Genomic DNA, 144179 nt, shown 5'->3' with positions numbered 1-144179 from the left:
GACTCTCTGTAACTAAAGTGGATTCATTTACTTGTGAAATGGAATTACACCGTTTCTTTAGGAATATTCGCCTTAAACACTTCTTTGAAGTATATCTACCAAGTCAACAAACTGAGCGGTGTGGCGTAAGTGAGAACCTAGAAGTAGTGAAGAATGTCACTTCTCTTAGAGTTAAATCCAATTTCAACCCCCTTCCGCATACATGTACCCCCGAACTATTGGCATTTGAGAATGTTGTCACCAAACAAATATTGAATGCCATTAAAAAGAGTAACTACCCTAGGGATAATCTGAGTCAAGCTGAAAGATGCAGTTTGAAAGAACTATGTGCTAAACGTGACATGACGATAAAACCCACAAATAAATGGGGAGGGGGGTTGTTGTGATGGAGACACAAAAATACGAGAAAGAATGCATGCGCTTTCTCTCTGATGAACAATCATACAGGAAACTTGATCAAGATCCAACATCACGGTTACAAGATGAGATCAGAAGCCTGGTTGCCCATGCGCAGAATGAAGAATGGCTGAGCAAAGAGGAGGGACGGCTCCTCTGCAAAATCCATCCCAAAAAGCAGCCTTCTGCTGAGCAATTACAGCAAAGTATTGGAAATGGAAAGTGCTACAGATTTGCACTACAGTGAGTAGCTTTGTTGCAACGACAAACAAGGGAGGGCACCCAGATGAATTTATTAAATGGGAAACAAAAGGGTTTGGGATAATGTTTCCTCATCCTCCTGTTTCTTCCCATAGGCTCGGATGTGAGGCTATCTAATTGCCTGAGCATTTAGGATTCAGGCCACCATTTTTGGACTGCCTCCAAGACCAGAGGTGAGTCCAATTTATGTGACAATTAAAAAAGTTACATGCACAAATTGCTTATACCAATAATGTGGAATAAATGCGGATGGCAAGAACCCAGCATGGTGGTAAAAGGTTGCTATTGTTTTTACCTATTTTATAGATGATGTCTCCTACTGCATGTACCCCGAAGTGAGAAATAACGTGTACTCGGCTTCTGTCCTGAAGAAGGTTGGGATAAGAAAGGGCTATAGTTCGCAGCCCGAACAACCAACTGAAACACGTGTCGATTAAATCCCACCTGTTGTTTAACAGATAGACACACCATTTCAAGGAAGGGGTATACAAATATGTTGTAAATAATATTTGTTACTAGGCTACATAAATGTTGAAACCTATTGCAAATTTGGAGAAATATGAATGGAGTATGAATGATTGAGAGTGTGTGTGCGATGGAGAGAATTGAATAGGAGTTGTTTTTTCTCTTGCCATTCTCAACTTAACGGTCCATGCTTTTGTTTTTGTGCTCACTAAATGCAAGCATGCCTCTGTAAAATGGTGACTCTGCCGAGTATAGGTCATTATTAGCACTGTAAAAATATACATTTATGCTGGCTATGACCAATGAATGGCACTATTGTCATAGTAAAACACATATTATACTTTCTGTGCCCAATACATGTCAGCATGCAACTGGCAGAACACTTTGGGCCTCATTCCGAGGTTGGAGGTAGCCATGGTACTATTAGCACCATGGAAACCCCCTTACCGCATACCTGGTCCGGGTTCCCTGAATGGGGATTTACCGGGTCATTCCAACCTTGGAGGACCCGGTATTTCCCCATTCAGGGAACCCATCCCCATTCCCATTCGAGCCCCCATAGGGCTCAATGGGAATGGGGAGGGAGCTAACAACGGGCCCGTTAATAACAGGCCCGTTGTTAGCTCCCTGGACCTTTAGCGGTTTTACCAGCCGCCCTTAGCGGGACCCGCTAAGGGACCTCGTACTGCGGCAGTAAGGGGTAAATGGCAATGGCATCCTTACCGGCGCCGTTAACCCCTTACTGACGACCTCGTAATGAGGCCCATTGTCATGCTGGCTTTGCCAAATATATGGCAGTATTGCCACTGTAAAAAAAAAATGTTGCCACTGTAAAAAAAAAATGTCATGCTAGCTGTGTCCAATACATTCGAGTATCCCCCTGTAAAACACATTTTTCATCCTAACTGTGCTCAATAAATTTGAGTGCTGCCACTGCAAAATAGTTAATGCTGACTGTGTCTAATGCAAGCAAGCAGGCCACTGCCAAAACGCATTTTCATGCTAGCTGTGATTGGTATATGAAAATATTATCACTGTAAAAGCACAGGTTCACATTTGCCCTACCCAATATATCCCAGCATACCACTGTAAAAACACACTTTCATGCTGGCTCTGCCTATTACATGACATTATTGCCATTGTAAAACATATTTTCATGCTGGCTGTGGCCAATACATGCCAGCATGTCACTGAAAAGTTAAATTCTAATGTTGGATGTTACCAGTCTATGCCAGCAATCCATAACACATTTTTATGGTGCTTGTGCTCAATAATTACCTATTTTGCTACTGTCAAAACACATGTTCATGCTATCCAATACATGTCAACACGCTGCTGTAAAAATACATGTTTGAATTCCAAGATGGCCTCCCTGCTGGGAGGACGCCCTGCTCCGCGCTCCTCCTAACAGGCCGACATAAGTAGGCCCTCAGGTTTTTATACGCAGACCAACTGGTCGTGATCAACATCCAGACAGCAGGAAACGGGGGCACAGCTGGTATGTGTTGTGGAGTAGTAGCTCGCCCGCAGGAGCAAAACGCACTAGACTGGGCTAGCAAGGTGAGGGAAGCTCCAGAGCCGGCACGGAAAAGTCTGCTGGGTGTAGCTCCCCTTCTTGTGCTTGCAGAAGCTGATGGTGGAGGTCTTTTAGCGACAAGCAGGAGGCGAAGTGTGAAAGCGCTTGTCGGCTGAAGGATGGTAGAAGCCCAGCGGGTTGTAGCGGGTTGTGTGATGAGAAGTGAATCGGAAACGGAGAGTGGGGCCAGTGGAGGAGGCCCCACCTGACTAGTAGCAGAGATCGGTGAGGTGAGCCTCACACCCCCTTTTTTTTCTTCGATGCCTTAGCGCCCGCATATATGCCTGGTGGCCCAGGGGCAGCATTTCTGGGGGCCGGGATCTTACTTGGACAGGGGAGTGCATGGCCCAACTAGACGCTGTCTAAGGGTTCCTCACCCCCTCACCCCCCACCCCTGTGGAAGCAGTGCAGAAGGAAGGTCACGGGCCTGAATTGGACTTTGACAAGGGGCACCTCTGCCCCCTCCAGGGAAGCAGGCCTTGGAAGGGGGAAGCAGTGGACATAGCTGGTGGATGAGAGTGGGGCTTGGTCCCCCTCCTCTCCCTTAAGTCAGCCCCAGTGACCAGCTCATCGATAGGAATAGCTTTCTTGCAGAAACGGGAGGACTGCTCCATAGGAGGAATCACAAGTAGTAATGGGGTGCCGGCATAGTCAAGGTGCTGGTCTTTTAACCTGAACACTTAGCGTGGAGGGCTGTATACCCCGGTTACCCCAGATGTTTCAACTATCTTCAACGGGGAAGGGCAGGAGCCCCTCCCCATCGACCAGAAGTTGCCCTGTGACGACGCCGACACGATGTCTCCATAACTAGAGGCATCTATTATTTTGTCCTGCAACCGGCGCTCAAGTAAGCAGAGCCCCACCCGTGAGCGCATGCAAGCCTAGATTAAAATGCATTTCCACTTGTTTTGATAGCAAAGTAAATCGGCCCGCATCCATCCGAAAATGGCCGCTGTGTTTGCCTGAAGTGTCCAAGAGCCCTGCCTGACTTCAACCCCAAGCTGATTGGGTCGCTCCTCCACTTCCCTAACCGCCCACGACCGGAGGCGGAAGCCGGCCACCTGATCCTAAGGGCCACCGTCACAAAGGCCTGTCTGCGGCTGTCCACGGAAGGACACATGCAGCCGTGCGCCCGTAAAGCGCCACCTCTTTCTCCCACCAACAACAATGAACTGTGACCTTAACCTAACATTTGAGAAGTAAGTTGTCGGTCCAATGCAGGCACCCGTATCCTCATACCGCTCAAGCCAATCAGCATACTGCGTGCCACAACATTGCCTGCTGCCTCTCCTTACAGTGTAATGGTAACCCACTCCCCCTCGTACCAACCCCCAGTTTGTTTTCTCAACCTGCAACCAACAACTAGCCTGCGCACCCAAGATCTACCTGCCATTTTACTTCTGTTGCAATATACCTACTGGTGATCATTTGCATCCAACCTATATGCCCAACTGCCAATAGATCCCTGCTTCAGCCTGTTACCTACCTGTGCTGGTTAGTTGTATTTAGCCCATGTGCCAAACTGCCAACTGTGATCTGCACTAGTGCACTACCTACCTGTGCTGATTAGTTGTATTTAGCCCAGGGCCCAACTGCTAACTGTGATCTGCATTAGTGCACTACCTACCTGTGCGGGATAATTGTATTTAGCCCATGTGCCCAACTGCTAAATGTGATCTGCATTAGTGCACTACCTACCTGTGCTGGATAATCGTATTTAGCCTATGTGCCCAAATGTTTTATTGAACCCTGCTTCTGCCCATTCAGCCCCTACCTATATAATGCAGGCTCTCCTGACTACCATCATGTTCCCTTTCTGCATAATTCCCCACTCCACACCGTGCACAAGAGGACATTTCATCAAGATTGATGAAGGTTTAGCCAGACTAGGATGCCAACGACACTTCCCGATCCCCGTCCCACCCCACCCCATTCCTTCCCTCACTCCCTCCTTTCCCCACACAAATTGTACCCTCCTAAACTGCTTTTCGTTTAATGAGGAACTAATGGCCCTAAGACGCATATAAAGATCATTTGAAAAACCTCCACAAGAAAAACAACACCCCAGAATCAGCATCAGCCTTTGCAGAAGCCAATAAAAAATACAAAACAGCAATACTCACCCAAAAAGCCAGTGCCTTCAACCTTCGTATTACTAATGCGCCCTCAGACAGTAAAGAACTGTTCACCATCGTTAGAGAGCTCGAAAACCCCTGTCAAACTACAGCACCTACCAATACTAGTAAGACTGGTGCACTACCATACAAAATGCCCTTTCATCCAAAATCTTTCTACTGCAAAACAAAATCGATCGTAAAAAAAACACTCCTAGCAGACAAAACTCCACCCACCATAGCAGTGACCCCCAACAAACACCACTCTTGGCCCCCCATTTCAATTCACACCAGTTTCTCACAAAGAAGTACTAGACACCATAACGAAACTTAAAGCCTGCAACTGTAAGGAAGACCAATTCCCCTCCCACCTAGTGAAACTTTGTACCCCCACCCTTACATAGATCATCACCGAATCCGTCAATGCCTCTTTCCTCACTAACACAGTCCCCACTAGCATCAAAAAAGCTTGGGTGACACCCCTTCTAAAAAAAACAACCTTGGACCCATTGATACCCACTAACTACCAACCTATTACAACTGTCCCATTTCTCCTAAAAATAATCGATAAAATAGCATACTCCCAAATACAAAACCATCTTGAACACTACCAACTGTTAGGCGACCGACAGTCAGGTTTCCACCCTAACCATAACACAGAGACAGCCCTCCTTGATCTGAAGATCCAAATGGATGCCACCAGAGAAGCAGGTAAACTCTGCCTACTAATGCTTCTGGACCTCTCAGCGGCTTTTGATCTGGTCGACCATGATATACTCTGTAACACTTTAGCTAACAACTTCAACCTAGCTAAGAACGCCACTGACTGGATCAAATCATTCTTGGCAGATAGGACCTCCAGAATATCCATCGGCAAAGAAACAGCAGACCCTGTGCCAGTCCCCACAGGCGTGCCACAAGGCTCCTGCCTATGCCCCGCTCTGTATAATGCCTATAGTAAGCTGCTATTCGCAGCCTTGGATGCCATGGGTGTCATCTATACCAACTTTGCTGATGACACCCAAATCCTCATCCCACTCTCAGGTAATTGCGAACAAGACTCACTACTGGTCAACCAAATCTACTCTCTCATACAAAACTGGAAGGCCAACAACAGCCTCTATCTAAACGACGACAAAACAGAGCTCCTCATATTAGGTTCCTCCACCAAAATTTATACCCTCGAGCCTGTCTTTAAATCATTCACCATTGACGGCACCCTGATCCCCAAACTCAAACAAGTCAAGACCCTTGGCGTTTATTTAGATGCCACCTTAACTATGTCAAAACAAGTAAACACATTAGCCTCATCCACATCTTACATTTCCAAACTCATCTCCCTTAGTCGCAAATTCCTCTCAGCCAACAACTGTGTTACACTAGCCAGAGCTCTCATACTCTCCAAGCTAGGCTATTGTAATATCTTTTTCCTTGGCACCTCCAAATCCAATCTAGCCAAACTTCAACTTATGCAGAACAAAGCCCTCAGCGCAGCTCTAGGCATCAAAAAAATCTGAACATATCTCCAACACCAGAAGAGACCACCACTGGCTCCCCATCCAAGCCAGAATCCTATTTAAAACCTTGAGCATCACACATAAATGCATGGCCAACAAAGCCCCCAAATACCTCAACAACACAATCATGAAGAAACCCCAGACCAGACACCTCAGATTCAATAAGAACGCATACCTCGAAATCCTAAGATACAAAAGAGAGAAAGCGGGGGGTGGCAGCTTTAAAATTCTGGCTCCCAGACACTGGAACTCTCTACCCGCCAATATTATGAATGAAACATCTTTCCCAAAATTCAAAAGTTCTTTGACAACCTGGCTATTCAACAGGTACTAACTGAACCTAGAGCACGGTCTCGCTCTAATTAATTGTACATATTTGACTGTAATGTATATAATTGACTGTTTGTTCCTGTGTATCTCTGCGTTCACTTTTAAGATTGCATTCTGCCAATGTCTGTAACTACGCCGTGATATCCCCCGGTCTGGGCATATAACGAATGTAATAAAATAAAAAATAAACGGCCCAGTGTGGATCAATCTAGTGGTGACAAATTTTTAATACTGTTTCGCTGTACTTGAAGGAGTGGTGCTAGGAACCTTGGGGGGTGGTGGCCCCTTTAACTGTAGCAGGGCCGGAAGCAAGAAACCTTACCACATTCGTTTGGGGGCACGGAGAGCAGAGAGGAGAGAGCTCCCAGATGCCAGGGGCCAAGGGGAAGAACGCCCAAGCCAAGTCTAAGCTGCCCGTGGAACAGCAGGTGGGGGGCAATTAGAATGCTGTTGGCGCCAACGTCAAGAAGAGAATTTACCTGTGGGCAATTGGGTTCACACTAAGACTGCTGACTGAGAGGTGAGACTCCATAACATGGCTTTGAATGAAGAAGAATTGCTGGAATGCGTCAAGGGATTAGAGGAACAGATGGTGACCTCCTTCTAGGACCAGCTGGAGAAAATGAAAGAATACCTACGTAGCTCCATTCAAGAAGTGTGACAAGAAATAATGGAATTGGGTGCCAGAGTTGATATGACTGAGCATGGACTGACGAAGGTGTCTGAGTAAGTCAGGCAGAACAGTGAGCTTCTGGTACAGGTAGCCAGGGCAACCAGGTATCCAGGCCCACCCACAATCTTGAGCTACAGGCAGAGGACCTGGAAAACCGTTCACGTAGGTCAAACATTAGGGTGAAGGGTTAGTGAGACGATCCGAGATGAGGACCTGAAAAGTATCGTCCAGCAATTATTTAGCAGTTTTTTGACGGATACACAGCCGGAAGAGGAGCGGATAAATAGGGTCCACAGAGTAGGACCCAGGAGACTGGGTCCCGGGCTAAGACCACAAAATGTTCTGGTGGCTCTCTTCTCTTACACTGTGAAGGAGGACATACTATGAGCAGCTCATATCCAGGCAGATATCGAGGTGGACAGAACCCAAATTTAATTATTCCAAGACCTGGCAGTATCTACACTACAGAAGCGGAGAGCAATGTATCCAATAACAAAATTCCTTATTGCAAAACAAATCCCTTACAGATGCACATTCCTGTTTGGGCTTCTCTTCTCATGGGAGAGCAGGCAACATTGTACGACTATGTGTGAAGAGGGGCAGGCGATCATGCATTTGGAAGAAGAAGGTGAAGATATGGTGCAATCTTCTAATGTAGCAACCATGAAAGGTCCCAGACCCTGGGAATGGTTGAAGACTTGGGGTCGTCGTGGCAGCAGAAATTTGAAATTAAAAGGGCCACTGAGCAAAACTGGTGAATCAGGTCATCTGGGCAAGAACAATACATAAGCATGGTTCCGGTGGGTGCATTGTTAACATTTGATTTATGGGAGTAGGTTGTTATCATGAAGATACTGCAAAAAAGAACTCTTGCCTGGAGGTTGGGGGCCGGAATGGGCCTTATGGGAGGATGGGAAGTTGGAGGGTCATATGGAATCCACTAGGGGGAGTGGGGTGCCCCCCGCAGGAGGGGACCCTGGGGTTATATTTGGTCCTATGCCCCACGATAGTATATGGGGTGGTTTGTGGGAACATTGGCCCAGACTGGGAGGGTAGGGGGCGGGGAATGTTTTGGGGGGGAATGTATGGGGAACACAGTTGGGAGGGGGGAAGAGCAGGGTTTTGGGATGGGGAAGGGGACTAGGGATGGGAAGGGGGGGCGCTCACCCCTGGTTGTGGATGGCTATAATGTGAGAGGCCTTACTTAGGATACTGACCATGGAAAGAAACCTCATAGCAGAGCATGCCAATTACTATACTGTCCCATAACATCAGGGGCTAAACTCCCTTGTGAAATGCAAGAAAGTGTAAGGACAGGTGAGACGCAGTCAGGCGGACATAATCCTTCTCCAAGAGACTCACATAAAAAAGTCTGATAAGCTAATCCCCAGGTTGCAATACTTTACACATCCATACCAGGCGCATGCTCGTGGGAAAACAGCTGGGGTGTTGATAGGTTTTAAAGATTTGCTTCAAGCAAAGGTTATGCAGATCCTGGCTGATCATCAGGGGAGGTTCATATATGTCCAGGCCGCAGATTGGTCATAAAATGCTGATCGTGGGAACAATATATGTCCTAATGCTGGCCAAGAGAGGTTCTTACACGGCACCTTGTTGAAATTGGAAGGGATTGCGATTGGGGAGATTATTCACTCAGGAGATTTTAATTTGGCATGGGACCCACGCCTCAAAAGGAGTGGGAGAGGTAGTCAAGTGGGACAACCCCCATCAATCCTCCTTAAAGAGACATTCAGAAATTAAGGATTTAGGAACGTATGGCATGCTATAAGGGGGCAGGAGAGAAGGTACACAAGTTGTTCTAATATATATCAAACCTTTTGGAGAATTTAGCATATTTGAATGTCGTCATCTATTCTGGGGGAAGTAGAGGAGGTAAACGTGGGAGCGATCACAATTTACGATCATGTCCCAATGACTGTCTCACTTAAGAGATGGGGACCGCTTAGGAGTTTGTGGGCCTGGTTGTTTCCTACAGAACTAATGTCATGTTAGACGCAGCAATCGTAAAACTTTTGGGGGATAAAAAAAGAGGAATATTTTGTATATAATGACAATCAAGAAGCTTCACAGGAAAGCAAATGGGAAGCATTCATAGTGGTCCTAAGAGGAGACATTATAATGCTTCAGGCCCAAAAACGGAAACAGGGACTGGCCATAGAATTAGAACTAGAGGGCCATCTGAGCAAGGCAATGCAGGAACGGACTACGAAAAAATGGAAGACCACATACAAAAGGCTAAAGGAAGTCAGAAGCCAGTTAGAGCTGTTGCGTACTCTTAGGGCTGAAAAATCCTTATTATACACTAGACAACATTAATATGTAAGTGCCAATGAAGCCAGCAGGCTCCTGGCCAGGCAAGTACGGAAGGCAGAAGCTAAACGCACTGTAGCGGGAACAAAACAGTCAGATGGTTCTATAGCCACGGACTCAGGAAGGATAATGAATTCCTTTGAGGAATTGTATACGACGTTATATACATCGGACAAGTCAGATAATTCTGCAGTGACAGATTCTTTAATCATCTTGCGCTGAAATGGATTGCACCATCTAATAGGGATTTCCTGGAAGAAGATATCCCCCGTGAGGAGATGGAGGCAATAATAAAAAACCTACCACGTAATAAATCTCTAGGACCAGATAGGTTCTCGATGCCGAGAATGCCTTGGAGCGGGTCAAGTGGCCTTTCCTGTTCAAGGCAATGGAGGGTATGGGGCCGGCCAGAGCTACTTGGATACAGTGAAAGCCAACTATAGAGACCCATCGATGCAACTCGGAATTAACTCTCAATGATCAAACACTGTGCGAATCACCCACGGAATGGGACAGGGATGTCCATTATTGCCCCTTTTATATGCAATTTATCTAGAGCCTATTTTAATATACATCCAGAGTAATCCGTTAATACAGGAGGATAGGCCCCGGAATGTGGATCTTAGTCGGGTATTGTCGCTGACATGTGATATAGGGGATCGCCTCCTTAGGCAGGGGTACCTGACCACTCGTCCCTCCCCATTCTTCCCTATGTTAGGGAACCCGCAATTTTCCCCAGGGATGGTTCGGGGATACTTTAAGAGATGGCGGTTGGCAGGTTGTAAGAAAGTGTGTGATATGATGCTAGAAGCGGATGTTATGGCCTTTGAGGAATGCAAAAAGCAACTTACCCTGATGGAACGAGACAGGATGGAATAAAATCAGCTCAGGCACTGGTTAAAACAGCAGGAATGGGGATCTCACACGGTTTGAGAAATTCATTACAACACATACAGGGGAGAAGCAATTAGTATCTCAATTATACTCTATCGTACAAGGGGAGCGTGCGGACCATATTTGGCCCTGCATGTAACGATGGGGCAAGTTTCTGGGAGAAGAGATTCCGAGAGCTTTTTGGGAAAATGTATGGGTTAATATATCTAAGCTCACTAGATCTATACAACTTAGAGAGGCTTGGTTTAAGATCATGGTGCAATGGCTCTACAATCCCGAAAGAATCCATGCAATGTTCCATGCGCAGGGAAAAGTGATTGGAGACATGTGTGGTGGGACTGCCCTGTGCTGAAATCGGTCTGGGGGGAGGTGATTGGCCAGATACAACAAATGATTAGCGGACCTCCATCATATGCCCCGAGGGAATGATTACGTGACCTATCAGATTCGGAGTCTCAACTCCCAATGAAAGCACAGCGTAAAGCTTTCATGGTCCTGTTGAGAGCGGCCTGTTTGGTACTTGCAAGGAAATGGAAGAAGAAGGCACCCCCAACGGATATTGAATGGTTACATAACATTTGGGGGATAATTGCAATGGAATGGGTTACAGGGATAAGGCATACGTTTGGCCAAGCCTGGGGAATGATTATCGCCTTCCCTTCCCTCAAAGTGATAACATGCAACAATGGTGCCCTCCTCAAAGTCTGAAGCTACTGGACATAATGTAGAGGACTGGGCGTTCCTCAGGGGTGAATACCCATGCAGATTAAGTTAAGCACAATCGGGCATGGGAATGGGGGTGGGTGGGCAAAGCGGGAGTACGGGGGCCAGGGGGTTTGTTTTAAAAGTGACCTTTTTTCTTTTTTTCTTAATATAAAATCTTGTAAAACGTTAATGAAAACACGTTTTTAAAAAAATGCATGTTTGTGCTGAATGTGATCAAAATGGACCAACGCTGCCTTAGAAAACATATGTTATGCTGGCAGTGTGCATTATATGCCAGTATTGCCCTGTAATACGGACAAAGGATATCTCAAAAGGAACTCCTCTAAACCGGTTTCGCAGATTTTACAAAGCATATAAATGCTACAGTTCCATAAACGAGGGAAGCCTCACATATCACAGTTATGAGGAGATAAGCATTATCAACACGTACCACACCACAGCAAACCTAGGATGATTTTAAAAACATTTCTTCTGAAAACTGATATCAATTTTTTTAAATTAATTATTCCATCCTAAAACCGTGTTTCATCGAGCATATTTATTTATTTATTTACTGGATTTGTTGATAGCGCCCATACCCGGAAGTATCACGAGCATAGAGACAGAACTGTTATGTCGATGGCCATTTCAGTCTGTTAAATAGTTCTCAATTCCTTTTTAGCACACGAACACGCGCATTTTATTGCCGATGTGTACGATACTCGTACAGTTGTCCCACATGTAATTACGAGGGTTGCCCTCTAAACAGATTGTGTTATAAATGATGATGCTCTCATTACTGGAAAGTTCAGCAATTCATGTAGAGACGTTTCTAAACCAAGCTCAGAAAAGCACATCATTACATGTTGTTCAGTGGGCGGACTGACATTATAGGCCTGATTTATGGAAGGGTTTTATAATGGCGCAATCCAATATGAAAACGTTCTATTCGGCGTGGCCAGTTCGGCGACGGGACGTTTTGGCGCTCGAATGTTTTGGCGCGGCAGTACATGCCTGCCCATGAGAACTTGCCCACAGTACCGCCCCTTCCACCCCCTCGGTCACAGAGATCCTGCTTGAATAGCAAACACGAGCTCTGGGACTTGGTTGCACTTTCATTTATCAGCAATGCTACGGATCCATCTTTACAACAATGTACATGAATGAATAACAGGGTTCTTTAGTGACATGTGCAGTCAGAAAAAAGGGCTGCTTATGGCTGAAGATCATCAGTGACCAGAAGATCCAGACTGCCTGAAACGGGGCGCGAAAGCCTCTTGCCAAAGTTAAAATTCACCCTTCACTCACGGGAAGAGGTCTGATCAGTGGGTGAAGCAGCTTTCTCTACTGTGCACGTAGGGCTAGTTTTGAATTCGGGAAGCTCGGCTGATAAAGCAGTTACAGCTCAGGCGTGTATCCTGTTTTGGAGTGACGCCTTAAAATGGTGCCACTCCTCAGCATAAACATGGCCAGGGTGGCCGTGGCAAGAAGGAAGGAAAGACATGCAGAGGGGCGGAAGGGCAGGATTACCCAGCTTCGAATCCTTTAATTTCGATGCGGCCAGTTCGGCGTGGGCTGCCGCGCCGAACCGGCTCCTGCGCCGAACTGGCTGCGGCAAATCGGCCCGCGCCGAAATGTCCTGCTCTGGACGGGAGATGGTCCCCCATGCCTTCCCCACAGAAGGCGCACCTACAGACCTGCACCCCCAGTGGTCTGTGAGAAAATTGCATGTCCTATAGAAATGCCACCATGCACCACAACCATGCTTCTCGGAGTGAAGGTTTGTGGGTAAAACTGTAGGTCTCCCTTACTGGTGCAGCAAGGGCATCTGTCTGGTACCTCAGACACAAGTATAGATTGGGAACCCAGAAAGTAAGGGCAAGGCTAAAGACTGGTAGTGGTGATTGCAAATCAATGGCACCGCCCAGCGTTCTCACGCCAAGGTCAGAATCAGAAAGATGCTATGCTTACACACCTCTCTCGTGTATGGGGGTGGCACTGGCGCATGTGTCCATCTCAGGGGATGTGATGGGGCACACAGAGGACTCAAGGCACTTTCGCCCACCCGAACCCACGGAACAGGCTCTCACCTACCCGCGCCCCTTTGTCAAGGAATCCATTGGCCACACACCGAAGCCAGGCGGTGCCAGAAAGAAGATCCATCCCGCTTGGGCATATTGACCGATCCCTCTCTAAACAGCACCAAAGTTCAATAACATTGGTAGGAATTATTTTGGGTGATTTTGCCCAATTTCAACAGAAACGGCTCATTGCTTTTACACATGAAAGCATGGATGGCGGATGCCCACAACATGGAGACACCGTTTCGGACACATGCCACAGGCCCTTCCTAACTTGAGCTTGAAGTGATTGTGATGCCCAAGCAATAATCTGCGCTCGCTAAATAAAGACAGAACACAATGAAAGTCCATTCATTTTGTGGGTTAACCTAACCACCTGTCACCAACTCCAACAGACCAACATCCCATTCCCGGTGTTTAGATACAATCATTTCTGACCACCATGTGCCCAAACACAACACCTCAGCCAAGGAATTTGGAGAGATTTAATATGATTGATGATTGATTGGCTATTTATAACGCGCTTAAGACCCAGAGGTTTCTAAGCGCAGACCCGGGGATCGAACCTGTGTTGCTCTGTGTCGTCTTGTTTCCAAGGCGAGCACATTGCAGCTGAGCTATCCTCCCGAGACTTTTGGTCTCTTTTGTGTGGGTATCCCTGCAACCATTACAATGAAGCACAATGAAAACAGCTATTCACTGAGAGACAAGTATTCAATTTTTTTGTAACACACTACCATGTCTCCCCGCCTCTAACCACGCAGCCTCCCACAGACCCTCAGGATTTGGGTACTTCCGGTCTGCGCCTTCAACACCTCAGGATTCATAACTGCCTTTCCTTCTACCCCACTAAGCACCAACCCATTGCCCCCTTTCTTACGGGGCCACGCTGAACGAGGGCGTCATTGCAGTAGAATTGGCACAGACTTCAGATTCTAAATGCAGGGCAAGGGATCATGAGCCATCACTCTGTTAAAAGGGATCAGGGTTCCAAGGCCATGAACAAAAGGCTGACATTGAGGATTCCAGGCCGATGAAGGCCGCACCCGCAAGGTTGGCCTTTTGTTTAGAGCCCTTTCCTGGTCCCTTTTGGGGGGAGGGGAGGCTCCACCTCTGTACCCTCTCTCAGCTGCACCACACCCTTCCGCCGCCCTCCTCACACTTACCTTCTTTGGGCTCTGGCCTCCAACTGCCTTCTTCCGACGGTCTGGACACTGCGACCCCCGGAAGCCTGACGCACAGCATGTCACGCTTTTGTTCACTATGATATGATAGGTTACTTATAACGCATTTCATACCCAGAGGTTTCAATGCGCGGACCCGGTGTTGCTCCGTGTCTTCTTGCTTCCCAGGCGAGCACGTTGCCCCTGAGCTATCCTCCCAAGAGGGTGTTTTGTACTTTGGGCTTCCGTAGTATCTAGACCACAAATGGTTAGAACGGCACTCTTGGAAATGGGTACCCCATAGGTTCACAGCATGTACTTTTACATCCAGCATACAGTAGGGTGTGTGAATGTGATGTCCAGCATGTTGTACTGCAACCCCTTAAAGGATCGCAAGACTTTCGTTAAACAATCAACGGGGGAACAGTGACCCAACACTTTTCCAGTGGCAGCGGATGTGTTCGTTTTGAGAACAGAACAGTGACACGCCAGGAGGCGGGCTCTTTCAACACGCTGCGTCATCGTTTAGAGCCAAAAGCGTAGAGTAACAGCCAAGTTTGATGAACATGGAAGAAAAAGGAAAGTCTTGTTGCTATGACATCATTGGTAACCTGATCCAATCTAAGGTCACGTTTTGTAGAGTTCATCCTAAGTTTTAGGTCCAGTTGTATAGGCCACATCTGGCGGCTGTGTCCGCTCCTGGAGGTCTCAGTATTGTGATCCATTCTGGAGGCTAAACCTTAAGTACTTTGTCTTCTTCTGGAGGCGACCCATGGATGATTGTATCCAGGTCTTGAATGCCAGGATGAGTTCTGGGAATCACCTCTGGAATGTTAGGATGAGTTCTGGGAATCACCTCTGGAATGCTAGGATGAGCTCTGGGAATCATCGCAGGTATTATGTCCTCGGACCCACTTCTGCAGTGAGGTCTTTTTCTTAATGCCACATCTGAGTGTGAGTGGCCCTTCTGTCCAAGTCGTGAGACCGCGCCTAGAATACACCATCTTGAGTATCACGTCCACTTGTGCATGCCTCACCTGGAAAATGGTGTACAGATCTGAAAGTCACTGGTGCCGCACTGTTTCCTGCTCTCTAGGCTACACCTGCAGACATGTGTACAGTTTGGCATGCAAGCTCTGAGTGTTGTGTCTGAGTTTTGAGGCCACATCTGCATTACTGTTCCCAGTTCTGGGGGCTGCATTGTGGGTATTGTGTCCATCCATGGACCCTACCATCGAGACTACTTGTGCCTGCAATCAGTGGGGTCTCATCTAGAAGATTGGCCCAATACCAGAGCTGCCGCATCTTCAGCGGGATAAGGACTGGTTGGAGGCGCCCATGGACTGACCACTTAAACCGGTCATAAATCATCCCACAAGGAAAGTCTCATGGATGTGAACATGTGCGCAATGGTAGGTAAGGCCATAGGGCATTTGACAGGGTGCAAATTCCATATGCACCTTTCATTGCCCAGCTTCTACTAGATACGAAGGTCAGCCTGGGGGAAGATTATCATGGTAACACTAGCAAATACGGTTCCATGTGTTATATCGCCATATTTTTGCAGTGATATTAAGGCATGTAACCTGCTGGGGACACCCCTTGAACCCCTGCATTATTTTTAAAGGAGCGGGGTACACCCCCGCTCCCAAGAACCCCAAAAATTATCCACCCCCAAAAATATCGCCTATGGCCGTTCCAGACGACGATATATACGGCGATATTGTTGGTGGGAATAATATGTAGTGATACCGGAAATACTCTTTTCCACACTGTAACGACTGCATGGAACAGCCTCCCAGCAGAGATGCCCTGTTGGGGGAGGGTAGGGGGTGGAGGCAGAAGCGATTATTTTAAATAAAAATAGTAGGCCTTGGTTAGGCCATTAATAGTGGATGCGGAAAACTGCAAAGCTGGAGGCAGGGGCGGTTTTCCTGCCACATTCGGTAAAGGGCTCCTTGTGGCGGACTATTCAATACCCTTTTAATACTTTGGGGGTAACATCAAGATCTGAAAAGAAGCATGGGGGAGCAACAACCCCGCCCAGCCCCTCTCCTAGTTGTGCCACAGGCTGGGGCACGTCTTTACCCTCGTTTTCAAGTAGTCAAATAAACATAACTTACATACATATAAAGGGACGTGGGCAGACTAGGGCCTGTTAGCTGCTATAAAACTGGACATCTTCGGGAATTCTGTAGTCAATTTGCGACTATCGCCGGCTCTCCTAGGGAATGTATTAAAACTCACACTTCCCCCGGAAGATGTGGAACTACTTCCTGACAAACAAGGTTCCGCCACGGCCCATTAGACGTCCCAGGAAAGGAGTCAAAAAGCTGTCCGTCTACTGCTCCAAGGAAGGATTGTGCTCCGTGTTACCTTTTATTAGACCAACACAAACACGCGCACAAAGATGGTAGTGTGGGCTAGCCTTCGAGGCCACACATGTTCCTGGAAACGAACACAAAGGGCCGTCTCTGTTGGGCCAGTGAAAGGAACCACAGCCTGCGACATCCAGGAGAAGGGCAGGGCTCAAAGACAGGGCGATGGAATGGCGGGTGCACGGGGAGAGATGCGCACACTGAGATGCGCAGGAGATCAGGAAGATGACTGCATCTATTAGCATGGCTTTTTGCAATTAAGACTTGCTAACAGAACACATGTGGAGACCATGGGCGTTTCTGTCTTGTGGGCGATAGGTGTGATAGGATGACATCAAAAATACCTGGGACCTACAGGCAAGGATCACGTGTCGCACTCGCTCGCCTGTAGACCCAGAGTCAGGCTCCACCCCTGTGGGGAGGCGCTCCTTCATTTCCAACCTGGTTCCGGCATTAGTCATGCAGCTGGTAAGATAGCCCAGCAAGTGCACTGCTCGCCTCTGACATCTGTGTCACTGTTCAGCCTGCAGGAATGGCTCATGCCTTCGCGTCAATAAATCCAGTACCAATACATAGTGTGATAATATGATATGTAATATTGCAGTGATTAGAGGGTGGGAGCCAGGGACGCCATTTCACCAAAATTCCAGGGGTAGCGGAAGAGACATCACACAACACCTGACCTCTGATGACATCACATGAAGTAATGCCATTCAACCCCACCCCGAAGTGATATCAAGGGAAGCAATGGAACACGACCTTTCACCCGTTGACAAAACAGGAAGTGGCATCACATAGTATTGTGCCTAAGTACACTGTGAAAAATATGCTTACGATATCACTGTAATGTGATAAACATTTCCTACAAGAATGGATCGCCACATGTAGGCCCATATTACCAAATTACTGTGAATGCAAGCAGACGTCCAAGGCCAAATGATAATGATGTGCTATTATAAAGCACTTGCGCTTAAGCGCTTTATAGAGAACAAATATACACGCAATATCACCCAACCTGTGTTGGTACTTATTTAACAACCTCAAAAGTGTGAAAGGCTGAGCTGAGGTGTTTAAGAACAGACTAAATCAGTGACTCACCCCCGAAGTGTGCCTAAAATAAACCTTTAAGGAGTCTAGCAATTATTGTATAGAATTCCAGAAAGACAAATTATTTGGTATTCCTATTCTTTCTTATTTAGGGTCACTGCTGAAAGTGTTAGACTTGTGGAACCCCTATTCTTTTAAAAAACAAAAGTAAGCAGCCTGAACACGAAAGCCAGCCACTCCAGAAACAAAGAGCCACGGGGCGCTGGACACAGCACAGGAGCTTGCATTAAAAAAAAACGAAAAAACAAGTTTAAATAAACATATATATATATATTTTTTTTGGGGTATCAACGGAGACCACAGGGGTAGCAAGGGAGCCCTCAAGAGTCCAAGTAAATATATATATAATTCATCAGGAGTGTTAAACTGTGCGGTGGTTCAAGTACATAGATTGAACATTGTTTAACCATTTCACTGCCGGGACTGGAATGCCTGCCTGTGGAAAATAGGACATATATACATGTTAAGCCCAGTGAAAGGTTTACATGTAGCATCTTCAACACAGTTTGGGATACTTAGGAATGAGAGTTTAGTGTCATTTTTGAGAGTGGTCAATATTTCCTGATGAATAAACAAAGAACGGTAAATCTGCCAACATTGGCCTTTTTAATTAAGAACGGAAATCTGCAAGGACATTGAATTGGTGGTGATTTTTTAGCAAAGTCTTGGTGGTTTTGGAGTCTAATGTGGTTCGTGCCTCTTATTTGGGTTGAATAAGAGGGGTGAGGAGGCAATGACGCTGGCTGTTGAAATGCCTATTTTAAAGAAAATGAACGTAAAAGTCAAGGATATATAATATATTAGGTTTTTGTAACGCGCTAATACCTAAAGGTTTCTAAGCCGGACCCGGGGAACGAACCTGTGTTGCTCGGTGTAGTCTTGCTTCCAAAGTGAGCGCGTTGCCCCTGAGCTAATAGCCAGTGAGTTAGACCTGGAGAACATAAGAGCATGTTAACATAAAATGTATCAGGAGGAGGAAGAGTGACCTCATTAGATAAGGCTATTCAGCAGTACGGCTGCTGGGGGCCTTGCAGCCACGTCTACTGCAATGGCCCAAGACACAGGGCCTCATTACGAGCATGGAGGTAAAAACAGAGTCATTACCGGCATGGTGGTAATAGTGCGTCCGTGCACCCTTGACGCCGCTAATAGCAGCTGATTACGAGTGCGCAAGCACGCGCGAACCCCCAAGCACCGCCATGCCGCTAAAGGCCCTCCAACCCCCCGATAGCACCATCACGCCTCTGCCAAGGAGCAACCCCTTAATAACGACCCAGTAATACCATCATGCCAATACCGGGCTCGTAATACCGGACCGGGAAGTAACGTCATCGCGCGTGAACGGGAAATGCGCCGGCAGCCATCTTAAAAAACACAATCCATTGCAATCCTCTCAATCCAGCAGTGCTACAGAGTTGAGAGCAGGGCCATACTATCCATCATGTCTAAGGCAACTCGCATGACCAGAAAAATCGTAGTTCGGGAAGATATCTCGTGCTCACACCTTACAATTAATCTATAGTTTGGCTGGTACAAGTCCAATATCACTATTCTTCAAGATAAATCAATAACGTCACTCCAAGAGATCCATTCTCGTGATGCTTCACAAATTTGTATGTGTTTAATTCATCAAGGAAAAAACAGCCGACACGTGTTTCGACCACTGGTCGTTTTCAAGGCTGCACAAAATTATAAAATCATACAATACATAGGTTATTCAAAAACCATACCATATAGTGCCACATGTCAGGTCAGGATGAGAGAATGAGTTCACGCCATGGTCAAAAGTTTAAGTCGATGGCAAAGGAGAAAACATAAAATGAAGCCACAAATTAGTTTTTCACTCCGTACTATCTGATCATTGCACTCTTATTTAAAACAAAGTTAAAGGGCTAGCAGTCAAACTTCATGGTATTGTCCTCATACATATTCCGGATTAGTCAATATGGTGCAAATACTCCTCATATGTTCATTACCCCGAAACCGAAAGTCAAAAACCTACACACCTTGTGAAACCATTCAATCACACCCCTGCTTGTGCAAGAAGCGCTTCTCCGACGAGGAGCTCAACATGCTTGCTGATACGCTTGCAGCCCATGCGAATGAGGTGTTCACCAACAACCTGAAAAGGGAAGTGCAACTCAGAAAAAAACAAATATGGGAGGAGGTGGCACGGAAGGTGACAGCGGTTGGCACCACCCAGCACGGTTAAAGACTGTAAGAAGAGATGGGATGATCTGCGTCTCCGGGTGCATAACATCCTAGCATCAAATCGCAGGGAGGCCATGGCTACAGGCGGGGGTGCCCACTCACCCGTAAAATTGATGCAATGGGAAGAGACCTGCAGCACCACCATAAATATGGAGTCGAATGAGGGCTTTGGTGAAATGGAGATGGGTGCGGCGACATCGGAAGATGGAGGTGAGTGACCCTGCAAACCCCAGTAGACCAAAACATGATCTAATACAACAGATGTTAAAGTGAACCAAACTAATGCATGGCCCATCATACACACATATACAGATCCATGTCCAGATGGAGGCCCAAACCCTGGCACAATGAAATGCATGCTGTGTGCCAATCCCATTACCAACAGACAACCAACACACAGGGATCATTCACATGTCACACATCATGCAAACCACAATACAATGGTATGCCACCTGGTACACATCAGTACAGAATGGAGAAGCCACGTTTTATGCCAATATAATGAATGAAAAATGAAATACTGCACAGCACCAACTCATGCATCTTGCATGTAACACCATCACTGATGCCCTGCATCTCTTGTTCCCCCACAGGCACTGATGCAGAAAGTGAAGGGCAAGACCCTCTCCCAAGGGCATCAACACACTATAAGTCATCCAGGGCCAGACCAGAGGGCACTGGGCATTCCACCTCCGGGGAAGCACCGAGGGCCAGAGTGCAACCCACGGCACCAGTACAGGCCAGGCCGGCTCAGGAGGAGAATACAGCAGCCGACGAGACTGCCAATACAGAGTCGGCAACAATTGCAGAGGGAGAGGCTGATGGTACGCAGTCCGCTGCCACCAGTTCTGTAGGTGAGGCAGCAGCCACAGCCCCCCTCAGCGACATGGATGTGCACGCGGAGGAATACCAGGACATTGTCGACACCATCCATGTTGAATGTCCCCATACTCCAAGCTCTCAGTCCACCCCCCACCACTCCACACAGGGCACACCAGCCCTGTGCGGATGATAAGGCGCAGCACAAGGCACACCGACATGCTGCCCCCAGATTCGGAAATAGCCGGTCCACCCACATCGTGTGTGGATAACAATGGGTGAGGGGGGGAGGTGGTGTTGGTGGCGTTTGGGGGGGTTGGGGGTGTTTATTGGGGGGTATGGGGTGTCTGGGGGTATGGGTTGTTTGGGGGGTATGGGGTGTTTGGGGGTTTTGGGGGAGGGCATGTGAGAGGTGGAAGGATGAAGCACTATATTGTTATTTTTCCTAATATACCCGCTGTGTTCAAAATGATTTCATGACTGGACATTGTTCATTTCGTGTGTGTTTATTCAATTCATGACAGCCCACAGTGCCCAACTCCCCACACACCCTGTGTCCATGTCCACACGATCCCAGTGCCCAGTGTAGTACTAACACATAACCATCAACGTCCCTGTGGTTCAGAAGTAATCGTCAATCAGTGATTGGCGCACAGCACGGCCATCTTGTGCATCACAAACTGCCAGGGGTGCTGCTTCTCCTCCTCCATCATCATCCTCACCCGGTGCATGCAGGTCAATGTCAGGTGGCAGGGGTACGTTTCTCCAGATGCACATGTTGTGCAGCATGACACAGACCATGGTGATCTTTGCCATCTTCTCAGGCCCATAAAGGAGTGCTCCACCAGACCTGCTGATGCAGCGGAACCGTGCCTTCAACAGGCCAAAGGTCTGTCGATCACAACATGGATATGGGTATGAACCTGATTGTACTCCTCTTCGTGCCTGTTCTGTGGGTTCCGTACAGGGGTAAGTAGCCACGGCTTCAAGGGATAGCCACCATCACCTGCATGGGAGCACAATGAGGTATGTGTGAGTCAATATGTAACCTGACACCTTTAGGAATCACTGCCATGGCTGCAGCTATTTGGTATTGACATGCACATGTGCCTGGATGTATGCACACAGGTTCATTTGATACATTGTGTACTGTAGTATGGTCTGCTGGTGTGGATTGCGTTGTACAAATGATGCAGGGTGTTCACTTGCATGCTGATGCAGATGTACTGTGGATGCGGAACAAATGTCTTGCCACCCATGTTTGCGGTGTATGGTACTCTGTGCGTATTCCCACTAGCGACATTGCCACAGGTGTAATCATTTTTAGTCATTCGTCCAGCATGTCGCTCCATGAAGCGGGGTAGCGTGGAGTTATGCAGCACCATGGAATCATGTGTAGATCCGGAAAATCGGGTGCAACAATGTGTGATAATCTTGCTGGAGTCACATACCATCTGCACATTGATGGAGTGGTATTGCTTGCGATTGCGGTACACCACCTCATTGGCATGAGGGACCACCAATTCTACATTGGTGCAGTCGAGGGCACTGACGCAACTGGGCATGCCTGCCAGTGCATGGAAGCCTACTTTAGTGTCAGCAAGCTCCTGGCCAGTCCGTGGTAGGGATATGTGGATGCTTGCATGCTTCAGGAGGGCATCAAGTACTTGGGTCAGCATGCAAGAAAAGAGTGGTTGTGATATGCCATGCAGCTGGCCCACTGTGTGCTGGTAGGTGCCTGTGGACAGGAAGTGGAGCACAGACACTGATGGCAGTGCAGATATCTATCAGGCTGACAATGTCATTGTGTATCATGTAGACTATGGTAGGGATGGTGTCCCGGGCCAAACGGTACAGGGTGTAGATCGGCATGGGGGTTAGGTTGAATGGACCGGCTCTGAGGCGAGGTATTGGTGGCTGCCTACGTAGTACCACTGGCTGCACTGGCGGGACCTGCTGGGCCTGTCTCACCCTCCTTCTCTCCTCCTGGGTCTCCTCTGTGGTGCCTGTTGTTGTTGTTGTTGCTGGTGTAGCAGTGCAGGCATGTCCTCCAGCGCCAGAATTGCTACAGTAAGTGGGATCATTTTGGTGTTGGAAGGGGTGTGGTGTGTGTGTGTGCTCATTTTGTGTTGGGAGAGGCTCCATTGGCTCCACCTGTGGTGATTGTGTGCACCTGTGGCAGTTGGCTACACTGCAGGTTGCTATTTACAGATGGTCCGCGATGCCTGTAATACCGCCATCGTGCAGGCCCTATTTATCACCTTCGGGATGCTGGTAAGTGCATGCCCGCGTGACTTGTGATGTCCTCGTGTTAGCGGCATCCCGGTATTGCTGCCGCGAAGGGGCACGTGTACGCGCGCATGCCGGTAAGAAGGGGCACGGTACGGGCTGGGGCGGCATTAACGGGTTGTCGGCCCGTAATGGGCCGTACCGGTAAGTGATACCAGTAATACCATTCCGCCTTCCTTTTTTCATTACCTCCATGCTCGTAATGAGGCCCACGGACAACTTCTCTCCCAAGCCGGGCTCCATGACCTTCATTAAAATTCGAGCAGATTTATTTAATCAATCTTTCCGGGCATATAGGAGGTTTAAGGCAGCATGTAAGGCATGAGATTTCTTCCAGCGGTGCAGGGCTGGTTTTTGGATAAGGTGATTGTAGATGACTTTAATTTTGTGGTGGATGGAAAAAGCATTTAAGAGAGAAGGATGGTGTACTAATAGGCCCAAAACATGGGGCAAAAATCTTCAAGCAAGCTGGAATAGAGCCACCTTTCTCTTAATAGTTTCAGTTCCTCACTGTAGTTAAGTAGTAAAGCCAGTAGTGTAATGCCTGCAAGCGCACATTCTCCCAGGTGCAGGAAGAGATGGCAACCATTTGCACAACTCCTGAAAATTGATGTTAAGCAGTATTTGTACAGCCCAGCGTTCAGCATTCCAGTGGCTTCTTAGCCTGGGGGAGTTGTCCTCAGGAAGAAATCTCAGTGGTTGACCTGTTGTGTCACCTCTCTGGCACCTCAGAGGATGATGAGATGGCTTCTTGGACTCAGTGAGTTGTCCTCAGGAACAAATCTCAGTGGTTGAGCTGTTGTGCCACCTCTCTGGCACCTCAGAGGATGATGAGATGGCTTCTTGGACTCAGTGAGTTGTCCTCAGGAACAAATCTCAGTGGTTGAGCTGTTGTGCCACCTCTCTGGCACCTCAGAGGATGATGAGATGGCTTCTTGACCATGGGTGAATTGTCCTCAGGAAGACATCTCAGTGGTTGAGCTGTTGTGCCACCTCTCTGGCACCTCAGAGGATGATGAGATGAATTCTTGGCCTGGGTGAGTTGTCCCAGGAACACATCTCAGTGTTGAGCTGTTGTGCCACCTCTCTGGCATTTCAGACGATAATGAGATGGCTTCTTGGCCTGGGTGAGTTTTCCACAGGAACACATCTCAGTGGTTGAGCTGTTGTGCCACCTCTCTGGCACCTCAGAGGATGTTGAGATGGCTTCTTGGGCTGGGGTGAGTTGTCCTCAGGAACACATCTCAGTGGTTGAGCTGTTCTGCCACCTCTCTGGCACCTCAGAGGATGATGAGATGGCTTCTTGGCCTGGCGTGAGTTGTCCTCAGGAACAATTCTCAGTGGTTGAGCTGTTATGCCACCTCTCTGGCACCTCAGAGGATGATGAGAGGGCTTCTTGGCCTGGCGTGAGTTGTCCTCAGGAACAATTCTCAGTGGTTGAGCTGTTGTGCCACCTCTCTGGCACCTCAGAGGATGATGAGATGGCTTCTTGGCCTGGGGTGAGTTGTCCTCAGGAACACATCTCAGTGGTTGAGCTGTTGTGCCACCTCTCTGGCACCTCAGAGGATGATGAGTAGTATGTTGTTGTCTCTGTTGTGGTCTGATATTGGCCTTCCTGGGTGTCAGCGTGGGTGTGTTGAAGCAATGCAAAGGGAAAGGGGGTGTAAATACCCGGCTTCTCCCTCTTTTTCAGTTACCTTTTAAGGGAAGGTAACTGAAGCCCTGTGCAGAGGCATTGCGAGGGGGGAATGAGGCGGCTATAGCCCCGGGTCTTTTGGTTGTTGCCCTGGATAGAAGCTCAGGGGATACAAGCAGAAGGCTAGCTATCCCCGAGTCCTGACAGTCCCAACATTAGCATAGCCCCGGATCCTATCCAGACCTAGCAACACCCCTGACCCTGTTAGAGACTGATAAAAGATTCAGATTCTGCAGAAAACTCTCCCAAGAGCTTAGTCAGCGCCAGAAGCATCCAGCCTCCTAGGCCACTATAACGATGCCCATACATACCTAGCAAGCCTCACCAAGCTCCCGGCGGCCTGGTCTAGGGAAGCCTCAGTTCGAAGTGCCCATAGTTTCAACTAACTTTCCTGCCTGTACACCCAGGCTGTTCTGGGCTTCCTTTGCACCCCATGTATTCCTTTCACCTCCCACCCTGGCTGGGTCTGGGCTCCCTTTGAACCTAATGCACCCCATCTGTTACCTTCACCTCTCACCCAGGCTGAGTCTGGGCTTCCTTTGCACCCCATCTATTCCTTTCACCTCCCACCCTGGCCGGTTCTGGGATGTATTTGCTCTCCATTGCCCCTTGTCCCTCTCCTCCCACCTGTGCTGGCTCTGTGCTCCCTTGTCCCTCTACTCTCCCTTTATGTCTACAACAAAATGCAATAAAATGCACAATGTTCCTTTCAGCGAGCAGGAAAGTACATTTTGGGTTTTGCCAGTAGCCTGGGCTCTACTATGTTGCATCATTTAATTAAGGTTATCTGAAGGGCAAGCCTGTATTTGTAGGGCGTGTGTGGAGGCTGATGGAAAATAAGAGGAGACAAGACTATGCAAGAGGAACTGGCATCACACCTGTGCAGTGAAGGGAAAATATTCAAACAATAACACATGGTGATGACACATTCTATAAAGTACGAAAGTCTGCAGGTCTTCCCACGGAAATTCTCAGCAGGAAAATCATAATATTTTTCCAGGGAGGCAGGAATTCCAAGAGGTGGGAAAAAGCTGGTTTCAGGCTGGTGTCACTTTCTCTAGAAGATTCTCTATTTCAACCAACCTATTTTCGTTACCGTGCTATTCGTGTACAATATCGTTCAACAAACACGGTTAGGCAGGTTCAAGCAGAAGTCGCATAGTACGACACAACGCAATGCGTTTGATAATAGCTGTGACTATTTAAGAGTACAGGTATTATTATAGCGTGTGGACACATAATCAGAAAAACTGTAATCGTGATTAAAAACAAATGTAGTCGTTATCGTTGTATATGGCCTGAGAGCTTACATTGAAGTGGAGGGAGGGGAATTTATGGTCGAGAGGTTTAGGGGGAATATGCCAAAATGCTGGAGACCAACAACTGAAAGCCATTCTGAAGTCACTCTCAGCCCTCTGTGTCCACTAAGGCAAACCAGATCTCTTTGAAGGATTTCAGATTATCTTTGAATGTAGAAATATCACTTTAATAGCAGATATCATGAGCAATCATTGATACTCCCAGTTTGGACTCCCAGGTCCAACTTGGGTCCTTCCTCTCCTCTATCTTCCCTTCCCCCCTGAAGCACTACCTTGTCCACCCTCTTCTTAAGAAACCCTCTGCCGACCCGTCCTGCCAAGCCTTCTATCGCCCAATCTCCATCACTCCTTTCCTGGGCAAACTCCTGGAAAAGCTGTCCATCTCCCAGCTTAATCTTCACACTGAATCTGTTGGTTGTCTCTATGACCATCAGTCTGGCTTCAGAGCTGCCAGAATCACGGAAACTGCTCTCCTGTACATCTGTGAAGACCTGCTCTCCAACCTCGATTCCAATACCCCCCGCGTCCTTATCTTACTTGATCTCTCTTCTGCCTTTGACACGGTCAACCATGCCATCCTGCTCAACCGTCTGTGTGATAACCTGGGTATCAACGATCAGGCCCCGGCTTGGCTGACTTCTTTCCTCTCAGATCGACCCTCCCAGGTCCAACTTGGGTCCTTCCTCTCCTCTATCTCTATCTCTACCTGTGGTGTGCCCCAGGGGTCTAAACTCTCTCCCTGGCTGTTCAACCAAAGCCTGGCACTTCTTGTCCACCTCATTGCTGCTCTGTGCCCCGACTTTCAGTGCTATGCAGATGACACTCAACTCATTTACAGGCTCCCTTCTGCCACCTCCTCTCCTTCTCTCATCTCTGACTGTCTGCTATCCAGGAGTGGTGTGCCGCCAATGATCTCTGCCTTAATGCCAGTAAGACCGAGATCCTCCTCATACGCACACCTGTTCCCTCCTTTCCTGTCACTCTCTAGCCAGCCTCTTTGGCCCTCTTCCTGTTCCCACCTCTGAGGCTAAAAACATCGGGGTCATCTTTGACTCCACACTCTCCTTCTCTCCTCCTATCTCTGATGTCTCTAAGTTACACTACCAGCAGCACCTCCTCATAGTTATTCTTCCTTACCTCTCCTTCCCCCAGAAGCTCACTGTCTCCAGAGCTCTGGTTCTGTCTAGACTGGATTACTGCAACAGTCTCTTTCTAAATCTGCCTTCCTCTACTCTCCACCCTCTGCAACTGATCCAAAACAGGACTGCAAGACTTGTCCTTGGCCCCAAGCCCAGGGATCGTATCTCTCCAGGACTGAAATCTCTGCACTGGCTCCCAGTGGCGGCGAGGATTAAGTTCCAAACCCTCTGCATTGTCCACAGGGTCTGCTGAGGCATGGGGCCTCAATACCTTCAACTTTCTCTTCCTAAACATCTTCCTTCTCGAGCTCTTCGCTCATCGGCCTCCAATTCCCTCAGGGTCAGTCACTTCTCCAAGTAAAGATCTGGTGGTAGATCTCTTTCTTTGGCTGGGGCCTCCCTCTGGAACAGCCTCCCTGCCTCTCTGAAACATGAGGAGAACCATTACCAGTTCTGGAAGCACCTCAAGACCTTCCTCTTTGCTTCTGCTTTCTCTCCTCCTCTCCCCTGATGATCTCCTGGCTGAAACTGCACTGGTTACCTGGCTACCCTTTGATCTCAGGGCCATGCCCCCTCCTCGGCAGTTGCACACCTGCACTGCCCCCCTGGCAACCTCTGCACTCAGGGCCTGTTTATGTATCCCTAAAGCCCCCTACCAGCACTTGACACCCGATGTCTGCACTTACCCTTGCACTTGCCACCTGCTGGCCACACTTTTTATTTATTTATTGTTTTATTTATTTATTTATTTATTTATCTATTTATTTTACTGTCTATCCTATGTACTGCACTATCCCCTCGCCCTGCACTTTTCCCCCTCCCCCTGCACTTGCACGATCTCAATGTTACCTGGCCTAGTAAGATCGGTATCTCTGTCTTCCCTCTGTTCCCCCTCCCATGCCTCGTCACACCTTGAAACACTTGTGCATAGGCGTGTTATAAATGCCATATCATATCATATTAGGTGATGTTGGTGACTTCTAAAGTCGCCAGTGATCAAAGTGAGCAGGAACGGTCGGGAGCAGTGTTTCACTATTTTTATTTTTTTCTGTTTACCATTCCTCTACTTTTTACGACCATATTCACATTCTACATAGAGGACTTGTCATTTGTCTCCTTGTACAAGTGTAAAGTTGTAATAGGAACCTCATTTACTAGTCACTTAGACTATTGGAATGCCCCGCCGGCAAAACTTGTCACATGTTGCACTATGCTTCCACCTAACCTCTCCACTGTCGGGACCACAGTTCCACTACATTTTTTGGTTCACTTCTACCACTGCTCAAAGCCAGCATTGTGTAGGCAAAAGGCAAGCATTTTTAGGCACTGCCATAATATTACTAGCTGGCCATAAGAAGGCAGTAGCTGGCAAAGGTTGTTTTTGTGTAGGTATATCATGGCACGTCCTGGCAAATGCATAGCTAATGCCTATGCAAGAGTCAAAACTGTTGGGTTTGCCAATGCTTTTTTAAAACAAGAAATCAGTGTAAGCACCAGAGGCAAGGGCACGCGTACTGCTTTTAAATCCAGTGGCTGAAGGCACACTCCATTAAGACATTTTTATTACATTAGGAGCTGGTATATTGCTTTAAAACCTTTCAGTTGACTGTTTATAAATAACATTGACATCCTATTCTGTTAAAATGCAGGGCTAGCTCAGAGAGATCCCAGGGATATGTGTTTTGGGCAGGGAGGGGCAGGCAGTGGATGAGAATGATGGCAGGAACTAGCATTGCCATGGGCGGCCAATGGGTGCGTATAAGGAACACCCACTGGCTATGGTGTCCCGCCACACCGCCTATGTCTCACCTTTCTTCACTTCCCTTGCTTATTGTTTTGGCTTAAAGGCAACGCTCACAGTGCCACCTTATAGCCAAAACTAAAACTAAGTCAGAACAGTGGTGTTAAAACTAATGTTAATGTTAAAGGATATTTGAACCGCGCACTATCCCCACCGGAGTGGTCCCCTGGCGCTCTGGCGGCTCTCAAAAGGGGGGGGGGGTGATTTAGTGGGAAAGAGTTGGAAAAGTGCAAGAGAGCAGTGATGTGCTGTTGGCAGCCTCAGCCCGGAGGGTCCGTTGGCTGGGCTTGGGGTGTTTTACGGTTGGTAGTCATCGGGCCTCATTACGACCCTGGCGCTAAGTGAAAAACGATGGCGGTAAATGGTTACCGCCATCGTTTTCCGCCAGGTCCGATCATGACTCGTGACCGTAAACTACGATGCCAATAGCGGCATCGTAGTTAACGCTGCCGCTAACTGCGCTAAGGGTGCGCGCACGCGACCGCCCACACCGTACTCAGCGCCATGGCGGAAAGGTACGCAAATGCCGACCCAAGCGGACATGCACCTAACGCCATCACCGAGGCCGCTAAGTACCTTACCGCCATGGTGCAAATAACGCCATCGCGAACCAACCGTAAAGGGCCATGTCAAGTGAATGCAGCTGCCACAGGTGCACAGAAACAGCACAGGTGAAGGCAATACAGACTCAGGGGAGTACAAAAAGAGCACACCCCACCCCTACCCACACCCAGTCACACTCCACAATGATGCCAATACGACTAGCAATGTTGGGGCTGGAGGACCTGATAGCAATGCATGTGCTACTACAACAGCAACAACAACAACAGGCAGCACAGAGGAGACGCAGGAGGAGAAGGAGGGCAAGGCAGGCCCAGCAAGCCCCACCAGCACAGCCAGTGCCACCACGCAGGCAGCCCCCAATCCCACGCATCAGAGCCAATCCAAACAACCTCACTGCTGAGCAGATCCACACCCTGTACCGTTTGGACCGGGACACCATCACCGCCATCGTAGACATGACACACAACGACATCGTCAGCATGATAGAAAGTCCAACCGCCATCCCCCCCCTACTGAAGGTAGTGGCTGTACTCCACTTCCTGGCCACAGGCACCTACCAGCACACAGTGGGGCACCTGCATGGCATTTCACAACCATTATTCTCACGAACACTCATCCAAGTGCTCGATGCCCTCCTCAAGCACACAGACGACCACATCTCATTACCACGGACTGCCCAGGAGATTGCAAACACCAAAGTGGGTTTCCATGCACTAGCCAGCATACCCGGTTGCATTGGTGCCATCGACTGCACCCATGTGGAATTGGTGGTTCCACGTGCCATGGAGGTACCGTACCGCAACCGGAAACAGTTCCACTCTATCAACGTGCAAATGGTCTGTGACTCCAACAAGATCATCACACATTGTTGTGCCCGATTCCCCGGATCAACCCATGATTCACTGGTCCTGAGGAACTCCACAATACCACGCTACATGGAGCGACATGCAGGCCCAAGATCCTGGCTACTCGGTGAGTGCAATGTCATGGAAGTGGGCATGGGAATGACGTACCAGTGCATACTCCACCTGGCAGAAAGGGGGGGGATGATGCATACTCCACCTTGCAGAAAGGGGGGGGGGATGATGCATACTCCACCTGGCTGTGAGTAACACAGAGAACGGAGACAGAGGAAGGGCACTCACAATGCACACAACCCCTCTGCATACATAGGGTGATGGCATGCAAAACAGGCCATGGCAGCAATGAGCATATACTGGTTGCATTGTGTGAATCAATTAGTGCATGTAGAAGTGAGCCAAGGTAACAGTTCCATGCCAGCCATGGTGGAACATCATGTTCCTGATCAGACAACATGACTGACACATACATTCTCGCCTACATACAGGTGATGCAGCCTATCCCCTGAAGAGGTGGCTCCTCACACCAGTCCGGAACCCGCAGAACCAGCACGAGGAGGACTTCAACCGTGCACATACACGTACTCGTGTGGTCATAGAGCAGACATTCGGCCTCCTGAAGGCACGGTTCCGAAGCCTCAGCAGGTCTGGTGGGGCACTCCTGTATGGCCATGAGAAGGTGGCAAAGATCGTCATGGCATGTGTCATGCTGCACAATATGTGCGTCAGACGGAATGTGCCCCTGCCCCCTGACGCAGAACTGCAACCACCTGACGATGAGGATGAGGAGGGTGCAGATGGGGCGCCACCACATGGAGGAGGCGATGCACAGGAGGGGCGTGCCATGCGCCAAAGTATCATCGACCACTGCTTCTAGCACACACGGCTGGTGTTTATCGCATGGAGACTGCACTTGGGGCACTGTGTGTCTCTGGGACATGCACACTGTGGACTGTACACCAATAAAGCACACATACGCAATGAAAATGTCCACACATTTCTTTTTTTGAAAGAAAAAAGTGTATTGGAACTATGAACTGTCGTGTCACACCCCCTCCCACCTCCCGCCTGCACACCCCAACACACCCCCTCCCACCTCCCACCTCCCCCCTGCACACCCCAACACACCCCCTCCCACCTCCCACCTCCCCCTGCACACCCCAACACACCCCCTCCCACCTCCCACCTCCCCCCTGCACACCCCAACACACCCCATGTAGGTGTCAACAGATGCCTGTGACAGTGTCCACAGGCCGTCACAAGCCCCCTCTCCCGGCCCCCGGGGCACCCCTGGCTGTGGAGCGCAGGTTGCGTCCGGAACGTCGCACGGGGCTGCTCTGCGCAGAACTGGCAGTGGAGGATGTCCCTGGCTGCCCCTGTGCATGCAGCTCCTGTACTGTGTGGGTGAGGTCAGTGACCGCACGACGCAAGCCCGCAAGTTCGGCACAGATGTCCCTGGACATGGCCTGCATGGCATCCCTCAGGGTGGCAGTGCTCTGCGCCACTTCGGCCCTTAGTGTCTCCGTGGCCTGTTCAATGCTAAACCTAGCCCCCACACATTCCGCGGCATGCTCATCCAGCATTGCGGACAGTTGATGCTGCCGTTGAGTGATGTCCTCGAGGGACTGCTGGCCGTGCTGGCCCATGGCCAGTGCAGGTGGAGTGATGGAGGGGCTGCTCCCCTCCTGTGGAGTGTGGACAGGGCATGGGGTGGAAGGCCACTCCTCTGCCTCAGTGTGCCCCTGTGTGTCACCCTCATGGGGGCTGGCGTCTGAGAAACAGGGGGAATGTAGTTGGTCAGTGGGGCTTCTGACCTCCTGCTCCATGTCCGAGTCAGAACATGCAGCTGTTGCAGCTGTCTCCCCGATGTTGCTGCTGGCCGCTGACCCCCTGCCTTCTGTGGCAGGCAATGTCGGTGGAGGTGGAGCAGCTGCTGCTGGCCTGCTGCCAACAGGGGTGCTTGCCGGTGGGACCTCCAGTATGCCTGCAGTGGGACCTGCTTGTCGTGGGGTCTGCCTCACTGCAGCTGAGGTTGAGGGTGCAGGGACGTTGTTGTTGGACTTCGCTCTCTTCGGCGCAGGGGTGTCCTGGTCCTCTGGGTGTGATTCTGTGCCTGTGGTGGAGCAAAGGTGGGAGGGCGTTATTGATGGGTCTACGGACTTTGGAATGACAATGGTTGACATTATTTTGGCCAGTGGATGAGGCAGATTTCAGGCAGTGCCATGCAGGTTGTCTCCTTTTAGTGTGGTATGTGGATGCAGGTATGCGGGTGCCAGCAGTGTATGCAGGGTGGTGCTCGCATGTGGCTATGGGCAGTATTGATTTGTGTTGCATTTACACTCTAGGGCAACCTTATGCTACACATGATTGGACCGCTGTGACTATGGCATGTCTTGTATGAGGCACCTACCTTCATCGCCTGATGTCGGGGCTCCCCTTTCCATCCCTCCAACGCCTTCGATGGATTCCATGCCGATGGTGGTTGCACAGATCTCCTCCCACGGTTGGAGTTTCAGGGGGGATTCCGACCCTCCACCGGTTCCCTGGGCAAGGTTGCGGTTTGCTGCGATGACGGCTCTGACCCGTATGCGCAGGTCATCCCAGCGCTTCCGGCACTGCTGTGGGGTGCGGGGTACGGTCCCCACCGCGCTGACGCGCTCAGCCACCAGGGCCCAGATGGCCTTCTTCTTCCCGATTGCTGTCCTGGTCATTTCAGGGGAGAAAACAACACCTGCGTTGTCCTGCAGAGTCTCCGCTAGCATGCAGAGTTCCTCCCGGCTGAATCGCTCCTGGCGCTGGCGGTCACATGCCTTTTTCACGGATTTTGGCATTTTCGGGAACTTGGATGGGTGGGTGTTTGGTTGGGACAGGTGTCAGGGTTGGGTCTGGTGTTGTTTGGTAGGATGGCGATGGATTGTGTTTTTAAAGATGGCCGACGGGCTGCTTCCCGTTCCGGCGCGATGACGCTATTTCCGGTTTGGCCTTTTACGGCCGCCGCTAATTACGGTGGCCGTAAATTACGGTGGCCGCTACTTACGCTGGCGGAAGGGCACCTTGCTCGCTTAGCGATGCCGGTAGGGGCCTTTTCCGCCATGGCGTTAATTGCATTACCGCCATGGCGTAATGCTCGTGCGCGATGGGTCGTGATGTGGCGCTCTTTACGCCATCGTCCCACGGCGTAAACGCTCATTACGCCATGGCGGTAATGACGGGCGATTACCGCCAGGGTCGTAATGAGGCCCATCGTGTGGTGTTGTGCAAGTCTATGTGTGGTTTGTTTTGTTGTTGCAATGTAGTGAAGTGTGTGCGGTTTGCTGCGCTAAGGCTTGTGGTTGTGTTTGGTTCGAGTTTGAGAGGTGTATGCAGAGGAGTGAAATTGTTAGTAGGTTGGTTATGGATTCATGCTTGCACGCTTGGTCCAGGCTTGGCAGGAGAGTCGTATATCCAACACTGAATTACTTTTCTATTTAAATTCGACGCAGGCTAGGTTTAGGATTACATCTAAGTGCTGCATATGCTAATATGCACAATTCCATCTAGATGCGGCGCCTGCCAGGCTAAAGAATTCCCTCTATGTGTGCACATGCTAACATTCTCAGCTCTATCTAGGTGAGACGCACGCCAGGTTGAGGATTAAGTCACTAAGTCACAGCAGTGGTGTTATATCTCCCCAGAACCATCTTTCTCCTGCGTGAAACTCCTTTCCTGATCGCCATGACCAAATCAGGTGACCCAGCGTTCCCTGCATGTTCTAGCACCTCCAGCAGGCACCTGTCAGTCATCAATGCTGGCGACCAAAAGGCTCTGTTACATAATTGTATCAGCCATACTCCCGCCCCCGAGACGAGTGATGTCAGTATTCCGTTCTTACAGCAATGTGCTCATCATTTTGGCTCTGTCTCTTCATACAGGTAGAACAGCCAATGGTGGCATGTTGTCGATGGCGCTGTCTCGACTGCGCTCAGCAGCACGTAAAGAGAATTGCAGCCTCGGTCTGAGGCAAGGGGAGGGTCACCTGCGTAAAAGACCCCAGCAAGGGCTTCTCTTAGGTTTTGGATTCAGTATGTGAGCAGTCATGCTACTCATGGGTCCGCCACAGCTGTCTGGGGAGGAAGCATAACCTCCCTCCCCCGGGTCTCACCAGGGATATCTGATATCAGTAATAACTTTGGCGGTTACAATTATTTCTTAACCTGTCATTTATTGAACACAAAACACAAATACAGTGAAATAATTACTTCAGCCAACCAATCCGTCAATTTTTTGTGGTTGATTGAGGTCATTATTTACAGTATTTCTGTTATGTCATATCATCATACCATCATTTTTAAAATGTCATAAACGGTTTCCTGATGGCTTAGAATTTTCATCTTAGTAACAGGTGTGCGTTCTGGGTTGTGAAGTACTTGTTACCACACATTTCTCTCCATGCCAGGGACGAGAGTCTCCTCATCAATTTAAGTGTGTGCCATTTTCTTGATGGTTTAGAGACATGCCTGATCTGCCACCAGGGATCCCATGAGGCCAGAAGTTCAACTTCCGGTTTACTTTGAACAAAGGGAAGGACCCACAGAAGCAAGAAGCACAACTAAGGCCTCTTGACAGTGATACCCAGCACTCCTCACAGGAATTCAGTCGCTATCTACTCTTCATGTTGGTTCTTCGAGCTCTTGGTCACAAGCACCTCGGGTTCCAGTCACGAGTTCTGCTTCAGCCTGTAACCATTCCTCACCCATTCCATGGATCAAGTCGCAGATGTGATGAGATGAGAAGGCACTCAGTATCAAAAGCATGTGACCTTAGTGTTCATAGAGCTCACCACCTTTGACTTCCCTTTCTTTTGGTGGTGTCATAGGACACAACAAGTATACCTTCAGACACATAAATGTTATTGCAATACCATGATGTTGTACTGACTTAAAACATTATTTTAATAAATACAAGACAACACAAATGCATCAAATGGCAAAATATTTAATTGCTATAAACATATATGATCAGTACCAAATAATAATTCACAATCCTTTAATAGTCGGAAACAAATCACCACTCTATGTGGAGCATAGAATATACAAAAAACGAATGCATTTCTAACTATAACATTATTTAAAAAATGTTAAAATTAGGAACTGTTCTATTAATATTAGGAACTGTTGTGTAATTCTCCAACACTGATAGGTGTTAGTGGAATTCCTATGACGCTGTCCGACATGTTTCATTCCCTAATGTAGTTGTTGGGATTTTCTTCAGGGGCTAGAATTGATTGAAAGTGCAAAGTACCTGACAAGGCTGTCGTTCCAAAAGTTACTACAATGCTGATCTGATAAGGTATGAATCTATGAATCAATCACAAACAGCCATTACCTGCTCAAAATGCCTGGGACCTTTAAAAGTCTGTAGCAGGAAATGAGCAACGCTTTGGTGCCAAAAGATTAAAGACCCGGGGTCCCCTCAGGATGAACTCTCTATGATGGTCTACAAGCCGACCACATTAATAATTGAGTTGTTGCTACTCTCGTTGGCCTGCGGCATGCTGTCAGATGTGAAGGCAATCTGGTATTTTCTAAAGTTTGGTGCATTCATGGAACCCCAACGTCGTACATTTGTGAATTCCCCCACTCCCTTCTTGGAAGTTCCATATGCCACAGGAAGTAAGTACTTGTCAATGTTTTTCAGCACAATGTTCATTTTGATAATATTCACTTGGCCCCAGAATGACAGCTGGAGGGGCGACCTTCTGTCATAGGCAGACCAAATGTGGGGCTTTAGTAAGATAATGATGAGTTGTATCATTCCAGATACCTCTGCTGGTGACCGAATACATGGATATTTAATTTTCCTGGGCACAAAGTGAAGTTTCAGGCATCCACTTGATGTTTCCCACATGAGTCGCTTAGCGGTAATATCTCTGATTTCATCGATCCAACTGTATACGATGACATTGCAGAGAATGTCTCAAATGTATCCATCAGAGCAGCCAAACTAGATGGAGCATTTTATAAAACCAATGGAAGATCATCCACATAAAGTAAGCATTTGGGGATGGCAGTGCCAGTGGTTATTCTTTTGATATTGTCCCCATTGTTCTTCAGGATGTCCCAGGGTTCCCTCCCAGTGCCAACGATCTCAAAATCATGTAATTGGATAGAAAATCCACAGTAGTAGAATAATCCTTTTACCTCAAGAAAGTTGGACCAAAGCCTATAAACTTCATCGTTTCAAAAACTTGACAACCCCTTTCCCAGTGTCTAGTGATACCACTGCGCCAGCATTGTAAGCCTTCTCACTTTTGCGAGTTAGGATGACCTTCCGCATATTGCCTGCAACATACCTCATCTTTACAAAATTCGATTAATCTTCACGTATCAGACCAAAGATCACATTCTCTAAACATTTCACAAGAACCATAGCGATCTTTTTATCCCTCCCCAATTATTTCTCCAATTAAATCCTTCATTGTAATCTCTGTTTTTTATCTTAAAGTATTTTCTTTACTTTTTAAATAAAATCATATTCTTGATTACTTCAAAGCGATCAGTGCTTATTTACTCTTTGCATCCAAATGATTGTATGTAGTTGTTTCCCTTTGAACTATACCCTAGTGTTGCCGCATAGCCTCAAACCCTCTGACACAGTCACAGCACCACAATGAAACCCCCCAGACTGCTCCCCTCTCCTGGTGCTCAGAATGATGCGGAAACCCCTCCTTGGGATCTTCATAGGAAGGTTGATGAGATGAGGAGCAGGAAAGATAAAAGTAGGGGTGTGGAATCCTCAAAGTGCCCCATGAAGCTTGGCCTGAAGGGGATAGTACAGCTTTTTTCCTTTAAGGGCCTTCCAGCAAGACTCGAAGGAGATGGGCAGGGTGCTTGGGGGGAGGACGCCGAGTTCCGTTATTTGGTGTAGCTTCACAGGATATATGGTGACTGTGTGATTTTAGGCTACACTTATCATATGATGGTTGACACTGGATGTTTGAGGCTGCCCCTTGCATTTCATGACTATACGTGCCATGCAGGCTAATACAAGCATAAGCTCGAAGCCTCTGCGGATGGGAGGCTACCAGGGGTGGACTGGCCTATAGGGAACTCTGGAGATTTCCCGGTGGCCCTCTGCACCCTGGGCCTCTTTTGTGTGGTATTTCCACATTTTCTCATAGGAAAAGCATTGGGCTTGTTGAAAATGTGTCATATGGGGCCACTTTGAACATAATTTCCAGGGCCTCTTTTGGTCCCCAGTAATTATTTCCAGGGCCTCTTTTAGTTCCCAGTCCACCCCTGGAGGCTACTCATGGAATACTATGGAGGTGCACCTGGAAATGCGGGGCTGTGTTCAGCATGTAATGACTTTCCGGCCCGTTAGCCAATAAATGGCATAAGATGCCAGTAAGCGGCCTATGAAGGCACTACACTGTCCTACATGTATTCTGCTGGAGTTACCGTCTGTCATATCACCAACCCACTCATAGCATATCAAGGTAGCACACTAGGTAAAATGTGGCTATTAGTTAAAATGGTATTTTGTCTGTTTTAGCAACTACTTGTATTTTATTCATTTTGAGCAGGAAATATTTAAGTACAGCTTTTTACGTTTAGAAGGTGTGCACCTTTTATAATTTGCTGCAACATTATAGGAAAAGTCCCTGCCTTGGTTTATTTTCCAGGTGTGCATGATTAATCTTCTCCGAGGCAAATGTTTATGGAGGGGTGTGAAAACAACTCACTCCGCCCCTTCCCTCGTCGCTGGTGGGATCCCACTGTAAAAACATCCCATGTTCCGCACTGCAGAGAGATGTCTGCAGGGACAGCAGAGATGTGTTCTTGGGACCATGAAGTCTTAGAAAACCCAGAAAACCTGTGTGTCCTCTGCATATTTATAACACCCCAGGTCATGCTGCGGCTCAGAGGTGGCAAATGGATTATATGAACCAGACAGAGGGGACAATGACATCCTAGCTCTTATAGAAGAGCACTGGGCAATGTTAAAATGAAAGGGTTGCAGAGGGAAGATCAGGATATGCCTTCCGTCCCGAAAGACCCTCCAACCGGACGAAGCACCAACGGCAATATGGCTGCCGGTCATATGAGCTCACATCGATCCCCACTGCTCCTAAAATGGACAACTACCACGAAAGATACCCTCTCAGCGGGCCCTACAATCCTGCAGCAGTACGAACTCTACCCAGAGTGGATGAAGACACACAAGAAGGAGCTGGGAACTGCTACATGGACAGAATCGACTAAAGCACTGAGAAGCCATGTCTCACATTGTAAGAGACATCATGATGACATAGTTACGTCAGACATGAAACACACGTGCCATCCGCACAGTCGGGACACTCACACACCCAACTGCACGAAGAACACCTGCGTACAGTTGTATGAGTTAGAGAACAGTGACACATACATGTTGTCTGCACGTTTATTAGTTTGCTATTAGGCTTGCCACGGCAAATCAGGAACGCAAAAAGCAAAGAAGAGCTTGTGTAAATGCTTGCAAGTGCTTATTTGCAAATAACCCCATGGTATGGCAGGAGCACTCGAGGGACCTGACAGCCATGACGCACTAAACTATGGACACTATGGAAGGAGCGTACAGTAGAAGCCAGACCATGGCGTAGCAAAATCTAGTAGGCTGCAATCGTCTTAGAGAAACCTCAAGCCTCACAGACTGCTGTGCAAGCAGGAACACTGAAGCGGGAACAAAGCCACTGACATGGTCGCAATGTTACAAAATGACATTCCTCGCCCTGAACCAAAGTGACACCGACTGCAGGAGAGGTGCGCTTGCTGACGAATACAGAATCATTCAGAGCTCCTGTTCTCACAACCGTGGTCTGGAAGCACGTGATCCGGCCGAGCTGAAGAGGATCCAAGAATTGGTGGCTGGGAAGAACCAACCGTCTCACGGATCAGACAATGACAATGGGTCCCTGACCAATCACAGGGTCTGCATACTGTAACAAATAGTTAGTATCAGTTTTCAGGGATGGTCCAAGCCTAACACCTGATGCAGCCTTGTCCAATAACACAACTTCTAAATAGGCTCCTATATGGGAACTACTACTCAGCAACCAATCCGGAGTGGAGAAGGGCCTAGAATGTGACGCAAATGATGACATCACACGTCATCAAGACTGGCCTGCGAGCCTGAGTACGATGAGACGTGCATGGACTTCCCTCTGCACACGTGATCCCTGTGATTTTGTTGTGTGGACCTTGCGTTCTTTTGGGTAGAGGAAGGAGTTAGGCCTTCCGTGAGTTTGGCACCCACAGACTCCTAGCACGGCTCAGCCTGCCTGGGGTCCACCATAACAGAGTCCTAACAACACACAAAATGGAGCACATAGATTTTCAATAAGGAAGTATTAATTTGTGGCTTCATAATGTCCTTCCCATTTTCTGATCTACACAACAAATCATTGACCCACTCTTCTACTGAGAACAGAAAAGGTATTTTTCCTCCTTCTCAAAATAGTTTTATTAGCCACGCACATGCTCCCGCAAAGCCCTTCTCTTTTTTGGCGGCGTGGGTCGGACCGGTGTATCACAAGCTTGGAAGCGTCATGGGGATGTCAGACTCAAATCTGCCGCCTTTCACCGGAAGCTTCCGGCCTCAGCATGGAAGGACTATCTCCTGTGGAAAAGGAATGCCCTGCCCCAACTACCACTATGCAGGGTTGTGATGCTATTGGGTTAATACCTCACTCTGATGCATTTTGCCTGGTCTCCATGCACTCTGGTGGATCTGAAAGAGAGGGGGTGGATTAGGTTGAGTAATGGGGTACTGAGATGAGGAAGAGTGAAGTGGGGTAATGGAGTAAGTACTTCTGGGGTACCTGGTTGTGAAAGAGTGAGGCCGGGCTAGCACAGCACTGACACTGAGATGAGGAACATTGAAGAGTGGTGATGGAGTAGACGGACGAAGAAGACTGATGCCGGGGCAATAGGGGACTGGGACGAAGAAGAGGGAGGCGGGAGTAATGTGAGACCTGCCAATCACACTTCTTGCGGAACACGGATACCGAACTGTGTTCCACTGAAAGGAGCTTCATGTTACAGCTGTCATGGATACAATTATTTCTATTGTATAACAGATAAGCTGTTATAAATCAAATACATGTAAAGGGGGTTAAAGGTCAGCATCATCTCAACCTTTCAAGGTGAAAGGGCGTGTTTAAGAAGGAACGCCCTCAAGGTCACGTGCACTGAACACGTTATTACAACTGCAGTTGTATCTGCTCTCTGAAATACACGGACGCTTGCCACTTCTTCCTCACCCCAACACTTATCAGCGCATCACATCACATGCACTAAAGAAAAGGAGCACCCCCCCTTCTCAAAGGGCATCTGAGTGAGAGCATCAAAGGTATACTCATTTGAAGGGAGCATCTCAGGACATGTCATAGCGCACCCTGAATTCACAAACGGGATGCACTTTTAAATACCCGGAAATGAGGGTCGTCCGCCTGAACCTGATTCAAAAGGCGCAAGGGGGAGGCGCAAATCATGATGGGGTCATTTCTCACCCTGCCATGATTTCTTTTGAACAGGTTAAGGCCTACAAACAGTAGAAATAACTATGTTTGGGTTACAACATAATGTACTCTTTTTGTTTTACAAACAAAAGAATGTTCTATGGAAATTAAATACCATGGTAATCTTAACTCACCCTGCACTTGTTTTGTTATTATTTGATTTAGCTATAAAAGGTTTTAGAGTGAAAGCAATGTCCTGTTTTTGCCGAGTAAATGTCTTTATTGAAATATTATTTTGAATACATGTTACAGTGTAGGGTTGTAATGTGCATTGTATTACTGATGTTTTGTTGATGTTTAGGACATGTTTTATTTTAATAATGTTATGGCTACCATATATATTAAATGTTTACAGTTATTATTATAGGTATAGTCTACTGATTATTGTACTTGTGACATGTATTAATTTGTTATTAGGATTTTCTCTGTTATTTGTAATTATAAGTTCATATTATATATTAAATTAATCTATTAAAATACATGTTAGAATGTACGGTTTTCATGTTTATTATGTTACTATAGCTTTTGTTGGTGTATTAAGTATGTTTTATTTTAATCATGTAAATGTTCATGATATTAAATGCAGTTATTATTATATTTATTAAATACGTATTCTTTTTTTATAAGCATTTTCATTTATTTTTAACTACGTTCCCCCAGCCTTTCCCCTCACGCATCTCCTGCCCCCCGCCCCTCCAACTCTGTGTTCTTTTGCTGCAACATCCTCAGCCAAAGTCTAGCCACCCTTAGAGCTATTCAATTCCCAAACCACGTAGCCTCTGCGGGCAGTGCTGTTCTTTGAAGTCATTTTGTAAAAGGTCAGACTACCTCCCATTCCGTCAGGAATTTCAGATGCTCCCCCTGAAGCGCATAGCTGATCCACTCAAGCGCTACAAAGTTCCAGACCTTTGCTAACCATTCCTGTTCATGTAGGGGTTATTTCCGTCTCTACCTCGGTGCTATTACCAACAATGCTGCCAAGTTCAGATTGGTATACGCGTTTTATTTTATTTTAATCGTTTTTGTTATTGTTTAAAGTGCAGACCTAGCTCAAGAGCAGCGGAGCGCGGTACAGAGTGTGGGTAGCCCACATTTTGGGTTGCCATCTTTTAACACTAGCGCAGTACTGTGAGGTCTGTGCGTGGGTGTGTGCGTCCATTGGAATGAGTCCTTCGTCAGGTGTTGTTGAAAGAGCCATGTTTTGAGAAATTTGCGAAACTGGAGAATTGTGGGGGCATTCCGAGCCCACACTGGGATCGAGCTTTGCGCTCTGGTTTTGCTCAAGTGCCGAATTCAGAGCCGTAAAGGCTTAATAAGCAGTCCTTCATATCTCTGTTAGTCTGAGTGCCAAAATGATTCCTCATATTATCGTTGATTGTGCCCCAAAGCCCCTCAAAGGCCAGACAGCTCCAACAGATATGGGCCCAATCTCCTATACTCCTGCATTCTCTCCAACAATTTTGGGGTACCTTAGTGCTAAATACATGAAGCCGCTCTGGAGTATAATGCCACCAAGTCATGACTTTATGCCATATTTCTCTAATTTGTATGGCCCCTGTGAGTTTGGGAATCTCTTTTCAGAGCCTCTCCTGCCATTCCTGCGTAATATCCCCCCCAAAACATTATTTCCCCTATTTGTATGTGTGCCCCTTTTGTTAGCAGTGCACTGTCTGAAATATACTACTGTGTAACAGACCCTTCCCCAGCCCAGTTAACATTTCAGGGGCACCAGACTTTCCAGTGTTAGCCTTCTATCACTGTAGCTGGGCAGAACTTCATTGCGAACTTTCTACTCGAGCTTGTAAAGAGGCCCAAGGCCTCTTTGTTGTCCTGAATGGTCCAACAGAATAGCCTCCAAAGTCTAGGTCTAGAGCAGGGGCCTGCAACCTTTGGCTATGCAGAGATTATGGACTGCAACGTCATCAGCCCCCGCCATCAACACTCAATGGGGAGGGACCATGAGATTCATAGTCCAAAACATCTGAAGAGGCACTGGTTCCAGACCCCTGGGCTAGGGGATTGGGGAGCGGGGGATCATGACATCCAGTACTGCTTCCTGTTGACCATACAACTAATCCCAGCTAGACAATTCAACTACTGTGGGAGAAGGGTGCAAATGATGTTTACAATAATACAAACTAACTTGAGCACAGAACATTTACTCTGGGTATGTAAAACAAAAATGATATAGGGGGTCATTACGACCCTGGAGGTAGCCCTGCCACTATTTGTGGCAGGGCTACCCCCATTCCGGGTACCGGGTCCGGGTTCCTGGAATGGGGAAATACCGGGCCATTCCGACCTTGGAGGGCCCAGTATTTCCCCTTTCCAGGAACCCAGACCCTGGTCATCCCCATTCCCGTTGGAGCCCCCATAGGGCTCAATGGGAATGGGGAGCATGCGAACAACAGGCCTGTCAATGACGGGCCTGTTGTTAGCATGCTGGGCTGCTTGCGGGACCCGCTAAGGAGACCTCGTAATGAGGCAGTAGGGGGTTAACCGGGCCGGCAGCTCAACCGGCCCGGTTAACCCCCTACCGCCAGGGTCATAATGACCCCCATAGACTCAAATATATACGGCAACTTGCCCCATTCCAAATTGGAGATTGTATTCTGGGACTTGTATTCCTAGACTTCTCAAATATGAATCATGGACTACAATCCAAAATGCAAAGAAAAAAGCATTGGCAAATCCAACCGTTTTTTAGCTTTTGTGTAGGCGTGGATAGGCATTGTCCAGGCAATGCTATAATGATACTACTTGTCCATAAAATGACAACGGCTAGCGAATGGTCTTAGCAGTTGGGTATATTATGGCAGTGTCTGGCAAATGCCTGATGGGCATAGGAGAGTCACATTTGTTGGTTTTTGCCAATGATTGTTTTTTAAAAGGAATTCACTGCATGAAACTGAGGCAAACACGTGCATATTGCTCATACATCATGTTAATGAAGGCACATTTGATTAAGACATTTTTATTACACAAAGAGCTGGTTCACATCAGCAGTTAAGAACTTCCCTTTCATAAGACTGCTTAGAAAAAACATTGGAATCTCCTTAAAAACAAAGTACCTGTACAAATAGATCCCAGGTGTGTCTGTTTTGGGTGGAAAGTGGCAGGTGTAGTGGTTGTGGATGGCAATAAAGAATATCATGTGGGGACGATCACCGGGTAGGAGGGAAGACAAATAACACCCCCGGGCTCTTAATCCCTCACACATCCCATATCGCCCCTACCTTCACTTCTCGTGCCAATAGTTTTGGCTTATAGGCAGTGCTTAAAGCACCACTTAATAGCCAAAACTAAAAACAGGACTAGACTACCATTTCTCCAATGGAAATGGGCATGTTGGAAAAAAATAATACAATTGTCTTTTGGCGAGTAAGAAATGGTGAGCTGTGTGGATGTGGAGAACTGAGGAAGCGAGTTACATTTTATGCCTGGCTAGTAAATTGCAAATTGACATTTCGACCCCTCAGTAAACAGTAGTGAAAATGGGGATGTTGGCTAATGTGGGCAACCTTTCATTGCATAATTGTATTATTTATTATAAATATGCAAAGTCATTATAACCGAGGTTTGTTTATTGATAAACTAAAAACATTAAAGGAAAGGAAAAAACAACATTTTGCACATGTTTTACAGGTGGATCCATGGGAAATTTTGGCGATTTGTTTCTACAGCGTCTATTCCACACGCATGGCATCCTGGCTACCTCCCTTTGTCATGTCCCTTTGTCATAGCCCCAAGGATGTTCACCCCACGGAAACCAAAAAAACAGTCAGGACAGAAGGAAACTAATGACTAAACACACAGGCTCACCAAGACAGATGCACCAGGACACCACATCAACACGGCTCCGACCCTGACCCATTCAAAGCCTCAACCGACCAGGGTCACACTACTAGATAACCTGAGAATAGATACTACCCACCCGGGCCCACACCTGAAGATCGGGTTCAGACGCACCTACCAATCCAAACATTACTCAATATGACACAGTTGGATCTGCACATAACCACCAAAGCGAGTCGACCCACGAGGAACAAGCAACAACCCAACCCACAGGCATACAACTCTAATGGAACCATAACTACCTTAATAAGGATACAGACCCCACTAACCCAACCCTCAATCTTCTGCATACTTAAACTCACACAAAGCCACACAACCATCTCTCTCACAGCAATCCGCATGCACTTTACCACATCGCATCAACAAAACATAAACTTCACCCACAGCACTCGAGGCCTCGCCGGATCGGATACTAGCACCAATGCTCAGCAGTCGGTGTATACCGACCTGAAGCTGCCAACAGCACATCACTTCTCCCACTCTCCTGCTCCCCCTCCAGCAGACTAACCCTACCCGTCCTCCTTCCTGTTTACAGATCCGCCAGAGCGCCTGGGGACCAATTCCGTTGGTGACCGTGCGCTGTACAAGTACCTTAAACATAACATAACATAACATGTGTAGAATATTGGCCACCTGGTTTGTTATTAGAACTCTGTGGTAGGAACTAATCTGTTCACTTCCTGTTTGAATGTAATGTAAAGTGGTCGTATATAGCACCCTTCTCCCAATAACGTTGGCCTCGCTGCTCATGGCTCTGTGAGAAAGGAGGGCACGGTGTGTTAGTCGGATATCGGGGAAACGGCAGATGCAGAAACCTTTGGTGTTGATGGGTGCAGGTCGGAAGTCCCCATTACCTGTTTGCTGATAAGAAAATCTCTACCTTATTTGCGGATCGTACAGCCCTGGCAAGCTAGCCACATGGGCAAAAATTGACAGCAATGTTGTTGATAGAAGATGGATAGGGTCTGAGACTATTAAGTGCACTAGAGGTTTGGTAGGTATAATGATGCAAGATTTAGTAGTGAGAGGTTAGTTGAGGGGGTAGGATGTTGTCGCTTCCTGGCTCTCAGCTGTGGATATCACTGAGATTGATGTGTGGAGCACTGTCACGCAGCAGAGGAGCCATACATAAATTTAGTTTCACGCAGATGATAGTGCCAAGAGTTTTGCAGTTGCTTGTCATAAAAAAAAAGCTCATGTTTCTGGTGCATAGTTTTGAGCCAGTTTCTGTTATCTTTCATTTCTTTCAATGTGGTTGATTGAGAAGCCAAATCTTAAGCTGTTTCCTGAAAGTCTGGTGGTTCACTTCCAGGCAGAGAGGTTTCGGAAGGGTGTAGTTTTGTGCCCAGAGCTGAACAGTTTATAGTGGGATGTCATATATATGTGGGGACTACTCTGTTCACTTCATGTTTCAAAGTTTGATTGTGTGATGGCATTTGCATTGTGGGACACCTCTGTTTGCTCCCTTTTAGAATGTTTAATTGCGTGATGTCATATGCATGTGGGCACTCCTCTGTTCATTTCATGTTAGAATGTTTGTGTGACAGCATATGTATATGGGGACTCCTCTCTTCACTTCATGTTAGAATGTTTTAGTGTGTGATGGCATTTGCCTGGCGGAACTCCTATGTTTGCTCCCTTTTAGAATGTTTCATTGTGTGGTGTCATATGTGTGTGGGGAGACTGTTTACTTCCTGTGATAATATTTGATAGTGTGATGTTATGTTTGCGTAGGTGCGCCTCTTTTCGCTTTCTGTCCGAATGTTTGTTTGTTTGATGATATATGTATGCAGTGATTATGTTCACTTCATGTTAGATTGGGTGGTGGCTGTGAAGAATCTAGCAACATCGTCACTTATTCCCCGGAGGGAAGCTTCTTTTACGTGGTCAGCGAAATGCAGAATCTAGCTGACTCTGACCCTGGGAGAGGGAAGGACCAGTTAGGGGAGGGCAAACTCCAGGGAGACAGAATAAAAACGCTGGATCTTAGTAGTCCTTCACCTGTATTTCTTGGTGAGACCCATTGGCCTTGTGTGGCTAATTGTAGACAGAGAATTCCCAGGTTTTCTTAACCAGCAACTTTACAGCCCCCCCCCCACTTTAATAGTACTGAGCCGAGGAAGAGGGATAGAGGAATCAGGATAACTAGAAGCGGTAAGCCAATGCTGCGTTCTAGTCGTTGGAAAATGCTAACCAATACCGGCACATTCAAAACCAAAACAGCTGACCAGTACGAGAGACTGACCTCTTTGGACGCTGGTTGGAACACGGGAGGAGAGCAGACTGCAGGGTGGTGTGAGGGGGCTGATGGGAACGGCGTGCAGAGAGGTTGAGCCGAGAAGATTACGCTGCATAATTGCCACAGGCAGCTAGAGCTGCCGAATGAAGTAGAAGGCAAAATGGGAACCAGGGAGCTGACAAAACACACTCCTAGTCAGCGGACTGAGAGCAAAGGAGACAGTGAGACACGAGGGACGCCGAAGCCGCCCGTGAACATCTGTAAGCAAGTGGGTTACTGCGGCACTTCAGGGCAAATGCAGCGTACCGTTGACAGCGCAAGAGAGCCCAATTAAAGGAACTGAAACAGTTGGTACGAATATGAACATTGTTGGGAAAGGGCTGGTTACCCAAAAAATGCCAAGAATGTTTGTATGACAGCATGTGTATATGGGGACTCCACTGTTCACTTCATGTTAGAATTTGTATTGTATGTGGGCACTCCTCTGTTCACTTCATGTTACAATGTTTGATTGTGTGATGTCATATGTATGTGGGCACTCCTCTGTTCACTTCATGTTAGAATGTTTGTGTGACAGCATATGTATGTGGGGACTCCTTTGTTCACTGACTTTTGGAATGTTTCATTGTGTGATGTCATATGTATGTGGGCACTCCTCTGTTCACTTCATGTTTCAAAGTTTGATTGTGTGATGTCATTTGCATGGTGGGGACTCCTTTGTTCACTGACTTTTAGAATAGTTAATTGTGTGATGGCATATATATGTAGGTACTCCTCTGTTCACTTCATGTTAGAATGTCACCGCATAATTTCCACAGGCAGCTGGAGCTGCCGAATGAAGGCGAAGGCAAAATGGGAACCAAGGGGCTGACAAAACACACTGCCAGTCAGCGGACCGAGAGCAAAGGAGATAGTGAAACACGAGGGTTGCCGCCTGTGAAGATCTGTAAGCAAAGGGAAAGCAAGTGGGTTACCGTGGCACTTCAGGGCAAATGCAGCGTACCGTTGACAGAGCAGGAGAGCCCAATTAAAGGAACTGAAACAATTGATACGAATATGAATATTGTTGGGAAAGGGATGGTGACCCAACACGTGCAAATAATTATTTCCTGGATACAAAAGGGAGTGAATGGTGATAGGAAAATCCCTGGCAGGAGAGTGAACCAGGCAAACAGCGAGTCTGGGCTTTTCACCCCCCTAATAGGAGAGGATATAAAAAGCTCTGGCAGGAGAGTAAACTAGGCAGCCTGCGAGTCTGGGACCCACACCCAAGTAAGAAAATTGTGATACCCTGGCAGGAGAGTAAACCAGTGGTAAGAAAAGATTGAGAAAGCTCAGGGGTAATACTCCACTCCTTAAAATTGTGGAAAAGTGAAAATCAATGCAAAAGTGATGTCCAAAGAACGAGAGATTTAATATAAGAAAGAATTGTGTGGTTGAAGGGAAACCAGGGGAAGGGTTACCCCCTCTCTTTTAAGTTGTGGAAGTATTGAATGGTGAAACCTGAATGAACAAAGGGAAAGAGTTGTTTTTCTTTAAAACTGTGGAAGTATATAAGTGAAGAAAACTCAAGGGAGGATTCGTCCCTCTTGAAACTGTGAAGTAAAATATTGTATGAAAGGAGAAACACAAGGGAGGAGGCGTCCCTTTTCAAGCTGTGAAGTAAAAATTTTGGATGCAAGGAGAAACTCTGGGGAGTAGCTGTTCCCCTTGAAACTGTGGAACATTATTGACTTTTATCAGACATACCGAGTAGACCGTGGAAGAGCAGAGGAAATATTGGGGAAGGGAAGACCGCTTTTCTGGTGGTACAACTTTGTTTTTTCTTTTCTGCACCTTGGAACTTTATGTTTGGAACTTTGAAAGTAAGCTACAGGTGTACAGTTTACAGAAACTCCCCATGTATACATCATATTGAGTTTAGCGTGTAAAGGTCAGCTTAGTATTTTTGATACAGGACGCGTTTTGCTTTAAACACCCTGACACAAAAGTTCCTTCGTTTTGTTGAGGCAGGGATATATAGGATTTCTCCAACCCCCTTTTCTTTTGGGACAATACCATTCTTTAATGATCGTAAAACTTGCCACTGTGTCAAAGTCTTACTCTTTACCATAGCTCTCAACTCACACGCTTTTGGCAGGTGTCACCCGCCTTGGAAACAGCTGCCTCACCCGCCAAGCCTCCTGCACGCCCATTCGTTTCAATGGGCCTCTCACCCGCCAAAAATAAAATCTGGTGTTCACCCGCCATTGCCACATAAATGGTTGAGAGCTATGTCTTTACCCCTTACTTTTTAAATTAATTAATTCGCATGTATAGGTGTGTGGTGTTCATTTATCGACCTTGGAAGGATAAAAGGCTGAGTTTGACCCTGCCAGGATTCGAACCTGGGTCAGCAGGCTCTGCCCAGATGTCAAAGCAAGCGCTCTACCCGCTGTGCTATCGGACCGGCATACATAGGATAAATGCGCGGGGACTCCTCTGGTCACTTCCCGTCAGAATGTTTGTGTGACAGCATGTGTATGTGGGGCGTCATGTGAACCCTTCCTGGTAAATTGCTTATGTGGTGTCTTATATACGTGGCCTCTCCATTGTTGACTTCATGTTCGCATGTTTGACTGTGTTATGTCATATGTATACGGGGATTGATCTATTCACTTCCCGTTCGAATCTTTGTGTGATAGCCTAGTGTGAGGACTCCAGTGTTCAGTTTCTGTTAGAATGTTTGAGTGTGTGATGCCCGGGTGTGAGGACTCCTTCCTGTTCAATGTTTGTTCGACGGTTTGATTGTATGGTAGCCTAGCTTTGTGAGGACGCCTGTGTTCACTTTATGTTATACTTTTTGACTGTGTGATAGCCTAGGTACGTGAGAACTCCTGTGCTCACTTTCTCTTAGAAAGTTAGATTGTTGTGCTAGCCTAGGTGTGTGAGGACTCCTGTGTTCACTTTCTCTTAGAAAGCTTGATTTTTGTGATAGCCTAGGTGTGTGAGGACTCCTGTGTTCACTTTCTCTTAGAAAGCTTGATTTTTGTGATAGCCTAGGTGTGTGAGGACTCCTGTGTTCACTTTCTCTTAGAAAGCTTGATTTTTGTGATAGCCTAGGTGTGTGAGGACTCGTGTTCACTTCCTGTTAGGATGTTTGAATGTGTTGTCATAACGTCATCCGTTGCCTTCTGTGGGCTGTCAGTGTTTCATTTTGTTATGCCTATAAACACGAGGCACCCCAGCACCCTTCCTATTGGATGGTACGTCATAGTACAGGTTGCGTCATAGGGCGAGCAATGTCTGTTAACACGTTTGACTGTCCCTGAGGGACGCTGACATGTCATAACATTGGGAGGCTCCTGAGCCCCACCTTTGAAGGGTGTTCCAAAAAATGCAGTGAGTGGTTTTTTTGGACAACACACGCCACTAATGATAAAACATACGACAGCGTGGTTGTTTTGGCGCGTACTGCGCGAGCCTCTTCTATAAGGCGAACGCCCATTTCCTCTCATCCTGTTTTTTTGTTTTGTTGTATTACCAGAGAGCCGCTGGACAGGCATTCATGTGGCGCAGGGCGTGTGCAGGTGCTTCCCTGAGAAACGACGTGCGAAGTGTCCTTGCGGGGCTCCCGCCGCCTCAAACGACGCCGCGGCGTAAAAAGCCACCATGGTACCTCCTGCCCTTTCAATAAAAAGGCCCATGACAATAGGCGGGAGATACCCCGCGGCACCGGCGCAGCCTTTAAAATGCAAATGTGTTTACAAGGATGTTACTTGTAAAAGGCCGTGGGGCTGCAGGAAGAGCACGACCCCTCCCCCTGAGGGCCAGTGTAAAGAGCTGTCAGTACCTGCCCCCTACTAAAAATGCGTCCACAAGCTCTGCCCAATCACAGCTCCCAAGCCTGCACCCCCCCCCCCAACCCCCACTCTCCCACCTCCTGGCCTATCCAGCGCGCCGGGCGTGTCCCCGCCTACATCTGGTCTGTTTGAAAAAAAAGGGCCCAGGGATGTGATTTATTCTTTGTTTGTGAAGATCCCCCGGGCCCCTCCCGCGCTGCTTTGTCTTTCCCTCTTTCATGTCTGGAGGGTGGCGGGGGGTGAGGGAGGGGTGCGGTTCTTAAGGCTGCGCAGGACAGCGACACCTCGCACAGACCTGGAAGGGAAGGAGGGAAGGAGGAGTGGGGACGAAGGAGGGACTCCAGACCGCAGCTGCTTCTGCCACATCCCGGCTGCTGCGTGAGGGAGGGAGAGCCAGGGGAGGACGCACTCCAGAGAGGGACACTTCTTCGCCGTAATAGGATAATCCGAGGATTACTTCATATGCAACGGACCATCGGGCGAATCCTCGCGCCGGGATTGCTGATGTCCGCGAACTCTCTGACTGTTCGCGGGATTTCATCCAGGCTACGACATTCTGCCAACGTTTTCCTGCAAAGTGGTCACCCAGAGACTGCAAGTGGTCTCCGGCTTTACAATTTTTCCTCAGTACTTCTCAATAGTGTACATTTCTAGCCATTAATCAAAGGAAATGCCGAGATAGGCACGAATTTCCTTCCCAGCTGACCGAGGAGGCGCGGTGGCTTCCCTTGGGCGGCCAAAGAGATTATTTTTTATGGAGAGTACTGTGCCTAGAAGACCCTAGCGCCTACATTCCTTTTCATCTGTGGGCAACGCACAGGGTTTTTTGGAGGGGGTGGGGAGCGCTGCTCCTTGGTTACCAAAAGAGACTGTCATCAGCAGGACACTGATATCTTCGCACCAGAGAGCGAGAGGAAAAAAGAGGCCCGCAGACTCCGAGGAAGATCCGCGAACTATCGCAACGGTCCGGGCGAGCCGGAGTGGGTGGTTGAATTCATGGAGCCGAGGAGGGCTATCCTACTACCCATCTGGGCTCTGATCCTGTTCAAGGTCGGTGTAATTGAATATTATGTGTATTGTGTGGTGTGTTTGTGTGTATTATGCGGGGCATGTGACCGAACGCTCCCCGGGAGCTCTGTAAGCACCGCATCTCTCCGCTTGTTTGCAGTGTCTGACACAACGAGGGCTTGACGTGCGTTGTGTATTCTCGTTAGCGAAATATTCTGCAACAATGTGTGCGCCCAGGCCCAGCCAAGAAGCGGGCGCACGTTCGCGAACCTAATGAAATATGTCCTGGCTGCTGCCGCGCCTCGCGCACTCCAGTAGACCGGTGGGTTCGAGTGCTCGCTACAGGGCACCGTGTGGCAGGGACCTGCAGCAGGGAGTTGCGCTGCAGGAGAGGCGGCTTAGGTTTCCGTTTGCGGTTTGCATGGGGTATACAAAGAGCACTTCTGTGTGTGTGTTGTCGCTCCGCAGTGTTGCGCTGCACTGTACACACGGATGCGATTGTCCCCTGTGTCCAGAGTCGCACTGCAAGGTCGGCGTTCAGCCCCGGGCTGCAATGAACTGTAACGTTTTCTATCGAGTCCTGCGAGTCTCTGTTTTATGAAAGAAGCCAACATTATTGCATGCGTCACTCGGCTTGTGATGTCCGGAAAGGGGGTTTGGCGTGTGGTACACCTCCGTTATCCGGGTGTGAGGAGGCTGCGCCAGTCCTGCACTGTTGCCCCGTGGTGAGGGCTCTGCTGTTACATTGCGGACCAGGGCCGCCCCATCCATGTGTCCCCCGGGCCCATCAGCCGCCGCCGCCACCACGGTAGCCGGGCCATGTGTCTCTCGGAGATGTTGCGCTGTGCCTGGCGAGAGATTGCTTTGAAGCACTAGGCCCGGGCAAAAGGGGGACGGACCAGCGGCCCTGCGGCAGCCAGGTCCTACTCCAACAAAGCTTTAGTATGGTTCCACTCACCCATAACATCTCCCCCATCAATCCCCCCCAAACAGCTCGGTACGATGTGATCAGTTCAGAGAATAATCGTGCTGTCCATGTACAGTTGAAAAGACGAGAGTAGGGGGCGCTGCATTGTCCCCCCTTACATAGGGGAGGTTTAACAAACATGTGATGGAAATTGTGCAATTTAAAGAGTACGTATTGAGCAACTATGGTCAAAACTGCTAGCGGCATAGTGAAATAACTAATCAAACTGGCCCGACAAGTGGCTCGCTTTTACCAAAAAAAACTGGCCCACACTAGCTCTTTGCATGGGGCATTGCCCTATAGGCTCGCCCCAGCCTGTATGTGCGGATAACGTGTTCATGGAGAAGGGTATACTCTCTTATTTTAACTCTAAGGTGTGTTTGTGGGTTAAACATTTCACAAAGAAACACAAGAATTGAGCTGGATTAGTCAGGCATCGCGGGGGAAACTCTGGGCCGTTGTCCAAGTCTCCAGCTCTGCCTTTGCGCCACATGCCTGCCACGGTCCAGGCCGTCCCGAGCCGCGTGCGTGCTTTCCCTGTCAGGGCCGTGGCTGCTGCAGGGGGAGCGCTTTCTGGCATTTGATATAATGTAGCGCCTGCTACCGCAAGTCTGCCGTTTTGCAGCGCTAGGCACCATTTTATGACTGGTCCGTACCCCCACAGAACTGGGTGGCAGTGAACACTTCTGCTGGCACTACACTGACTAGACTAGTCACAGTACTAGACTTGCAGTCCTGAAAACTAGACGTTCGGCTGGAATTGGGGTCTACAGAGCGCCGATACACTACTCCCTGTGCGGCCTCTGGAACTGTCCAGAATGCTCCACGTGTGGCTCGGTGGAAGACACAACAACACAGATGTGGTCTTCAACACTGGGAGCATTACTCTAGATGAGGCCCCCGGAACTGGCTGCACCATTGCAGGCATGGCCTCCGACACTGGAGACCAACCTCTGGATGAGGCCTTCACTCATGGACACAATAGTCAAGATGAGGCCTTCACTCATGGACACAATATTCAAGATGAGGCCTTCACTCATGGACACAATAGTCATGATGAGGCCTTCACTCATGGACACAATATTCAAAATGAGGCCTTCACTCATGGACACAATAGTCAAGATGAGGCCTCCGGAACTGGTCCCAATACTGTGGGTATGTGATAATAAGTCATTTATGACGGCCTGTACACAAGTGTTTTTAGGCGTGACAAGATGGACTGTAAGGTTACAGTGACAGCCCCTAAGTGCGTGGTAGGCCCGGGGCAGTGCACGGGTGACTGGTCAAGAAAGATTGTGGTACCCAGTGAGACAGAGGGCAGCCAAGCAGCCAGTCGGTACAGCAGACGGGTAGGTCAGCAGGGGAGGGAGAGCAGAGAAGAGGAAAGTTTTGAGCTGCTTCCGGAACTTCAGGTGGTCCGGCTCAAGTTTGAGAGCGGGAGGCCATTCCAGAGGGAGGTACCTGCCAAGGAGAGAGATCTACCCCCTACTCTTTGCCGGGAGAAGCGTCTAACCCACCCGTAGAAAGTTGGAGGTAGATGCGCAAAGGGCTCGAGGAGGAAGGTATTTTGGAAGAGAGCGTTGGATGTAATGGGAGTCCAGCCCCAGAAAGTCTTGTGGACAATGCAAAGGTTCTTGAACTTGATCCTTGCAGCCACCGGTAGCCAATGGAGACATTTCAAGGCTGGAGAGGTGCAGTCCCTGGGCTTGAGGCCAAGGACAAGTCTTGCAGTTCTGTTCTGGATAAATTGTAGAGGACGAAGAGTAGAGGCAGGCAGGTTGAGGAAGAGGCTGTTGCAGTAGTTCAGCCTACAGAGAATCAGGGCTCTGGAGACAGTGAGCTTCTGGAGGGGTTGGGAGTGGTGAGAAAAGGAAGAGTTCCTTTGAGGGAGCAGTGGTCGCCCTTTTATCCCTGCCATTGACCTCAAGGCACCTAACCATTAAGTAGCCCCTCCCACATTTGGCCCTGCTCTTCTCTGAGTTTGCCCAATGACGATTTTGAAAAGCACATAGATGGTTTTCTGTTGTGGAGTTATTGCAACCATTGTTCACCTAACATGGACGCACTTACAAATATATGGAATGCAGGTATGGCCTCCAAAAACCGAGAGGATGTTTAAGAAGAGGCCCGCCACAATTGGGCGCAGCGCTCCATACGGGATGCACAGGAGGAACTGGCATGTGCCCAACAAACCTGGAGACCATAAACTAGATGGGGGCTCCACAACTGCCACAATTCCCCAGAACTGGCCCCAATACTGCAGATGGGAGGAGGCCTCCAGAACTGGCCAGAGTGCTGCAGACATGTCAATTATTGTTGTGATGAACGCGCTTAATATCTAAGTGCACCTGGGGATTTTTTTAATTTTTTGCATTTTTATATAGCGCTACAAACCCTTGGGCATTTATCCACAGTGTATGATGCTAATTTATCGATCTCAGAAGGATGAAAGGGAGTTTGAAAGGCTGAGTTTGGCCCCACCGGAATTCGAACCTGTGTTGGCAGGCTCTGCAAGGATGTCAAAGGGAGCGCTCTACTCGCTGTGCTATCTGACCAGCGGATTGAGCCACTGTTGCTCCGCCTTGCCTTGCTTCCAAGACGAGCGCGTTGCCCCTGAGCTATCCTCCCGAGACTGGACACAGAAGAATCCTGCAGATGTGCTGGTCCCAGAACTAGACACCATGCCCGCCCACCCCTCCCCTACAGCCATACCTGGGCCCCAAGAACTGGCTAGAACACACACTGATGTTCCCCTCCAGAACACACACTGATGTTCCCCTCCCTTAACTGGCCACAACCTCTGCCCTCCTTCCCGCACCCCCCACCCGACACACTGCTCCCTTCTGAATAACTTCACCAAATACTGCAGGTCTGTCGCTACTGGAGATGCCCCCCCCCCTCCTCCACCCCCCGCCAGATGAGGTCTCGCCAATGCTTTCTACAATGATTTCACAGGTCCCATTATTCTGTTGGACAGACTCCGCCTCCCACTCTCTATAGTGGATTATTGTAATTTTTCGGCACTTGTGGTCAGTGGCTTGAGAAAACCCCAGGGCACCATTAGCCCCTTGAAGGCCCTTGCTAGGCGCAAGCGGGGTTGCACGCAGAGCGGCTCGCCCCACATAGCTAAAAAAATATCTCCTTAGCGCCGATGCCGGCCAGGCCAGGCCAGCGGGAGGTGGGGGCCTAGCGGGCGACGCGGGCACGCGAGCTTTGCTTTCTGGAACAGCTGCTTTCCCTGTTGCTGGGAGAGAAGAGCAGTTTATGGGCCTCCTCCTCAACCCCCTTCCAGCCCCCGGCAGATTTGTTTCCACCCGCGGCAACTGCTGATTTCAAAGCCCCACTTTCTAAACTTTGTGGAAACCCGTAAGTCCAGTCTCTGCAGAATCAGCCTGTTCTCTCATCACAGCTGAACAGGTTTGGGAAGCCTTGGGCGGATGCTGTTGATTGGTGCAAATATCAGATATGACCCTTTCGCATTCCATTTCTCACACAGGTGTATCATAACGTGGATTAAAGGGGAGTACCTTTTATTCTAACAGTGAGATGGGGGACCAACACTCACTGTGCGGTGTGGGGGGCTATTGAGCAGTGCTATTAATGTGCAGTGCGAGAAGCTGGCACTGGTCTGCATTATGGCCAGCTGACACTGTTTGGATGGGTGAAAAGATCCACGCCAGTCGGCAGTGTGAGAACTTTCTCTGAGCAGCTGATCTCAGCGGGCAGTGTAAGACGGTCCCACTGGTGGGACATTTGAAAGTGATGGCATCTTTTTCAAGTTAAAGATAGCCATCTTCCTTTAGCCTATAGAAGTCCTCTTTCTTTATCCTGTCTCTGTCCCCTTTCTTTATCTTGCTGGGAGACACCGAGGCTGAACCTCATTGCTTCAATGTCTTTTGTTAAACATGCAGTCCCGGTTTGGCCTGTCCTGCTTCTTCGTCGGTGTTATCTTGCCACAGTGAAGCAGTTTTCCCAGGTTTAGAGTTATTCGGCATTTTCGATATGCACGTCATCCCACACGCTGCAGGCGCATCAAATTGCCAGCACTGGGGTTTTGCCCAGCTAAGGGGTTGCCTTCCACTCGTGACTAACTCATATGGTAGTGCACAGGCCCTTTTGGGGAGTTGGCAGTGGTAGAAATGTACCGGAAAAAGTAGTCGAACTGCGCGCTCGGCAGGGGACAGAGTAGGTTGAAGCATAGTACAACATGTGACCGGTTTTACCGGAGGGGCATTCCAATAGTCATTAGTAACTAAGGCTCCTATTACAACTTTACACTTGCACTGGGACATGAATGATCAAAGACTCTATAAAAAGGTAGAGGAATGGTAAACAGCAAAAAATAAAAGTAGTGGAACACAGCTGCACTGGCTGCCCGCCCTGAATGCACAGTGGCCTTGCCTCTGGCCCTGATTCAGAGAGCGTTTTCCAATTGGGACCTGACTTTATAAAAACTCTTCTGTGAATTAGGCCCAAGAGTCTCCAGTACACACACCTCTCTTTTCACACCAGTGGGTGGGGGTGGTTGGGAGCAGTACATCTCTGTTTTTTTTTTTAATAAGTTCTACTGTTCCCATGCTTTTATTTCCAAAAAAAAAAAAACACTCCGGGAATGGTTTTGTTTTAAAATAAAAGTGTAGGAAGAAGTTGAAATGTGCACTGAGCATTTAAAATGCATGCGAGTTTGTTTGGGGGTTTGGATTGTGAGTGGGATGGGCGTGGCGATGGGGTTCGAGAGGAATGGGGGCAGGCCAGCAGAGAACACAGTACCCTTCTTTTCGTACGCTTCGACCACTGTTACACACACCAGAGAACTGTGTGGATTCGGGTGGCCTGCCCACCCCCACCAGACGGCCCGTTCCTTCCCAGAAATAATCCTCATCAAACCGATGTCCTTGTCCTCCTCATCACAGTCCTCTTCTAAGAGGGGGCACTGGGACTGTGAAGAGGAAGAAGGACACACGAGCGACAGCCACATGTAATCACAGATACATGCACTTCTTTCTACACGTTGGGTGTAGTTGTAGCCGGCAACGACTCCATGTTTCTGGAAAAAATGACACCTACCGAGCCCGGCCCTTATTCCATTCACAAAGCTGGATATCGCGAGAGGGCACGTGCAGGAGGCGGATCCATGGCCCTTGGCCAGCAGGCGCCGGCACGCCGCGTGCGTGCCTTGCGTCTGGGGCTGACGGCGACATCCACCGCGACGCCAGCCAGTCAGAGGCGACGAACCATGCACATAATACTAACAAGCCACAACACCTGGGCCGCTGCACGGCTAGAGAGACAGGCCCGGCCGTAACATGTCTCTGCCTGCGCTCGCACCAGTTACAGGGGTCGCCAACAACAAGCAGGCGCCAAAGGTTCCGCGGCAGGCGAACACGGACCCGGAAGTGTGTAGTGTTCCTGCAACACATCGAACTTCCACAGGAAACTATAGAAAGTAAGTTATTGGCAGACGATTCTCCCGGCTACCCTCTAGAGGGGCCTCAAGTAGTAATGCAAACAGGGCACGCCTTCTAACTCGGCTCCTAAAATGAGGCATAGAAAAAGGAAAGTCAATGAATAGAGCTCAGTATTACACACGCACTTTCTTCCCGGCCTTCTCTGTTCTCTATAGCACCTTGAAATAGCCTGAACGCTGTATTGGGCACCATGCAAGTGAAACCGTAAAAAAAACCACAAAACATAGTTTGGTTGAGTGCAACGCCTTTGAGCGAGACCCTGACCTTGAAGTGTTGTGAATTAAAAGAAGCACACACCGGCCCCGATTAACAAAGCGTTTTTCAATGGGTAAATCCCATGGAACTGGAGCTAGCTAGCGGCCCCTTATTTCGATCCCTGCATTTTAATCTTTCGCCCATTGACTCGATGTGTAGAAATGCATCTTTCAACCTGATGGGAAGTAGACCCTGGCATATTCTCTTTCCTATTGACAAAGTTGATACACACGCATTTTCAACATAATGAATATTTCTTATCCCAGTGCAGGCGTGGAAGTAGCAGGGGTCTTTGGCCCCTGCCTGCAGCATCTATGAGCCTGGTGGGCTGCCATGCACCTCCCCATGGAGCTCTCATTGCAGGTTTGAGACCACTAGTGCCACACAATTTCGCACCTGCGATGCAACTCCACTGTTGGCCATGTAGGCTGCCCAAGAATAAACACCTAGTCAAAGCTTCTAACTGTCATTTATGTATTTTTTTTTCACATTGTCACATTTTCACAATATGATTACGTTTCCTCTTGGGCTTGTTGAAATGTGCCGAGCCCGACCACAGGTCTAATGCTAAGGGGCGAATAGCCCTTCATTCACATTGTTTTTACTTGCCATCATTTCTGGGAACTACTGGTACCTTTTTGATTTCTCTAGAATTTATTCTAAAACAAAATCGTGCCAGTACCTTTGCTCTCATAGTTGTTGGAAACAGTGCATTGCTGAATTTGAATTTGCTGTACGCGAATCTCCATAAGTAGCTCCTGCTACCTGGCTGATGCTCATGTGCCGAACCAGGAGCTACTTTAAGCTCCCACCACTTTCTCTTCACTTTAATCCATAAATACATCTGGACACAGTTGAAGAGAACATGATATTATGTATCTTAATGGGAGCAACCGCAAGGCCAGTGGTATCAAACCTTTTTATACTGCCCCCCAACCCCCGCCCGTTGAGGATGAATATTGTTTCCTCCCCCCAACAAGCCAGAACTGCTTATTTCTATTAAATGCTTCTCTTTCTATTTAAAGCAGTCCCCATAATCCTTTTTTAAAGTACCTTGTGCTCCCAGGGCATCCTTCAGGCCCTGCGAGGCGGGCGTGCCCCACAGTTTGAAGACCACTGTGCTAGACAAATACATCTTGGAGCTCAGACACAATCTTCCTTACCATATTATGTGCTTGTATAAAACGTGTAGAAAGACCCCCCTGAACCGTGTATTTGGAATGAACCTTCTCGGTTCATTCTTGCTGCTGCTGTAACAACTCTAAAAACACATGGAACTCTTCGTCAATATTGTGTCCGTACGTTTTATGGGTGTCCAATTTAACAATGTATCGTTATTCCAATTGCCTTAGGTATTTTGTGTCTCCACTTCTTGGGGCTAATGAACCATGGGACATCCCCAAAAATCTGATCTATCGAATATGTGCATCATTCATCTTAGAAATGGCTCTTAGGTGCTGCAGAATTTGTTTTTATCAAGGTACATATAGTAGAACAAATGGATGTATACTAATTGACCTCGGGAGAATGACCTAATTTAAAAGGTCAATTAGGACATATATGCGGGGGGAGGTGGTGGGGGACGCACTGCAATCCCCCACCAATCCAAAAAACCCTGCAACCCCCCACCCAATCCTCTTATATTATTTACAAACCAAACCAAGACATAAAAATAACTAAAATAATATAAAAGCCAATTGTGCAGAAGATCAGTTAGGACCACTATAATTAGGTCAATTAGTACAAAAGGTCAATTGTAAAAGGTCAATTTGAGTTATACCTAACAAATAGATATCAAAAGCTGTGGGCATACTATGGTCCTCATACTACATGGTTAGTCTCAGAGCTGATTTGGCTCTTAATCAGTCCACTTTTTGAACACATTTCAAAATAAAACACCCCCACATTCCTTATTTTATGAGTTGGTTCACAAAGACCTGCCATTACTCGCACTAAAAGCAAATTCACATATAACAAAACATAAATATTTGATTGCCCCTCTCACACAACAATATTAATAAACATTACAAAAAATAAGGCTAAGCTAAACCGGAGGAGTGTCTATTATAAAAAGTTGGAAATCCAATTCAGGAATCTTTGTCTACACGAGCTGCATGAAGAAGTCCCAGTCAAAAGCTTCTTATGTTGTAACATTCTGACGTGGTGAAAATGGACACTTGTAGTTGATTTGCAAATCACATACGTGAAAGTTGCTGACATGTAAGGATGCACATTATGATGTCACACAGCAGGGCAAGCAAACATTTTATCAGCTGGACAAACACATGCATTTAACAGGCACAAACAACACACCTTATGCAATGGGTGCGCATCTCGCCACTCTGAGGATCACTCTATAGCAATTGGTTCACTTAGTGATTGGACTACTGCATCTCGCAAAGTTATAATCAAACAGACATGTAACCGCATTCAACGACAGCAATGGAAAACGCACATAGACATTCTGCTGCACACAAAAGACAATTATTTGAATTTGTGTTTTTGAGTAGTGTTACAAAGCATAAAAAGTAAAGCCTACAACCGTTGGGAATGACAAACTTACGGTTTCTACCAACACTTCAGATGCGCTAAAAAATAAACTCAGCCAACATTGGAAATGTCAAAATGAATGTTGCTACCAACACTCTAAAGGAGCTCCAAAATAAACTCTACAAACATTGGAAATGTCAAAATGAATGTTGCTACCAACACTCTAAAGGAGCTCCAAAATAAACTCTACAAACATTGGAAATGTCAAAATGAATGTTGCTACCAACACTCTAAAGGAGCTCCAAAATAAACTCTACAAACATTGGAAATGTCAAAATGAATGTTGCTACCAACATTCAAAAGGAGCTCCGAAATAAACTGTAAACATTGGAAATGTCAGAATGAACGTGACTCGGACACTCCAAATTAGGTAAAAATAAAGTCTACATATACTGCAAAGGCCTACCTTGTGGGTGACTTTCCACTTTCAAAATGAGTTAAGACTAAAGTCTACAAACATTAGAAATGGCAATGTTGAGCTTACTACCAACACTGCAAATGAGCTCATAAATAAAGCCTATAAACTTTGGAAATGTCAAAAGTGAGGGAATTTTTTCTACACTCAAAATGATCTAACAAATGAATTGGAAAGGTGAGCTCCAAATAAGCTCAAAAATATAGTCTAAAAACTTTTGGAATGCCAACATTTGAGGTTATTATCAACACTGCAACGTGCTAAAAAATAAGGTCTACAAACGTTGAAAGGTCAATGTTGAGGTTTTTACCAACACTCCAAATTAGCCCAAAAATAAAGTGCACATACATTGGAATGGGAAAACCAACATTGAGGTAATTACCAATACTTGAGCTCAAAATAAAGTTTTCAAACATTGGAAATGCTTACTGAAAATGGGCAAAGCATTAATTGGAAATGCCAATGTTGAGTTTACGTAAACACTCAAATTGATCTAAAACAGTCTACACACATTAGAATGCCAACACCAAGTTTATTAGCTTTACCCCGGATGAGCTAAAAAAAAAAACAGTCTACTATCATTGCAAATGCCAAAATTGCACTTACTTCCAACATTCCAAATGCGCCCAAAAATAAATTGGAACTGCCAATGTTGAGGTTGCCACATACACTCGGGGAGGGCCTAATTTGCAAGAGACTGCGCCATTATAAAATGCTTTTGTAAATCAGGGCCTCAGTCTGAACAAGATCCCACACAACACAAATTAAAGTTTAACTGGCGCTACACCACTATTTCATAAAACACGCACACCATCATAGTACTGATGTACGCTACCTAATACTTGGTGTGTGCTGCGAATAAGTGGTGTGTTGTCAGCAAAGGTTTTCTGATTAACATTATTTAGACTGTGTTTGTAGTAACTGTAACGGCAGACCGTGAGTAATACATGGTCGGTTCCATGTCTTTTCATCGCGGGATGTTTTTTCACTGGGTTTTTTACTGCGATTTTTTTTTTTTTTTTTTTTTAAATGTTTTTATGAAAAACCCCATGGAATGTTTTTTAAATTATTTTTGGGGGTTCCCCCAAACCCCCCTCCCCCATTTTCTTTAATTTGTATTTATTCCCAAACACCCACACCCCATATATATATAATTTACTAACCCCCCTAAAAAATTATAGATGTGTTTTCTCAAAAAAATATTTGCGGCAAAAAACCCAGCGAAAAAACATCCCCGCAATGAAAGGACGTCGTACCTTCATGGTCGCTACACCTCCCATAGGGGATATATACTGAAACACAGCCACTGTGCCGTTGAACACTCTCTGCCTAATTCACAGAAGCGTTTTATAATGTCAAAACCCCATTGGAAAACGTTCTGTGAATTAGGCCTTCTACCTGTACAATCGAGCCAGAGGGTACTATGCACCTAATCGTGAGATCACTACTTCCCACTGGAAATATTCCTTACCCTTACCAATCAGGCTTTTTATAGCTCTTAGCCTTGACAAAGACAATTTGTCGAAACACGTTTTGGCTGGAGGGCTGAACTGTTGATTTACACGGAATTAAATGGCTGTTAAGCAAGGGCATCCATGTATTTGTGTTGTTCCATATTGAATAGAATTGAGGTCTGTTAACCTATTCTTGGTAATGCAATATGACTATTTAGGCTAGTGCAACCACCCAGAGGCACCGTGTGTTTTCTTCTAGTAACTTTAACGCTGGCTTTTTACACCTTTTGTACAAGTTCACTTTTTACAGTAAAAAAACGTGTGCCCTTTTTTTTCTTTTTGGAAAGCGTGCAAAACCTGTGGTTTTGTCCGCACGTTTTCGTATCATCGAGATGCAGTTTATTTATTTACTATTTAGTTGCATTTTTAAAGCGCTCACATAGCCTGGGGGCATCAAGGCACTGTTACAGGAATATATCTCAGTTGCGTATTTATAATGCGCTTAATTCCCAGAGGTTCCTAAGCGCGGACCCGGGGATCGAACCTCTGTTGTCTTCGTGTCGTCTTGTTACCAAGGAGCTATCCTCCCAGTTGTCCCCCCCCCCTGTCTATATATGTGAGCATGCGTGATCCGCATTCGTAATCCAAATTTGGATTTCGCATTTGGAATTCCCATTCAGAATGTGCATTCAGGAGCATGTGTTTGTAACTTCACACCTGCTTCACATGCCCACCTTATAAATGCTTTTCCCCATCTTAAAAAGGGAATATCCTGTGTGTGCCTGATCTCGGGTTTATATTGCAGGGTCCCTGTTTGGTTTATACGAGAACTCCTAAAACTCCAAGCGATTCTGAGATATTCACCACAAAGGCGTTTTTTTGTATTTATGGAAAACCCAGTCTTGAAAATACCCTTTTTACATTTTATTTATTTGTTTATTTTCGCGTTCAACATGCAAGCATTCATCCAAGTGTACCACGTTTAGCATGTGTATTTGCATGTGACGCCTCTGTCCGATGGTGGGGTGAACTAGATCAGTAAATTGTCCCTTTTGGAAGATGTGAAGTAACCCTTCAGGTGACCATCCAAGGTTTTGAGAGCCACTGAAGGCCTGCTGCCTTTTCATTCTGCTTCTATTAAGGAGAACCCGAAAAGCAGCACTCGTGGTGTTATCCACACAGCATTCTTCATTCCTATCCACCAGGGGAGTTGCTAGGTCTGGAAAAGACCCGGGGCTAAGCTGATGTTGGAACTGTTGGGACTGGGGGCTAGCTAGTCTTTTGGCTGTAGCTCCTGTGATATTATCCGGGGCTACAACCAAAAGATCAGGGGCTATAGCCCCTTTAGGTCCCCCCCTAGCAACGCCCCTGCTATCCGCCATTTTGCGAGACTGAGCTCCCCAGCAGTTCAATGCTTCTACTGAATCCCGTTTCTGCCCTTGGTCGCTTTTGCCCTCACTGGAATCCAGACCCCACTCTCCTACTTTGTTCACCTCCGACTCTGATCCCTCCACTTACTATCTCTACCTGACCCCAGGCCCAGCATACTGTCTTGCTTCTCTTTCATCTTTTCACCATCCTACTTCCTGCAGCAAGGGCCATGCATTTGAGCTCATTTGCAGACCCACAATGCCTTGCTGTTGTGACTCCGAACTCGAGGTGTACTTCCTGATATGGTTACTAGGTGGCGTTGTGGCTTATGTAACTTGGCTCAGTTGGAATATTGCACACACATGTGTATTTGTAGTAGAATAATTCTCATTTCCCCCAGGTCACACATGCCAACACGTCACCTGCTCACCAGCTCTAGAAGTTCACCCCCAGCTAAGAGCCACATCCAAAGACATTGTGGGTATGCAAATTAGCCGAAATGCAAACATTTGCGCCATGAAATTGATGATCCTTAATAAGGGTGAAACCACTTATGTAGTTGCTGCAGTCTTGAGAAATGTTTGTCTTGGGTTGTTTAAGCTATGTGTAAAGTAGTGCTTCCCTGTAAGACCTAGACAATTTTCTGAAGCAAAAGGTTTGCATTTAAGCTTCATTTGCATTCCCACAATGCCTTGCTGACCTGACTCTGAACTAGAGGTGAACGTCCAGCAATGGCTTCTAGTTGGAGCTGTGGCATGAGCGACTTGGGCTCAAATGGATTATTCTACTTTCACATTTCAGGTAAAAGCGTTTTCCCCAAGACTTGTTTTAACCCACCATAACTTACATGTCACAGTCCCACCCAACCTAGTAACTAGAGGTGGGAGATTAAAGGCGCGCTTGGGCCGACTCCGGCGGAGGGCCTCAATTAAGCCCGGCGCCCGCTGCTCTGCGAAAGTTTAAACTGCACTTTTCCGTCTTATGCGTTTGCGGTCAAAACGAGCTTGATTCCAAGCTGCCACGAGCCACCACAGTGGAGCAGCCTCCTGTCCCATCTCACTGTCGCTTGGAATAGAGGCTAAAGAAGGAACTGTGTACTTTAACACTTCACTGCAAGCGAACATGTGTGCAGCGTGAAGGGGTAACAAAGCACCAACCCAACCCGTCTGGGGAGATCTAGGAACAGCAGGGAGGGGGGATTGTGCAGTGGGAGGGCGGCCGGTAGGGTAAACGTGCCCCTCCCCAGCAGCTTGACCATTTCGGCCTACATTCCCCAGCAGGGGCCTTCCAGTCATTATGTGAACAAAATCAATAGAATCAATGAATATGTCAAAGTAAAAAGATACAATTAATACATGCACTCCTATACATGCACCATTAACTATTACAATTGACCTAAAATGTCTTGGATATAATTTCATCATCTCTAAAACGAGTGACATTTCCCGCCCAGCTGAAAGGTGCTGCCACATTCATTCAATTCTATCATGCATACATTATATGCATGTATTGCATATGTTACTTATGATGCAAAACTCGCCGTTTGGCACATTCTGTTTAATAAATGTCGAGTGCTCGCTTGTTTTTGTGAGTCATTACAGCACCTGCGAATGCGCTTCTCAAAGGGAGTTTTAATATGGTTTACTTTTCATGTACATTATTGAGGTCTGGCAGAAGAGAAACCCCCTATGCCGTTTAAGTGGCTTCTTTGCCTCCCGGGCCAAGTGCACACATGGAGATCTGTAGTCTTTCGGCAGCCTGGGTGGCACTTATGCCATGAATCCTTATGCCATAACTGGCACACAACCTTTCGTCTCCCCGGGGTGGGTGAAACCCGCTGATTTCGTTTTTGGCAGAGAGCCCATTGAAATGTATGGGAGTGTTGGGCCTTTGGCGGGCGAGCCGGCTGATTTTGCTTTTGGCGGACGAGAGCCCATTGAAATGTATGGAAGTGTTGGGCCTTTGTCGGGGGCGAGCCGACTGAGTTTGCTTTTGGCGGGCGAGAGCCCATTGACATGTATGGGAGTGTTGGGCATTTGGCGGGCGAGCCGGCTGATTTTGCTTTTGGCGGGCGAGAGCCCATTGAAATGTATGGGAGTGTTAGGCCTTTGGCGGGTGCGCGGGCTGATTTCACGTCAGGAGACCCGGGCGAAAGTGTGCGAGCAGACTACTGTGCTTATGCAGTCAACAAAATAAGTAGCATTTTAAATGTTATAATAAAAGTCTTCTTTGCAATGCTGTGAAGCTACTGGGACTCACTCTGATGACGTGGCCTGCATTGCTGGCCAAAGGTCGCCTCTGGGCGCCAGTGTTGTTCTTCAAGTCTTGGGGGCAAGGGAATGGTTGGCTAGAATGCGCTGCCTTCTTGGACCACACTTTGGAAGTCCAAGATTACTGCACTGCCACGGTAGCTCCTCTCTTGGGCGTAGCTCCTCTCTTGGGCGGCCACCCTCAACTGCTGTCTCTAGCTCCTTGACAAAAAACCCCCAAACTGTGCTGTGGAAGTACCACCTGTCTCCCACCCGTGTCCATGCCACTGACAGCCTAAGGGGTCCTGCCGCCCACATCGGCCAGAGGCACCAAGCGTGGAGCTTGTATTGCGGGGTGTGAGGAGGTAGCACGGCAGGTATATAGCCATTGCTGTGGCTCAGCTCGTGTTGGGCTCTTAGAGCCAGGCCAGAAATGACTGGGTTCATAACCTTGCTGAATTTCTTCAACATATGCGCCCTTCACACTTTCGGTATTTTACACTGTATTAAAAAGAAAAGTCTAGACTGTCTTGTATTCTTTTTTTAAAGGTGTAATTTTTAAATTATTCATACAATGGACACAGGGTTTTTGAAAGAATGGCCTGTTTCAGACTTTGGCAACGTAAGCATTTACTGCCACAGGCAACGTGTTAAAAATATCCTGTAAAAAATTAATAAGCTGCGGCTCGTTAAAAAAAAAAAAAAGCTGGGTCCCCCCTTCGCCTCCCACCCACAGTTGCTTTTAAGAAATGAGATCTATGCGCAAATTGTCTAGAATCTAGGAAAATGTGCATTCGATGGAATCCGTTGCACCATTCTGTCTGCTCTGAAAAGTCTTTAAAGGTACCTCAGAAAACAGCATCAACTTTCAGTCCAGGAATCGGTGTCGAAAATCTACCTGGCCCCATAAGAGTTGCTGCTTGCTACCCAGGGTCACTCCCAAGCCCACTATTCCAGAGCCTTTCTCCAACCGCAGTAAGGGTTGCCGCACGCCAGATGCAAGTCACCCCTGTCCTGTTTCTATTTCTCTGCATTCTAGACTATTCTTCGCCCGTTTAAACAAAAACACTCCAACTACCTGAAGGCATATGAAACGCCAGGACGGGGTGAGCAGCTCATGCCGGAGCGCAATAACAAAAACTCTTCCACAAGCCACCCTAGACTCAGCTGAAATGCTGATGCGCCTCCCTACCCGACAATCAACAACAAATCAAAATGGTGTCACGTTTGAATGTCTGCTCGGTGTTGAAGAGGACTTCCTCCAGCCAGGAGTGCGAAACGCTCCTTCTCCGCTGCAGACCATATGTACAGCAGAGTCACGCTCCGAGTGAGCGGCAACAACACACGGCCCTGGCTCCTCCTTGACTCCAACACCAGCTGAACTGGAAGCGTGGCAACAGCGCTCAACCCCAAGGGAGCAGGGGAACACTGGCAAATCAACGGCTCACTAATCGACGCCGCCACCGTACAGCAGAACAGTCCTTGATGGCATATGCAGCGCTGACCTGGCCCTGCGAAGGGCCACCCTCCATACAAGGGACTCCACAGGCCTACAATACAGGCCCACCTGGGTGTGGGGGGAATCACGGGGGCGGTGTTTCAGAAGGCTGCACCCCCCCCAGCAGCGACAGATCCACCTACCATCCCATCCTCGTCGCCAGTGTAACAAAGTGGACCTCCAGTACTTCAGGTAAGTTACAGGTTCCTTTATTGTCCATGTCCAGTACTCTTCCTCAAGACACAGGGATGGTAGGGGACACAAGATGACAAGGGAAACACCGGGCTCACCCCCACACCCATCTTCTCAGCTCACTCTTCTCACTCTCACTCCCAGGTTCTCACTCACAGAACCTTGCACACCAACATTCTACATAAAAATTCCAAGTAGGTGATGTCACACACCCACCTAACCTGAAAGCAGATTACTACACTTCTCCCCCCCTTAGAAACACAAAAGCCAACTGCTACAACGCTTCCCAGGGAAGAGCAAAAGGAATGACAAGGAAGTGTGACCAGCACGGGACCTTAACACCCCAAGACACCACGCTACCAGAAATTCCACAACACAGCGGCCGCCTATGTGCAGAACCTCTGGCAAAACCAAAAACGGGAGTCCAACAAAAGGACAGCATTAACTGGACACCAACGGACCAAGAAGGAAAAGATTGCCAAAGGCATGCAACCAAAACAAAACAACACCACTCCCTCGGTCACACCTTGAGGCCACAAAAATAAAAAACAGAGCACTTACGCCTGTCCCGAGCTGCCCCTCAGGACCTAGGGCTGCCACCCCTAGCCAAAACTATTGTTAGCGAACACTAACACAACTAACACCTAACCAACCTACCCACCTTAGCACAAATCACCTTCCACTTCGGTCTGCCACCCCAAAGTCTCAGAGCTGCCCCTCCAAGCGCTAACCAACCGCCCCCAAAGGAAGCAACAACAAATGCCCAACAAACCGAGGGACCACTTAAACAACTTTGACAACAGTATGAGGAAGAACCACAACACCATGCTGCTACTCTGCTCAAAACCGTTGGCCATTCCCTCTATCCACAACACACCAGGAGACAACCTGACATACCAGACTCGGAATCAGGAGGCACACTGGCAAAGCAAAATTGACACCACCTCGTCCAATAGGATAACACTATGGACAGTAAGGAAAACTCCACTCAACTCAGGCATAGCGACCAAAACAGAGATAACAACGCTATGAATCACTACAGCAAACAACTGCCCTGAGAATAAGACTCCGCCAAAAGTGACTTACCCCGATTTAAGCTCAGGCACTAATGACCACAACATACAGGCCAAAGTGACCAAACCTGAACTATCAGGCACTAATCACCACAGTAATGAGGGAGATACGAAATCTAAAGTGACCTACCCTGGAAAGACCAGGCACCCAAGAACATCTAAAGTGACCCACCCTGGACAGACCAGGCACCAAAGACCATAATCACACCTCACTCCAAGACACCTAACCTGAAACCACACAGGTAGATGCAACCAAAGGTCAAGAGATCAACAACACACGCAAACATAGTGACCAACCCTTGCACAACTAATGCCAGGCACTAAACAATTGCAGTTCAAAACAACATGACCACAGGTGCACAAGACCACTTACATGCACCCATACACTGCACTCACAGAGCAAACACTGATAACATTAAGCATACACAACATGAAATATCGATAACATTGCATAATGGAAAAAAGGTAAATGCAGGCATCATAAAAACACACTTCAAGGTTGAAAGGATTGAACATTACATGTTGAAAAGATTGCACAATACAAGTTAATAGACTGAATGATGACACCCATGCAAAGTTCCTCAGATGCAAAAACTGGCACACAAACGTGTGATCAAAAAACAATGTCACTGTTGCTTCAAAATCAGAGTTCCCCATGACCAAAGTGACTTAATGTCATTCATTTGTAAAGTATCACATTTCACAATATTTTCAATTCAGTACAAATAGTTATGGTCACAATCCCCATGAACGTTGACACGTGGAACACCACCCTCAAGACCATGAAAGTTCCAGTCCCTACAATACAAGTAAGAACGCACCCCAATCTACACCACTCCTGGGAGGTACCCAAAGGGATAACACTAAACCCTTATAAATGTTCACTATCCCACCAAAGGCCACAACAAGGATCACACATGAACAAGACAACGGCCTTTAATAACATACCCCTGACACTACCCCCGGGGCCATACCTACAGCATCTCTTCCCAACCTTAATCATAGACATATGGGCCACAACACATATTCATTCATGTCCTCACACACGGCCCAGACACTAACCTGACCAAAATCATCAAACGGAATGGACCCGCGGAGAACAGAAAAGCCAAACAACTGTCAGCGATTGCTTCGTGTCTCCGAGATAAATGATGAGGCACGGAAAACAACATATGTTAATACTCTTCCTCCTATTGCGAAGCATCCCGTTCCCGTACAGGACTTCAAACCGGAAACGAGGCTTGACACGCAGAAAAGGACGTAAGATGACGCTGACGTGAAGCACTGGAACGCCACCCACCTCATGACGTCACCAGATCATCCCAGGACACCGGACAGTAAACATCCGTATAATGATAGGAGGTCCACCGACATTCTGGACCCACAGCCCGATTGCATGGAAAGGAACTCCTTGAGAATTAAATGCTGATGGCACCCACTCGCAGGGAACATGCGGCGCAAAGAGCGACTTTTCCGCCTCGCAGCCTCCTCTGGATATAGCAGACCACTGTCCTGCGACCACCGTACTACGGGCTGGGCCTCCTCCGGCCCGGAGTGCGAAACGCTCCTTCTCCGCTGACGACCCTCTGTACAGCAGAGTCGCGCTCCGAGTGAGCGGCGACAAACACACGGCCACAGGCTCCTCCGTCCAGCGACCATCGTAATACGGACAGGACTTCCTCCAGCCAGGAGTGCGAAACGCTCCTTCTCCGCTGCAGACCATATGTACAGCAGAGTCACGCTCCAAGTGAGCGGCAACAACACACGGCCCTGGCTCCTCCTTGACTCCAACACCAGCTGAACTGGAAGCGTGGCAACAGCGCTCAACCCCAAGGGAGCAGGGAAACACTGGCAAATCAACGGCTCACTAATCAACGCGCCACCGTACAGCAGAACAGTCCTTGATGGCATATGCAGCGCTGACCTGGCCCTGCGAAGGGCCACCCTCCATACAAGGGACTCCACAGGCCTACAATACAGGCCCACCTGGGTGTGGGGGGAATCACGGGGGCGGTGTTTCAGAAGGCTGCACCCCCCCCAGCAGCGACAGATCCACCTACCATCCCATCCTCGTCGCCAGTGTAACAAAGTGGACCTCCAGTACTTCAGGTAAGTTACAGGTTCCTTTATTGTCCATGTCCAGTACTCTTCCTCAAGACACAGGGATGGTAGGGGACACAAGATGACAAGGGAAACACCGGGCTCACCCCCACACCCATCTTCTCAGCTCACTCTTCTCACTCTCACTCCCAGGTTCTCACTCACAGAACCTTGCACACCAACATTCTACATAAACATTCCAAGTAGGTGATGTCACACACCCACCTAACCTGAAAGCAGATTACTACAAATGTTTGCTCGGTGTTGAAGATTGATCAAAAGCCAAAAGAATTACAGACCAGAACAGAACGCCCAAACAATTGCCAGTGAGAAAATGTGGACCTCGAAGCCACGTGCTCTCTTATTGGCAGGCGTGTAGCATGGGAAATGAATGAGGACTTCCGGGCACAAGTGCGAGAGCCACTGTCCAACGCTATGCCTGGTCTTTTCAACAAAAGCTGCCCTACAGAAAATCCGCCCGAGCCACTTGTACTCCTTTAAACATGCAAACACACCTAGCATACAAAACTATGGGAGTAAAGAAACCAACAGCAAATAGAAAAATTGCTAAAACGTGCCAGCCCTCTACTGAAAACGAAGGCCAAATAACCGTCTGTGTGATGGTTCCCACTCAGCAGAGTCTAGTGATATGCAAATGTATATATCCTCTGGTGGAGCACGGTGGGTTTAAGCGTGACTGTTTACCCTCCTTGCTGGCCACCTGCTCAGAAAACGGCGCATTTAAGCAGTGTTAATCCCCAGTAGAGGGGCTCTCACACTTTTGCCAATGTTTAAATATATGGGGTTTAACCCTAAATTACAAAGGGTAATCCAGATGTGGGCCCCTTCCCCTCTGTACCTAGAGAGACATGGATTCAGCGTACAGATGTTGCCTGACTGGGCAGAAACGTCTGTGGTTGCTGGAGTTCCTCTTGTGACCCATGTTCTGAGGAGAATTGTCTTGCATTTGTGTGTTCAGATGTCCTGGCGGGCAGTACCAGTCTTGGGTGTAAATGGATATTTCTCCTCTGGAAAGGGACGGGGTCTAATTCACCAAGCATTTTTCAATCAAATAACCCATTGAAAAACGCTGTGTGCTAAAACATGATTGATTGTTGTGGCTTCCAAGTCGAGACTGACTTTCCGGTTTGGCGCCTGTGGTGACGTGTTTGGCATTCTCGGTCCCAAACATCAGGGTCCCCTTTCCACAGGGCGACTCCAGGTCACATCTTATCCAGGGTCCAAAATGGCGGCAAGGAATTTGAGAAGCTTCCGGTAAATTTAGGTCAAGAACATGTCACGTGTCAAGCTTTGTCTGTCCTGAGCATGACTGCCAAGCGCCTTGTGTGACATCCAGCACTCTTGGCGGCATCCTCGTTCACCACCCTCTACATCCGTGGTATCCAAACGTTTTAATGCCAAGTCCCCTCTTAAGTAATATTATTGTTGACCCCCCCATTGCATTTTTGCTCATTTAAAATTAGTCACTGTATGTAGTGCCTTTTTGTAGAGTGTTGCGTCCCCTGCTCCCCCCCCAGACATCCTTTGGGCACCTTAAGAGGGCCAACATCACTGTTTGATGACCACTGCTACATTAACCTGCCCAACCGAACGGCTACCCTGACACACACACAATCCTCTTGGCAACTACGTTATAACATCGATTTTTTTTTTTGTTTGTTTGTTATGAATCCCATAACATCAGATTTTTGTTTTTCTTTTAAACTCATTTCGTCGCAATTTAATGCAGGCGGAGACATCCCAAAATCCCACCCACCGTAATTAACCCCTTTACACAAACCCCAAATACCTTCCGGCGAAATGCTTTATAAAAATCTCATTATGGAATTCCCAAAAATTGGCTTCGATGTTTTGGTGGGACAGAGTTCTCTTGTTAAGTGTTCATCCAATCCAATCTAGTTTTCACCTTGTTATTTGCCAAAGCACTATTTTATTGGCCTCGTTTTCGAAATATTCCTTTGGGGGAGGAGAAATCCTATTTTGGTCAATTTGTACCTGCCCAATGTGCTTTACAAATAATAATTTTCCTCTTGTTTTATACAAAAATATCTTTGGTCGATGTCCCACACCAGCCTTGTAAAGTGGCATTTAAATCCAAAAAGGTTTAAAGATTGCCGCTGGTCTAATGTAGCTCCTGGAATATTCTTTACACTCCCACCCCATATGATTTAATACTTGATACCTCTTATTAGGGGTTTGGAGGGACTGCCTATGACATTTCATTGTCCGGGAGGATAGCTCAGAGGCCACGCTCCCGTCTCGGAAACAAGACGGGCAGAGCAGCGCAGGCTCGAATTTCAGATCCCCGCTTGGAAACCTCTTTGGTGTTAAGTGCGTTATAAGTAACCAATTACATTAATATCACAAGCTAGCAAGATTTTGATTGCATGTTCCGCTTTGTGACCCCCCCCCCCCTCTTCCTGGGCTCCTCATATTGCAGTGCCAAGAAACCGGCTTTTAGTTTATGTGCGCTGCAGAAGAAGCAAGGAACGGAAATAGATTTCTTATGTCATTTTATGCTGGAGTCCTCATGCTTCCAAGTGCTGCAATTAATTACAGATGTCATTTTTATCAGGGGAGGAAGGATAGCTCAGGGGCAACACGTTTGTCTTAGAAGCAAAGACAATCCAGCACAACACAGGTTTGAATCCCGATCCAGGGCTTAGACACCACTGGCTGGTATTAAGCACGTTATAAAAGGAAAATTATAATTATTAGCCTTATTTAACCATAACCATGGTAATATATGCTTTAAATGACCAATGTTCAATTTGAAAATCCAACACAATCCATTATCTCACAATCCATGCCCAGGCAACTTTGTGGGGCCAATATAGACTTGTGTCCATTCCCTCCAGCACACTCTTCGATATCTGGCAGAGTTTTTGGTATTATAAATAGGTTCCCAATCTTTAGGATTTACTGCAATACACAATTCTTCCACCCATGCTTCACTCTTCACTCCCCCATTAAGGCTCGTCTCCATATCGATGTATTCCTTTTGTATATGGAATATGACATATCGTTATGCTGATTCGATACATTTGCAAGAATTAGATGAAATCAATACATGTACTGTGATTGTTGTTTTTACACCAACGTGGTTGAAAAGATATTAAATGTAAAAGCTTTTTAATAGTTGCATGCAGTGTTCTATACATCATTCGGAAGTGGGAGTATTGTACTCCTTATTTTTTGTCAGATGGGAGTAAAAAGTTTTTTAGAGAGTAAAAATGTAAGTCCAATTTCCAATGGGAGTATTTTTATAAGCGGGTAAATGGAAAACTGAAATGTTTTTGTAACAATTATTTCTTTGTGCCTAGTTATTCATGCACATAAAAAGTAAGTAAACGGTAAGACCGATTTTATGTCCAAGTCTGACCCTGGATTATGCCCCAGTTTTCATGCAGATGTCACATTGCCTTAGCTCCAGAGGCAGTCGGCCTGCTCCTTTTCTCCTCTGGCCTTTCCACATCTGGCCATTTAGAGATTTTAGGTGGGCCGTGCCCGCTCAGGCCCTACCCTGTCTATGCCTCTGCGCCCTCTGATGAGCAGGGAGCATGTTTTGGGGGTGTTGGCCCCTGACAGGCCCTGAACCACATCCTGGTCTGGTTACACCTGCTGCGGCGTGCAGGTCGGTGCCCCTCGGGTCCATTTTCAGCCGCCCATTGTCTCACCACATCCACGGTAGGGCTTCCCCGTTGACTGTCTGGCAAAGGCAGTAACCCGAGCTGTCGGGTCGGTAGCTGTGAACGCAGACGGGCAACTGGGGAGCTAAGGCAGGTTATTACTGGGCTTTTTTAGGCCTTTTTCTCACATATTTGCAAAGGCATTGATGGAGAAGAATCATTTTAAAGCTCCCCCAGGTTTGCAGCCGGCACACACCTTGCATTCATTGGAATGTTATGTTTTCATTTCTGCGGTCCCTGCTCCGGTCTCCACGTGCGGTTTCAGAGGCGTCAAAGGTTCAAGCCCCAGAAATGGTGGCAGGGGCTCAGCACGCGCTCCCCAACACTAGCACTGTATCCTAAACCATCGACAGCACCCGCCCACGTGCCTGACCTCTGGGTTGCTTTCTAGGGCTCAGCCAGCCCCTTCAGTCCTAACCCGGCAGAATGCACACACGCATCTTAAAAGAAGTGTTAGTCTCTGATTCATGGAATTATTTTCCATGTAAAATGGGGGGTTTTGCACGCCATTCTGCCCGCAAATCCCCGAGAACTTTCTTATACATGGACTTCGGTCCCTGGGGACGTTCCAACCACAAAGCGCACTGAGGCCATACAAATAGGGAAATAGTGCTATATGAATGACGACTACAATACTTGGAGGTCAGGAAAAGATGTTTGTTGCATGGCCGTGGACAAAGCCAATTGCATATTTGATAATAATAGGGCCGATTTAGTTTAGCGCTTCCTGCCATATTTTTTCCTGCTTTAGTAACCTAGCTTAAATCTGGGTATGGTGAGAGTGTTGACATAGGCTGATCTCAGCGGTCTGTTCGAGACATGCTGCGAAAAGCGACTAGTCAGATATGCTGGGGCCATGTTGTTCTGAGCCTTGTAAGTTAGGGCTAGTGTTTTTAGCGATATTCGCTGCACAACGGGGCGGGGCGCCAATGAAGGCTGTGTCTGATGTGGGAACTTCTGGGAATGTTGAGGGCCGCCCTTATGGCATTGATTTGTAAAACTTGAAGTTTGTCAGTGTTTTTTCGACTGATCCCTAGGTAGAGAGCGTTGCAGTAGTCTATTTTTGACATGATTAATGTTCTGGCTAGGATGATGCAATTCTTAGTGTTCAGGAAGTGTCTACAGGGTGTGATGAGTTTGCAGGTATAGGACGAGGCAGACGCTACCGCGTTATTTTGTCTTGTAAGGGATAGAGTTGCGTCAAGATAGATACCTAGGGTTTTTGCTGAGTTGGACACTTTAATGATGTTGCCATCTATGGTGAATGATTTGTAGGCTGGATCAAGTTTAAGCTGCAGTCGGCAGGGGGTTCAAGCTTCCCAGTTCTTGCAGCTAAACTTTGGAACACCACCCCTCCACACTTAGAGCAGAACCCACGTTCCTCTCCTTCAAAACTAAAACCAAATTTTGGCTTCATAAACTTGATGAGCCTTCTTCATCTACATCATAAGCACCGAACTTCAACTACATTAGCTCTTTCCTTCCAACGCCAGCCTCAGAATGCGCTCTCTGAGTAACTATGTTTCCTGTACCTCGTTGTTTTAAGCCTGACTGTATTGTCTAAGACTACGCCACTCTTTGTAACGTATTATGCCTGCATGTAACCACCTTCTTGTAACTACGCGCCCAGATGCCTCAGGGCAAGGCTGCGTGCTACAAATAAATAAATGCAAATACAAATACAGTGCCAACGCTGGCGGTAAAAGGCAATGCTGCTTTTTTAAGTATTCCAGCGCGGTACATGGGCTTAGGCGGCTGACTCTGGCCGGATCCCGAGCAACGCCTCTGGCCAACGTGAAAACTGGTGCTAGTGAACTTTCAGCATATCTTGTCAGTTCCGCATCTTACCATATTCCCAATCAACCAAACATGAGTTATCCTCTGGGCTGAGTTATGCCCCATCGAGCTTTCCCTTTTTTATCCCGCCTGTGACACTAAAGGGGGGCACCACCCACCCAGTGACCCACCTGACCCAGGAAGGGCAGTCTCGGCCACACTGATGGGCTACCCCACTCTGGCACATTTCCTCATCTTCCCCCAGAAACTCAATGTCTCTAGAGCTCTGGATCGCTCTAGGCTGGACTACTGCAGCAGCCTCTTCATTAATCTGCCTCTTTCCTGCCTTCGCCCTCTTCAACTCATCCAGAATAGGACTGCAAGACTTATCCTTGGCCTCAAGCCCAGGGACTGCATCTCTCAGGCCCTAAATGCTCTCCACTGGCTCCCGGTCACTGCAATGATCAAATTCAAGACCCTCTGCATCACCCACAAGGTTTTCTGGGGCATGGAGCCGGGCTACATCCAACTTTCTCTCACTAAATACCACCCTGCTAGATTCCTTCCGTCCGCCAACTCTCAGCAGGTCAGACATTTTTCCAAGCAGAGTGGGCGGTGGACTCTTTCTGCGGCAGGAGCCCCCCTCTGCAACAGCCTGCCTGTCCCTCTCAGACTTGAGCCGGATCTCTTTAAGTTCCAAAAGCTTCTCAAGACTTTCCTCTTCTCCTCCTTCCCTCTCTCGCTTCCTTGCTAATGCCCCCCCGCCCCGCTGATACGACTGGCTGCCTGGTCCCTTCTGAGTCATACAGGTGCCAGGTCCCACCCCCTCAACCAGTCTGGATCAGCACCCTGCATTTGCCTTCAGGCATCCTTACCTGATCAGATCAGACTACTGAGTCTAGTCCACCCCCTAACCCTCGCCGCACTACCTACCCTCACCTTATCCGCCATAGCACTTGCCCTCCTGGCCATGGTGTTAACACTACACTGGCAACGCAGGAGTCGGCGACCCGACATGCAGCATTAGCTTATCGTTGACTGAGTCAGCCTGCAGCGGAGTCCATTCTGATAGATCGATGGGAAGTGTGTGTAGCTGACAAACCTAGTCAGTCGGCGTGGGAGAGTTGTGCGGGATTCACCACTTTTTGATCGCAAGCAAGTCTGAAGAGACAGGACCCCAAACCCCCCTCCACCCTCCCACCCCCCTGAGTTAGCTTAAAAATTGGGACATTTCCAGAATCATGTGCTGGCTGTCAATGGAGATTGACCATAGCTTTCCTGGACCGCTGCAGCGCTTTTACTGTGGTGGTGGTTACGCAGAGATTTTGTTTTATTGATGCGGATAGATCAACTTCCTATTTTAACTACAACTGACCCACAGTAAAAAAAAAAATACTGCCAGATCAAAAAACCTGTTGCATTTTGTAAAATGCCAAACACTCGAGAATCTTCCCAACATGTGCTGATATCATGTAATGGCGTGACTGGTTTGTATGTGAACAGACCTGCAGAATTTGTTGGCAATCATGATTCTATATCCAGTTACGAATGTTGGCCCTATTCCCTCAATTCTGGAAATACTGCACTGCAGGTGGCTCTGTTTGGAATCTGGCAAGTTAGGTTATGTTGATTTATACCGCGCACCGCTACCACCCAAGGGCTGTCTCCAGGCGCTCTAGTGGCTGAATGTAAATTAATATTAGGGCCCATGAGTGACAAAATTCATCAATGGGCACTTTGCTCAGCTGCAACCTTGAGAGATTGGCACTGATTTTGTATTTTATATTGCACCGTGGGTTTTAGGTGAATTGTATAAGGACATTTTGGTCATGTTTTATTTATGTGGATTTTATTGCTGATTTAAGTGTTAACGTTGTTTGTTGAATTTCGCGAATGAAATGTATGACGCTGGATGTACAAATATTTGGAAAGCTCTTCATAATAAATAAAAGCAGCGTATCAATTCTGAGCCAAATGCTGTGCGAGTCTTCGCCGTTAGCGCACAGAGCGAGGTCAAGGAAAGCGCCACCCACCCTCTGAGAAAACAAGATGGCTGCGGTCCCAGGCGCCTGTCGAACGTTGGACCGGTGTATGGAAGCCCTAAGGAAAAGGAGTTGTGTGACACTGAACTGCCTCTAGGTATTGATATTGGTATTTTATTTCTATTGCGCTTGTACACAAGTGTTTCAGAGCGCGACAAGGCAAGGGAGGGGGACAGGGGAGAACAAAACAGCAATCTTACTAGGCCCAGTGACATTGAGAACGCGCATGGGGGAGGGGAAAAGTGGGAAAAGGAACGATCTACAGCAGGGGTCACCCTCCACGTTTGTTAACCTACAATTCCCACGATCCCTCGCCACTGTGGTGACCCCAGTACCCCACAGTGCCCATTGAGTTCTGCACCTTCACCGTCGCCCTCTCCCCGCACAACAAGCCATATGGACTCTACCAGGGTTTGCTTATGTGGGATGGGAATCCTTGAAGAACTCATTTTGTTTTTCTCAGGCTGCAGACTGGTTTGAGGATGTGCAGCCCTTTGCCTTGACCCTGCTGGAGGGGAAATGTTGCCCTGCAGGTGGTAGCGCTAGAGTGAAACGTGGGAAACACCTACTGCCCCCCCCGCCCCGCCTTTCAGATAGCTGCTCCTTGCAACTGTCCACACCAATCTTGTTCCCTGGTCTCTTCTCTCTCTGTCATCTTTCCATGTTTACCCCCTCCTCCTAAACTCGCCACAGAGAATCTTTTCTTCAAAAAATCTATCTCAGCAAATCTAATCTTTAGGATTAGTGTGCCGAACCCACAGAGCTTTCTTGCTGGATTTTCAGCATTATTCCAGGCTCTGATGGGCAGCCATGCTTGCCAATGTCTCCGGAGAGTACTTGTCTGCCATCGCCATCTGCCCAGGCTGGAAGGATAGCTCAGGGGCAACCGTGCAGCATGGGTTCAATCCCCGATTAAGCGCTTAGAAGCTGGAAAAGTACGGCATCATGCACGATATAAATCACCAATATATTACATTTCCGCTCAGTGCATGTCAATGGGAGCTTGAACCTGTTCTGCTTCCTGGTTCAAAATGCCTTGTTATATAACATGTGCCAAGAAGGTGCCACTAAAATGTGCATGGTGTCCTTAAAATCTATCGTGTTTTCTAGAGTTTCCTTGGCCCAGTGTGCTCTAAAATGCACCTGCTGTTTTATAGGTACCCAAAACCTTTTTTGGGGTATAAAAGCCCCCCCCCCCTCCATGAGAGTAGGTTTGTCCAAGCAATAAAGTGTCCGCCCCTGTGTGGTGAGGAGGCAATGGTATAAAATGGCGCGCGCCCTAGGGGATCCCAACCGCGCGTTGGCTCTGGTCCCGCCTGCCGACCGTGTCCGCCTCTTGAAACCATGTGATCTTTGTGCACTTTCGCGCGCCATACCTTTTATTATTAACGCCCCTGGCCAAATGGCACTGGAAGGAGACTGTTAACGCACAATGGGCCTCAGTGTGCCGCTTCCCTCCAACAGATGCGCCTTGCAGGCAGCACACTTTCTTCAGTTTAGATCTGTAGTAAAAAAAAAAAAGGGTCTCTTTTGGTATTTTGTTGGCTGTTCGCTCTTCGTGTTCGACAGCATTTTTTGCCTCTTCCCCCCATTTCTATAAATCCTGCAGCGGGGATTGGCCGCCCTGGGTGTTTGTCTTGGCACGGCCATGTTTGTCAAGAAACGGAGCCCGAGTGAAACCTCCCCTCCTGCGTCGGAGTTTGTCAGTTTCTGTGCCTGTGAGTTCGTGTAAGAGTGGCACGTGGGCAGTGGGGATGAGAACCCCATACTGCAGAAAATGGCCGCCAAGTGTAAATAGGGAGCTGCTTGCCTGCCTGCACTGGTGTTTGGCTGCTTCTTTGGTGGGGGCTGGGGGTGTTAAAAGGTAACAGTAATATTTAGTGCTCCTCTCTGGCACATTCCACAGGGTACCATCTGCAGGCGCTCTCGGTATACTCGTTTCAGGGACGTCCGTGCATAGCTCTCTCAACTCACATGCTTTTGGCGGGTGTCACCCTTCTTGCAATCAGCTGACTCGCCCCCCCCCCCCCAAGCTTCCTAAACGCCCATTCACTTCAAAGGACTCTCTCACCCGTCCTAAAAAAACGGGTGTTTTCACACGCCTTGGTGGCACAAAAGATTGAAAGGTGGGCCCCCGGGGCATTACCTTATGCGGTGATGGCCCGCAGTCTCTGGGCTTATTGTCTAAATGACTACATTAGAACCGACAGTATGAATAGTAAGTCATACATTTGCTGACCTCCATCTGGTTTAAAGGACAATTGATTCCAGGGGACACTAGTCCTTATATTTCTCGCATCCCGGGTTTTGCTATTTCTGGCCAGTCCATCTAATGGAAACATCATCTAACCCAGGGGTCTTTAAGAGTGCAACTCCCATCATCCCTCCCTCACCATTGACTATGCTGCAGAGAGCTGATGGGAGTTGTAGTTCAAAACCTCAGGTGACCCAAAGGTTGCAGAAACCTGTAGCACACCGGCCGGCACCCATACAACCATTTCTTATTGGTTTACTTCTAAGAATCTTATCAGGATCTTACATAAACCCTTCTTCATAAGAATTCAGTAAGTATTTTGGTGTCATAAGCGTTAACTACTTCCGGAATATAAAGGTTGGACTCTGGAGCCCTCGGCTCAATTCCACGACCTCTGGGTGTTATGGACAGAAAGCGGGACGTCTTCAGGCTTGCTGAAAACACAACCACCCTTTCCCAAAACATAAGCCTAAAAATGGAATCAGGGTGGGGAAGGGAGGATTGTAGGGGCAAAGCCCCAGTCAGCCCGCTGGTTCACGCTGCTCACAATCCGTGGGCAGGAGTGTGCGGCTACTCGAGAACCTGGCTCTGGTAGTGCTGCCGAGGGGGCGAAGTAAGATGGCCTCCCCTCCCCTACAGGGCCCTTGTCCAAAGGATAAAGTGAGACTTTTCTCAAATGTGTCAGCTGGTCTTTAGTAAGTCGCGCGTTTTGAGCAAACCTCTCCACCTATTGGCTGGCCAAGTGGACATGTTTGGGGAGTGGGCCCATACAGGTCAACGGAAGACGAGTGCTTTGTCGGAAGGTGGAAGGTGTGTCCAAGACGAGTGACGCCCTCCAAGGGCGCCAGGGTTGAGCATTTGGGCGTAGGATCCAGGGAGATAAGTAAAAGGCCCTTTCCCTGGAGCAGGGTGTTAGAGCCAATCACACCAAGTTTCCCCACACTGCAGCAAAGCAGTGGGAACTTCACAGCAAATGTTTGGGTGCAAAGGAAAGAGTTCAAAAGAGTGGAATTTCTGTAGACCTCATCTGCTAAACTGTGTCCAGTGCATGGGGTCACAGCTGCAATGTCGAGCCCAATTCTGGGTGCCTTGACATGTTTTTCTTTTGCCTCCAAATGCTGCAGGCTGTCTGGCTCGGCTAATAACAGTCCCAAATGTGTCATATGCACCCACACTTAAACAATGGGTCCTGTGTGAGAGTGCAATTTAGCTGTTTCTTTTTTAACACTACCTATGCCTTCAATTCAAAGCCACGCCTAGGCTGCTCCCTATGGCTTGGCACTTCACCATCGGGGACGTGGCATGCCCACTGCTAAGTGTCCACACACCCACACATGCGCCAGAAACAGGCACGTGCCCGTGCATGCCGATAGTATGCGTACATACAAGCGGCGGGGGTCACCTGAATCGTCCCATGGCCATCTTGCAGAGGATTCTGGTACTCGTAGTCCAGCATTGCAAGCTAATTTTGTTTCACCCTGTAAACGGGAGGGAGTGACTTTGAGATGCACGGTAAATGGAAATCGCCACAGTGCGTTATGGGACTTGGAGTGATACATAGTCTGAAGATGTGTGCATCTCCAGTGCTTAATTTCCAGCGCCCAAATATTTTCCATCACGCTTGTGACACATCAGCGCGTCTAGCTCTACTACGGCCACTGTTGGCAGCACCCAGCGCGGCTCCCTACAGTGTCAACATATTTGTGTTTAAAATTGCAACCCCCAGAGGCTCATTGGGGGGTGACTGATGGGGCCAAAGAATTTGGCAGATGTATAATTTACAAATACGAAACAACATACAATAACATACTACTTTGGTCTTGGCATCAGACAAAAGTTGAAGCGCTTCTTTAAACACATCATCGCTTCTTTAAACACATCATCGTTGGAGCTTTTGGCTCTGATTCCATTGGTGGCTAGTGGAACTCGTTGGCTATCTGGCCACTGAAAATGGAGCAAGTGTGCTTTCTTCCTGTGGTAAATTGATGGACTAATGCAAAGTTATTACTGAGCCTATGACCTGGCCTGTCAATCATTATAGCAAGATCTTGTATATGTTGGTGCTTAGGACAGCCTTTTGCCTGGCCTTGTCCCTGGGTTGCTGCTGTTGACTGTCCTGTTGTCAACCCACCCTGCTGTGGCAGTGCCAACTTTTATAACCGTGGCTGAGCTGCATCAGTCGCATGCCAGCGGGCTGGAGAAGTGCACAGGCCTGGCCTTCACGAGTGCCTAGCACTGACGCGTCCCAACTCAATATTATTCATGAAAATGGATAGCTAGCACTGCCATGCCAGTGTGGGTCATGTGACTATAATCTAGAGTTTTCAGCCCTTCTCCCTAGGGATGGGGGGGGGGGTGGGGGTTGAGGCTAGGGAGGTGAGGCCACTAAGCAAAGCCCTCCCTAGGGTTTTGGGAAAGCAGGATCTCACTGGGAGTGACTCCCCTCAAGGGGACAGTAACGCCATTCCCTTAAGGAACTCCCTATAACTAAGACATTTTATATATGAAATGTATGTTCCAAAAGAACCTTGACCAAAGCGTCTATGGTGCCACCTCCTACCTCGATCAAGCTGTGACAGGTTTTGCACATCACCACAAAGTTTGAAAAGACCGGGTGCAGGCAGGATGGATTGAGGTTGGGTGTTAGTTGGAAAATAACTAGTGATTGTATGGGAGTGACTCCTCTCAAGGGGACAGTACCGCCATTCCCATAAGGAACTCCCTTTAACTAAGACATTTTCTGCATACATGAGAATCCGAGAAATGGATGTTACATTAAATTGTGGACTTCAAAGTGCCTTTGGATGTTTGGCTCAAGACAATGCTGGTCTCTCCGTGGGCTTGACAGATGAGCATAAACAACACAGCCCTTGTTTTGTGTCATGGAGCAAAAATAAAGGCACAATCACCCTTCAATTGAGGAGAAGAAGCAGTACGCCGAGGTGAGCTGCCAATGTCATTGAGGGGCAGAGCTGTGCTGTAGTGTGGAGAGAGACCGGGGAAAGAGAGGGACTCTGCCGACGAGGCACCAAGGTTTCTGGGTCAGGCCAAGGCAGAGCAGAGCCCTTATCTGGAGGCGTGAACACACGGAGGACGTAGTGGGCCTGTGACCTGAGAAATAATGCTGAAACCTAGGTTGCAAAGGAGGAACGAATCTCCCTCTCGCAATGAAGGAGTTGAGGAGCAGAGAAACGCTGAGACGACCGGAACAGCTAAACTCGCACGTATCCAGAACAGAACACCAGATAGCCGTGGAGAACGTCACCTCCCTCGAGAAAGCCCTGCGAAAGAGACGGTACCCATGTTACTCATAGTTGAGGGGGTGGAGAGGATTACCCCAGCATCTTCCTGGGGCAGTAAGGCCCAGAGAGAGAAGGAAAGAAATAAGAATAAAGGTTACGGTAACCCAGGAAGCCCGGAAATTGAAATGTGCCAAACAGCTCACAAAAGCTCTCGAGAAATCAAGAGCGGCATATGTGAAGAGTGTTCACCAACACCCCTGAGAGATAAGTGAGACATCGGGACAGAGAAAGCCAAGGGAGACAAGAGGCCAATAAGTCAGGTTTTTAAACTTGAGATACGTTTGGAACGTTGACAAGAAGGGCGTAAACTGAAGCCGGAGAACTGTTTTCTAGACCCGAAACCAGGAGGGATTCCTGGAAACCCTGAATGAGATCGGGGTGAACAACTCTAAAGGCAGGACACTCTGCCCAATTTTCTTTTATGGTTTTTTAAGTGGGCCAGTTTAGAGGATAGGTTTGGAGAGGGGACAATGTTTTCTTATTTTTGACTATTGACGAGCATAATATAGTTTGTTAGGAAAGAAATTCCCTGTTTAGCAACAGAGCTAGAAAGGCGGTTTCCCTAAATCCTCTGGTCCAAGTCCTTCTTCTGGCTTGCCAGAGTCATCTGGTTCATGAATAACCACGAGCCGGCCCAGGATGTGCGATACGTGGCCAGTGCACACCTTTGCTTGTTGTGTGACTACAACTGATTGACGTTCAAAATAAAAAGTTGCATAAACAAATAATTATCAAGCTGGGACAATAAGACCATGTTAGTGCCACCCCACAAATTAAGCACTCTGCACCCCAATTTTTCCTTTCGAATAGGGTTGAAACCTCTTTTTCTCTTCCCCATAAATAGATTGTTGTACGCCAATGTGACCTTAATTGTACTGTTGTTACTATTGTTCAGCGCTTTGACGGTAAGCGCTATATAAGCACAAGTTAATGAAAATAAAATTAAAGGAAATGTGTGCCACCTATGCTAGAAGTGTACCAAAAAAAGTAGTGGGACTGTGGTTTTGGCAGGGTAGAGGGTAGGCGGAAGCATAGTGCAACATGTAACAAGGTGTTGCGGCCGGGGCATTGCAATACTATAAGTGACTAGGAACTAAGGCTCCATTTGCAACTTTACACTTGCACAATGACATGGATTGGCACATCCCCTGTATAGAATGGTGAATATGGTCGTAAAAAGTAGAGGAATGGGAAACAGGATAAAAATGAAAGTAGTGGAACACCGCTCCCGACCGTTCCCGCTCACTTTGACCATTGCTTCGAACCTGAGCAACATGGGGAATCGAGGCCGATCGCCCAGTCCCCTGCGCGAGGAAAGCGTCTACCTTTTGAGGAAACTCCTGCTGAAGTGAACAGAACCACCTCCATCCATACTCTTGCGAATTCATGTCAGATTTCTTTAAAATGAACATCTCCAGAGTTGTTTGTTTTTATACCCACCAATGCTTTAAAACGTACTTTAAAATCTGCAGCACACATTATTCATGAAGTTGATTGAGTACCAGTAAAATGCGGGTTCACACATACGAGTAATGTTGCAAAAAAGAGGCAGAAGTCTTCCGTTAACACATATGTTCTGACGTTACTAAGGTTGGCCTGAGACGTGTTGCTGCGCTAAAACATGCGCAGGCCTTTGAGGAGAGACTGTGTAATACTGCATTACAGAGATTATTCAAATTGCCCTATGACCTTGTCCACGTGCCCCATCAACCTTCATGGGTATTTTTCCCATTCTAATTACAGATCAAATAATTAAAGTGCATTTATCCTGACTAGACAAATCCAGATAGAAAAATGCATGGCGGTTTAATGCACCTGCTGCAGGGATATGCGTTCAGTTTATGCGCATACTGTCAGTATATTTAATACCATTGCTTTAAGTCAAAATCATTCTGTTCCAAACCTGGGGTCTCTAGGAGCATTGGGGCGCCCTATGACTATAGTGGTTCTCACTATGTATTTTTCATCTTCTAGGTTTCGGCAGTAGATCCCTGTGCAAGTGGACGGACGTCCCAGGGCGAGTGTTGCAGTCTCTGCCCCCCAGGCACGGGGGTCTCCGAACCATGCGGCAGCTCTAATACCAAGTGTGAATCCTGCAAAAGGAGTGAGTATCCATCCCCTGCCCCCACCCTGGACGAAGGGAAAGTGTGTAGACTGTAAGGGGATGAGGACAGTGGCACAGAGAGGTGCAATAAACCATGTGGGGATCAGTACTGCATTAGATTGTATGTGGCTCAGTTCAGTGGTGTAGAGTGGTGCGTTTGACTAAGTGGATCAGTGCAGTGGTGGAGAGTAGGGTGACCATGATATGATATGTTATTTATAACGCCTAAGCGCGGACTTGGGGATTGAGCCTGTGGTGCTCCGTGTTGTTTTGCTTCCAAGGCGAGCACGTTGCCCCTGAGCTATCCTCCCAAGACAATTAGAAAACACTGCATAGCCAACAGCATAAAAGGAATACTCCCGCCACACAATCCTGCGCTCCCTCAACCTGCCCCCTCTCACCCGCCATGGGATCCCACAGTATTTCCAGCACTGCTCCTGCATATATACTGTGTGGTTTTGATTCTGGATGCAAGTATGTCAATAACAAATGGAGCTTTTGCTCTGATTGATATTACAGGCCCAGCTAGTCAATCGTTTCTCTACCTGTCTCTGTGGCACAACCAGTTAATGCATCTGGCTGGTACCTGAAAGGTTGGGGGTTCGAGTCTATCTTTTGGGGGCAAAATTCTGAAATTATTATGGTGTTTGTTTAATAGATAATTGCTATGGATCAAGTTGTCACCCCCCTTTCACCAAAACCCAAATTGGGCTTTAAAATTAAAAAAGCTCTTGGGAGAGGCCAGAGGGCGCAATTCAGGCAAAACTGGAGGTTGAAGAACAATGGGGAAGAAGGGGTAGGATATGATTGTGGTAGCTGGGATGTGTATTTCTGAACGGTGATTAGTTATTGGTATGTATGAGAGACTTTCTAGGAATGTGCAGCTAAATTTAGATCACAGCCTTTGTAATGGCACTATCTAGACCCTACAAAGCATGGTACCAGATGTAGTTGGTGAGCGGTTGCGTGCTGTACTTGATAGGTGCTCAAGCGCGCCCTAGTAGCATGGAGGCTTTCACCAGATGAGCTTGTAAGAAACAATCTCTGTATCAGGGAGAAGCACTGGGTTAGCCAAGCCAGCTGACGGAACCAGTGTCGACACCACGAGTTGGGCTTGTATAGATGTATGCGTGGGTAAGACATGGGGTAGGTAGTTGGGGAGGTGACGTAATCGACTTGCATTCAATGGTATTAGGTCCTGTAGAGTATGGACTAGGTGTAAATCCTTGTGACTTTTAAGGTAGATAAACGAAAATAGGATTGTAATGCCGTGATGGAGTTGGGTGGAGTTGCGATAAAGAGGAAAAGCCTATATAGCTCATGGACGACCGGAAAGAGACCTTGAAACTAGAAACGAAAGCACTGGCAACAGACACTTTCCCTCTGGATCTCCATCGTGGCAACTACAACGGTGCTGGGTCCTGTGACGAGAGCAAGAGGAGCCACAAATGGCCTTATTCAAGAAGTGGGACATAAGCAAGATATGTATTTACAAATTCCCACGGGGAGTAATCACAGGATGGGTTCCCATGTCCCACTTCTTGAATCAGAGGAGCCATGTGTCCTTTAGTTCTGTTCTCCGTTAGTGAAGTTACAAGAAACATTTTTTTCCGTGTGTGTCTTCTCTACAGAACTGTCAAGTCACTTCCCAATTTTAGCACGTGACAGAATAAGCGGCACTCGTCAGAAGTATATGACGCTTTGCATACCGGGGTTCTCTGGTCCTGAAGAAGGCAGAGAAATGACCTTATACCGCTGAAACCGGTCGACCGACTGCTATCCGGACTTCTGTCTGGACGTGGAGATATATTTAATGACGATTACCCTGATGAGTAACTGTTGACTGTTAGAAGTAGTCATTCATAGACTTGTTGTTGAACACATTTGTTGATGCTTGATATGCCCTCCTTGTGTAATTAAATCGAGATGGGCATATTTTAATCACAGTACACGGATGTGTCGGGCATAAAGTCAATAGACTCATCCCTCTACTGTTTAAGATCAAACATGTCTGTTGCATTGTAGTAAACAGTTACATTCAGTAATTGCCCCATGACGTGTTCCCAATGCTATGCCATCAGGGGCGTTGCTAGGGGGGGCTAAGGGGGCTATAGCCCCTGATCTTTTGGTTGTAGCCCCGGATAGAATCTCAGGAGCTACAGCCAAAAGACTAGCTAGCTCCCAGTCCCAACAGTTCTGACATCAGCTTAGCCCCGGGTCTTTTCCAGACCTAGCAACTCCCCTGTATGCCATGCTGGATGGTTTCATTGTAGCCGATGCCTTTTCATTTTCTTAAATTCGGATGCGCGTGGAGGTTCGGCTCACCGTCTCTGAGGGTGTCTGTCCGTATGTGGACCAGAGAAATCAAAATGAAAGCTTTACATTTTCTGAACTCCAAAAGTACTTGATTTTAGTAATGTCGGTGCTCCTGTGAAGGACACGTAGTGATGTCAGCCTGCGTGTTGACACTCGCCCGTAGGTTGGCAGGGCTTGGCATGCCCCCCTCGCCAGTGTAGATATGGTGGCTGCTCCCTCTCTCGGGTCACTCGCAGGCCAGCCATATGCTTTCCAGATATCCCTCTCCCGCCTCTTGCTGCCCTGAGACGTCTGTTCGTGTGCTCCATTGAGGTCTGATAATTATACCTTTAAGGAAAGTATGGGATCTCAGGGTGTCCAGTGGTCGAAGTGTACGAAAAGAAGCCATGGACAATGTTTCCTGCTGGCCTGCTCCCGCTCCCCACAAACCCCATCGCCACGCCCCCTCCCACGCACAGTCCAAACCCTGACAAACAAACCCACCAGTCGTCCTGGGAACGTCCAGTGCAGTGAAACTAGAAACGTGCGCAATGTCTTCCAACACTTTTATTTTAAAACGAAACCATTCTGGAAGCGTTTCTTTTAAAAATTAAAGTATAGGAACAGTAAAACCGCTCCCGCCCACTTCGACCACTGCTGGGGTCAAACTAATCCGGAGGTCTCATGAATAAGTGAATGTGTAAAAACGTGCATATCTCTCTCCGCGGCAGGGGCCTCCCTCTGGAACAGCCTTCCTGCCTCCCTGAAACTTGAGGAGAACCATCTCCGGTTCCGGAAGCACCTCAAAACCTTCCTCTTTGCTTCTGCTTTCCCTCTCCCTCTCCCCTGCTGAACTGCTAATTAATTTTCACTGAAACTGCACTGATCCTGCAACTGGACCACTCTAAACGGCCTCGGTCCTGGGCCCTGCCACTCTCCACTTGCACTGATGCCCTGGAACCCCTTTGCACTGCGGGACTGTCTCTGTATCCCTACAGCCCCCCCCTCCCCCAGCACTTGTTCTGCACTTACCTCACACTTGCCACCAGCTGGCCCTATTTATTTATTACGTACGCCACTTACCTTGTACTGCACTTTTCCCCCTCCCCTTCCCCTTGCACTTTTTCCCCCTCCCCTACCCCTGCACTTGCGCGATCTGAATGACACCTGGCCTAGTAGGATCGTTGTCTGTCTCCCCTTGTCCCCCCCTCCCTGCCTCGTCGCGCCTTGAAACACTTGTGTATAGGCGCGTTACAAATACCATATCATATCATATCATATCAATGCATTAGTCAGCAACTGAAAGCATCTGCTCCAAGTTAATTCGGTTGTGCAGAGAAAACGGCTCTGCGTAGTTCTCAAATGTAGATTCCACAAGTGAACCAGCAGGCCCTCAATCAAGCGAGCCAGAGAGACTGATTTCAGATTTCCTCGCCCCACCCTCTCTTACTAAAGTCCTTCTCCGAATGGATGACTGGCTTACCAATGGCAGCTGTGTGCCTTAGGTGCACCACCTTTCTCAGTGGCCGAGAAATCAGGAAGCAGTCTCTTTGAACCCGTCACACACAGCGCAGTTGGCAGACATTTCTTGTGGAGGATGAGGGTGAACATGTAGTGAAAGGATTGAGGGTGTCCAGTTAAAGGATCAAATACAAAAGGTTTGAATGCAAAAGAATACAAAGGTTTGAATGCAAAAGGTGAGTCAATAGGATCGAAAACAAAAGGTTCAATTTTTTTTTTTATTATACATTTTTTTGGGGGTTTCCGTATAGGTAAAAAAAAGTTGTTTTTTACCACAAAAACAGGGGTTGGGGCAGGGCCCCAAAAAAAACAAACTTTTGTTTTCGAACCTTTTATTTTCGGTCCTTTTGATTTGAACCTATTGTATTTCGAACCTTTTGATTCAGACCATTGACCTATAACTGGATTGGGGAGGGCATAGTGCTGGCGACTTAAGGATGCCATTCTTTGAGGAGGTTTTGCATGGGAATGTGGTGGGGTACTCTTGTGTTGGTTCACTGTGATACAGTCAGTCGCTCTTCATTGGATGTGAGGTCAACGGGTGGGAGGGAGAACATGTGTGTGTGATAAGAGAAAAGGGAAGGAGGCCGTGATGTTGCCATGGGAGGTATTTTAGACGGAAACCCAGAACGGACCCTTGGAGGACACCCACGGGTATCAGTGTGGACTGGTAGTGCAGTGAGCACCCAGGACTATTAAAGTGGGGGAGAATAACCAACAATATGCTATAAAGTGCAAGGATGCAAATGTGGCTAGAGAAGGGCCAAGAAGGGCGATGGTTGAGCTGAACTAGGAAGTAATGTTACTGCAACATGGAGGCGGTGGGGGATGTGTGCGCGCGCATTCGCGGGTGCCTCTTAATTCTTCATTTGAGAGCAATATATTTGAGTAATGTTTGAGTATACTCTGTTTAGCCGTTTTTCCACTGAACCGTTGAGACCGTAACTTAGTGACGGCTTATGACACTAATGTTTTACAGGTATCCAGTGATTTTAACGAATAAAAACAGAGAATGGCTTCAATAACATAATGAGAAAATATCCCATTTAAAAAATAAATATATGTCGGGTAAGGGGTTTAAATGGGTGGGGAGGGGTTTCGGGTGGGTTTAAAAGCATAGGGAAACGGGAGGGCTCGGGGGTGGGGAAACCCCAAGTACATTTTATTTAATGCTTTTTTTGGTTATAAAAGTTTTGTTGTAAAATCATTCTCTTAAAATACCAGAATATTTCAAATCAGTGCATTGTAGCCTAAATCATGCATGTCTCTTCTCATATTTCAAATCAGTGCATTGTAGCCTAAATCATGCATGTCTCTTCTCATTTCCTGCTACAGATCTCACGTTCTCCTCCAACAGCAGTGCCACCGAGCGGTGTTCCCCGTGCTCAAGGTGCCCTGCCAACATGGAGGTGCTCATTCACTGCAGCGGCTTCGAGGACACCATATGCCGCTGTGCACAGGGGTATTACCTGGAGGTGGTAGAAGAGCGCCGCTTGTGCCTCCCCTGCAGGACGGAATGCAGCATGGACGAGGTGGAGATCAGCCCGTGCACCGATATGTCCAACAGGATATGCGTAGGTAGGTGACGTGACGCCAGCGCGTACACCGATATGTCCCAACGGGATATGCGCGGGTAGGTGATGTATCGTGTTTGGTGCGCACTCTCCACCCATGACATAACTGCAAGGTGGGTGTAGTGTGGCAGTGTGGTCAGTCGCAGTTTGACGTAGTGTGCAAGAGCCAAATGTGTAGCACCCAGAGTTCAGTGCAGTCAAGGGCACATAGCTGAAAATGAAGAGGGAAAGCAGCAGATTTTGTAGGCTGCAGAAACAGGTGGGCCAATTGGAAAATCAATCAATTGCACGCATGCCAGTGTTTCCGAGGATCCACTGTGAGCGCTAAATTGGGCGCTTGTCATTCAAGCTAAGGTGGCAACGTTGGTCTTATGGGAGGCGGGGTAGGGTTGGTCTGGGTTCATGCTTCCAGGAGGGAGGTGGCGAGTCACACCTGCAGGGGTGTTGCTAGGTCTGGAAAAGATCTGGGGCTACGATAGCGTCGGGACTGGCAGGACTCATGGCTTGGTTGTAGCACCTGAGCTTCTAACGGGGGCTACAACCCAAAGACCTGGGGCTATAGCCCCTTGCCCCCTCACCCCTCCCTCCCCCCAGCAACGCCTCTGCACTCCTGTCCTGCCAGGTACTCCTCTCCACTTATTGCTGACCTGTGGACTATGACCAGTGGTTCCAGACTGCGAATTATAGAGGTGGGCTGTCGTTCAAACACTATTGACTAAGGTTGAGCAAAATTGTGGGGGAAAAAATAGAAGAAGATTTTATTATTTCTGCAATACACTTTGTGACATTTATTGGGCCGGTTTTCCCACATATAAAGAGGAACATGAAATATCTGCTTGAGTTCATGAAGCATGCATGGATAATTTGGGTTTTGATGCAGCAGTTTCGGCAGAATCGCCCCTGTTGCAAAAAATGTATAAGCAGAATATCACTGAATAAGCACTAGTTCAGGTGTAGCACTTCGACATTAATGACTTCAGCTGCACCTGCCCCTTGTGTCAAGTGCCTTGGATCCTGTGCTCTGATGCCTATGTTCCAGATGTAATTTGCTCACCTCTGCCTCGTCTTCTTATCCCGCAGATAAGGAGCTGGCCCGCAGCGGCACTGCCCCTGGATGTGTGCACTGCTCCATGTGCCCGGATCATATGGAGGTAGCGAAACCATGCACCTGCACGGAGGACACCCTCTGCCAGTGCCCCAATGGCACCTATCTGCATGTGGAGGATGGGCACAGCCAATGCATGCCCTGCCAGGTGTGCCCGCGGGGGCATGGCGCCAGGACTGCCTGCAGCCAGGACAGGGACACCCAGTGCGAGGCCTGCCCTGCTGGGTTCTTTTCTGAAGAGAGGAGCAGCCAGTCCCCCTGCCTGCCCTGCCGGAGTGAGTGTGAGGAGGGGAAGGTGGTGCTGCGCGGGTGCACCACAGAGTCCGACCTGCTGTGCATGGGTAAGTACACCGGATCGGGGGTGGCGGGGGGGGGTGCAAACATTCAAGTTGCAAGCTACTAAAGAGCCATAAAAAGTCACTCGCCACCTCAATTATATATATATATATATATATATATATATATATATATATATACACACAGAACACAATTATGTACTACTCGCCAAGAGCTAACTATCACTAGCCAATGACTATCGGCGAGTGCACATTTTGTACCCTGCCAGATTGTAACCAGCGCCTGCAATTCTGTGTGGCAGTGATCATTTCAATACTAATGTACCACAGAGGTGTAGCCAGGATTGTCTAGCAAATGGGGCCCACTTCCCTGACAAAAATATCTGTAAATGTCCACGCAGCGCTGCTGAGCGGGCATTTACAGATTTTGGGTGAGCCTTGCCCCTCAGGCCCTACCCTTTCTGCGCCTCCGATGTACCAGAACCCTATGGATCATCACGTCCCGCCTCCTGCACTACAGGATTCATTCATATATAAAGGTGGGAGTGCCCCCTGGATTCCCATCTTCAAAACTGGAGGGAAAAGGGATGGGTTGAAATGCTTGGGCTAACACTACTTAACCACTGGAAATTCCTCCAGTGGCATTTTCCGTAGCCTTTTAGTGGCGCTCATCTGTGCCCCTTCTGAAGTGCCAACATGTAAAATCTTGATAGCGCTCGCAGAGGGGGCAACCAAGCTTGGGAATTTGAGTTCTGGAACACAAGCAACCTCTGACCCGTTTCAGCCTTAGTGGTCGAAGTGGGCGGACGCGTTTGGTAGCGGTGCGCCTCTACTTGGAAAAAAAAAAGTTTTACCGTTCTTATACTTTTATTTTTAAAAAGAAACTGTTCCGGAATGGTTCAGTTTTTCAAATAAAAGCATAGGAAGAAGTGGAAGCTTGCACCTCAACGCACTGCACTCAACATTCCCTTAAACAGCAGGTGTGATTGTTTGGAGGTTTGAAATGCAGGTGGAAGGGGGCCCCCGATTGGGATTTGTGGAGAATGGGTCAGGCCAGTGGGGAACATAGTTTCACCATTTCTTTTCGTAAACTTCAACCACTGGTTTCGTGAGATGCAGCTTGATCTATCTGCTCAGCAAATTAGGGTCACACGTCGAGGCGTTTCACTCCCAACTAGGGAGAACAGTTAAAAGTGATTGGAAGCGCTCCATCACAAGGTCTAGAGTGCAGAAAGAGTGCAGAAAGCTGAGCATACCTAGCCAGTGGAATCCTCTATTCTCTCTTGATAACCTCTAAACAGTTTAGTTTTGTCATCCTTATGTTATGTTGTGTTATGTTAATGATTCTTGTACCGCGCACTGCCTCCACTTGTATGGTCTCTTTGCGCTCTGGCGCTTCTGTAATGGGAGGGGCATGGGGGTGTGTTAGTGGGGTTGAGAGGGAGAAGAGCAAGAGAGCTTTGATGTGCTGTTGGCAGCTTCAGTCCGGAGAAACCGGTGACCAAGCGTTGTATATGTTCTTAATGTTTTTAAAGCCATTGTTATGGTTATGACGACTGAAACCGAATAGCGTACTGTAAATGTGGCTAACCAGTGTGCCCCCCCATCCGGGCAACTGGAATGCAAACTTCTTTGATGCTGTCCCTTTTCACTGATCTCACTTGGCCACGCCTGAACTTACGGTGAGTTTTTACCTGCACCAGCATTCTACCGAACAATGTTACGCTGCCCCCTCTGGTGAAGGTTGGCGAGATTTGTTTAAATATTGATGATGATCGCGAGGAGCCTCCAAATGATCCAGAACCTATTTCTGAAGTGAACACAACAATAGTCTTATAAAAACACAGGTGTGGGCTATGCGGAGGCATTACTGCTGTGGTGCTAAACAAAGTTTATGGGCCTGAGACAAATCAAGGGTGAATTATGAAGGTTAGGGCTGATAACGCCTGTTAACTCCACGGCCGCAATGCCATTATATAATGGTAAATCAGAAAAATAGGTTAAAATAGGTTGTAAGCAAAAGAAAACATTGAAGGTGCTTGGAACCTCTAGGGCAAGACGGATAATAAGCATTAGTACCCAGTGAAGGGGGGGGGGGGGGTTGGCCTCTCAGCCAATGAGGATGCTCAAAATGGGGGCATAATCACATGTTAATCCTGCTGTCTGAGCTTCCACATAGCGGGAGGCCGCTATCATCCCCCGCCGGTTGCTCAGGTAAGCGCTACCCCACATCACCTCCCGCACACCTCCTTTTCCACATATTTTCCCCTTCATCCACGCCCCACTTACCTTACGCTTCTTGGTCCCTCAGACACCGGGAACAGCAGTGTTCCCGGTGCATCCCTGCAGCCTCACAAATGAAAGCCATGGAAAGGGAGAAGGGACTACATAGTCCCTTCCCCGGATTTTTTCTCAACTTAACCCAAAAAGAATGAGTATATGGTACATTGTGCTGGATACTAATATCAATATCACCCTCACAGCGGGGGGATGGGGGTAGGGAGGTAATGCCCCAAGCTAACAGTAAAGCCCCCGCAGCCTGGCCCGGGGCATTACCGGGCCTAGTAATGCCCCCCCCTTCTGGGGTAGTATATCTTATTCATGCAGAATGTTGAAAGAGAAACATCAATCATTGTGACAATGGTTAAGGCCCTCTACTGGCCCAGTGTTTACAGAGGCCCACCAACATAACAATGTTATAATGGCTGCTAATGGACTGGAAGCCTGAGTTAATGCCCTGAACAAAGAGAGAGTGAATAAGGAGGACTGACCCACTTAATCAAGTTAGCTCCCAGTACAGTCTAGAATGCTCCATAAAACACTCACTATCACACACAAATGCCTGTCGGACACTGCCCCTACCTACCTCAATAATTGCATTGCATGCAAAACCACATCAAGATCCCTCAGATCCAACGCAAATATCCAACTGCACATTCCCCGCTTCACCACCACAAGAGCAGGCAGGGGAGTTGCTAGGTCTGGAAAAGACCCGGGGCTACGCTGATGTCTGAACTGTTGGGACTGGGGGCTAGCTAGTCTTTTGGCTGTAGCTCCTGAGATTCTATCCGGGGCTACAACCAAAAGATCAGGGGCTATAGGCCCCTTAGCCCCCCCCCTAGCAATGCCCCTGAGAGCAGGTAATGCTAGCTTCACCATTGCAGCCCCTATTCCCCTCCCACCATATCTGGAACTCTCTCCCACCCCATCTAGCCAACGAAACCTCACTATCGAAGTTCAAAAAACAACTCAAAACCTGGTTGTTCAACTCTTAAACATTCTTTACCCTAGACGGTTAATACCAAGCAACACTAGATCATTGCTATGTCATATGATAGACTATATTATATACGCCTGTTATACTGCTGCAACCTAAAATGTATGCAACCCAAACTTGATAACTAAGATATGTTCTCAGCTGTAATCTAAGATGTATGTAACCTTAATTTGCTAACGAAGATATATGTAACTACGCTGTGATACCCAAGAGTTTGGGAGTACATCCAAATGCAATAAATAAATAAATAAATAGTAAAGGCCAGAGCTGCAGGGATAGGGCGGCTTTTAGCACCCAGGCACGGTGCATACTGTTTTCTGACCACGAAAAAATGCTGACCCTCGAAACGCTACGCAAGAGAAACACCAAAACATCACCATGACAGAAAGCAACACACAGTCACACACACTTCCACCAGGGAAAGGAAAGGTGCTCTCTCCACTTCCACGTGGGAGGAGTGTGAAGCAGAGGTGGCGTGGACAGGCAGGAGCCGCAGTGGGAGGTAGCGTAGCTAAGCATGCACTCCCCAGCGCAGTCCAAACCCAGTATTGCAGGGGAGCTTCGGGGAGGCAGGCCAAGAGCAATGCCAGTGGAAGGGGGGCAGCAACAGGCATGAAGTGATATGATATGGCATTTAGAACGCGCCTATACACAAGTGCATAGGGTTCTCGGCTCTACACAGCACTAAAGACTTATTGCCCATGTTCCAGGCACCTTGCGTATGCCAATAGATGCTAGCAGCCTACTCAATGACTGCTTCAGAAGGATGAAGGGGTGCTTTGGTTTATGCCCATGATGCCAACCCATGATCTGCAGGCCTCTGGACCGCCCTCCCACTGCCTAGCGTTTAGCTAGAAAAATGAAGGGCACCTCGACGTGCTGTCTGGTTTCTTACATTGCGCTTCATGCCGTACTCCAGCCTGTGAGCGTGGCAGAGGCCACGCTTATCAAACCTGTGCTGCTTGGCATAGTCTTGTTTCCATGTCTAGTGCGTGGCCCTTGAGCTATCCTCCTGGCTCTATATTAGGATTACCTGTACCCACTTGCTGGCTCTCCTTTCCCTCCTGACAACCTTCTCTAATTTTTTGCTTTAGCCCTTCTACCTCTTCACGTTTGCGCAATGTTTTTTAGGTTTGCCTTTTTGGAGTGGAACTCATTATAGAAGGTGTTACCAGGTGGGCATGTTACCGCATGTTGGCCACTATCGCCCTTTGTGTGGGTACATAAAGGGGAGTTCCAGCGAGGCCTAACTGCCTTAATCTTATTTTTTAATCGGGCTAACTGCGAGGGTTCGGGGTTACAAACCCCATTGAGCGGCCTTCATGGTATGCCATAGTTGCAGCCATCTTTAATAGGGGACGCGCCTCCTTCTTTTAAGGCAACCTTGGGATCTGGCGTGTTTGAGGCTTGAAACCTGAGGATCATCCCCCTCTCCCTGCCGTAAAATGATGTGGGGGGGGAGAAGATTCTCCCCAAAAGAGCAAGGCATTTGTATGACATGAAGTCTCGCCTTTAAGCAAACGCTTTCCGCATTTAGTACAATACAAAATGTATAATGCAATAAATAAGATACAAATACAATATACAATACACAAATATATACAACTATGTACACAAAAATATATACACAAATATATAATAATACACACTATACAAATACATACAATACAAACACAATATACAAAATACAAATTCAATACAATAGAACAGTGCAATACAATTTAGTAGTAAATACAGTTTGCGCTATGGCAGAATTGCATACCAGCACTGGTCGTCTGTGGCATATCTTTTTTTGTCTGTGTTATATTTCGGCATTTTTTACAGGGCATTGTTGATCTCGGGCTTTGTCAAGCAAGCCATTAAAAAAAAAAATATATATATATATATATATTCCCTGTGCAATTTTAATATGCTCCCCGAGGCGCAAGGATCTTACTCTGTGCACATCTTGGTCTCTTTCTTGGGCTTTAGTGCACTCTCTCCCATACCGTCTCATAATTTTAATTTTTCTGCCGTCATCCCCAGAGACAGTTGCCTTTTTGTTCATTGGGACAGAGGCTCCTTGGGTCGCCGCTAATCTCGCTTTTGTCCCCCGCTCCATTTGCGCTAATCCCCACCCGGGTTTGGAGGAGACTCCGGGCACGCAAGCGGGACCCGTCTATGCTCCACTGTCAGGAAATCGGGTTGAAGCAGCCTGTTAAAGGATGGGCAGCAATAGGGCAGCAGGGGAGCAAATCCGAAGACTTAGCTCCAACTCTGTGTGATGCCCGGCCGGCGAGGCCGAACGCCTCTAGAGAATGGGTCTGGTGAGACCAGGCCGTGGAAGACGCAGCCGGGATTCCATAAGTAATTTTCTCCATTCTACTGAGGCAAAGTGGCAGAAGAAATAAGCAAGGAAGTGCCACAACAGAACAGCAGGGAGACGGACCCCCTCGCCAAGACCAATTCCTTGGCACAGCGAAGAGTCTATAGAGAGCTTTCCAACACAAAGCAAGGACCATGCGGCCTGAGACCTGCTTAGACCAACACCTGTCACGGCTTATGGGCAGGGCTAGTGCGTTCTCACTACTCCGCGGAAGGTAGGGAGCTGGCAATTTAGGCGCGCCACCCCCGCACCTACACCGCATCACAGTGGCTTGAGTCTGTGTGTATTCCGCAGGTCATGGTTTCAAGTCACATCATTCGGAATGTGGTTCGTTTACTGAGTTTGGGACTCAAATCATACCTCCTATCTTTCGCGTAGAGGTGATTCAACAAGTAAAGTGAACTTAACACTATTCATGGAACGTTTTCCTATTGGATTGCGCCATTATAAAACACTTAATTCTCATAAATTAGTTCTAGAGGCATCCAACATAACATTATAAGCCGTACGCGATGCATTGCTGCACTATCGAACACTCCACACACTTCCAAACAGAACATGTAACACCAAGTAACTGCACAAGACATCAACAGTACATTTGTATCGGGATAGGGAGAAAGATATTTGTCCCTGCCACTCACTCACCCATCAAAAGACAAGTAACCAAAGCAGCTTGCTAAGTCTATATACACAATCCACAATGCCCTTAGAACGCGTCATCTAACATACCCGCCAGGCAAAGCCCTCTGGCGCTGTCACATGTCCCATCTTTTGAACCAGCCCGCCATTACCCGGCAGCACATAGCTGGGTGTTTCAGGAGGTTGTAAAATTAATGCCCCCCTTCTCCTCATCTCTTACTGGAAAACACTTGGAAGACACACCGCAACATACTCTGCCAGGAAATCGAATCATGTCCGCGCTATGAGCCATTTACATGTCAGACGTTGTGCTTCAAAAAAAAGTGCGTAAAGTAAGAAAAACAAGCAAAATGGCGGCTCTAGCCTTTCTGGTTTGTCGAGCAAGCATGAAGATTACGATCTTGCTCCTTCCGATGGGCTCTCCCCAGGCCCCTTCTGCTCCCACATTCCCTGCTGTGCCTCCGTGTGGCCTCCAGTTAAGTGGCAGTGTGCACATGAATCCACTTAATCTCAGCGGGGGCCCAAATCCTACGATAACTCGGCCTGCTCGCCCTTTGACCCGCAGAGCCGCTCCCGCGTGCAGTCACACGGGAGGGAGGACGGACAACTGGCCCTGCTGCGAGAATGCTTTCAATTGGGAAGCGTTGGTCCTGGGCTGCGGGGGAGAGGGCAGAGGTCGTAGCCTTTGGCCTTTAAAATGAACATGCAGTCTTTTTTAATACCGGTGGAAGGCTGAACCACCCCCACGCCCACTCGACTCCTGGGGCATGATAGCTTGTGCTGTGGGCGGGCAGGCGCTTTAGAGTTGACTTAGTGCAAGAAAAGATGGCATGCGAACCTATACCGGCAATACAAACATGTTTTAAAAAGTACTGACATGTAAATTGGTTATTTATTCAACGGATAACACCCTCACGACCTACTCCGGGTGCACGTTTTCTTCAGCCGGTGTTTTTAATAACCACAAACCACAAAACAGATGCTTTACAGTTCCTTCAGCCCACTTCGGGAATTGCAAACTCCCCCACCTTGATTTTCCACAGACAATTGGCATATATTTCCCAGGAATTTTGAGTCCTCGTTCTCCTGAATGCGGATGTGGGAGAAAAAAACTCTTTCCGCGTTTTCTCCCTTCTCTGACCATTCTTCTGTGTCTCTTCCCTTCCCATATTTGTTGTATGTAGGGCCGGCATTGTGGGCAAGCTGAAAGAACTCGTCTGCCTTGCCCCCGGGGTCGGGGGAACGCCCGGCCAGTATGATTATCTGTCCAACCCGAGGATTATTTCACCAGGACTGAGGGTGAGGCAGCTGCGTCTTCTTGCGTTGGTGGAATCTGCGTTGGCGGAACCTGGTTCCTTCCGTTGAGAGTTGGGTGGAAACAGCTTTGGTCCACCTGCTAGCACAACTAGAAGCATTTGCACATAGGACAATTGCCATTCCGGGTCAAAAAGAGCCAATGTGGGACTTTCTTGGCACGTGCGTTGCTATATATACACCTCACGCCAGCACAATAGGGACAAAAACTCTCTGCCGGGATCTGGCGATGCTCGGAGTAAATGCCAGCCTACTCGTTCCCTTGGCCCGAACATCCACGAATGTCCACATTCCATAATTAGGGAAGGTGGCGGGAATTCCCGGCTCTCTAAAAATTCTCTACGACTCCACTGAAACCCCTAAAGCGCCTCAATATACAGCGACAACCTACGAAAAAAAAATGCGGTCTAGCTAGGCACACATAGAGTCCTCTGCACTAGCACTGTATCCTAAACCGCTGACTGCACCCGCACACGTGCCTGACTTCTGGGTTGCTTACTAGGGCCCGGCCAGCCCCTTAAGTCCTAACCCGACAGAATGCACACACGCATCTTAATATGAACTTTCCCATGCATGGACTTCGGTCCCCGGGGACGTTCCAACCACAAAGCGCATTGAGGACATAGAAATGGGGAAATGGCGCTATATAAATGACTACAATACAATAAGTGAAAGACTTTGAAGTGTGTTGACAAGTCAAGGGCCCACCTTATTGCCACATTGTGATGCAATTCCAATAGTGGAAGAAGGCGTTTGATCAGGTGGTGATGTGAGGGCAATATCCATACAACTTCATTGACCAGTGGAAGGAATGTTAGCTGAAATAACCCCCAAAACTGTGTCCCCTCTCACTGGTGTGCTAGCTGAAAGCAGAGCGTTGGGCCCTGAGGGGGAATCCGGCCGCACACTGCTGTCATCCAAGAACGATTTGGAGTTTAATGAGAGTGATTCCCTAATGGGTGCCAGTGCTTTCATTTCAGTGCTGGTCCGATAGCACAGCAAGTAGAGCACTCGCTTTGACATCGGTGCAGATCCTGCTGGCGCAGGTTTGAATCCCGGCAGGGCCAAATTCGGCCTTTCATCCTTCCGAGGTCAATAAATAAGCACCACACACCGTGGGTAATAATAAGCAGCGCTCAGTTACCTGAGGGTTCATAGCGCTATATAAATGCTAAATTATTATGATTATTTATGCCTGAATAAGCAAGGAGCGAAGGTCGATGCCTGAGGAACTCTCCAAGAGTGCACTTGCAGCGAAGTGGCAAACGCACCATGGACTTACTGCTGGAAGGGAGGGACGCCGCTGCCAGACCCGCCACCGGACAATCCGGACCACTCTATTGAAAGCAGAATGGTCAGGATTGCACAGTAGTCAATTGGACATCCTAATCCCCCAGAAAAACCTTTTGTGAGGCTATATTTGAAATTACTGATAGATTTCCAGGGAAATTGAGGGGTTATGTGGTTGGCATTGCAAGATGTGTCCTGAGAAGGTTAAAAAAGCGAAGGGGATTTACCTTAGTTTGCTCCACTTTGCAGCCCCGAAGGGAGGAAAAAGTGTAGATTCTCCACGAGCACGTGGAAACTCCTTGTGGGGGGACCTTTACAGGGCACATCCGAGGGGGGTTCCTCCTACATGCAGAGATTCGCTGATCTGCATCTGTTGGCTGCGGACCAGAAGAAGAGTGCCCTAGAACTAGAAGTGGCCCGAATAATGGGAAGCGGCTGCGCTACTTCTGGAGTATTCCCTAGAAGCGGCTCGAATACTGGGAAGCGGCTGCGCTACTTCTGGAGGATTCCACTAGGGGGCCGGGGAGTAGGAGAGCTGACGTTTCTGACCGTGGAAGCTGTAAACCTGTGTTTGCATCGGCGTTGGCATTTTGCCAAAAAAGTGGGTGAATCTAGACAAATCACCTCTTTTCCTATTCCATAGATATCAAGGTGGTGATAGTTAAAGGTGATTGTCATGGTGGGATGCCTCGGCTCTGGTGATGGATTCAGTACAGTTATCCCCGTTGGTGATGAGTACAATGTGGATGCACCAGAGAGGTGGTTCTGGATGTGACTTGGTATGTGCACACCTGCCTAGTCTCCGGATTTATCCCCGAGACTCTGGGTTTTTACGCTCTTTTCTGGATTTTCGGCCCTTCTAGTAACTCTGCCCACACCTTTATGTGATTGGCTACAAACAGATCGATAGTAGCCAATCACATGGAGGTATACTCGGAAGGATAGCTCAGGGGCAATGTGCTTGCGTTGGAAGCAAGACGACACGGATCACCATAGGTTCGATCCCCGGGTCTGCGCTTAGAAACCTCTGGGTATTAAGTGCGTTATAAATAACCTATCATATCAGATGAGCTTAAGTCTCGCTCTGATTGGTGTCATTATTATAATACATTTGTGGGTGGCACGGGTGGGCAGAGACTCTGGGGAAAAGGGATGAGCGTCTGACGGAATCCTTTTTCTTTAGCAAATGTAGGCAGGTATGTATGTTTGACGTCATTACTTCAGAATGCAAGCACCATAGAAGTGCGCTGCAGAGGCGATAAGGGCACCCGTTGAGGTGTGCCCGCTGGCACCTGCCCTGGGTCAGCCTTTGTAACTGCAGGCCTCCGACTATGTCAGTTACCGATGTGCTCTTGCCACTTCATCCTGGGGGCTCACGAAATTACGTGTGGAGGGCTCAAAGCTAGACACTTTTGTCAAGGCTCAAGCAGCCATGACAAAGGAAGTGAGCGGACTCTCCCGGCAGACGAAAAGGCTGCTTCTCCGTAGGCCCGGACAGAGTGTCGCCGTCAGCAGATCTTAGACCGTTGGAGGTTGCAGCAGCGACTTGGCTCATGTCCAATGTTCTGGTGAGTATCCGCTTCACATTCCCAACCCTCCATAAGTACCTGAAGCAACCCATCGTTATTTATGGGGAATTGGAACTGGGTTGGGAAAGCAGGCCCTGATCACTGGGTTGCAGACATTCCGTTCACGCTGGCCGTGACCTTTGCAGCCTCTGGGCTGCAGGAGCATCACCATATATGGCGCCACCTGTGTCTTCCCATCGCACTCCCAGGAGTGAGGCGTGGAACGCAGAGGCCTCACACAGAGATGGCCGCGGCACAGAGCAGCAGCGCTTCATGGCATGCCCTTGAGCCCTACGACGAGAACTCATCAGTGGAAAATAGGCAAACTAGGTAGAGAAAAACTGAAAAATACAGGGCGGTTGCACCAAAGTGAAGCACTTTGGTCTTGTCACGGATTGTCTGTCTTTCATGCAGGGCTGGACATGCAGAGGGCAGAGGTGGTGCCGGGGTGGGAAGAGTGGTCAGAGTGATGTGGGACCGGCCTCAGAGGCAGAGCCCCGGTGGAGCAGTGCCCGCTCTCCTTAAGGAACCGAATCAAGTTCAGCTGTAGGAGAGACTCGAATCCTGGCGATTTGCATAAAAGCAAAGAGCATTTTGGGAACATAAGGATGGCCGCAGTATTTTTTATTTGAAATCAGTAGTGATAGTGATTCCAGCATGAATCGCTAGTGATTCCAGGATGAATCCCTTCTGAGCAAGCAATGCAAACAGGGCTCTCTGCTCATTTCCTTTGTCACAACACCCACCCCAACTGAAAAGTGTCTTCAACCTCCATCATTTGGGCTGTGCTTTTGTGCAAATGTCAAGCTTGGGATGTCCACACAAGAGGTTTTAAATGAATCACTCCTTTGACCTGTGCTAAAGAGGGAGCAACTTTACTGGTGCCGTGCTCTTTTCTAGTCCTGATGCATACTCAGTATGGCTGGGTCTGCATAGCATAACTAAGCCTTTGATGTTGTGTATAGCCAAACTTGCACCCTCATGTTGAGCCATGGGTTAAACACGACATCTAATTCTTGCATATCTTTGTAGAACTGCGTCTTTCACATTATTCAGAGGACTAAGAAGCTCATTACAAGGTTGGCAGTAGCAGTAAAACGGGTGGTATTTAGAAATACTGCCTGTTTTACCACTCTGTCAAATGATGAGTTGTGTTACGGAAACACTCAAAATCCTTGTGAGGTAATGATCTGGACACAAATGCAATAATTGGTGCAGTACTAATCATGTGGTATTACATCATGTGTTAATACCGCATTTCCCCCAATGCGACTCCAAAAGGGGGAATAACCACAAGATCTACATGATTCTAAATCATGCAGACCTTTCCCGTTACTGTTACTTCATGATTACCGCATGTGGTAACGGTAATAAAGATTGGCGGTATTACTAAAATGAACACTGCCAAACTCGCAAAGAGGACCTAAGTCTTACATGTCCAATATAGCTAAGCTTTTCCCTCCTGTGGAGATCACTCAGAGTAGCTTGTGGTCATACCAGTGTTTCCAAAGCAGAATGCATACCTCTGATCTTTACATGTCACATGTAGCTGGTCTTTCAAGTTTTACCAGTGACTGGCCGCCCATGCCTTGCTTCATCCTTAACCCCTGCTCTCCTGGGTTTACCTGTGCCTCACACTGACACAGAACGCTCATGAATGACTGCGCGAAGCCACATTATTCCACATTTGTGTTCCGTCCATTTCACACCAGTGGCTTCCTTTTTTTTGCCAGATGACTTCTTCTAACCGAGGTGTTGCCAGGTCTGGAAAATATCCGGGCCTACCCTAATGTCCGGACTGTCGACTCTGGGCTAGCTAGCCTTTTGGTTGTAGCCCCTGAGCTACAATCCTGGGCTACAACCAAAAAGACACAGGGCTATACCCCCCCCAGCAACATCTCTGCTTCTAAATCTAAAACAAATCCCCACCCCCCCTCCCGTGCAGTGAGTATAGCTCTGGGACAAGGCGTTTGCCTTGGAAGCAAGACAATGCAGTGCAAGACGGGTTCGAATCCCTGTCCCGCGCGTTATAAAAAAAAAGAATAATAATGTTAAAAGTAAATAAAAGGCGCAAGTGAAAAGATAGTTCAGTGACTTAAGTCGTTGCCCGAGACGTCTGTGCTCTGTTCTGCTTGTCCCTCTTAAGTTTCAACTCCTGGCAAGGCAGGCATCCTAACATCATAAATTGAGCGTTATTTAATTGAGTGGTAACAGTAACATTTCTTGCTAGAGGGAGGAGTCTGGCATGAGGCGCTATATGGGCATGTGAACCCAATTATCGGCACCCCAGGGCAGGGAAGACTCCAACATCACCCAGGTTGACATACCACTCCTCAACACGCCCGCCAACTAATCGGACAAACTACAATACCAAGCACGCAGGATAATCATAGATTTTAAGCACAGAAACGCAAAGACAAAGAGGTAAGGAAAACCTGCTAACCCAACCTCAACTTTCCGCATACACTTCCCATACAGAAACTCACACAACCACATCTCTGCCATATACTTCACCACACTACAACAGCAGACTAACAACACATAATCCCTCACAACAGCACATGTGAAGTTGCAAAGGCATGGACACCACACTTCAGCTCAGCGAACGTTGCAAACCGAACTGAAGCTGCCAACAGGAAATCACAACTCTCACTTTCCTTTTCCCACTGCACCCTACTAACCCCTCCACTCCCACCCTTTTATCCACACCCTCCTTTTCAGATCCGCTAGAACGCCTGGGGACCACTCCGGCAGTGACGGTGTGCGATACAAATACCTTTAACATTATTGGTCAGTCACAGCCCCTTGAATGTCTGAACATCCGTTGCCTGTTTTCACGTGACCAGAGAAATCTGACGTGCAGTGTCATTTCCTTCTGATCTTGCACAGCGCGTCCTCTTGGCCCTTTCTGTGTGTCTTCAGCTGAAGTGTCAGTTTCACGTTGCGCCTGTGCCCTCTGGTCTCTGCTTGGCGTGTCTGTTTCTCCTGTTTATGAAACTTGAGAGTCCGCTGCGGGCCCTTTTCACCTCTGAGTGTCTTTCCCAGCAAGGGGAGTCCCTGGATCTGTGAGTAGCTTGCTCACAGAGGCCCCAGTTGGAGGTTCTGACTTGTGGCTGCATGGGGTGACCCAAACGCCTCCACAATGCAACCCATCCCTCGAATTCCTTTCAGGGCAGACCTGATGACACCCCTGGAATTAGACTAGGATGAACCTCTGTATCCATTTGGGTCGCACCGGATGGAATAGGTCCTGCAAGCATGTTGTTTGGTATTCGGCACCAGTGGGCACTAAGCAGTGTCAATAACCTGAAATGAAATGTCATTGGGTCTTAAATAGCGCAACTTCTAACATTGGTGCTGCCGCTTAACACTAGGTGCTATAAGTAGGGGGCCTGGTGAAGTTAGCGGGAAAAGCGGTTAAGGTTAAGGCGATACGTGAAGCACATCAGATGTGCCTGTTTGTTTGTGCCCAATCAAACTTTTATGTTAGTTTTAATGGGGCACGCTGGGTGTTTGTTACCGGAGGGTGCTCCAGGTATTGTTGACCTGCTTGGATCTTACTAATGAAGCCTGCAACCCACCCCCCCCCACCCTCCTCCACAAATCCCCCCAAAGCCTTCTAGAATTAGGTGGATGTGACAAGATGTTTGTAGTCGGAATTACTAGGCCAGACATTTTTGCTGGGAGCACTGCCTTTGGCTAGGATGCCTATAGGAACTGGGCACTATTTTGGGCACCATGTGGCATGACGCCACCAGGGAGCCCGTCTCCAGGCTGAACCCGCCAAGCTCCTGGTGAGAGTGGGGTGGGGCGGAGAGGCAGGGTGCATTATTCAGACACACCAGACAGCTTTTCCGTGCAGTCTTGTGCACGGAGTGCAGACATTGTAGTTCCAAGTGCAGTGTCAGTGGTAGTAGACAGACAGACAGTGATATTATTAAACATTCTGCAGGACACGGCCCACCAACTCAACGGCTTTTGGCAGTTTGACGGTTTAACTCAATGAATCATTTTACCAATGACGGGAGGGAGAAAGGCTGTGTCGTTTTATCAGCATTGTGACGTTAGGCTTGCAAGTTGCACATAGTTTGCAGATCTGTGTGCTTTGCAGGCAGCCCACTTGACTATCTAAACCAGTCCACGTCACATGCCTCAACATACCGGCCCAAACATGCCCCCCCTCACCACGTCACAACGTGACAGTCCACTGACTATAATATTGCTGGGCGAGGGAGGGAGGGTGGGGGCAGGGCCAGGGCGCCATCACAGCTTCTGCTCTGTATACCGGAAGGTGGTGACAGATTGTGTAGGGTGGGAAGTGGGGGGCACTATTATCCTACAGGAACAGGTGCAGAGTGCAGTCTGGGGGTGTGGGGGGAGCTCCGGGATGTGGGGTACTTGTGTGGCAGACTGTCTTCTGCCTGTAACACACCATGCCCTTTGAAAGTGCGCGTGACTGTTCAAAGCACAGCTGTACCCAACTCACAAAACTGAGGTCTAGCCACAAATGGAATCCTAGTAGAGCACAGCTGTATCCTGATCCCCAGCGGGAGCGTGCGCAAGTGTTGGCTGGGCCTATGCATGTGCCCGCACACCTTTGAATTCTGGCATTCTTGGTGGCCATATGTCGAAATGTAAGACTCACGAGCAGCAGGATTTCAGGGCTGGCGGGAACACTAGATGCACAGCCCCTCTGCCCACCAGACCCCTTGCTAGAATGCAGTTTCTCCCCCGCTTGCACCTCCTGCTAGGAGAAGTCATGGGGCACGCATGCAGCTGGTGTGGCCCCGACTTCATCAGGGCTAGATCCCCCAGTGTGGCCTCGGCTTGAGGTCCACCACATCTGATTCACCCCTGCCCGCTGCATTGCGTGTGGCATTACTGCGTGCCTGCCCTTGAGAAACAATATGAAGACCCCCCCTCCCCCCGCCCCGCCTCTTCTATCAAAAGAAGCTACACAACTCGTTGGGAATGGCAATCACAACATTAAACAAGTGGCCAAGTACAGCATGGTTAGGGACCACAGGCTGGGGCCACAGGGTGTGGAAACCAGAGCAAGTAGACCATGGAAGCCACTTCCGTGCCCAATAATCCCAACATGATGAAAGAACAGAGAGAGACATGTGCCAGCGGATGGCGCAAATGGCATTGCACGTTCTGAAATAGCATTTGTGCAAGCGCGATTGAACGTCAAACCCGCCCCATGTCTCATTTTGAAATCCATAGTGTGCCGCTGCCTGTGCCTATTATCTCAGCTGTTAATAAGAGCCCTCGTCTTGCATCTGAGTTGAATGCTGCAGCAAAGTCCTTCCTGTCATGTATTGTATTGTACTTGTCATTTGTATAGCGTCAATTTTACCATTGTTATAGTTTCAATGCGCTGTTAATGGAAACCCCCTCGGAGGACCGAAGCGCAGAGTGTTGGAGGTCCTGGGGCACGACTGTGATGCGTGTGTGCATTCAGCCGAAACAGGCTTAGCAGGGCTGGCCAGGCACCTGTAGAACGTCGATGGGTACCAGGAAGAATAGGGGTGGCGCCAGTGCGTGTGACTCGCTATGTGTTCAGCATGCCCGAAATGATCATAGGACTGCGCCGCATTCTGCTGTCAAGAGGTGTTCAGGTGTAGTCGGGTGTAGGTAGGCAGAGAATTCACGCGAACAGCACGACCACATTTTTTGTCGTAGTCCTTGCTGTATACTGCTGTGTGTGGTTAGCTGCGCCTGCGGCCAGTGGAGGGGTGTATTATGCATACCATTGCCTCCAATTGGATGCGCTTTGATGTTAGGGCGCCCGCTCATGTATGTTCTTGTCAAACATGCTGAGATGCACCAAAAGGAGTGAAGAGAGAAGGACCGCAGGGAATGCCAGCCGATTATAACGGAAAGGAACATTAGAAGTGATATGCTGACAAAACGTTGGGAGAGATCACATAGGATGTCACACAGGCCCACTCCGAGAACAGGGGCGGGCTGTTAAGAGTGACATCATGTTGAAGGAAAGTTCTGCTGGATGGGACCACAAGACATTGGGCCTACCCAGGCCCCCTAGGTTGGAATGGCAATGACATATAATGGGCACATATAAAACATTAAGTGGCATCCGGATAAAGCCCCAAGACATACATTTTAGGATTTTGTTTGTGTGACACTTTTTAGTGCCTTTCCAATTGGAATGATTTCCATTCTATTTAATGCATCCAGCACTTGGAAAATGTCTATTCAATCAAACACACCTGTTATGTAACATATTATCACTCTTAAAACGTATGACTGCATTCGGGGAGCACCCGTGTCAAAGATGTATGTGCTATTTGTCTGAGGGTTTTGTTTGAGTGGCACTTTTCCATACTACCGTCATTCTAATCTAATACACATCTGTCATTCCACGTAATATCATAATTAGAACCTGCCACTGTAGCGAGGAGTAACCTTCTATGTCCCAAGGTTTTGGCAGAATGTCACTTTTGGTGTGCGTGTGTGCGCGCGCGCGCTCTCCCTTGTAAACGCCACCTGGGCTTTGATGGGCGTCCTAACGTGTTTTTCGTGTCTGATCCACGCAGGGAAGCTCCGGGTGCTGACAGAGGCCGAGAAGGACAGCAAGAGGGCGTCGGATGCCGGCAGCAGTGCTTCACCCAGTTCGCCTGAATTCATCCCACGCGAGGACAACAGCAAGAACATTATCCCAGTCTACTGCTCCATCTTGGGGGCTGTCGTGGTGGGGCTCATCGCTTACGTGGCCTTTAAGTGGTATGTTCCGCACTCAGATAATCCAAGCACATTTAAGCACGACTTTTGGGAATGCACAACCCCTTTCAGTGTCTATGGGGCAGTTTTTACCTGGAGTGACTTCCTTTAATCAATGTCAACTTTTCTTTGGTCTGGCTAGAAATAGCATTAACTCCCTCAGTCCAACTGGAAGGTAATGGGTAAGGAAGGGCACAACGTCACATGACAGGAAGTCCATGAATATTACACTTGTGCATGTCAGTATCTGTCTCCAGTAAGTCTATGATAAGAACAGTGTGGCATTTGTGCTCTGTCTGTATCTGCACATGTTAGGCACATCCCCTCCTGTGAATATTACTGTCTTCCTCAGGCCCCTTTAAATGAACCCTCCAAGAATTTCTGCAGTCCTGATCTATGATCTATAGCTCCCCTCCCCCACACCCCCTGGCACTTCTTCCCTCCCTCTTCCCTGCACTTGCGCGATTTGAGTGACACAAGGCCTAGTAAGATCGTTTGTTTTGTCCTCCCGTTGTTTCCCCCTCCTTGTCTTGTCGCGCCTAGAACCACTTGTGTACAGGCGCGTTTTAAATGCCACATCATATCATATACCTACTCTGGCTGGATCAACATGCACCCAAGCTATCACAAACGTCATCCTTCTTTCCTTTAACCGGCATGACTTCTGTAGGACCCCCATGTTGGTTTATCAGTACCCTGTTCCCCTGACTGCTTCATTCACCCCTTTTGCTTTTTATTTCTTAGTCTGGATGCCTGGGGCAGGGGCACAATACACCATCTCCCAAAGAAATGCCTGTGCTTTTGAGAACATTACAGTGCTGGTTTAATATAGGCTCAGACATTTCTCATGTAACATAATGTTATTCAAATAGTGCAGTCTTTTCTGAAGTGGAGAGAGTGTGTCGAGGCATAGTACAAATGATACATATCATGCTCTTAAAAACATGGAGACAACGCCTAGCGGGTGGCATTGCCACTCTTGTCTCGGATGTATCATGTCTCTTCCTCCACACCTACCAGAAGCAGGACAGAGAGGGCTAGGAAGCCTGACACTGTAGGCCCCAGGTGGACCAAGCAGGACTCACGATTGGATGGTGCCACCTCAGTCGGGGAATCTAGGATTCAGTAGTCTGCCTTGACCAAGATGGTGGTGAGCAGGTCTGTGCCACAGGGTGTTCAACCTGTAGCCCTCTTCTGCCGGATTGTCCACCCACCCCCCAAACGCCAAGCTGCAGGATCTAACGCCAGACAAAACTTGGCTACATGCGTCCTAGTTTCCCGGTGTTCCCAAGTCCGCTCGTTTATCCAATTGGGTGTCAAGGGCTGCCCTCTGCTGTTTGGTCGGGCTACAATGTTGAAGATGACACGTTTTAAAAAAAAATGTCCATCTTGTTCAAAATGCAGCTGCTAGTTCTGTGATTTTTGGAGATTTGTGTCTTTGACCGACAGTACCAAAAATGCAGAATCCAACCGGTTTGTTATGAAAACATTGAAGCTATTCATTTAATTCAGAAAAAGTGCAGAATTTTGGAACCTTTCCCAGGAAATCATAATCTGCATTGGAATTCGTATTTCATTATTCGCAGAATGTATCTTGACTGGCGACGTAGATGGGGCATCACGTGTAGTGGACATTTTGACCAGTTATCAGAGAAGGGTGGATGGATGGATGTTTTGTGAAATGTCTAAGCTAGATAGATTGTGTGTCTCATCTGTTGGTACTTGTCTGTGAATTGGGTCAGACAAATAGATAAACAGATACATGTATAGACAGACGGACGGATGGATGGATGGAGTAATGGGTAGGCTACATCTTTTGACCCTTTGGAGGCAGCATTGTGACATTGAGCTACAAGGTCACTGAGCGAAACTCTTATGCACATACACAATGGGCCTCATTCCCGGTTTGGAGTGGCAAAAAAGTGGTAGTAACGGAATTACCACCACTTTTACCACTCCGCCAAATCCCAAGTTTGGCCGTGAAGTGGAGAATTTACCTCCATCGTCGTGCTGAAGGTGAATTCTCTGCTGGAAAATCGGGAGAATTACCGCCGGCGGTAATTCTGCCAAAATCCCCATAGAGTCCTATAGACTTCAGAAAATGGGAACTTACACCACCTGCCACCCCTTGTAATCCTGCGGTAAATCGTGGAACCAAGTGGCAGTAACAGTAATTCCTATCTGCATAGCGTGGCCAACCCCTGCCCCTTACAGGGAACCCCCCACCTTTTCCTCTGGGGAAAAAGGGGGCGTCCCCAGGGACAAGCACATCCGGTGCGTGCCACTGAGGGATGGGATAAAAGGCGAGAGACTGGTAGCTCATTCTCTTTCCAGTGCCCCCCGCCTGAAGTCCCACCCACCCTCACCTTTTTTGGTCTAAGTTAGAGCAGGCAAGGAGTTGGGTAGGTTCTTTTCTCCATTATAGCATCAATTTACCAGTATGTACAGCCATTTGTTTTTCAGCGGATCTCGAGGTTGTAAGTCACTAGGTGCAGGTTCTGCTGGTTTTGACGGTTTTACACCAGCTATTGATGTAACGTGGTATGGAAGTGGTGTAGGTTTCTTCTACCGTAAGTGGACCTACTCGGTCAGGGTATACATCACTTGTAATGGGGCCCAATGTGTTTTTAATCAAACCCCACCAAAAAAGTGCATGACCCTGATGTACCTTTTACATGGAACTCTACAGACCACAAAGCATCTTCGTTTTTTTTGTGCTGGTCTTCTCGCACAATGATAAAGCAGAGAATCCTTGGTGATAGTGCGCGGTACAAATGACCTTTAACATTAACATTAACATTAACGAATAACTGGTTTATTCATCTCTGGTGATAGGTAAAGTTAATCTGAGTTTGTTCAGCGTCCGAGAGCCCACGAAACTCCTAAAGGATGTTTGTCCCTCTATAAAAGCGCTACCTCACTTCTTGTTCCTTTGTAGGTTTGCTAGGCTGTGGGTGGAAGTGTTTCATAGGCCAGACTCGCACATTGCGGGTGTTTGGTGCATTTTGGAGCATCTAACACGTTTTGAGGACTTTGGAGGAGTTTGGGTGCTGACATGTTGTTCCAAATGTGGGTCTACCGCTGCATCCCTGAATCTCTGCTACTCTCCCCTCAGGTGAGTGGGCCTCTCCCAAAAGATGCCCACAGGGATATCCAGTGCCTCCCACTCCTTCCCAAGTGGGCCCCGATGACATGTGACCCATCCACTCGCTGTAAAAGAGGGACACCAACTAGTGTGCCACCCGTCATCTCCCCAATTTTCTGCTGCTCCCTCCAGAAAAATCGGGCAAATGTGCCATTCCCACAAGCTTCCCTCAGGAATTCCTAGCTTCTCCCTTTCCTCCTCATAGATGCCACGCAATGGCATTTGTCTCTTCAGCACACTTATAGCGGGGTACTGACTGGGGTGTCTCCCACCGCCTCCCCAAATTTGTATTTGTACTTATTATTTTATTAGGCGCTTTCGCCAAAGCACCTAATAAATTAATAAAGTGCAAAGACTAAGGGCCTCATCAGAAACTTGGCAGTATCCCGGCGGTAAATCGGTCAGGATACTGTCCACGCAAATAGCCTTACCGCAACTTGGTCCGGCGCTACTTCTCCCTACCCTTAAATGCACTCCCATTTATGAAGCCTTCCCTGTAGATGTTATGTTATTGTGATTTACCATGCACTACTGCCACTTGCGGATCTGAAAAGGAAGGAGGGCTGGGAGGGCTTAGTTAGTGGGATTGAGAGGGCAGAACGCAAGAGAGCTTTGATGTTCTGTTGGTATCCTATGATATGATATGGCAAGTGTTTCGAGGTGCAACGACTCAAGGAAGGGGGAACAGAGGAAGGACATAGACAACTATCTTACTGGGCCAAGTGATATTGAGATCGCACATGTACAGTAGATGGGGGAAGGGTAAAAGTGCCAGGGGAAAGGGAGGGGGGGCAGTGCTGTATATGGGATCAAAACAATAATGTTATGTTAATGTTAAAGAACATTTGTACCGCTCACTATCACCACCGAGTGGTCCCCTGGCGCTCTGGCGGCTCTGAAAGAGGAAGGGAGGGGGGAAGAAGAAGCTGGAAAAGTACAAGAGAGCAGTGATGTGCTGTTGGCCGCCTCAGCCGGTGGGTCAGTTGGCTGGGCCTGGGGTGCATTCGGCCGGTAGTCGTCATGTACTGTTGTGCGAGACTATGTGAGTTTTTTTTGTTTTGTTGTTGCAGTGTAGTGAAGTTTGTGCGGTTTCTTGTGCTGAAGGTTTGTGGTTGTGTTTGGTTTGGGGTTTGAGAGGTGTATGCAGAGGGGGGATTGTTGTGTGGTTAATTTGCATCTTTATCCTTAATTTGAGGTGGCGAGTTTACGTAATCTCCCCAGGTGGGGTTTGAGAGCACCCTTCCCTGCCTCTGTTCTGATCCGGATCCGTCCGGCCTTCAAGGTCCCTTTTCACATCTGGTCCCCTCCTCCCCGAGCCTCGCTTGCAGCGCTACCTGTCTTCCCTTCCCACTCATAGGGCTAGTGCCCCTGTCGTATCCACAGCTCTGATAGTGTGGTGATTGCCAATATCCCGGTAATTCCACCGCACTGTGGTACCTGGTCCAGGTGCCGTGGGAGTTTCTTCACATAGGGAGTTGTTCACGTTCTGTGTTGGGAGTTGTCCGCATCCACTCCAGTTTAGACATTTTCCTTCCTGTTTATGTTTTCAGTTTGAGTCTGAGGTGTTTATGGGAAAAACAATAACAAGAAGTGTGGCTAGCAGGTGCAAGAGTAAGTGCAGACAGCAGATATCCAAAAGTGCAGGTAGTGGAACTGTAGGGTTACAGACACAGACCCAGGTGCAAGGGTTGCCGGGAGGCAGTGCAGGTGTGCAACTGGGCGGGCAGGGGCCTGGGCCCGAATCAGAGGGTAGCCAGGTGACCCATGCAGTATCCGACAGGAAATCAGCTGGGGCGAGGAAGAGAGAAGGCAGAAGCAAAGAGGAGGTCTTGAGGTGCTTCCGGAACCAGAGATGGTTCTCCTCAAGTTTCAGAGAGGCAGGGAGGCTGTTCCAGAGGGAGGCTCGAGCCAAAGAAAGATCTACCACCAACTCGTTGCTTGGAGAAGCGACTGACCCTGTGGGAGTTGAAGGTGGAGGAGCGAAGAGCTTGAGTAGGAAGGTATTTGCGAAGAGAGAGTTGGTGATATTGAAGACCCAGACCCCACAAGGCCTTGTGGACAATGCAGAGGTTCCTAATCCTGGCAGCCACTGGGAGCCATTGCAGAGATTTCAGTGCTGGAGAGATACGATCCCTGGGCTTATCTGTCCTGTTCTGGATGAGTTGCAGAGGGCGGAGAGTAGAAGCAGGCAAATTGAGAAAGAGGCTGTTGCAGTAGTCCAGCCTAGGGTGAACCAGAGCTCTAGAGACAGTGAGCTTCTGGGGGAAGGGGAGGAAAGGAAGAATACCTCTGAGAAGGTGCAGTTGGTAGTTTGACTTCTTAGAGACGTCACAGAGAGTGGGAAGTCGAAGATGACCCTGAGGTTCCTAGCCTCACAGGTGGGAGCAGGAATAGGGCCAGAGGAGGCCAGCCAGAGAGTGACAGGAGAAAGGGGGGTGCAGGTGTGCATTAAGGCAGAGATCATTGGCAGGACACCACTCCTGGATAGATGAGAGAAGAAGAGGTGGCCGAGGCGAGCCTGAAAACGAGCTGAGTGTCATCCTCACAGCAATGATAGTTGGAGCAGAGAGCGGCAATGCAGTGGGCGAGAGGTGCCAGGTATTGGTTGAACAACCAGGGAGACAGGTTACACCCCTGGGGAACACCACAGGTAGAGATAGAGATAGGACTGAAGTTGGACCTGGGAGGGTCGGTCAGACAGGAAAGAAGTCAGCCAGGCCCCGGGGCCTGATCGGTGATACCCAGGTAAACGCAGGTTATCACGGAGACGATTGAGCAGGATGGAATGACTGACGGTATAAAAAGCAGAAGAGAGATCGAGAAAGATGAGATCACAGGGGAGATTAGAATCAAGGTTGGAGAGCAAGTCTTCAAGGATGTTCAGGGAAGCAGTTTCTGTGCTTCTGGCTGCTCCGAAGTCAGACTGATGGTCATGGAGATGGCCAACAGATTCAGTGTGAAGATTAAGCTGGGAGATGGCCCGCTTTTCCAGGACTTTGCCCAGGAAAGGAGTGATGGAGATGGGGCAATAGTTACCCGGGCAGGAGGGGTCGGCTGAGGGTTTCTTGAAAAGAGGGTGCACAAGAGAGTGCTTCAGGGGGGAACGGAAGGCTCCAGTGACGAAGGAGTGGTTGCAGAAGTCAGCCAGGACACAGGAGCAAGGGGCAATGTGGTCCTTGATGGTTTTGGAAGAACAGGGAAGAATCTGTTTTAACAAGACTTTCATAGATCGGACTTGTCTCGAAACCGTCAGGCAAGAACAGACGTGTAAAACCAGTCACTGTGTGCTGGTTTGATTTCAGTTGCTAGTAGTTTGGTGTGTGAGTGTCTGTGTAGAAATGTGTGAATGGGTGGCTTAGTTTCTTGTTCAGTGTTTCTTTTGTGTCGGTTTTATGTTTAGTTGCAGTAGACTTTTTTTGTTCTGTGTTTTACGGGAGCGTTGTTAGTGGGTCAGTTGCATCACCTTCAGCTAAATTCGATACATTGGATACCCTCAGCATTCTTCTGGTCTAGGTGCAACACATTGGCTAGCCTCACAAATTCTGGGTCCCTACCAAATCCAGCCTCCCTCCTGCCGCTCTGAACGGGGGCTTTAGCCACATGTCCCCATGTCAGCCATGTGGAAGAACTTCATACAGGCCCAGTGCCAAGTAGAATTGCCCAGCGCTGTACAAGATCTTCGATGACTAGAGTTCCACAATCATTTTTGGTTTAAAATCCCCTGTGCTTAGTTTTAGTTCATGCTCTCTGGAAAGTTCTATATTGCAGCACATTTCTTTAAAAAAAAGTGCTGCCCTCTGCAAAGCGATTCCAAAGTCACTTCTCCCGATTTTTACAGTAGGGTCAGGTTTCAATGCAGTATTACGACCCCCTCCCCCCCATTTCCCCCTTCTTTACAGCACAGGTGTTACAAATGAGGAAGCTGATAGCCCTGGAGATGGCCGGGAACATGTGCGTGTCTGCCTCGGATGAAAAGGAATGCTCGCCCTCGGCCGCCCCTTCAGAGCAGCCTTATTGCTGTCTCCCCTCCCCCACCCTAGTAACGGCCCCGTGCTGCTGTCTTCTCTTGCAGCCGGGGCCCCGGGGGGAGCAGCATTAGAGGTACAAGGCCTCCGCTGAGAGAACGGAATTCTGCGTCTCCCCCCGCTCGCTCTCGCCGCCCTCCTGCCCTGCTTTCCCTGTCAGGCCGGGCTCCACTCCCACTCTCTTCTTGCTCTTTCTTCCCGCCGTCTCATCTACTCTTGCCCCCACATCCCCCCATAGTCCTTCTTCTGTCACAGTGTCTCTTCCCGTCGCCCAGTCTTTATCTCGGCCTTCTTCGCTGTCCTCCTGGTGTCTTGTGTGCTCACTATTTCTCGCCTATATCCCTCGCATTTCTCTGCCTCCTCTTTCCCGCGTTCACTTTTCACGCTCCTTTATTTTTCTGCCACCCGTCTGGCCCCACCCCACCACTGTCGCCACTTTAAGCTCTCACTCCCTTTAAGCTCTCACTTTTGCCGCTGTTACTTCTCTCTTGCCTCCTCGCCTGCCGTCCTGTGCTACCTTCACTCTCTCTCCCGCTTGCGCCACTTCCTCACATCACTCTCTTCCATCTCACTAATGCCACTTTCACCATTTTACTTTTCGCACTCTGTCCCCTTGTTTGCTTTCCGTTTTGCTGTCTCACGGGTGTCTTTCGCTACCTTACATCCCCCAGTGACTCACTCTCCCCCACATCCCTTCTCTGTTCCCACTGCTTTCTCTGTGTCTCGTCCCCTGTTCCTTTCTCCTATGCCGTCCACTTCTGTGTCGCACTCTAATGACGCCACTTTAGCTGTGTCTTTTTCCTTTAGTCTCCCTTGCACTCTCCCTTCCCGTTGTCTGTCCCCCCATCCCCCGTCGCACTGACCTCTTTCCTATTTTCTTTAGCTATTTCCACCGCTCCCACAGCCTCTTCCCCTTTCTTCTTCCTTGCGTCCAATCGCTGTTTTTTTCTCTTCTAAGCCTCTCAGTGAGCCCCAGGTTTCATGCTGTTCTATTGCCAGTGCATATGAATAAGCTTTTCCGGTATGTGGCTCTGCTCTCATGGGATGTGGGAATGGAGACACTTTTGTGCACTCTTCGGTGGCAATGTGTACCTCTGGGTAGGATTCTCTATATTTAATTAATCTCTTATAACGTGCTTAACACCAGAAACCAGTCTCTAAGTGCTGGGCCCGGATTCAAACCCTTGTTTCTCTTCGTTGTCTTGCTTCCAAGACAAATGCGTTGGTCCTGAGCTATATATGTATGTGTGTTGTTGCTTCATGATATTGTTGGGTGCTTGGGTGGGTGCACACAGTGGATTTTGTTCCTGTCTACCTTTTGATGTTCTTGCCGAATTGAATGTAATGCAGCGTTGTGTTGTGTCTGCTTTCTTGTGTATTTTATGTAGAGGTGTGGGTGTTTGTTGTTGCTTCTGCCTGGGGCCCTACTTCTGTCTTGGGAATTGTTAGAATTGTCCATGCATCATTTTGTGTGACTCTGCGTGTCAGTACATGGCAACTCTTGCCTTTGTCTCACAATATTTCACTAATGTACAGAGCAGTCTCTTAATGATGTGAATGTTTTGTCTATTTGCTCTTATAAAGCACACTGAAGCAGGTGACAGGTTGTATGTTGTTGCAAGCAGTAGTGGAAATTGAAAAGAATACTCTGGCAGCTACTTATTCTTGTGAGTGGGGGTGTTTGTGTGTGGGCATATGTTATGTTATGTTATGTTAAAGGATATTTATACCGTGCACTATCACCACCTGAGTGGTCCCCTAGCGCTCTGGTGGATCTGAAAAGCAAGAAAGTAAGGTGTGGGGTAGAAATTAGGGGGCCTGAGCGGGGAAAAAGCTCAAGAGAGCAGTGATGTGCTGTTGGCAGCTTCACTTTGGTTTACACGTTCACTGAGCATAGGTGTGAATTTTCGGTCGGAAGTTGTCATGTGCTGTTGTGCGAGGCTGTGTGTAGTAGTTGTTGCGGTGTAGTGATGTACTGTAGAGGTAAGGTTGAATTTAGTTAGAGTTTCAGAGGTGTAAGCAGAGGAATGAGTTTTATTAGTGTTGTTGGCTAGTGGTGATACTTTAATCGTACCCCCTCAGTTTTGGCCACCTGTGGCACATATCCCTGCCAGTGTTGTGCATTGTGGTGTGCTAGGGGTCTCCCTCCGATGTTCTGTGCAGGGTTGTGGGTTTTTAGCAGGGCTATTTAGTGGTGCTACCTCCTCCGCCCGACCTCCCGCCGCCCCCATTTTCAGACTAATGGATGTCACTTGAACCCAGCCATAAGCACTTATCAAGGAATGCATTCACCATGGTCCTGTGCGCCTCCTGTACAGTAATGAGAGACACCTATCCAGGGTCGAACTGGGGCATACAATTGTCTCGGGCACCAATGAAAAAGTGGCCCACAGTCGCAAATGGCAATTCATTTCTTTTGTTACAGATTGTTTGAATAGTACACAAGGGGGAGTGTTTTTATAACATGGAATGCAAATTGTGCAATTGAAAGAATATTTATTCAGCAACAATGGTCAGAACTGCTAGCCACATAGTGAAGTAACTCATCAAACGGGCACACATTGGCCAAAAAAGTGCTGCACTTTGACCAAAATAACAGGCCCACGCTAGCTTCTTAAGTTTGGGCATTGCCCTATTGTCCTAAAGGCCAGTCAAACCCTGCATCTATCTCGAGAGGTGAGGGGGGATACAAATATTTTCCTCGGTCATGCTACCCCTTGCCAAGCTATTGTCCACTCTGCAGAGTGCAGACAGAGTCCTCCATGGCGACGAAAGACTCTACAAAGGATTTTTCTGTGACTTGAAAAGGGACCTGTAATGAAAAGGAATCCCTCGGGCATCCAAGGCCAGTGGCAGACTGGCCTACAGGGAAGACCAGTGGCAGACTGGCCTACAGGGAAGATAATTGAGAGCAGATGCGTTGCAAGGGGGGTGGGGCGAGTGGGGTGGGGGCTGAGGGGCTATAGCCCCGGGTCTTTTGGTTGTAGCCCTGGATAGAAGCCCAGGGGTTACAACCAAAAAGGCTAGCTAGCCCCCAGTCCTGACAGGCCCAGAATTAGCATAGCCCCTCATCTTTTCCCGACCTAGCAACACCCCTGATTAGGAGGTATGTATGTCCTTAGGGCAGTAAAAGGGCGAAATGGGCACCATTCTCATGAATGGAGTGATTTTCAAATAGACAAAGCACAAGTTTAGTTGTTACATTTTATATTGATGTCTCTTGTCTCTGCGCTGCACACATGTATTAATTTATTGACCTCTCTCTCTCTCTCTCTCTCTCTCTCTCTCTCTCTCTCTCTCTCTCTCTCTCTCTCTCTCTCTCTCTCTCTCTCTCTCTCTCTCTCTCTCTCTCTCTCTCTCTCTCTCTCTCTCTCTCTCTCTCTCTCTCTCTCTCATTTGCCCACACCCATCCTGGTGATAGCTGGAGCACCTGCAAGCAAAAGAAGCAACTTGCCAAGGCCCGGGCTGGGGAGCTAGGCTCCTCCCCTGAGACTGAGAAGCTGCACAGTGACAGCGGTGTCTTCCTGGACACGCACAGCCTGCAGGAGCCGCACCAACTCAATAAGGGTGAGTGACGTGGGAGGTGAGCCGAGAGCACAGGGTCTTGGTACTCCGCTGCATTTACATTTATTTGTTTAGTAAAGGATATTATACAGTACTGGAAATGGAAAACATTTATTTTGGGAACCGTCACTTCTTAGGAGGCGCGGGGCTTTGGGAAGGAGGGCGTGGCCCCAGCCATGTTGAAACACAGTGGGCCTCATTACGAGTCCGGCGGTAACCCTGCCGCTGCTACCAGTGGGTTGCTGACGGCCCTGTAATATTTTACCAGCACCTGACTTCCTGGTTCCACTACTACGGCAAGTCAGGAGCCGGTAAAATGTAAGTCCCCATTCCCATAGAGTCCAAATGGGAGTGGAGACTCAGAAGTGCCAGCACCGTTGTTAACGGTGCCGGCGCTTCCTTGAGGAGTCTGCCTACCATGGTCGCTGCACCCGGCCTGTGGGGCACAGCAGGCAGACACGTAGGTGAGCTCACCGGAACCCTGGTTTCCAGACCGGCAGACTCATAATGAGGTTGAGTATCTCTATATAGAACCCAATTGCATAAAAGCAAAGAGCACTATGGGAACAACATAATGCCCACAATTTTAAATGTTAAACATGTCTAATAGTGATTCATCAAGAAAACCTTTTAAGCGAATAACGCACTTTTCTGTTTTGATGGGCCACAATATTCACCCTAATAAAGAGATGTCTGTAAAATGCAGGTGTTTGAACAGCTCAATACCATAAGGCTTTGGCAGTGTCTGTTTGCAGGCTCCAGTGCTGCATGTTCTCAACACTCCAAAAGTAAACTTGGTCTGATGTGTTCTTAACGCGAGTTGAAGAATGGATTGTGCGGTGAGGGCTACCTGCACTACAACAAGCCAACTGCTTTCAGAAGACTAGGCACGCACAAAGAGTCTTCTGAAAGTAGTCTGCTGGTGAGAGTTGTGTCTTGGACCTCCTGGATCTGGAGGACAGAGCAGAACTCTGGCAAGAATTTTCTTTGCCGGAGCGCCACTCCGTCTTGTTCCGGCCCATTTCCTGCACTGTATATATATATATATATATATATATATATATATATTTTGTGTAGGAAAGTCTATTTGAGCCAAGTCATACATTCCACAACACCACCTAGTAGCTAGCCATCGCTGGAAGTACATCTCCAGTTCTGAGCCACAATAGCAAGGCATTGTGGGTATGCAAATTAGCTATATATATATATATATATTACGTTAAGAGTCCCAGTATTTGCTACCAAACATTGTCATTTACCTAGAGCCATAAAAGTGCAGTATAATGTAATGCCCTTCTCTTTCAACGCAATGCAAAGATTATCATGTAAACTCTGACTGACTTAGTGGCACGAGTGCGCACTACAAGACCCATTAACATTAACTCCCAGACAACCTAAAGTGCTTCAAGGCCATGACCATGGCAATTAGGAGCCATACAAATATCACTTAACGTAACATAATGTACAATCTTCCACAAAGGCAACTCAGCGTTGCACCTTTCCAACAAAAGGAGAGATGTTTTTAACAGTAAAACCTCTGCATCATGTCAAGGCAGAAATGTTGTCTACTGCTGCTCTGCGTCGAGCAGGGACTTGTCGCATGCGCCCCTTCTAAAGCTCATGGAGGTTGTAAAAGATCCTGGAACATTCGGCCGGTCGAGCGCTAACTGGGTGATATCCCTTTCCCGAGCTGGACTGGTAACCTGCACATGAAGGACCATAATGCCCATCTCTAACTCCCCCACCCCACAACACCCCCTATCCAGCTCTATCCCTGTAAAAGACCAAAACCTTTCTCTGGTGCCAGTAAAGTTGCTCCGATCACCACAGTTAGCATTATCAAAACTTGAGTTGGATAACTTTGGTGCTGCAATACCATGGCAAGGCTTCAACCAGTATTGCAGAACCATTTTTTGAAGGTAAATTGTACAGAATATTTAAAAGAGAATCAATGGGCCTCATTACGAGGACGGCGGTAACCCAGTGGTGCTACTGGCGAGTTGCCGCCGTCCTACTAACACCGAATTTGCCGCCTGACTTCCCGGTGCCGGGTTGGTGCCGCTGTGCCCAGCAGGTCAGAGTGTGGTGGTCCGGAAAGGGTGCCAGGTACGTTGCTACCGGCACCCGGAACTCAATGAATCATGGTGTCCACCACCCTGCTGTTTTGCAGTAACTGTGTGTTTAATAATGTCCTACTCATGGTGTCCACCAGCCTGCGATGTTGCGTCTTAGAGCTCCATGAATCATGGTGTCCACCACCCTGCAATGTTGCAGGAATCATGCATTTAATAGTGTCCTAGAACTCTGGTGCAGTAACCATGCATATAATCCTGTCCTAGAATAAATTCCATGAATCATGGTGTCCACCACCCTGCAATGTTGCAGGAATCGTGCATTTAATAGTGTCCTAGAACTCTGGTGCAGTAACTATGCATATAATCCTGTCCTAGAATAAATTCCATGAATCATGGTGTCCACCACCCTGCAATGTTGCAGGAATCATGCATGTAATCGTGTCCTAGAACTATGGTGCAGTAACCATGCATATAATCCTGTCCTAGAATGAATTCCATGAATCATGGTGTCGATCCAGCAATGTTGCAGGAATCATGCATGTAATGTCCTGGAACTCCATGAATCGTGGTGTCCACCATCCTGCATTCGTGCATGTATCATAGTAGACCATGTGCAACCCAAATGGTGGTGAACATGTGGAAGCCCTGTCAGCATGAAGGGGCAGTTTTTGTAATATATTGCAAAGGGGCCATCACCACAACGGAGTAACTTTGTATTTTCACGGTTATCTATCACTTTTTATTAACAGAATGGTTGCTTGGCACTGAAATTAGTGTGAGAAGTATAGAGCTGCACAGTTGCCGCGTGCATGGAAATTGGCAGACCCTGGGGTCCTGTGGCCCTAACCTGCTGCCATGATCCCTACCCAAGATTAACCAGGCTTCCTCAGGAGGCATACGTTAAACCTGATGGATCATGTCTCTCTTAAACTATACTGTGACGCTATTGCACGCAGGGCACCCAGACTAACTGTCTCCCTTACCTCTTTCTCCAGGTCAGAAGACCGAACCAAAGCTTTACATCAACCTCCCACCCCACAAGCAGGAGGAGGTCGAGCGGTTGCTGGGGGACCTGAGCCATGGGAAGGACTGGCAACGCCTGGCAATCCTGCTTGGTTTTGAGGAGGACAGCATTGATGCCATCGGCAGGGGCGAGCACCCCGTCCACACACTTCTCTCCAGCTGGTCCACCAAGGAGGGTGCAACGCTCGAGGTGCTATGCGCGGCCCTTGTTAACATGCAACGGTCCGATGTGGTGGAGAGCCTCAACAGCAAAGCAGAGGCCAGTTCAGTTGTGTAACAAAGGGCAACGCGTTTCCCCCAACAGAAAGGACACGGTCAAAAGGAAATGCAGAAACGGTTGACCAGTGGGGACATGATCACAAAAAACACTTAAGGATGGATTGGTGAAGTCAGTGAGTAAAGTCCATGTACTGCCCTGATGCAGTTATTGTGCGTAATGGCGCAACAGGGTCAGGCGAGATGGTGACGTCGCAAGATACGGTCGAATGCTGGGGCCAGATGTTTCCAAGGGCGTTTTGAGGTTTCATTAGCCTACATTTGAACCCCTCTGTGTCAACACTTTCCTACCCTGCGCTCCATTACACTCTCCCACTGGTATCCTAGGATTACGGAAACTGCGCGCAGAGTGGAGGGATCCAAGCAGTTCTTCAAAGGAAGCCATCTTCTGGATGCTCGCACCCAATTTCTGGGATTATTTTCTGAAATGATCTACATGACAATCGAGTCTTCCTTGGCATGCCATGGATTGGCGTGACATTGGTAGGATTCATGTTCCATTTCCCCGGCAGGGTTATAGACCTGGTAACAACCCTCCGAATGTGCCTACCTCTCAAGGCCAATGGCTGTTATGATGACCACGGAAGACTTACCTGTCCTTCATGAGAACTTGCCTCTTCGTTCTGAGAGTGGCCTTGGTGGTAGAAAATTGGAACTGAAACAGTCAGATATGGTGCACTTCCAGTTTCATTCGTTTCCTGCTCTTGGTGTAGCGGAAAAGAGGCGATCGAACTTCCACGTGCCTTAACGTTGCTAAGATTCCTTCAAAGCGTGCAGAAGAAAAGGGGAGGAGCTACACTTTTTCAAAAATGTATTTAACTCTGGAAGTAAACAATTTTTAAATTGGAGGACCTTAAAAAATGAATGCTTGCCCGGGAGAGCGGACTGGTACTGTATCAGTGTGTGTGATGGTGACCTATAGACCAGTGCTTTCCTGAACAGGTGGTCATGATGAGGCGTGTCGCTCAAGTGCCTAAATAATGTGCTGTGCAGGAGAGCTCCGCGTGGGCGGACCTCTGTGTGGTCCCTCCTTCATGTTTAATATGCTGCAATCTGCCTTGACCGCTTGCGTGGCTGCGGATTCCTGTTGCGCATGCATGAATGCCTAAGGAGTTTGCATCATCGGGCCAGTTGCGAAAGCACACGATGAAATCCCAGTTAGGAAGTTAATCTAATGGAATATTAAAATGTGGGCACTAACACGTTTACCTCCATTTCACATCATTTAACAAGTCCCATGCTGTCACCATTTGAGTGTCCTTCGGATGTGTGTGTGTGTGTGTGTGTGTATATATATATATATATATATATTATGTATGTATGTCCTAAAGAAAGTGGTCCAGTTTTGCCATTAGGCTATATATATATATATATATATATATATATATATATATATATTCCTAATTGGAGTGGTGGTTGGATCCCATGTGCACAAGACCAAACTTTTTCCCATATGGAGGCTCTGCTGAGATATGGGAGGAGGTCGTTTGTGTCCCTTGCAGCCATCTGCACTGTTTCTACAGAAGGGGGGGCTTTATGTAAGTAACTGTACTGTAAATGGACACTTAAAACACCCGGGGTCACCTAATTCCCACCAAATGTAAACAAGACAGATTAGAACGGGGCCTAACCAATTCCCAAAAACTTGACACCGCCTCCCTCACGAAGTTCCAAAGCCATCAATCCGTATTGCCTCTTTCCGCGGGCCCACTGGCTCAATGAGACATAGCACACTACTTGCAACGCCCACGCCATCTGTGAAAGGTGAACTTGGAGCTCCAGGCGGTGTATAGGGCGGCTCGGAAAGGTCCCTGGGCTTTTGAGAAAAGCGCTACGTCACACTCCTGCTCCACGGTGGAATCATTTGGAAGATGCTTGCATAGTTGCACATCACGATGTCAGCTATGCACTGGCATAGTGCGTGTGCATCCTGGCATGGCGTGCCCACCTTCTGGCAAGTCTCCTTTCCCACCTGCGAGTGTATCCACGGATGGGGTTGGGTCCAGAGCTCAGTGCCGGCGGCTCTGATTATCCCTGCCTTCTGGATAAGGTCACCCTGCATGGACTCTCCAGCGGCAGAAGCCATGCCACCTCCTCCTGCCGCACAGCCGGAGGCCATACAACTATTACTTGACTTAAAACTTGGGTCCATCCCCTGCCTTTGCGAGATACATCTGTGCCTTCCTTTTAAAGCTTTAACTTGAATGACTCGGGACCAGGCTTCACAAATGGCCAATGTCCTCTTGGAAAAGTGACAGCATTGTGTAGCGGCTCACCAGTATTGTTATCTTGTGTGTACCTGTGAGCCTTCCCTGACTTGGAAGCTAACACATACTTTCCTGGTGCTCTTTATTTCTGTCTCGGTTGCCATAGATACCGATTTCGGTATCAGTATGGCAGGGCGGAGGGGGGACTTGGGGGCTCTATTTGTTTTGGAGCTGCCTGGAATAACCACTCCTATCTGGATGTGTCTGAGGTACTCTCCCACCAATCTGCACTGGCGTCTGCTGTTTCCAACTTGTAATATATACCTTTTGTGCTTTTCCATAATTTGTATTTGTTCTCAGTGTCATTTTTTTTTTTAGCAATGGGTTTACAGCCACCACATAGATTGCAAAAGAACCCGACTTATTTCAGATTCAAAACATTCTGTCAACAAGTGTGCCACATAAAACTGATGTCTGGATTTTGAGGGGGCGGTTGGGGGGCGGGGGGAGGGGAGGGTTACCAAGCCGGATGGGTTTTATACGAACATAATCAAACTTTTACATTGTTTGTAAATTACATTTTCATCTTAATTTAACATGGAATACAAATAAATATTGTACATCAATGCACAGAAGTGCCAGAAAATGGAACCTGGAGATGGAAGTCTGTTCTTTGCAGGGTCTGTGATTTTTCTTTTGTGAACATTTAGAGATATCCGCAAGGATTGGAAATTTGAATCTGTGAATTAATTCATGGTATTCCCTAAACCTAACACATTGCTGTTAAAAAGAAGTCAAGCTTCCAGACATGCATCGACTTGGCTTGCTTTGAATGATGCCTTGTGAATTTGAATTTTTTGTTGTTGTTTTTTTGTAGAGCTTGTTGTTTTGAAAAGTGCCAAAATCCTTCTCAGGGACCCCCAAGCGCATGATGGATAAGGAGGCGCAGAAAACGGGGAATAAAGAACATACACACACTGGCATTGCAGTACAGCAGACACAGTACACAGGGAGCCTTCCTAGACTACAAGAAGTCATCAATTCAGGATTAGGACATGGTGATATTAATGAGCCAGGATGTTGGCATGGCTCCGTGATGTATAGGAGGGGGCGATAGCTTCATTGTGTAAAAGAGAGGAGAGGACCTGGGTTGGGGAGGCAAAGGGGGAGGGGAGGCGGGAGGCTAGCTAACTCATACTGGCACAAGAGTCTGCAGGGCGGTGCAACAGTAGTGGAAATAATTACTCGGAGAAGCGATTTCTCCATAAATTAGCACAATCCGTACATATTATGTTATATGGCATTTGTATAGCGCCTAATACCATTGGTATGGCCTCAAAGCACTGTGGGTGAATGCTTAGTAAGCAGGGTCGGACTGGGACCAGATATAGGCCCGGACACCCAAAAAAGTCACCCACCCCTTGCCTCAAAAAAGTGACCCACTCGTCCCCTCACAAAAGTGGCCCTCAAAACATCATCTGTGAATCGCGTCAATTCACGACTTTACAAGTGAAGGTCATGATGGGGGTGGGCCTGGTCTTGTGTGTGCCATGCTGCTGCAGAGCTTCTGGGTGCATGTGGATAGTAGCCTGCACCTATGATGTGCTGGGGAGTGATATTTTGGGATACGGTGGTGGGTGGTCGACTGCATGTACGGGTGGCTGGGGGGCTTGGTGGAGGCGGCTCCAGCGGCATTCGGAGTGCGGGCGAGTCCGATGGCGGCAGTATGTGCTACAAGCACATTTTGAGTCGTTTGGGCGGTGGATGGGGCAGCAGAGGCCAGCGGGCTCGCTGCGGGCTCCGATGCTGGTGTTGCAGCAGCATTCGGAGTGCGGGCGACTGCCCATTGCCGTGCTAATCGCCAACCCTGTTCTTGCCTCCACCTGCCCAAAACACCTCTTTAATCAAGCCTTAACATCAAAATTTGCACTCAATGTGCGTGCAGTCTTCGGGGAGTTAACGACTTAATTTGAGCTGTAAATGCTACTGATGTAATAAAATTTCTTAACCTGGCCTGCCTTCAGCCAATCAAGATATAAGCACTCTGCGTGTCCTTCAGTGAAGTCCTGTTAACAGTTTTTGGCATTTGTAAACAGTATCAGGCATGTGCCAGGCAGTGCTATTAGATGCCCAGGTAGTTGCACCATTTTGCACCTGCTACCTTTCATACCACTACAGACAGCAGGGCCTTTCCTATGCCTACCCAAAAGCCCAAACTATTGGCATTGACAATGCTTGTTTCCATCAGCGTGACTAAACTAGGGTGTTGCCATACATACCCTGTAAGTATTTACCTCTTTGAAGAACGTGTGATGGCCTAAGAATTTCCTTAATAAACCCCCCCCCCCCATTTCCCCTCCTCTCCTCCCCAAAAAAACCTTGGCCAACCATCACAAATGAATATAACTTCCGGCAAAGCGTGTGTACTCTCAATTTTAAATTGAAATGTCTTCTGCAAACAAACGACTAGACTCAAAATGGGTGTTACGGGTTTTAATTAAGCGTGACTGTTCCCTGCCCATCCGTTTTAATTAGCTATTTAAGGTCACATTTTTTTTTAAAGGGAGGGGCCAACAGTGGCGTGACATTACACGGTGTGCTAATTGCCAAATGGGACAGCACTCACAATTCCCAAGGTTGCCTTCTTGGCACCCGAAACGTACAGCTGTGCTGGCTGGCAGCAGAGGGGAATGCTGTCGTCACTGTCCCTGCACCCTGACCCATCACTCATCGAATCCCCCCACCTCCTCCTCCCAGTCTAGTCTCGTCTGGGTTACTTCTTTCCCCACATTAGACATCAACAGCTCGTATATCCGGGAGACCTCATGGCCCCCATCTGATACGTCATAAAATGTTTCTATGACAGCCTCAGGCTGTCGAGCCAACACTGCATCGGCCCATGTATCTTTTATCCTCTTCACCAACCTAGCATATGTGGTGTATTGTCCTTGATGTAATCCAGTGTCTTCCACCAAGGATTCCCACTTCCCCCTGATAGTCCTCCTCATTTGCTCATCCACTCCTTCCAGTGCCACCAGCGGTATCTGTGGGCATCACAGGTACGAGTTCTCCATTAACTGGCAGGCTCTTCGTCACATCTTCCGCCCCAGGTCCAGTAATCTGCTTCCTCTTTCCTGTTGCAATTTTGGCACTCATATCCATTCATTCAAGAAATAAGGGGTGCATTCGGCCCCCAACAGTTTAGATTCAGGTGTGGGATCCTCTGACAACCACCTTGCCACATATTGGAGTTGGCTAGCCAAGTAATATATCTCAAAATTGGGCAGTCTGATGCCCCCTTGTGCATACGGACGTACCCAGTTTAGTCATAGCAATGTGCTTGTGTTAAACGCTTCATTTAATATTGCCAGCAGCAGGGGGCTGGAGGGGGGAGTAATTCCGTCCTATAAGCTTTGTAAAACTCACTCGGGAGTCCATCTGCCCCTGGGGCCTTATTAGTAGGCAGTTACTTGATCACTTGTTCTAGCTCTTCCAACGTTATTGGGGCCTCTAGGTTCTCTCTCCCTGCCACCTCAAGCTTAGGGAGAGTAATCTCTGTTAATGCTCCTTGCACGTCTATTTCTTCGCCCTCTGCAATATCTGCATATAGTTTCTTACAGTATTCAAAAAAACATTAGTTCACTCCTTCCTGGGTATCCCGTGTCTGCCCATCCACCCCATGCATTGCTCTAATTGTTTGTGGCTAGTAATCGGCCTGGTTTGTCTCGTTCCGCGTGTTGCCTTTCCACATATCTTTTATAATTTAGGTTACAAAGCCTCTCCCAGGGGTTCCTGCATTCTTGCTGTAGTTGATATATGGCCTCGGCCTCCTCAGGAGACCCTGTGCGCACCTACATCATTGTTTCCAACTTCCTCTCTGCGTTGTGTGAGTCCTGTATTATGCCACCTTGCAGCCTTTTCGATTTCGATATTGCCTCTCCCCTCACCACTACCTTGAATGCCTCCCACAGTGTTCCTGCCGATTTTACACTACCGGTATTATGTTCAAAATACTCTTTCATCCCATTCCTCAGGTCTTCTCTGAATACTGTATCTTTCAATGTTCCTCCAAATAGTTGTATATCTATATCCCATAGAAGATTGAGGCCCCCCATTCCGAAAATTCTCTGCAGACGATCAGGCGAATGACGCCCTCAACACACCTTATCATCTAGTTCCCACAAGTCCTCTGGCATGTTTTTTGGTCATTCCTCCACACCAGCCACTAGCTCCCGAACCTCTGACACTGTGAATGCAACAAAGCATCCGCTGGATCATTCTCCATTCCCGGAATCTGCTTCGTGCTGAACACAATGTTTGGCAATGAGCAACATAATACACATACTCAACACCCGTGCATCCTTCACTGACTTCTTATTAACTACTGCCTTGTTGGTATCAGTGCCAAAGTTAACCCTTTTATTGTCCAACTCCTTCCCCCACAATTAGAAAGCCACCACAGGTGTACAAAAACCACAGTGAAGCAATTTTTAACTTCTAGTTACTCCACCTTGCTGGGTACATCTGCGCACCCCACCTTCCTTGCCATTACAAGACTAATATCCCAGCACCACACCAAGCGAATCTGAAAAAATCTGCACCCTCTGGGTCCTTAGTTAGCCACATTGACACTCCATTCTACTCCCTCAATAGGACTGCCACACCATCAGATCTTCGATCGAGGCCACTGCAATCCTAATCCTGTGATGCGTCTCCCTGACCCAACCATTGCGCTGGCCAATCTCCTACAGAAAGTCCTCCCTAGAAAAATCACCTTGCATGTGAAGTTCAAAGGCCCCAACATTTCTACATGAGCTGCAACTCCATCTTCTTGGCTGCCACCACTCATCAATTTCTCATAAGCTTCTCCACCTTCTTCACTGGTAACCTGTAGCACACCTGTACTGACTCCAACTCAATCCCCCAAAACCTTAACCTAACACTCGGACTCTGAGGGTTTTTCTTTGCCAATGGTACCCCAAAATCCTCCTATTCCACAAACCCTGCCAACTGTTCTTCACACTCCCTGGGAAGCCTCTCTTCCAATACCGGAATCATCCAACTAAAGCAGGAGCTGCGCTGACCCCATCTTCCAGCAGACCCAACACTGCAGACATTTGAAAAATGTCTCGAAATAGCACGCATGAAATTGAGCACCCAAACGACAACACTGTCCACAAAAATCGAACCACCCAACTGGATGCCAGAAGCCAAACATCTTGTGGGAGTAGCAGCAAGAGATGTCAGACTTAGTAATCAAAGCGCCCTGCCCACTCCATCGCTATGGCCTATTCCACCGTCGCAGAAGACGCAGCACAATCCTCCTCAATGTAATCATTTACCTACTATCCCTTCGGCGATGATCGGTGTTGGTGGATCTTGGGAGCCACCCACAGAGGAGATACAATTCGAAGCAGCGGCCATCCTCACCCGCGAAATTTCCTGCCACCCTCCCTTCCTCCAACTCCTTCCTCAAAGTCTTCTCCACCACCAGCATTTTCCTAGCAGACCACAAATTCTCCGCCCACATCCTCACCCTAGCTCCCCTGTAACTCAACCTAAAGCTATCTCTAAACCTCTTCTCCGACAGCATGGCACTAGCTCTACTGGGATAATATTGCAGCCATTCCTGCATTGTCCCCAACTTATCCGGTGTATGAGCTTTTCAGCACCACAACCCTGCAAACTTGCACTGCCATGAAGCACTGAGTGACTTTAGGAGTGAGCACCAACAATTTCCGGCCTGGGGTTTGCCACGCCTCTCACCTGCTGCGCTCATGCCTGAACTTGAACAGCACCCTAAAACGTGCCACCTTGTTAAATGCTCAATGCACCATTGTCTGTCGCCCCCCTAATGCCAATGCCCCCACTCCCCTCAGAAAGGACAGATAAGTCGAAGGCAGTCTACTGGCCCTATGTATTGTTAGCGCATACCAGGTAGAAACCATCCACTGCGGCCACAAATCCATGTATGCCCAACTCCTTCATTAGCACCAGGTTATCCTCCCGCACTCTAGCCCAAAATTCTTCATGATAGCTCACCCAAGCCATGTACCCATAATTTACTACCACCGTCCTTATCGCATCCATGTATTTCCCAAATGCCAAGCTCCTCTGTAAGTATTTTTCACAATATAGGCCAGTGTCCAATTTTCTATTGGCTCCAGCACCTTTGGTCTCCTCTCCAACTCCCTATTTTCCTCCACTCCCCGAGTATTGTGTTACTTGGTCTTCTTTCACCCTACACTTCTCCACTCTTTGTGTACATGTCATCAGACTCTGACATCGAGACAAAACATCCACACTTCTAGTTTTGTTCAATTCCCTCCCACACCCAACCACATCCCCCTGCCTCCTTTCCATCCTCCTCTTCCCCAACTCCTGCCACCATGGCCGACCCCAAACTCGTCCATGGGCCATTTTTCCAATCCAAAAGGGGGGACAATCATCTTCAAGATCTCCCCCCACCTCCAAATTCCTTCCTCTATCTCCCAACTCCCTAGAGTCTCCTTTCTCCCGTTATATTTCTCGGACCTCATCTGACCTCTCAAACTCTATAGCAATCTTCGCTCTGCCCCAAGCCTCTTGTCTCCGGCATCTCATCAAAACTCACCCACCAGCTCCTGTGTGCACCTAAAGAACCCTGAAGATCCCACCCATCAATCAGTAGGCTGACTAATGCCCAAATAAACCAGAGGGTGGTGACTCCTCCCTTGCCTCCCCAACCCATACATCCCTTTGCTTATGGTAATGAGTGTAGTTTCCTGACTGCTCCCTCCCCTTATTGGTCAATGCACAGACCCCTGTTGCACTCAGGGTACAATGTTTCTATTTTAAAGTGACAAAGAGCCTGTCAAATACAAGCCCAATGCAAGCTGTCTGCAGTGGCCAGTTTCCCCTCTGATCTAGCTGCAGGCCCTGGGCAATGCCTGCTGGCAGGTACATTGGTCCACTCCAGGGCACTTTAGGACCTCTTCACAGCATCCCCACAGAAGGACACCACCACTAGGGCATCAGCAGGTGGACTCTGGATAGACGCTCCAAATGCGACTCAGGCCGACCCCTACTTCTCCTCACTCTTAACCAGCTCTACAGATAAGGGGTGTATCAGTCACTTTTATTCCCTAAAAATAGGCAAATACTCCCCTAAATAAAAATGGGGAGTCAAAATACTCCCCAAAAAATAGGAGACAACGCAGAAATTGTGCTCCTGGTTTCACTCATGCAGCTCCAAGGATATAATTGTACCAGCAGTACACACAGTACCACAGGAAGACGCTTCTACTATTGCTGCCTGATTCGAAGAAGTAAACATGTCTATTTTTTAATCTGTATGAATAACTATGAGCAACGACATAAACATTTCAGTTTTCCAGTTAAAGCATTTTTACTCACTTCTAAAACCCTCCCTTTGGGAATTGGACTTACATTTGTACTCCCTAAAAAATCATTTTACTCCCAACTTTAAAAAATAGGGAGTAAAATACTCCCACTTCATAATATTATCTGGAGCACTGCTCTTAACGCACTCATTCTATTCCGACGTGTAAAAAAAATGTCACCAAGCCATCCACTCGCTCCAATGGGACACTCAGCAAGCCAGACATTCAACATTAGGCCCTACATCTCTCCGATAAAATGATATACCACAGTCCCAACCAGTGCATCCTCGCACAGTGGGCACACAAGGCACACCTCTGGATTCTGATACCTCATATGCTCTTGACACAAACCCGCTAGAAACAAGCCCTCACACAGTGCCTGTGCTCGCCCAGACTGCACACATCAACACAAAAGCAAAGCTATCTTGCATTTCCCTTCGCCCCAACTTTCCCTTTTAACAGGGTCCATAAGTTATGTTATATTAAAGGATATGTATATTGCGCACTGTCACCACCGCAGTGGTCCTATGGCAGATCTGAAAAGGACAATATGAAGCAATGAGGGAGTGGGAGTGGTTAGTAGGGTGCATTGGGAATAGGAAAGTGAGATATGATATTATGTTGGCAGCGTCAGTTCAGTTTGCACCATTCGCTGAGCTTAGGTGTGATTTTCGAGTTTGAGTGATTCCCATGTTCTGTTGTGCATGGTTATGTTTGTATGTTGTTGCAGTGTGGTGAAGAATGTGCTGTTTGCTGTGCAGAGACTTGGTCGTCTGAGTTTCTGCAGGAGAAGAGTTAGCTGAAAAATTTGGTTTTAGTATTGGGTTAGCAGGTTATTTTTTTACCTCTTTGCTTTGGTTTCTGTGGTCGGCCTCTATGACCATCCTGTGTGCTATGAAAAACAAGAGGGTAGGGTAAGTCAGTAGGACTGAGAGGGGGAAAAGAGCAAGAGAGCTGTGATGTACTGTTGGCAGCTTCAGTTCGGTTTACACCGTTCGCTGAGCTTAGGTGTGTTTTTCAGTTGGTTGCCTCCATGTGCTGTTGTGCGAGGCTATATGTGGTTTGTTTTGTTGCGGTGTAGTGACGTGTGTGTGGTTTGTGTGCTTTAGAGGTATGGTTGTGTTTAGTTCAGAATTTGAGAGGTCTACACAGAGGGGTGAGTTTTTTATTAGTAGGTTTGTTTACTATCTTCATGGGGCGCATAATGATATCCACAATTCCATCTAGATGTGATGCAAGCTAATATACACCAATCTGTCTAGATGTAACGCAGGCTAATCTTCACAGTTCTGTCTAGATGTAATGCCAGCTAATATTTACACTTCTGTCTGGATGGGACCCAAGCTCAAATTCAAAATTCTGTCCAGATGCGACGCAGGCTAATATTCACAATTCTGTCTATATTTGACACAGGTTAATCTTCACAGTTCTGTCTAGAGGTGATGGAAGCTAATATTCACAATTCTGTCTAGATGCGATGCAAGCTAATATTCACAAATCTGTCTAGATGTGACGTAGGCTAATCTTCACAGTTCTTTCTAGATGTGATACAAGTTAATCTTCACAGTTCTGCCTAGATGTGATGCAAGCTAATATTTACAAATCTAATCTGTCTAGATGGGACACAGCTAATGTTCTGTCTAGATGCGATGCAAACAAATATTGACAATTCTGTGTAGATGTGACGCAGGCTAATCTTCACAGTTCTGTCTAGAGGTGACAAGCTAATATTCACAATTCTGGTTATATGTGATGCAGGCTAATCGTCACAAATCTGTCTGGATGTGACGCTGGTTAATCTTCACAGTTCTGTTTGGGTGTGATGCAAGCTCTGGATATGACGCAAGCTAATATTCACAGATCTGCCACGAGACCATGCAAATATTCAAACGCAATAAAATAACTGAACAAGACATCTGCCCGGTATGCTTACAGAGGACGCACATGTACGTCTCACATCTAAGCATTGTGAAAGTGAATGGAATTATGAAACACAGAGAAATAACAAGGGCACATACATCAGAGTAGGCGGACATATATAAAGGACCAGCGAAGCATGTGCAAGCTCAGATTGCATCCATGTGAATATGCCATGTGCGAGAGGGGAGCAACTATAGGCAACATAATGGGTACAAATCTGGTAGAAAATGGGGCCCTATTCTAGAAGACCCGTGCTTTTAGAACAAGGACAAGAAATAGGCCAGACAAGATGGGCAGGGTGGGTCTCATGGCTCCAGATAAAAACTGATGGAAGAGTAGTTTGCCCCCTATTTTTGATCATTGGGATAGTAAACATCTTTTGGGGGATGTCTTGTAATCCAAGCTCTTTTGTAGGTAAAAAAAATCATGTACATAAAAAACATGTTTATGGGATAGGTTCTCTTTAAAATAGGCATCATAGCACCAAGGTTCTTTTAGTGAAAGGTGCTGCTTATGCCATCAGAATGCATCCACTAAGCAGTGATGGGGGGGTCAGACCCTTATTGGGACTTTTGGCCCGATTCTAGGTGGTAAAAGGCAGGTAGGATGCTTATCTGGGAGGAATCGTACTAAAATGTCGACCTGACAATTGCGACAGCCCAAAATGCTGACTCCCCCCTTACACCACATGTATATGTGGGGGGGTCTAGAATATAATATTAATATGGGGGAGGGCTGCGGGGATCTCCCGCCCCGCATATATATGTGGTGTAAAGGGTTAAAAAAAAGTTGGCATTTTCGGCCATCGCAATAATCACATAGATCCATCGGGAGAGTGCCTCGGGAGGGTTGCGGGAGAGTGCCTCGGGAGGGTTGCGTATGAAGTTTGTAGCCATCCAGACCATTTATGTATGTTACTAGAAAAGCACTCCCACCTTAAAATGGATTGAAGGAAAAAGAAATTCACAGTTTCTGGGCATTTTGGCCATGGGGAGCTGGCCTGAGAGGTTTAGTTGTTTCTCGGATGAAGCTAAAAACTGAAAGTAGTGTAGTTACCAGCAGATTGACAGTGGTGAGAAGCTTTTTCTGAGTTCATCTATCAGCCGCATCTGAAAACCCCTTTGGGGTGTTATTTAGTGCATGACACTCTCTTGATAAAATATGATGCATGCAGGAATTACTTGCATGCAGTGGATCGTACTTCATGGAAGGAGTGAGAAATGGAGGACTTAACTCTAGGGATATCAGGGTTGTACCAGAATCTTCCTATAAGGGCTATAACATTAAAGCCTTTTAGTAAAGGAAGTCCCCACCCACTTTATAGTGTCTGGAAGCCCTAGGGACATTGGGCCTCATTACATGTTCAGCGGCCCGGAAACAAGGGCGCCAGTAGCAACGTACCGGCACGCTTTCCGGACCACCAAACTGAGTTTGCCAGTCGGGGCACAGAACTCCCAGCAGGCAAGAACTGCTGGGAGTTCAGGCCCCCACGGCAGTGTTTTCACTGAAGCCCCAGCAGCGTTAGCAATGGTGCCTGGTGCTTCAGTGGCCCCCATTCCATGAAGGGGATTTACCGTTCCGCCACCAACCATGATATCCCGGTGGTACCGGATTGGCAGGAGACAAACGGGTTACGGGTTCGGCGGTAGCCCGCCGCCTACCAGCGTTTTTTTACCACTGACCTTGTAATGAGGCCAATTGTCCAACAATGTAATGTAAGGTACAGTTGAAACAAGTTATTTGCCTGCAGTGTAATGAAGTTTTCTTATGTCATCACAGAGCCCAACAGCAGTCAGCTGCTTTGCGATAGTCGCCTCCCAACTCATTATTCTTTCTCCACCCTTTAGTGCAGTTTCGCCATAAGGGCTGGCAGAGTATCATGATCCTAATTCAGTTCATATGGAAGCACATGAATTCACTGACAAAGTCAAACAGAGTGCTCCCGATCCAACTCGTAACTAGATTGCAGTATTAGTCATCTCTGCTAAATTCACACTGTAATGCACTATTTGCCATTATAATGTAACATCTAATCATCTTATTCTAATTTAATGTAATGGAAGGTTTATCAGGTAATGTTCAGAAAATGGCCTACCTTATTGCCAGACAATCTGCAGGGCTTTGAGGCCATGACACTGGAAGTAGGGTGATATACACATATACTAGATCCCCTCACACACCATAACATAGTGTTAATGTGGAATTAAAGGGCGGTCCTAGTGCTGGAACCCCCGACTCGGTCATGCTTTTTATGCAATCGAAAGTGAACATGTGGTGTGGCCCGCCACACATGTGACTCGAGCAGCGACTCTCCCGCCGACACTGAATAGTTCTTTGGGTTTTCTCTCTGTATACAACAGAACTATACCAGTACTCAGAACTAGAGTACTTTCCGGCTGCACTCACCAACACAAAAGGCTCCAAGAGGGAACTTGTTTTTCGGTCCTCCCCATCCTCTCTCTCGGCTTGCTTAAAGTAGGCAATAATAAAACCAATTGTCAAGAGACTATTCAGTTTGCAGTGTTCTACATTATAAACACAATTAGTTGTATTTTACAAACGAGACACGTTTCCAAGTCGCTGCGGTACATATGGCAATGCTGCAGACGGAGGAGGCATTCCATGAGCAGGGTGCCGCCACCTTTACGAAATAATGTTTATCTCGATGAGGGTGAGCCAGTACCTGAGGGTCATTGTGTCGGTGCATAGGTGGGGGAGGAATGGTGACAGAGAGACATAGACAAAATATGGTATACACAGCACTAACGTATGAATTTGCTATTCTGGTCAGGCTGTTTCTCGTCAGGGTAGGGTATTACTGGGGAGGTGAAAGCACCTGGATGTGGTCAAGGGTGCCCGTTAGTGCTACTACCACCATGCCAGCTTTAGTTTCATACAGGGAAGGGAACACTGCCAGCCAGACATGCTTTCAACTCAGCCTAAAATTGGTTTATTAAAATTGTTGGTTGGTAAAATTAAAAAGTATTAGGAGATAGTTTGCGAGGGAGGCCCCGAAATTTCGACTGCGTAGGCGCCCCTACAGGGCGTTATCTGGCACTGATAGTAAATACCCCTTTTACTGGATAGGTTATGCTGACAACATGGTGCTTCTGAATCTTACTCCTGCGGGGCAACAGGAGTTATTGAATTCACTCTCAATGTTCACTTCGGAACATGAGCTAGGGATACATTTGAAACCAAGCTAAGTCTATGGACTCATTCCGGATTTGCCGGTATTGTGGCGGTAAATCTGCCTGAATGCTGGAAAATGGTATTACCGATACTGCCATTTGGTTAGGCAGTATTACCACTGGAGGTATTACCTTTAGCGGTAATACCATCTGATTAAAAGTGGCGGTTCGCTGGTGCAAATACCAATTTAATGATTTTTGCCAGCATATCCTCAGGCGGTATTACCAGATGTTAATACCAGCGTTTTTTGGAGGTAAAGTGGAAGAGTTGAAATCCGATAATACTGTCCAGGGTAATACTGGCAAACTCGTAGATTGGCGGTGTGGGAAAAATGAAGGTAAATGGTATTACCTCCACTTTTGTTAACGACCGCCAAGCCATTACAACACATTTCTTAACTACACGATATTCTGACACGGAAAGAATGTGGTGCATGGACATGAAAGCCTGGCCTTTTGCATGCACCTGATTTACGGCTTGACAACAGCCCTAGCAACCATCACCATCAGGAATGCAGGGCGGCCAAATGGTGGGGATTCTCCTCCAAGCAGCACTGGTTTAGCACGTCAATAAAAGGAGTTAAAATATGACACCTCTGAGGTGCTGTTAAACTCCACTGCACACTATTCCCCGTTGTAAATATAGCATTTCTTTGACTGCAGCACCACTTTTCTAGTTTAATGAAAGTTTAAGAAAAAGGTCTTAAATTAGAAAAGTGGCAGTCTTTAAAGACATGCTTGCAAGGCTACTGAAGCACCCGTTTCCCCCACAACGGGAGATTTTAGCAGCTTTTGCTGCTGGAAAGTATGGCATCTCGTCTCCAATACTTCACAATGGTGGTGCTGGAAACTGCAGGGGAGAATGTCGAATTTCCACATGACTTTTATCAGGAGCTCAGAATCAGCCCCTATGTCTTTTGTAGACCCTAGGAGTAAGACTATGCACAGGGGGATTCTGCATGGAGTGACCTTAGAAGAAGTGATGAGTGAATATAAATATCTAGGGGTCATGTGTGATACTGAGCTAAACTGTCCAGCGCATAGTAGGTTGTTGGAGAGAGAATTGCACCAACAGCTGGGGGCTGTCCATAAGTTTGTACGACTATACACTGCTCACACTCTTGCGGCACTACGAGCAATCTACTGTATTGAATTACTTCCCAAACAGATGTATGGCAGTGTTGTAGGGGGATGTAAACAGGAGAAGTTCAGTAGGAGGCTGGGGTGGGGTGGTTGCTGAAGATCATTGTCTCACCTACCCCGATGAACCCCTATTGAATAAGCCAGAAGTGAATTTAATATTAAGCCCGCATCCCTGGTTTTGATAAAACTGCAGGTCAAATACTATAAAAAACCCACATCAGTATGCAACGGTTGGTGGAGTACAGCACTAGGTCTTGCAACTAAGGGCCTGGTTCTGAGCTCGTGATAAAAAGTGCGTGGAAATAGGACATTCTCCCCTCCAGTTTCCAGCACTACCATTCTGAAATGGGTGGAAGTATTGGAGGGGAGATGTGCTTTCAAGCAGCAAAAGCTGCAAAAATTACACGTTGTGAGGGAAACATGTGCTCCAGTGGCATTGCAAGCGTTTCTTAAGACTGTCACTTTTCTAATGTAAGAAATGTTTCTTAAACTTTCATTAAACTAGAACAGTGGTGCTGTAATCTAAGACAAGCTATGTTTATAAAGGGGAAAAGTGTGCAGTAGAGTTTAGCGGCACCTCTGAGGTGACTCCTTTATGTGCTGCTGGGAGGAGAATCTCCTCCATGTGGCTGCCCTGCACTCCTGATGGTTGCTGGGGCTGTTGTCAAGCTGTACATCCGGCTCATGCAAAAGGCCAGGCTTTCATGTCCCTGCACCACATTCTTTCCCTGTCAGAATATGGTGCAGTTAAGAAATGTGTTGTCCTGGCTTGGAACAACACATTTCTATTTTTACACGGACCTCTGAATGAGACCCTCGGAAGTTAGTGGATGAACAAAAACAGTGGGTATGTCCCAAGATGTGGGAGACGGGGGTCAGCTGGGAGGGAAGAATCGCATTGGCGGAGGTTGGACTTGCTTTTCCCAAGTTCAGATACAAGATTACATCACTTGCTAAAACATTTCATAGCAAACAGAATTGGGTTAATCTTGCATCTAAAAGTAGTCTTGCTGGCTATGTTAATGCTCAAACTATTGGCCTGCCTACAGGACGCTATGTGCTGGAGTTCCCTAATTCGGAACTTTGTTAGGCTCAAATTTATGATATGATAGGTTATTTATAATGCGCTTAATACCCAGAGGTTTCTGAGCGCGGACCCTGGGATCGAACCTGTGTTGCTTAGTGTCGTCTTTCTTCCAAGGTGAGCGTGTTGCCCCTGAGCTATCCTCCCGGGTATCACTATTATTGATACTCGGGACAGAATTGGGGCGAGAATGGGAATACCCAAAAGAATTTGTGCATGCAGGTTCTGTCCGAACAATCTAATTGAAACTGCTGAACATCAGCTTTGTTATTGCACAGCCTTTAATATTGATCGATAGCGGGCTTTGTGGGGCAATGGGCAGATGTTTTGGGGCTAATGTAGAAACATGTCAGCAATTATTGGAAGGAAATGACATGCCCTTGGTCTATGATTTGACTGTGCTCTGGACGAAAATCAAGAGTGTTCTGTGTTTTTGTGAATGGGGGCATGAGTAATTTGGGGTAATAGACACTGCGGGCTGGAAAATCCAGTATCTTAGTAGATGGAAGTAGGAGGCATAAAATCTGAAATGATGCAGTGAAATTGATTTTTGGGAGGAATGATGGAGGCAGGAATCTTTGAAAAATGTGTGTACATTGTGAAACCTTTCCTTTTCATAAAAAGCCTTAATGTAGGCTGCTATGAGTACATTTTGCAATGTATGAAGTATATGACCTTTCTGCCATGGTAAGTCGGGAGGCTTCTTCCCAAATAATGATTGATGATATGTATGTGTAGAGTAGTGTTTACCTCTTCATGACACAAGCATTCACAAACATCCAAAACAAAAAAAAACACAGGCAGGCAAACTGCACTCCGGGTCGAGGGATGCCACAAATATCAAACACATGAGCAAGAAAAAATGACTTGGAACATGTTTTATTTGCATAACACAGCATGCAGTGGGCACACGGGACAAAGTTACGCGTTTCACATTCTCAGAGCGCTTGATCATAAAAAGGCAGTGTTAGGCAAGATTGTATGCAGTACCCTTTGGGTGCACTACAACAACCCTGACCTCCTGGCAATAGGAACCCAACCTTTGGTATAAGTCTGTACTACACTGGTTGGTGGCGTGTTGAGCAGCCAGGCTTATCTCAAGAGGGGTCAATGTGAGCTGCAGGGGAGTTACACAGAGATTCACAGTGACAAGTATTCAAATAAACTCTGACACCCAAGGTTTCGTGATTAAACAATAATTAATTTTTACAGTCAGTTTGAGTAAGCCTTCTTCAGAAGGGGCAATATAATAGTAACACACAAATGCACTTCAGAATACACACTGTGAGTTCCCCTAAATCAGCAAATACCCATTTGGGATGGCACACAGACACTTCCTACACGCTCAGGTGACTTCAATAGTCAGGACACTGTTGCATTTAGGGCAATACTTAGGAGTATGCCAAAGAAAAAGATTATTGGAATAAAACAAGAGATCTCACAAATATTCTGAAGCAGGTAAGTACTTTTGGTAACCCCCATGGCACGGTAAGTTAACCACTTTCTGGAAGGAGGGCTAAACACAGAGTCAGAGGGAAGAAGAGTTATTCAGGGAACCCGGCCAGGCCAAAGTCAATTGGATAAAAGTCTAGGTGAGCTGAAGCACTTCTTGCAGGTAGGTAAACGTCTTGCACAATGTTTTAGAGGTCTTTGTAGAATAAGAAGAAATCAAAGTAGGTCCACAAGCTGATTAGGCTTGTGAGGTAAAGAAGCTTTTAGCAACTCTACAGAAGCTACCAAGACAAGTGTCCACTGAGAACAAGTGAGGTTGCACAACAAGAGGTAAGTTCTCTTAGACTTTACAGTACCTTTGGTTAGAAGAAATGGGCTTTGGCTGGCTTCTGTTCCATTGCAGCTCTGCAGATCCTGTCTCCCTGGGCCTCAGTCGTGGCGACAAGAGGGAGGACGTTTGGAGGATGCCTGCACTTCCACGGGACGGTCAGGTACAAAAAAGGACTAGCTTCTATTCAGTGGCACTTTGCAGTTTCAGCTCCTTGTGTCTCAGCAAATAGCACTACCACGGACTCTTGGCTGTCGAGATGGGCTTTTCTTGCATCTGGGGTTCAGCACTCTGTTGAGGTGGCTCAGGCTCGGTCAGTCCTGCTTCCTGTCTTGGGGATCTTCCTGGAGCTCTTAGCCAACTTAAAAGCAACACACACGATCTGGTGTTCCTCTCCCTGGCTCTTCGGTTTCCAGCAGCAACTGC

General features: G+C 47.8%; 1 protein-coding gene across 1 annotated transcript; it reads left to right on the top strand.

The window, feature by feature from the left end:
* Positions 1-52026: 52026 nt before the first annotated feature.
* Positions 52027-125496, top strand: LOC138567521 (tumor necrosis factor receptor superfamily member 16-like). The gene is made up of 7 exons (XM_069645794.1): positions 52027-52212; positions 86821-86950; positions 92102-92344; positions 93421-93786; positions 110755-110941; positions 121530-121675; positions 124743-125496. Exons 1-7 carry the CDS (start codon positions 52159-52161, stop codon positions 125045-125047), a joined length of 1431 nt encoding a protein of 476 aa, XP_069501895.1. The 5' UTR covers positions 52027-52158; the 3' UTR covers positions 125048-125496.
* The last annotated feature ends 18683 nt before the right edge of the window (positions 125497-144179 follow it).

Source organism: Ambystoma mexicanum, chromosome 2p (assembly GCF_040938575.1).
Source record: "Ambystoma mexicanum isolate Mex_15411 chromosome 2p, UKY_AmexF1_1, whole genome shotgun sequence".
Lineage (NCBI taxonomy): Eukaryota > Metazoa > Chordata > Amphibia > Caudata > Ambystomatidae > Ambystoma > Ambystoma mexicanum.
This window is presented reverse-complemented; position numbering and strand designations above follow the sequence as displayed.

Bases quoted from the DNA above. Each gene is read 5' to 3' on its own strand.
- LOC138567521 (XM_069645794.1), top strand. From the start codon at position 52,159: ATGGAGCCGAGGAGGGCTATCCTACTACCCATCTGGGCTCTGATCCTG. The intron at 93,787-110,754 runs GTAAGTACACCG...TGATCCACGCAG, and splicing joins GTCCGACCTGCTGTGCATGG to GGAAGCTCCGGGTGCTGACA. The intron at 121,676-124,742 runs GTGAGTGACGTG...CTCTTTCTCCAG, and splicing joins GCCGCACCAACTCAATAAGG to GTCAGAAGACCGAACCAAAG.